This window comes from Drosophila mojavensis, unplaced genomic scaffold (assembly GCF_018153725.1).
Source record: "Drosophila mojavensis isolate 15081-1352.22 unplaced genomic scaffold, ASM1815372v1 contig_36, whole genome shotgun sequence".
Taxonomy (NCBI): Eukaryota; Metazoa; Arthropoda; class Insecta; order Diptera; family Drosophilidae; genus Drosophila; species Drosophila mojavensis.
The window spans coordinates 120,611-260,796 of record NW_025318858.1 but is presented as its reverse complement, the minus strand read 5'-3'; the positions used below and the strand labels follow the sequence as shown (position 1 = coordinate 260,796).

At 40.7% G+C, this 140,186-nt stretch overlaps 15 protein-coding genes and 3 long non-coding RNA genes across 55 annotated transcripts in view; 10 read left to right on the top strand and 8 right to left on the bottom strand.

The window, feature by feature from the left end:
• Positions 1-11,966: 11,966 nt before the first annotated feature.
• On the bottom strand, positions 11,967-12,926 carry LOC6575563 (ubiquitin-60S ribosomal protein L40). Its single transcript, XM_002001536.4, has 2 exons — positions 12,818-12,926; positions 11,967-12,524 (listed from the first exon to the last, which is right to left on the bottom strand). The coding sequence occupies exon 2, from the start codon at positions 12,509-12,511 to the stop codon at positions 12,125-12,127; it is 387 nt and encodes a 128-aa protein (XP_002001572.1). The 5' UTR covers positions 12,512-12,524; positions 12,818-12,926; the 3' UTR covers positions 11,967-12,124.
• A 310-nt stretch (positions 12,927-13,236) lies between these two features.
• On the top strand, positions 13,237-15,643 carry LOC6575562 (cleft lip and palate transmembrane protein 1). The gene is made up of 2 exons (XM_002001535.4): positions 13,237-13,406; positions 13,473-15,643. Exons 1-2 carry the CDS (start codon positions 13,362-13,364, stop codon positions 15,357-15,359), a joined length of 1,932 nt encoding a protein of 643 aa, XP_002001571.1. The 5' UTR covers positions 13,237-13,361; the 3' UTR covers positions 15,360-15,643.
• Positions 15,644-15,992: 349 nt separating this feature from the next.
• LOC6575561 (ral GTPase-activating protein subunit beta) lies at positions 15,993-23,448 on the top strand. Of its 12 annotated transcripts, XM_015164707.3 has the most exons (17): positions 15,993-16,436; positions 16,501-16,720; positions 16,824-16,853; positions 16,930-17,328; positions 17,402-17,662; positions 17,774-18,355; positions 18,795-18,893; positions 18,986-19,126; positions 19,188-19,731; positions 19,804-20,018; positions 20,142-20,312; positions 20,445-20,585; positions 20,755-20,772; positions 21,045-21,611; positions 21,673-22,256; positions 22,342-23,156; positions 23,227-23,448. In XM_015164707.3, the coding sequence occupies exons 1-17, from the start codon at positions 16,245-16,247 to the stop codon at positions 23,339-23,341; spliced, it is 5,094 nt and encodes a 1,697-aa protein (XP_015020193.1). In that variant the 5' UTR covers positions 15,993-16,244; the 3' UTR covers positions 23,342-23,448. The 12 variants fall into 12 exon arrangements, with proteins under 12 accessions (XP_015020193.1, XP_015020190.1, XP_015020186.1 ...); XM_015164704.3 differs by lacking the exon at positions 16,824-16,853; XM_015164700.3 differs by lacking the exon at positions 20,755-20,772.
• Positions 23,449-25,377: 1,929 nt separating this feature from the next.
• On the top strand, positions 25,378-46,349 carry LOC6575560 (cadherin-related tumor suppressor). The gene is made up of 8 exons (XM_002001533.4): positions 25,378-26,010; positions 28,212-33,864; positions 35,190-35,504; positions 35,585-35,818; positions 35,886-36,087; positions 36,149-36,441; positions 36,659-42,984; positions 43,052-46,349. The coding sequence occupies exons 2-8, from the start codon at positions 28,330-28,332 to the stop codon at positions 45,768-45,770; spliced, it is 15,624 nt and encodes a 5,207-aa protein (XP_002001569.3). The 5' UTR covers positions 25,378-26,010; positions 28,212-28,329; the 3' UTR covers positions 45,771-46,349.
• A 176-nt stretch (positions 46,350-46,525) lies between these two features.
• LOC6575558 (TOG array regulator of axonemal microtubules protein 1) lies at positions 46,526-55,391 on the top strand. 3 transcript variants are annotated; one of them, XM_044008800.1, is made up of 9 exons: positions 46,527-48,641; positions 50,038-50,385; positions 50,505-50,983; positions 51,043-51,121; positions 51,203-51,236; positions 51,297-51,471; positions 51,530-51,744; positions 51,802-51,880; positions 53,583-55,391. In XM_044008800.1, exons 1-9 carry the CDS (start codon positions 46,779-46,781, stop codon positions 55,114-55,116), a joined length of 4,806 nt encoding a protein of 1,601 aa, XP_043864735.1. In that variant the 5' UTR covers positions 46,527-46,778; the 3' UTR covers positions 55,117-55,391. The 3 variants fall into 3 exon arrangements, with proteins under 3 accessions (XP_043864734.1, XP_032584665.2, XP_043864735.1); XM_044008799.1 differs by having other exon boundaries at positions 46,526-48,641; positions 51,203-51,471; positions 51,808-51,880; XM_032728774.2 differs by having other exon boundaries at positions 46,526-48,641; positions 51,203-51,471.
• On the bottom strand, positions 55,291-56,258 carry LOC6575557 (RNA-binding protein 7). The gene has a single exon (XM_002001530.4). It carries the CDS (start codon positions 56,158-56,160, stop codon positions 55,402-55,404), a length of 759 nt encoding a protein of 252 aa, XP_002001566.1. The 5' UTR covers positions 56,161-56,258; the 3' UTR covers positions 55,291-55,401.
• Positions 56,259-56,405: 147 nt separating this feature from the next.
• On the top strand, positions 56,406-59,203 carry LOC6575556. The gene is made up of 6 exons (XM_002001529.4): positions 56,406-56,687; positions 57,102-57,969; positions 58,028-58,069; positions 58,127-58,228; positions 58,298-58,409; positions 58,946-59,203. The coding sequence occupies exons 2-6, from the start codon at positions 57,195-57,197 to the stop codon at positions 59,151-59,153; spliced, it is 1,239 nt and encodes a 412-aa protein (XP_002001565.1). The 5' UTR covers positions 56,406-56,687; positions 57,102-57,194; the 3' UTR covers positions 59,154-59,203.
• Positions 59,204-59,283: 80 nt separating this feature from the next.
• On the top strand, positions 59,284-60,918 carry LOC6575555. Its single transcript, XM_002001528.4, has 3 exons — positions 59,284-60,224; positions 60,289-60,502; positions 60,581-60,918. The coding sequence occupies exons 1-3, from the start codon at positions 59,414-59,416 to the stop codon at positions 60,786-60,788; spliced, it is 1,233 nt and encodes a 410-aa protein (XP_002001564.1). The 5' UTR covers positions 59,284-59,413; the 3' UTR covers positions 60,789-60,918.
• Positions 60,919-60,921: 3 nt separating this feature from the next.
• On the top strand, positions 60,922-61,646 carry LOC6575554. The gene is made up of 2 exons (XM_002001527.4): positions 60,922-61,009; positions 61,072-61,646. The coding sequence occupies exons 1-2, from the start codon at positions 60,929-60,931 to the stop codon at positions 61,570-61,572; spliced, it is 582 nt and encodes a 193-aa protein (XP_002001563.2). The 5' UTR covers positions 60,922-60,928; the 3' UTR covers positions 61,573-61,646.
• Positions 61,647-66,935: 5,289 nt separating this feature from the next.
• Positions 66,936-69,499, bottom strand: LOC6575553 (glutamine synthetase 1, mitochondrial). The gene is made up of 2 exons (XM_002001526.4): positions 69,273-69,499; positions 66,936-68,940 (listed from the first exon to the last, which is right to left on the bottom strand). Exon 2 carries the CDS (start codon positions 68,930-68,932, stop codon positions 67,730-67,732), a length of 1,203 nt encoding a protein of 400 aa, XP_002001562.1. The 5' UTR covers positions 68,933-68,940; positions 69,273-69,499; the 3' UTR covers positions 66,936-67,729.
• A 4,246-nt stretch (positions 69,500-73,745) lies between these two features.
• On the top strand, positions 73,746-80,633 carry LOC6575552 (ATP-binding cassette sub-family G member 1). The gene is made up of 7 exons (XM_002001525.4): positions 73,746-74,273; positions 77,145-77,262; positions 77,972-78,161; positions 78,515-79,354; positions 79,435-79,603; positions 79,668-79,768; positions 79,839-80,633. Exons 1-7 carry the CDS (start codon positions 74,081-74,083, stop codon positions 80,337-80,339), a joined length of 2,112 nt encoding a protein of 703 aa, XP_002001561.4. The 5' UTR covers positions 73,746-74,080; the 3' UTR covers positions 80,340-80,633.
• A 1,647-nt stretch (positions 80,634-82,280) lies between these two features.
• LOC6575551 (ATP-binding cassette sub-family G member 4) lies at positions 82,281-87,057 on the top strand. 4 transcript variants are annotated; one of them, XM_015164697.3, is made up of 10 exons: positions 82,281-82,434; positions 84,324-84,584; positions 84,778-84,901; positions 84,965-85,052; positions 85,113-85,214; positions 85,278-85,423; positions 85,479-85,992; positions 86,061-86,229; positions 86,292-86,548; positions 86,609-87,057. In XM_015164697.3, the coding sequence occupies exons 2-10, from the start codon at positions 84,377-84,379 to the stop codon at positions 87,032-87,034; spliced, it is 2,034 nt and encodes a 677-aa protein (XP_015020183.1). In that variant the 5' UTR covers positions 82,281-82,434; positions 84,324-84,376; the 3' UTR covers positions 87,035-87,057. The 4 variants fall into 4 exon arrangements, with proteins under 4 accessions (XP_015020183.1, XP_015020182.1, XP_043864669.1 ...); XM_015164696.3 differs by having other exon boundaries at positions 82,281-82,477; XM_044008734.1 differs by having other exon boundaries at positions 82,281-82,571.
• Positions 87,058-89,509: 2,452 nt separating this feature from the next.
• On the bottom strand, positions 89,510-96,877 carry LOC6575550 (S-adenosylmethionine synthase). 7 transcript variants are annotated; one of them, XM_044008950.1, is made up of 7 exons: positions 96,860-96,877; positions 95,848-96,032; positions 93,521-93,598; positions 92,903-93,025; positions 92,612-92,724; positions 90,438-91,117; positions 89,510-90,361 (listed from the first exon to the last, which is right to left on the bottom strand). In XM_044008950.1, the coding sequence occupies exons 2-7, from the start codon at positions 95,984-95,986 to the stop codon at positions 90,256-90,258; spliced, it is 1,239 nt and encodes a 412-aa protein (XP_043864885.1). In that variant the 5' UTR covers positions 95,987-96,032; positions 96,860-96,877; the 3' UTR covers positions 89,510-90,255. The 7 variants fall into 7 exon arrangements, with proteins under 7 accessions (XP_043864885.1, XP_043864884.1, XP_043864887.1 ...); XM_044008949.1 differs by lacking the exon at positions 96,860-96,877 and adding an exon at positions 96,708-96,740; XM_044008952.1 differs by lacking the exons at positions 92,612-92,724; positions 96,860-96,877 and adding exons at positions 91,700-91,812; positions 96,476-96,709.
• A 748-nt stretch (positions 96,878-97,625) lies between these two features.
• Positions 97,626-100,167, top strand: LOC6575549 (sodium/hydrogen exchanger 8). 2 transcript variants are annotated; one of them, XM_032728718.2, is made up of 3 exons: positions 97,626-97,970; positions 98,028-98,454; positions 98,512-100,167. In XM_032728718.2, the coding sequence occupies exons 1-3, from the start codon at positions 97,739-97,741 to the stop codon at positions 99,776-99,778; spliced, it is 1,926 nt and encodes a 641-aa protein (XP_032584609.1). In that variant the 5' UTR covers positions 97,626-97,738; the 3' UTR covers positions 99,779-100,167. The 2 variants fall into 2 exon arrangements, with proteins under 2 accessions (XP_032584609.1, XP_002001558.1); XM_002001522.4 differs by having other exon boundaries at positions 97,626-98,454.
• Positions 100,168-100,511: 344 nt separating this feature from the next.
• Positions 100,512-134,407, bottom strand: LOC6575548 (mucin-12). Of its 15 annotated transcripts, XM_032728569.2 has the most exons (16): positions 134,300-134,377; positions 133,430-133,496; positions 133,270-133,368; positions 114,270-114,820; positions 114,019-114,218; positions 111,188-113,752; positions 110,170-110,374; positions 110,032-110,078; positions 109,180-109,689; positions 105,536-108,475; positions 103,983-104,066; positions 103,728-103,921; positions 103,369-103,597; positions 102,232-102,669; positions 101,979-102,177; positions 100,512-101,911 (listed from the first exon to the last, which is right to left on the bottom strand). In XM_032728569.2, exons 3-16 carry the CDS (start codon positions 133,358-133,360, stop codon positions 101,744-101,746), a joined length of 8,421 nt encoding a protein of 2,806 aa, XP_032584460.1. In that variant the 5' UTR covers positions 133,361-133,368; positions 133,430-133,496; positions 134,300-134,377; the 3' UTR covers positions 100,512-101,743. The 15 variants fall into 15 exon arrangements, with proteins under 15 accessions (XP_032584460.1, XP_032584464.1, XP_032584459.1 ...); XM_032728573.1 differs by lacking the exon at positions 133,430-133,496 and having other exon boundaries at positions 114,019-114,209; positions 134,300-134,407; XM_032728568.2 differs by lacking the exon at positions 133,430-133,496 and having other exon boundaries at positions 134,300-134,406.
• LOC116803833 lies at positions 116,403-119,654 on the bottom strand. The gene is made up of 3 exons (XR_004363842.2): positions 119,506-119,654; positions 118,657-119,256; positions 116,403-118,543 (listed from the first exon to the last, which is right to left on the bottom strand). It is a non-coding gene; the product is annotated as an uncharacterized LOC116803833 (long non-coding RNA).
• On the bottom strand, positions 120,376-121,020 carry LOC116803834. The gene is made up of 2 exons (XR_006357244.1): positions 120,617-121,020; positions 120,376-120,496 (listed from the first exon to the last, which is right to left on the bottom strand). It is a non-coding gene; the product is annotated as an uncharacterized LOC116803834 (long non-coding RNA).
• A 5,104-nt stretch (positions 134,408-139,511) lies between the features above and the next one.
• Positions 139,512-140,186, bottom strand: part of LOC122757134 — an 8,567-nt gene continuing 7,892 nt past the window's right edge. The window contains exon 2 of the long non-coding RNA XR_006357053.1: positions 139,512-139,736. This is a non-coding gene — a long non-coding RNA (uncharacterized LOC122757134). The remainder of the gene's footprint in view (positions 139,737-140,186) is intronic.

Genomic DNA, 140,186 nt, shown 5'->3' with positions numbered 1-140,186 from the left:
TTTGCTTCAATTTTCTCAAAAATTCTCCGAGTGTCTGGCGTCTTGGCGTTCCTCAGCCAGGGACGAGGCCGAGATGCGCACACGCTCACCCAGGCCACTAGTTGCTCGATGAATGAAAGCAATCAAGCTAATTCATTTTAAACTTTTCACTTGACTTTCAGACTTGCTCAACTTTACAATATTCATTTTCCCCCACGCCCCCGCGTGGCCCAACATCGTGACAGTTTGAGGGGCAGCAGCGCGAATGCGCTATATGAGAATTCTGTTAAAAAGAAAGCAAGGCGAGAGCAGGGCTATGAGAAACTTCTTTCTTTCTACATTCCGTATCAGACTTTGCGAAATGAATGACACCTCAGATACGCACTCATATATGTATCTATTACACCTAAGCACACCTTAGCTCACCTTTGCTGCACACAGCCAAAGCAGCCGTGAGATGCGAGCAGTTCAAGTTGTTGGCTTTCACTCGGCGAAAATATATATAAAATAAATTTATAACAAAAACGTGATATGCTTATTGATGGATGCCTGATGACGACTGAGGTCAGGGGATTATGACTTATACAAATAATGAAATTTTTTCATCTCTCCATTATGACAGGAGCCCACGACGACGACGACGACGAGGAGCACACCAATGCTGTTTTGTAAGCTAACGCACGCACGCCATAACTGACACACGCGGACAGACATTCGCGTTATATGGATATAGATATAAATATACATATGGGGCTTGTGCGAAGCGAGTCTAATCAACACAATAGCTGACCAAGCTTACTCCACGGCGAAAGTTTGTAAAGTTTGAAAAATGATTTGGATATCAATATTATTATGCCCATCGAGAAATGCCATTTACCGTCCACAAATCTATTTTTGCATGCATATATATGCAGGTAATAGTGGTGGAGAGACGCATCCTTCACTCATTTATTATATGCAATGACCCCAGGACGCTAACGCTTTTCCCCTCATTATTTTATCGGCGCAGTCACGGTCTGTTGCACCTGTTTGCGCCCATTTGTATTGAGGTGCGCAGCTTAGTTTATGGTCTCCAGTTCGCACTTTGTTGCGCAGGTTCCTGATTATTGGCACATTTATTAAAGGCACGCTTTAGGAGCGAGGCTTGATAAAGTGCAGGGCTTCATTAAAAGATTGATCTGGGAAGTGCATAAGCTGGGTGCTCATGCAGGGAAATATATGCCAGTCGAGCAGGCGGCGGTCCCCTTCTGGTCTTTGTTTTCACTGAATTGCGACAATTGAAAGCCAAAATTTGTAAAACTAGGTCAAAATGTTCAGGGTAATCTGTACTATGTACTCTATACTACTCTACTCTACTCAAATTTACACATTGAAAAGTTGAGAGTGACAGAGAGAGAGAGAGAGACAGAGAGGAGCCCAGCCTCGAGCCACAGAATATGTATCAAGCCTGCTTTAGTTCCTTTTCCTTTCACATTTAATAAAATTTTGCTTTCGATGCTAGAAACGTTGCGCCGTGCTCTGTTCTGCTGTCCTGTGCTCCAACTTCTTTTTGTTTATTTTGTGCATTTAGGTTTGACTTATGTGTGCATTTGTCTGTGTATGCGTGGCTTCCGCCATCGAATGGTAAAATGGCAAAGGACATCGTAATCCATTCAAGTGCCTTTGCCAAGCTGGGTAATAAGTAAAATTTCAGTGTATGTGTGTGTGTATGGATGTGGGTGTGGCGTGTCATGGAGAGACAGAGAGAACGGCAAGATACGCGATCTACGCCCACTGCCGTGTCGTCGAACGTCTTTTACCTGTCGGCACCGCAAGTAGATAGCGAAAATAGATATGCTTTGCGTTTGCTTACACAATTGAAACCAACAAGCTGTAAAAATATTGCAAGCCGCAAACGGAAACGGAAAACGGAAAGCGGAAATAAAAAATATTGTTTCAACTGATTTGGCACTAAAATTGCATGATTGCAGCCAAACGAGTCGGAAAAACAAGAAACAGCCGAGCGACCTCATCTGCAAGCGCTCATTTTTGGCATCTATTAAACTTAACCTCTTCGCATGCCAGATCAAATAATTGTAGTTGGACTTTAAAATGAAGCAAAACCATATATTTTCATAAACTCAAGTAAGGCCTGTCGGAGTGTCCTTGGAGCTTGAGCATAAACAGATCACATTAAAATGGACACAGCAAAGCCATTGGCATTAGATGTCATTCCATGCATCATGCTCCAGGCTCCAAGTCCAGATGCGGTCAACGACTCCAGGTGGCCACGTGTCCGTCTTATAAACTCTTCATAACCAGCGCACCCGGACCGGCCCCAAGCCGGCTCCCAGCTGGACAACTCTGGATAGCTCTGGGACCGAGCCGAGCATAATAATGTTTGCATAGCTTTTGGGTTTTATTACCCGGCTGTGTAAATGCCAGCACGGCATGTTTGCAGCGTTGCCAGCGCTCTGGCTCGGCCGTCTCGCTTTCATCGTCGTAGTCGCAGCCGTCCGCCTCTGCCACAATGTCCTTCCAAATACCTTTTGTTCTAGAGCCGTCCGTTCGTGCGTCCCTTCTCTGCCTTTGCGGGAGGTGGTGGTGGGCGGGGATGGGCGCGGGGTCCATTGGCTGTGTGCAGTCATTTACATGTTTCAGTCTCTTCTATTTTATCTTGTTGCTTCTGGCGGGGCATCGGCTTCTTCTTCAGCTTCTTGCGAGGCTCCGCCTGCCTCGTCTGCTCAGCCGGCCAGCTACTTTATGTTTAGCTCTTGTGCATTTCTGAGTTAATATACTTAGCAGCACATTTTGTTGTCGCCGTTGACGACGACATCCACAGCGAAAGTTCTTTAGGCGCTTATCTACTTGTCAAAATTTTGGTCGCTTGACTATTGCTTGTTGTTGTTGTTGCTGCTGCTTTAAAGGCAGTCAAAACTTATAGCTCTTGCAATCGTCCTTGTTCCTTGGCTGCTTCTTTAAGGCATTTCTTGTGTGCTCTGCTCTGTTTTAGTTATTTCTTTTGTTAAGGTTTTTGCGTCTTCTTCTGCTCCGAGCTCTGGCTGTGGATCTGGCTCCGGCTCTGCATTTGCTCGTGTTTTTGCGGCTTTGAAGTTTGCTGACTTGTCTTTAATGACATTGGAAATTGCGGTCAAGACAATTAATTTCCGGATGACGAAACTTTGCCTTAGTTTTTTGACAATCCGCCCCCACAGCCGCCCAACTTCAGGTGGGCATTAGCAGTGAGCACAAAGACAAAGCTCAACTTTCCCCTAATCGAGCCCAGGCAGCGCCCATGTCCCGCACACTTGTGTAGCCAGCCCGCTGCTCTGATGCGAATCTGTGGTTATAGTTTACATCTTTAAAGCCTCGCAACATGTGCCGCCTAACTTAAGTGCGTGTCAGCGTAAAGTGTCAAAAAAGGAGCCATGCCTATTTAGCATTCTAACGAACTTTATCACCGACACCCACCTTGGCCCGCAGCGACCCGCAGCGACCCACAGTGGCTCACGGCGGCCCACAGCGTGCACACATATGGATACGTGCATGGGCCTAAGTGCTTGGGCAATGGCAGCGTAACGCCTCTTTGCAACGTAACGGATGAGCGAGCGAGGCGCTCATTAAAATTTCAGACCACGTAGCCAATCTGCACTTAAAAGACCTTTCGAGATTTGAATTTTTCACATTTTTGCAGCCAGTCAGTCGGCCTACGATTATATTTTCCGATTCAGAAAACCCTAACCAATGCCGCACCGGGACAACACAGAGACCGCACGGAAACTGCGCCATCCACTCCCTGCGAGCAGCAGCAGAAGACCATAAACTAGACTGGTAAGTGCTATGACATGTTATGCACGCACTTCCGCGTTGATGTGTCGGGGCTTGGGCCCATTGTTGGGCGCAAACAAACAAGCATTGTTAGCACTAAGGAAGCCATTGCCAGTTGCTCAGAACACAATGGGCGAAAAAGCTAGTACGGAGGATGCAGTCGACCGCAACCAACTGCATAATACGCGCCAGCCACATGAATCGTCAACTCTATCACCGGCCGAGCTATATAGTTTATAGATTCATATAAAGATTTTCAAGTCTCACCTGTGTAGACAACGAGTATAGTCAAACCCGATATACTCCTCTCACTGCGCGAGCGAGTGTGAATAAAAAGTATCAACTGTAAAAACAAGGCAGCCGTTGCTTAAATTTTGGTGCTATTGCTGCTTTTAAGCTGTCTAATGTCCGGCTGTTGGCCCATCAGCCAACCACTAGCAGCATGGGGCATCCCCTCGTTACTGCGGCGGATGCGAGCCATAGAGATGGAGATGGAGTAGGTAACGGTAGATACGGGTTGTGGACTCACTAGCTGGCCATCTTGACATGTCATCAAAAACACATTAAATGTGTTTTTACGAGCGCGCTCGTTGAAGCTGCTGTCCACCTTTTAGGTAGATGCGACGCAAAGCCAAAACGGGACCGGCAAAGGCTGTCACAAATCCACATGGAGACTTGGATCAGACCTTATCCGGAAATTTGCTGTAGCATGGCGTTGGCTAAAGTTGTGTCTGCTGGTGTTAGCAACAAAGTGACATTGCTCTAAATTAGTTTTATAATTTCTCTCTGTCTAATGCTTGCCACAATAACTAAAGCGAAAAGTTGGCGGAAATTTGACAGAGCTTTTATTTTATTTTTATTTTTATTTTTCGCAACAATTTAAACTCATACGAGACCGCAAAGAAAGATGAAATGCCTCGCAGGCTGGCACATATTTCATCATCGAGCTGAACTCGCTTTGGACCTCGACTTGGGGCGCGGCGCACGTAAAGCGGACACGTTCAATCCACACACAGCCCGTGGCAGCGACATTTTAATTTGAAAAATTGGCTCAAAAGCAGAGCCAGACTCGTCCTGGCTGGGTTTGATGTACACTCAAATACTCACAAGTCCCAGTGCGTCAATCAGGCATAATGGGCAAGCCGAAAAGCCACACACACACACATATGATAACAATACGATGCTATAATGAACGACTAGAAGATATCCTCTAGCATATACCTACAGACAGATCATCCCAGTAACTCAGCTTTATTGAAATTGTGAATTTCTTTTGTTCGTTGCAAGCTTTTCAAATACACGCAGATGACTATTTCATATATTTATTCTTAAATAACTTTTGTTCGCCATTGCCGCCGCTCGGAGGAGCCAAGTTATTTGTTTAGGCCTTGTTTTCGGCAAACTCTCGCGTTGACCTGCATAGAAAGTTTTAATAGCCGTTTCGTCAGTAAGCTCCCAAGCTGTTAAACTGAGACAAGTTTGGCTCACTGCATAGCACACGCTCACCAGAACTTTCAACCAATATTTATTGTGTAAAAATTCACGCCTAGTCCCAGCGCCCGCCTCATGCGCTCGGGCGCGTTAATCAAAAACAAAAAAAAACGCAGCTAGAAACTTTGTCCTTTACGCTCAACATAGCCGCACTCATTAAATTTGCTAATTGAAACTATTAGAGGATGCGAGAAGAAGAGATTGAGAGACTGAGAGACGAAGGCGGTCTTGTTTTATATAATCGTTGAGACGGCGTAAATGTTTGTTAAATTAAACATGAAATTAGACACAAATGCGATTAGCAAAAGTTCAACCTTCGACTCTAAGCGGTGCATGCTCGCTTAGCTTCATTTTCCAATCATAAATAAATAAAGAACTTATGCGTTCCAAAAAGTCTCCAATGATAGGTACGCTTAATGCAATTACTGCACTTCCACCCAAAGGGAAGCTTCTTCACTCGAATATTCTGGCGAGGCCCATATTACCCGTCAGTGGAGAGCTGGGCAATGGAGACTCAGCGTAAAGAATCTGTCCACACACTCGGCGATCTGCCGAAGGATGCAATTGCCATGGGAGACTGCCAAAAGTTGACATTTTTGCGCTGAGAGAAAAGAGAAACTTTGCGCAAATGTTTGCATTTCTGCTGTGGACATTAATCAGGAATGCATGGAATCTGCTCAACTTTGCCGCCGACTCACATTGTTCGAATAAAACTTCTAATCGAGCGTTTTTTGTGTGTGTCTTGGACATTGAAGCATAAGCCAGCCATAAGGGAATGACTCGTAATTTCGAATGCTTGGCATCTGGCTTATTGACGCGCCACAAGCTGCAAGAAAAGCTGCCTTGGCGCTGACTTGCTGCCTGCATCTTGCAGCGTTGCAAGGTGGCAACAGCCCCTGGCCAGAGCAATTCACCCATTGCCCTGCCATCTCGGGCTGCGACCTCGGTTATAATTGTATGAATAATACATTAGCTTCGGCAGGGTATTTTCGATTGAGTCGAAAGCTAGAGTTGAAAATGGCTGTTTCAGATCTTTTATTTGTTGGCTATAATGTCAACACATGTAGAAAATCGAGAGCAGATGGGAGAAGAAGACTTCCTCTCCAGATAACGCTTCGAAAATTTTGCAAAAATTTGTATGCAAGCTCTCGGCTTGTCGTAGTCCCCTAGTGGGATGGGGAATATGTATATTTATTTTTTGGAAGGAGGTAAGTACAAAATCTCGAAATAAACGATAAGACGTGCACACCATTAAGAATAGACTCGTTTATATGTGGAGGCGAGCAAATGTCACGCATACGTCGTGTTGTACGGGTCGAACACAAGTAATTTGCAAATAAATGCTGTCAACTACTGAAAATCGAATTTTGCATACTCACACAGAGAGAGAAGGGACGAGGGAGAGAGAGAGAGAGAGAGAGAGACCTGCGGATCTGTGTATCGCATGCTTATACCCTTCAGTCTGGCTGGCAACGCAATTGAACATGCAAGGCATGTTACAGGTAACGAAGTGTACTGTCAAAAGTGCCCGGCGGAGCCGAGCCGAGTCAGCGGGGTAACCCAAAACAAAACATGAAATGAACTTTTCATTCGCTGAAAGGCCAAGCTGAATTGGGGCCTGCTTCCGTTTCACTTTCGTGTTATTTTATTTAGAGCCCCAAATTTGTTTAGACTTCCAGCGTCGAGAACTGAGTAAACGACCCGAAATGGAAATTGGGTATGCACTTTTGATAGGTCTTCAACACAATGGAACTCTCACTGGGGACTTAAAGCTGAAGCAATGGGAAACCCCCCTTAAGCACGCCTCGTTGTGTAGGGGGTGGGGCCTGGCATATGGGATAGGGGGTCACCAGTCAGTCGGTAGATGCATCTGGACCACAGAGCGTAGCCTGACCAGTCAGGCAGAAGATCAGCTGCAGGGCAGTTGTAATCGAAAAATCAAGTGCTAGGCGGGTCATTCGTAATTTGTTGTCCTGCAAGCAAAACGCCTTTAGTCAAGTGCCATGGGCAGTGCGCCCGGCAGCCAATCTATCTAACTGTGGGCATTTTATTTATGCAAAAGTAGCATTTTTGCCTGCCAAGCACCAATTTAAAGTTCCAGCACCAGACCGAGAGTGGGGAGACATTTGTAAGACAGGCAAACGAGCAGCCAACCGTTCGACCGACAACTTCGTCGTTACAGATGCCCTCGTCGTCCACAGTCATTGTCGTCGTCGTCGTCGACGCATAGCTGGTTTACTGCTGGGACAACTGGGACAGCTGGTCAAAATTAACAAGTTCCAGCGCATGTCTGGACTCTAGACTCTGCGGACTCCGGTCTGAGGACTGAGGACTGTGGACTCGGAGAGTGCCTACGAATCTTGTTTCGCATTTTGTATGTGAGCATTCGGTTGGGGTGTCTTCTTCTCTATGGGTCTATGTCAGAACATAAGCAATTTGTTGCAAACTTTCCTACAGCTGGCTTTGTTGTGTTTTAGCCCAGTGCAAAGTGTGTGAGCGATGACCGAGAAGTTGGAAGCTGGAAGCGGGAAGCGGAAAGCGGAAAGCAGACGGAGGGAATGCGACGAGCCTGCCCGCAGAACTTTGGATCCTGGTGCGTGTGTCAAGCAACAATGGCCTAGCCGCCTTTTGGGCCAACATCTGGGCCTGTGTCCGGGGCGTGGGCAAAGAGCTCGCTTCGTTTAACTTTCACTCGTCGCCCCACGTCTCAGCCGCACTTGCGGCACGGTCTTCCCCACTCAACGCTTCGCTTTCTCTCGCCTCCCTTTTGCCCTGTACTCCACTCCGCTCCGTATTTTCGTGCCCGGTGCCTGGTTGGTAGAAAACTTTTTAAAAGATCTTACGTTTTTGTTGTTTTGTAAAATTGATGAAGTAATTTGTTTGGTGATTGCACAAACTTTGCGTGTCAATATTTTTCAAAAACACCCAAGTTTGCCTAAGTTTTCTGTGTGCGAGTGTGCAAGTGTGTGCCACACACACACATAGAGCCCCGTGTAGACGGCCACTGGATTTGCCTCGACAGCACAAAAACTCTTCCGAATGCCCAGGAGCAGTTGCCAGCAGTAGCTTCCGCTGCAGCCACGGCACCAGCGTCCGCCCAATAAGTCGTTTGCATTGTTAATGATTCAAATTTGTGGTAAGTGCCCTGAAATCGACTACAAAATGTGCATCTGGTCAAGCAAAGTGGCTCTCGGGTGTGGCTAGCTAACCTATTTTGACAACCAATTTGCTTCGGACGCTCTCGCTCAGTGCTTATCTATTCTATCCAAGTCAGAAGCTGCTGCACGAGAAGAACGGCGAAGAATGCTTCCTAATTGACTTCGTTATAAAAATTAATCAACTTTAGACACGGCAAGATTGTTCCCAGTTGTCAAGTAAAAATCCTTCGAATGGGGAGGTCACACGGCTCACTTCACTGCAGTTCACTTCATTCTCAATTTGTGAATCTCAGATGGGATACAATTGGGCCTACAATTGTAATGTAAGCCCGGCGCTTAAGTGGATGTTTATGAAGTATTTATCAGGGATATCAATATGTCTGCCAACTGTTAGCCTGACGGTCTAGTTTTAATGCTTCCGCTCAGCCTGAACTTATTGTAAAATGTTCTTATTTATTCGCTAGTTTAAGCCATCCACAAACAAACACACACCAAGGCACACGCACACAAACACACGCTTCCTCCATAGCCGCATCCACAGCCAGTCAATACGGCAAAGTACGATTGAAATTGAATAAAATGGCTTTTCAAATTATTTGCGATACAACAAAGCGCCATGTGGCAGAAAAGCTTATCTGCGGAAAATGTTAACTGTATGACAAAACATAACTTGTAGATATGCAAAACCCTAAAGGAGACACACACGCACACATTTACAATTGTATGTCATTTGTAGGCACATCTACGAGGGTAGCTAGAAACGTTCTCGATACCTTCAGAATTTAGTTTCCACCAGTCATCTCCCCTATAACATTCACATAAATATAGTTTAAATTATATATGGATTATTTATTATTCAGATCTGCTTTGATTTTAATCTTTATATAACTTTATAAGTTTTCCTTTAGAACACAGATTTGTCTAAGGGCCCTCGTATTTATAGGCTATATGTATATTTGTATGTTTGTATGCAAAGGCACAGCAGTCAAGACGCATATGTATTCATGTATATGTTTGTGTGTGTGTGACACGCACACATGCGTACTTCAATACGAAATATATAAAAAACAAACAACAACTTTAGCGCTGAAAATAGAATACAAACAACACAATACGACTGAAGCACGCCAATGCGCGGCTTTTATAGAGCGGGCTGTGGTGTGGGAGTGGCTGCGGCTATGTGTGGGTGTGCGTGTGTGTGTGAATGTGAATAGGTGGTGGGGTGGGGCATGAATGTACATTCATGCAAAGGGAGCCTCGGTATCGATTTATGCATATTAAATTACACGAGCTGCCTCACAACAATACGCAGTTGTATCCAAATGGGAAGCATTGCGTTGCCTCCTACTGCCTGCTGCCTCCTGCGTGATGCCTGCCGCGTGCTGCTCCTTTGAAAATATTTATACACTTTTCTCATACGCGCCGCCTAAATTCCCGACATCTAAATTGGCGGCTACGCTGATTGCCGCCAGAAAGTAAGCCGCCAACCGCCCAACCACCCAACCACCCCGTTATTATCCATACGATCCCACACTAGCGACCAATTTATAAACGTTTGGTTCTTCGTCTTATCTTTGGCAGGTTCTTCTTTTCGCTCTTTTTTTATTATGGCAACTGAGCTAACGCCCCCATTTGTGTGTCCATTTAGTCGGCGTCTGCGTGTGTGTGTATGTGTATGTGTTTCCGCATATCCGATAAACTTCGACGTTAGCAGCTGGTGCCTCACGTGGGGCTGGATTGACTTTTGGCACTCAAGGCTGGCCCCCAGCTTTATCGAACCGCCTCCTTCAGAGCCCAAGAAGCGTAACAATTGGTTTTCAATGCAAAAACTTACTATACCCTTACACCTTGCTCTGTCCTTTTAAGAGTACTTTCAACATCTGCATACTGTTTGGTCTTTTTTCAATATATTCTGCTCTGCTGTGTGTATTCCATAATCTATTTTGTCCTCCATAATCTATAATCCTGAGTAGTCTCCAGTTTGCACTCAGTACTCTCGGCTTACTCCACTCAACCCCCTAGCAATGAGCAATGGCTGCTCCGTCGGCAATCAGGATATTACAAAGAAATGACTGACATAACTAACGCACTTTTTATTTTTCTCCTTTTCCGACAATTGGATATGAATATGGAATAAGCAGCGAAGGTAGCTCTACATAAACATGCATACACATACATACATACATATTATACACACATACATATACGTATATGTATGTACATATGGCCAAGTCCTTCGAACGGACATTGTGGGTCAGGGAGGCTGTCACGCTCTGCAATATTAATGCGCTCGAGTTTGAGCCGTCCGCCCACAAAGTTAACGCCAAGAAAAGCATCCAAAGTGCCAGCCGCTCGTCCAGTCAGCAAAAACTGGAACTTTGTGGTAGTCGCGTCCTGCGTTCTGCGTCCTGGGAGTCATAATATTTGGGTCACTTGGCAGCCGAGCATTGTTAATTATTCTGGTCACATCTGTTATGTAAACTACGTTCAAAGCATAAAAAAAACGCGCAAAGACAAACCCCAAAGACAAACTGAGTTCGCCTACTCATGCGCTGTAGGAATTAAAAAGTTCCGAAATCGCGTTAAATGGACACCCGAAATTCGAATGCTACCAAATGCCTTTTTCAGCTCTCCTTTTATTTTAAAGGGTTCTCCGCAGCAGCAGCAAAAATCGTACTCAGAGCAAAAACAAATATGTACCACGTAAATTTTTAAAATATTTCAGTGCAATTTTTTTTGTGTCGAGCTCGAAGGAAAACACCTATTAATGTATTTTACATGAGATGCGAGCGCACCCAAAATACGAAATCACGGGGCAACCACAGTGGGCCAAACATACAAGTTCTTCAACAAAACTTGATTAAATATTTCAGTACTCCAAGTTTAACCACAGTCAACAAACCTTAGTTTTCAGTTCGTGAGATATTTTATGCCCTTTGATCTATTATTGCCTGAATCAACCGAATAGAAAATGTAAGCATTGTTCTGACCACATTCAGACGTGACTGGATTGATTTCTGGAAAGGTTTCCAAATTAAAAAAGACTAAAAATTGACTATCACTTTACCCTCGCATCGAATCCTTTCGCAACCCCATATAATAAATAATGTCAGACATCAAATGAATATGCACAGTACCATCCTTCTGTTCTCTTGTAACTTAACTGTTTCAGCCTAATGTCTACATGTATCACCCCACGTTTCTCTATTTCAGAATTTGCCAAATATATAGGAATCTGATAACGCTTACCAGCCTTTATTCCAGATGGGATGCAACTTTGGTTACCAATAATCTACGTTATTCGATCCTGTAATCCCAAGTATATTGTTGGATCCGAAAAAAGGAACACTCTATCATTTAGCGCAAAATTGTTTTCAATAACCAATCCAAACTTTTAACTATTCCCCACGCAAGGCACTGGCATGTAAAACACATTTGCGCATTGTCGATTCAATTGCTCAACAATTCCCAAAATGAGCTGCTCAACATTCGGTTGCTGACGACCACGACGAAAAACACACACAGGATATGTACGGTGCGCCTTATAGCAAGTAAATACATTTCGCACTTTATCATATTGATATTGTATTACAAATTTATATTTACTAAATAGTTGTTAATTTTGTTTTGTTTGTGGAAAGCGCACAGCAGCTCCAGCCAACGAAATGCCAACAGAGGAAGAAAAGCGTCTACTTCAACTTCTTCTTGGGACGCAAGTTGTTGGTGTGTCCACACTTCTTCTTGCGGCAGTTGGTTGCACGTGGGTGCAGACGAGCGTAGCACTTGCGGCAGATCATTTTGTCGCAGTTGTACTTCTGGGCGAGAATGCGAAGCGAGGGCTCAATAATGCCACCACGCAGACGGAGCACCAAGTGCAAAGTGGACTCCTTCTGAATGTTGTAGTCGGACAGAGTGCGTCCATCCTCCAGCTGCTTGCCGGCGAAGATCAAACGCTGCTGATCTGGTGGGATTCCCTCTTTGTCCTGGATCTTGGCCTTGACATTCTCGATGGTGTCAGAGGGCTCGACCTCCAAGGTAATGGTCTTGCCGGTGAGAGTTTTAACGAAGATTTGCATTTTGTAACTGTTTCTGCAAACGCAAGATATTTTTACATTAGAATTAAATCAAATGCTTTCACGGTAACTCGAAAGCATCACATTTCTATTTTGCCGATTTGTGGGGCGACGTCGTCTCACGCTTGAAGACTTTAGGTTAGGTTCGTCGTGGTAACAAGTGGCGAACAGTTTGGCATTCATTTCAGCCATCCGGTGATGTGCAAATGGAATACCGTTACACATTTAGTTGTTTTAGACAATGCGCAAACAGACAATGCAACGCTTTCAAGTTTAAGTATTTCTTTTTACTTAATTACAGCAACTTACCAAGAGAAACGTGCAGCCAAATGCTTATTCACAAACGAAAAGAGTGTGTACACTCAAATTAGTAAACAGCACAACACTGACACGACTGTTGTATCAATCAGCTTTTGAGTGAGGGTGATAAAACTATCGATATTTCGTTTTTATATTTCAAAAAACCTTGAAAATGTTACTCTTTTAAGACATTCCTTGCTGATTAATAGTTTAATGTGTTTATTATGATTGTTTATTTATGTGAAAATTATTATTATTATATGTTGTTCTTAAGCGTTGGCATGACGTGGTACTCGATCAGCTGTTATATATCGGTTCTGAATCCCTTAGAAATCTAACATAACTTAAAAAATGTTAATGTCATCGTGATGTGAAATAACATTTATAGCTCAGACTTTAATTATTTTCTCAATGTTATTAGCAGCTGGGCATTTATTCTGGCCCTCGCTGCTATTCTGTTAAATAACATTTTCAGTTCAACAAAATCTAGGCAACCACAGGAAAGTTGTGTAAAAAAACGTGTATTTATTTCTATTAAGTACACGTACACAACATGTCAGACAACGATGGCCTTTTGCCGGCAGCTGCAGCAGCACCGGTAAGTTAATCAAACGCGATTTTAATGTTCTTTCGCGATTCGATCTGATTCTATTCCAAAATGCAGGCCGTTGGTGATGAGGGTCAGCAGCAGCAGCAGAACCAGCCGACGCGCATGGAGTCTTTTTTTGCAATGACAAAGTCGTTGATTCTGCGGGCTTTAATTATTTACTTCGTCAGTTCCTTCTTCCGGCGGCCCCAGCCGAATGCGACGCAAGACCAAGCCGTTGCCAATGCGGGTCCGAAAATAACAGCTTGGAACTATTTTGAGAATGGCACAGATTTCGATTTGCACATTTGGCTATCGGAGCAGCCGGATGTGGTGAACTTCCAGCAGAAGAACAATCTTCTGTGGCTGCAAGAAGACCTCACCTACGGGGATTGGGTCTCGGGTCCCACAGGCAACGGCATCTACACACACAATGTCAAAATCAAGGCCAGTCCGCATCTGCTAAACAATGGCAGCGTCTACTTACACGCCTTCGTCACACGTGCAGGTGAAAGTCCAGATCCTCAGTCCCCCAAATACTCAAAGCACGGCCACATGGGCCATCAACAGCATCAGCTGAACAAGTTCAAGAAGCTGCGGGTGAATCGAAACTACAATTTGCTTGCCAGCGAAAAGGAGAAGTTGGAGCACGAGCTGAAGCATGCCAACCTCAAAGATCAGATCGTGTCGCACTGGCACTCCAACCTGACCATCAACTTGGTCGTGGATCAGACGAACTGGGCACAAGGCAGCGTGCCCGCGCCGCTCGATGAGTATGTGAAATTTGTGGATGGGGGAAAGACGTATCTGCCGATTGTCTTTGTCAACGACTACTGGAACCTGCAGCGCGATTACTTTCCGATTAACGAGTCCACGCCAGAGCTGGATCTGCACTTGACCTTCCAGCCGCTGGGAATGTTCAAGTGGCAGCTGTATGCCGCTAAGCAGATGAAGAGCAAGTGGGCCGGCAACGTGCTGGGCGAGATAATGGCAGCCAGTGCTCCGGAGGAGACAGACGAGGACCAGGACTCGCTGAAGGAAACTCTGCTGGACACCAACATCTACCTGTTAGGCATCACCGTGGCAGTCTCCATCCTGCACTCGGTGTTCGAGCTGCTCGCCTTCAAGAACGACATCCAGTTCTGGAACAATCGGCAGTCGCTGGAGGGTCTCTCTGTGCGGTCGGTGTTTTTCGGTGTATTCCAGTCCCTGATCATTCTGCTGTATGTGCTGGACAACGAGACCAACTTCATGATACGGATCTCCTGCTTCATAGGTCTCGGCATTGAGGTGTGGAAAATACACAAGGTCGTCGACGTCAACTACAACAACCAGCAGAAGGTACTGGGCATATTCCCACGCATCAGCTTCAAGGACAAGGGCTCGTACTCGGAGAGCTCGACCAAGGAGTACGACAAACTGGCGTTCAAGTACCTGGGCTGGGCCTGCTTTCCCCTGCTGGTGGGGTACTTTATCTACTCCCTGCTGTACAACGAGCACAAAGGCTGGTATTCGTTCGTGCTCAACATGCTGTACAGCTATCTGCTGACCTTTGGATTCATCCTAATGACGCCCCAGCTGTTCATCAACTACAAGCTGAAGTCGGTCGCCCACTTGCCGTGGCGCATGATGACATACAAATTCCTCAACACTTTCATCGATGACATTTTCGCCTTCGTCATCAAGATGCCCACCATGTACCGCATCGGCTGCTTCCGGGACGACATCATCTTCTTCGTTTTCCTCTACCAGCGCTGGCAGTATCGTGTGGACCTAAAGCGCGTAAACGAGTTCGGATTCTCCGGCGAGATGGAGGAGCAGGCTGCCAACAAGCGGCTTGAAGGAGAGGCAAACGCCAATCGGCCAGCTGGTGCCATAGAGGCATCCCAGGGCGCGGAAGCCACCAAAGCAGCGGCGAATGCGACGCCCACCAAAAAGACAGCCGCACAAAAGAAACAGGACTAGATAGCCACTGGCAGTGCGTCCAACCCGAGAGATATGCATTAGAACAATTTTCACGGCAGTTATATACACACATATTACTTGTCTGTGTGCGTGAGCTACGCACCATTATAAGCAAAAAATTCAGTTTCAGTATACATATAGTCAAGCGGTCGGTCGACCGTCGTAGTTACGAACATATTCTAGCGGTAATTTAATATATGTATGTGTCTTTTATTTGTTTCCTGGACCAGCAGCCGTGGTCCTTAGCATCGGCTACTGAAATAAATTCAGTGTGAGTGAACTAACGCATCTTATCGCTTCTTATCTGGGCTGCTTATCACCCTCCATCTGGAGATGCAACACGTGATTGAGCCACTCACGTAACAGTTAACTAGGTCATTTATGGCTAAGAAGAGAAACAGTTGCTCAGGGTCGGGGTCAATGAGGGCAAAATACTTGGAAATTAAGTATTTCCCCTTATTATTTGTATATGTAAATTAATTTAATTTAATTTACAAAATGATACATAATTGCATTTGGCGTCTGGGCTATCCATATAAATTTCGAAATATTCAAATTTTGCCGCACTCTAGTGCTGTTAAATATCGGATATCGCTTGCGCATTTCACAGCACTGTCGACCTGTCGCTATCTAGCACTGTTTTCTGTTGAAGAGAAGAAAATAAACCTAAACAGAGAAGCGTAAAACAAAAATAAATTAAATTCTGTGCAGTTGAACTGATTCACCAGTGATAAATCAACTGCAATCAAATTATAGCACAACTAATCAGCGCAGAGCAAGAGATTCCTCAGACTGGAATGAGTCAAGCTTCCACTCTGCTCGACTAGCCGCAGCTGCAGCAAAGGTGAAAATTCTGTGTGCGTGAGCAAAGCAAACTCTGAAAAAATGTACTCTGAGTGGGCTTCGCTGTCGGCGCAGATCAATGCCAACAGTTGTGGTGCGCAATGCTTCAGTGTTTTGAACAAGTTTCCAGCATCCGCTGGTCGAGAAGTGGTGATGTCGGTGGTGAAGCAACTGGGCACCAATTTGGGCATCACGCAGAATGCGGAGCCCAGTCACCTGGTCAAGGATGAGGAGGTTTGTTTGTTGCTGATGATTTCTCTACTATTCGTGAAACCAATGTTAAGCTACTTACAAATAGGTCAGATGGTGCATGGACGTCATTTGCTTTGGGCTCTCGTTGCCCTTGCAGGAGCACGAGACCATCAAGGATTGCGTCAACGTCTACTGCGAGTGGCTGACCGCGCTACACCCGCAGCCACGCATCAGCGTGCCCAAACCCATTTGCGAGGATGCGAATCTTTACGCAAGGCAGATCATAAATCACTTCCACAATCTGTTCGTTCCGCGGCAGGGAGAAAGTAAGTACCATTAGCCCCATAAATGATGTCACCCCTTTTAGCTGCTTTTGAGCCACATTCACACACGACGACGATTTGTAATTATTACATTCTAAATTTCAAGTCTTGCCATTTTTATACCAAACGAAGCTTGGTAGGTGCTCTCTCTCTCTTTGTTTACTCTCCAAAAATCTGACTGCTGCGCTAATGCTCACTATCGTTTCTTATAGGCTCCGACACGATCAAGCGCCAGGCCGTGCTCTGTCACCGAGTTCTGCGCACTCTCCAGCAGACGGCGCAGATTTCGCAGCAGATGGACCGAGAGACCTGGGAGACGCTGCTGCTCTTTCTGCTGGCAATTAATGAGATTCTGCTGGCCCCGCCCACCGTCAAGGACGATGTGGGCGACCAGCTGTGTGAACGTGTGCTCTCTGTGCTCTTCGAGGTTTGGCTCTTGGCCTGCGTGCGCTGCTTTCCATCTCCGTCGCTCTGGAAGACCCTGCAGGAGTCGTGCGCCATGTGGCGCCATCGCATTGCCCTTGTGGATCAGTGGAATCGAGTAAATCTGGCACTAACCGCGCGGTTATTAGAGTTCAGCTATGGTCCAGATTTTACACAGCTTAAGAATGGTGAGCGACAGCACCGGTAATTAATTTTAGAAAATTAAAAAAATGTCTCCTTTTCCTTTTCTACTTGGTGTAGCTGAAGAGGATAGTCAGCTCATTCCTGCGGGCATGTCCAACGACTGCGTGGCGCAGACCTGGTATCGCTTCTTGCGCATGATTGGCAACCCCACAGCTCTGTGCTCGCCGCACATCATTAGCAAGTCGTCGCACTTTGTTCAATGGGCTCTCACACACGAGAAGGGGGCCGAGACTCATCAGCATCCGTGCCTGCAGGTTCTGCCGCAAATTTTTCTGAATGCGATCCGCGGGATTTCCAGTCAGGTCGATGCCTTTCTTGGTAAGATATGCTGTGAAAGACATTGTTCGGGTCTCTTGTAAATGTGGGATACTGCTCTAGCTCGAATAGTTATTATATCGCTTTTATAACCATCCTCGAACCGAAACGCAGGCATTTATCAGGCACCGCCTAGCCAACAGGAGAACGTCGTTACGAATCTGCTTGAGATCCGCCACTCTTTAAACGAGGCTACTTCATCCACGCTCCAACAGTTCATCCACTCGAGTAGCGCCTCGAACATTAGCATGCAGCAATCGGGGTCAGCTCAGTTGTCCCATCCGCCGCATCATCATCACCACTATCCGCATTTGCATTTACACGGCGCGGGGAGTTTCCTCCGCGATAACTTTGTAAGCAGCTCGGCCAGTTCTGCTCTAAATGCCATCATGGGCCATCATCATCATCAGCATCAGCCGCAGCAGCAACAGCCACAGCCCCAGCAACAGGCTCCAGGGCAACACGTAGCAAATTTTAGTGCTTCGCCAATCACTCCCGGGGGGCCCGTTGGCAGCGTCAGCGCTGGCGGCAGTCACTCGGCGGGCGTTGTGGGCTGCATCTCGTTCAGCACGTCTGAGGCGGGGCCGTTAACCAGCTCCAATGGTAGTAGCGGCAGCAGTGTTACACCTACGCCTCCCTTGCAGCGTCGCTTGGCCAAAAGTTTCAGCGTGGCCCCATCCATTACGCAACAGAAGGGTGCGATCTTTGTTCATAGAGCCCACGTTGTACTGTTTCGCTTGTGTTACTGTTACAGCATGCTAGAGACTAACTAAGCTTCTGGTTGATTGATTGAACTGACGAAGATCGTCGGCGCTTTATTTCGTATGCCCGCACTTATTTACATTTTACGTTCATTATTTCACGCGCTGTGGCCTTTGTTAGATCAACCATTCAGTTTTCCAAGTCCATTTGACTGCCTGATTTTGTTTTTCATCACGCTTCCACGTATGGATGCACACATGTGTTTGTAGCTGTAATTATTCGTTCCCATTTAATAGAACGTAGCTCTATATATCCATTGTACGCCCACAATTATAACTGAGCACAGTGTTGCATGCGTGTATGGCATGCACTCGCGCCGTCTAACTCTGTTTAGTAATATTTCACACGCTTTCCCTTCCCACACGCTTTGCAGGCTTAAGCAAAACAGCGCTTATCAGCCTAACACGCAGCTCAGCGAACGCCGCCCCCACTACTCCGACTTCTGGCCCGCCCTCGTCGAGCAGCATCAATTGTGAGTGTTGTGATGTAGCTAAGCAAAACACTTGTCCGCTTCGCTCTCAGCATCTGTTTTACCCACGTTCTCTCCCTCTCTTTCAACTACAGCGCTGCCATCCATCGGAGCCGAGCTGCGTCCGCCTCTCTCTGTAGCTCGTCCGAAGTGCAACAGCATTCTCCACTTATTCGGCGAGTGGTTGTTCGAGGCAGCGCACATAGGCGGCGATACCTGGCTGCAGAACCGTAAGAGTGAGTACCCGATGGAGTGGTGATCAGTTGCTATTTGAGACTATATTCATTGGGTTTTCAGAGCAAGCATGTGAGGCTAGCAAGCGACCGTCGTCTATGATAATGGAGAACCGCAAGGGATCGATATCGTTGTCCCAGCCGAATTCGCTGAACGACCCCTCATCCCTGCCGCCCTCACTAACCATTGACAAATATGAATCCGGCCGTGCCGAGGCAATCGGCACACTATGCAAGATATTCTGCGCAAAGAAAACGGGAGAGGAAATCCTGCCCGTCTATTTGGCTCGCTTTTATATGGCGCTGCAACAGTGCCTCAAAATAACTGAGTCGAAGGAGTGCGACGAGACACTAGCCAGCATTCTGCTCCACTCGTCGGACTTATTCCGTTTGGACCTTGATGGCATAAATGTACTACTTCCCGGATTCATAGCAGCTCTCGAAATAGTGCTGCCAGACAAAGACCTAAAACTCAAGACTCAAGCAGTTGCTTTCAGCCGCACCGAGCTGCGGCGCTCGGCCATAAATATTTTGCTGTCTATTATGGTGCTTCCCCTCCATTACCACGCGTTGCCCATTCGCAGCTTGACAGCCGACTCGGGCGACAAGTAAGCACAGCTGGCGTTCCAACTAGCTCTATTGTTGTTGGAATCAATATTTACTATATGAATGCTTCCCAGGGTGATGACATTCTTGCAACTCAAGTCCCGGCTGATGAACATACTGATGAACGCTCTGCAGGTGGAAACCGATGCACAAAACACGCATATGCTATTGGGCGGATTGCTGCTCTGTGTCCAAGACGCAGTCACCTTTGAGGAGAGTGAGCTGGGAGCCTCAGATCATCTGGGTGGAGCCGGTGTGCAGCACCATGAAGAAAATATTCTGAGCTCTGGTAAGGGCACCCTCCAGGGAGTTGCTTTTAAATGCATTTGGTTGATTATTTTACATAATTATTTTAATTTATTTTGTTTGCATTTTGATTTTATTTCTGATATCGCTGTGGGTGTGTCGTCAGTGTGCTCGGACCGTTCCGCTTCGTTAGCCAGCGGCACGGTGAGCTTTGGCGCTCCAACCGCTGCAACGAGCTCGCGTGACACGGCTTCGGCCCACGATTATCCCAGTCTGACCATTTCCGATGATATATCGGTGGAGTTCGCAAGCGAATTAGAGGGCGTTGCATCATATGGTAAAGTTTACGTTTTATCTCTTTTTATTTACTTCATTTTCGTTGCCTCGCTTTTTCATAGAGTACAAAACGCATTTATCAAGCTTAACTGATAAATTAATCAATTTTTAATTCTAATTCTTCATCTTTCAGACAACGCACATGCCCTCTTTGTGCGAGCGACGTATTTGGTGTGTCATCGCCTGATATCCTCGTGGAAGACCGACTTGAACGTTTCACTGGCGGCGCTGGAGCTACTGTCCGGTCTGGCTCGACTTCACATACGCGAAACAGGTATTGTATAAAGGACTCGCATGTGCCTCGCTATTCTTAATGTCCTTCTCTCTGTGTAAATTTCTCTATTTTCCCACTGTGGTTTCTTTCCTGTATAAATCTGACCTCACATTCGCATCCATTCTGAATTTTGTATGTTTATATTTTTGTGTGAAAATCAAAATCGCAGCCAGGAAATTAACGAATGGTAATCTTATCAAATGCTACTAACCACAGACTCATCTTTCTTTTTTTTCTTTTCTTTTTATGTGTTTCTTTGACACCACTAACACCTATTGCACCTCTTTAACCTTCACTTGCAAATATGCGGTGGTAATTGTTGCTCCTTTTTTGTTTGTGCTTTAATTTCTTTCGGGCCACAATGTAAATAACAAAATCAAACTCACCCGAACTTACACATCCTAGACTCCTTAGTGAAAATAGTCGATCCTAGTCAAAATCTAACGATAATCTCCACAGACGCCCTAGAATGCAAGCGCGCAGTGAAGTGGATATGCGACTATATTTGTTATCAGTGCTCACGACCTCCGCCAGCGCACAGCAAGGATCTGCACAGCACAATAGTAGCGGCGTTCCAGTGCACAGCAGCCTGGCTTATGCAGCATCCCTACCTGTTGCAGGACAAGGACTGCCTGCAGACTGTGCTCGAGGTCGTCGAACTTGGCATATCGGGCACCAAGAGCCAGAGTAAAACTGGAGATCTGCCCAAGTTTAAGGATGAAAAAGAATTAAAGCCAGCCTCAATGCGCGTTCGCGATGCAGCTGAAAATTTACTGACGATCATCCTGGAGCAAGTCGGCTATTTCCCTAGCGAGTGTGGACCCGAGTCTATATCGTCGCTCTTGGACGAACTGGCTCTCATGAAGCACTGCAATTCGCTTCCGACCGTAGACGGTTCGGTGGGCGTTTGCACTGCGGAGCAAGCAATCTCAAAGTTTAAGTATTTTGTTACTGAAAATTCGACAATATTGGCTCTGTTGGAAGAGCCTCTAGGCAATGATCAGGATCCGCAGCCAACTGTCACCCGTAAGTAAAGAACGTGTGGAAATTTTCATTCTTCAAATTCTCATATCGACGCTTCCCACAGTTCTAATACGCGGTCCATTCGGTCGTCATGCGTGGACTATGCAGCTGCGCCATCTGCCACGAAGCAAATCCGGCATTAAGTACCACGCCGTCAATCCGGGTAGGCCCATTGCAATGAATGATATCACCCAGCGTCCTGAATGCGAACAAAAGAACTTTCCCGAGGGCGTGGACAAAGTTCAGCCTTGTGTGGCTGATTACTCAATACCAACAATCGATCAGATACGGGAACAGTACGGCGCCAGCATCATTAATGATCTGGAGGTCATGCTTGAGAACCAGAGCATACACGAAAAGCTGGCTTGGGCTGAGTCGGACAATAATGTGGACAGTCTGTCACACGCCCAGGAGTGTGTGCCGCCGACGGTCTGCCACGAGTTCCATGCAGCTCGTCTGTTTCTCTCCCACTTCGGATTTCTTAGCTTTGAAGTCCGAAACCCGAACAACCCCGTGGAGGCCTTGGCTCCTCCCCAAAGGCCTCTCATTGTGCTGGACACAAAATCATCAGCGTTCGCAGCGGATTTGGACAAGTTGGATAAGCTTAGCGCTCGCACGCACGACACTGTTTATTGTTTCTATGTAAAGGTGAGGTCGATTGCGCCAAAAGCGTACCGTCCATAACACTGTCATGACCATTTTGCTGTTGTTCCATTTTGTCGTTCATGTGCAGGCGGGTCAAACGAGTGCACAACAAATCATTGGCAACATGGCCGACGACCAAGTGTATGATCCGCACTTTGCCAACATGCTGCAAACTCTTGGCTGGCCTGTGCAGGTGGCTGAGCACTCGGGCTGGACGGGCTTTGCACATAACTCTTGGTCACTAAAGGGCACATCAGAGCGCTCCAACGTGTCCAGCGAATCTAATTACAACGGTGCGCAACGCGTACTTTACTGGGCAGACGTTTCCTCTGAGATAGCATTCGTTGTGCCCAATGCTTGGAATCTGCGCTACAATAACGAAATGGATGGCTGCAGTCTGTCCAGTAATTGCAGTGATCAGAGCACAGTGAACAATGTCTGGATACGTGGCGACGACGCTGGCTCTATGAAGTCGAAGACAAGAAATCTCAGCCTGGAGTTGGACACAGGCAACAGAGGCAAGGAGCCTGTGCCACCCACGCGTCGAAAGGGTAATGTGTCGAAGCCTGCACTTCTTCTCCAGGCACCAGCTAAGATATTCCTCGTGTGGCTAGAGAGCTTCGAGGATTACTTAAACTTCCCTGTCGAGGATCTATTGGCCTATGCGCGCACTGGTGAAGAGCTGCACTCGATGCAATTGCCGAGAGCAGCCGACTGTCACGTAATCTTCGTGCACTCTCTTCAATCTGGTTTGCTGAGAGTCAAATTACTGGGACCACCTGGCCGCATGAGTTTCGCCACGCCTTTAGTCGACGGAATGGTGCTCAGTCGGCGGGTTGTGGGTAATTTGGTACGTCAAACGGCACTAAACATATCTCGGCGTAGGCGGTTAGATAATGATAAGTAAGTGATCTAGACAGCTCTCTCCTCCAAGAGCTATTTATATTATATGTATGTATTATTTTCTCTGCAGCTACCAACCGCCTCATGTGCGACGTCGCCTAAAGGTGCAGGACATAGTCCAAAAATATAAGATGGATCTAAGCGAGGCCGAACTATTAGCTCATTTGTTCCAGCGTTCGATCTAGCCTTAAAGTATTTATTATTTCCCCTGAAATATTCCATCAGTTTCTTTTGTATTCAAACTTATAAGTCTAAATAAACTAACAAAGTTAGGACCTAAGAGCAACAAAAACACTCGCCTGCTACTTGCATTCGAAATGTAAATAGCAAGATCACACCTAGACTGGAGCAACTATCGGCATTGCTGTAACCGCAGCGCCCACATACTTAGCAGCCGCGATTAAAGCATTAACAGAAAGCGCGAATTCCACACTGAAATAGCCCAACAACTACAACTCGCGCAGGCTAACTGGCCGAGGCCAGCAGGCAACAGCTATTTTTATTGGTATATATATATATTTTTTTTCGTTTTTTTCTTCTGTTCTGGCCACGCTTTTGGGCCCCAATCGCAGCAACAGAAACAGAAAAAGCATCACATTACTTCGCTGGCTGGCCTGGACTTTGCGTGTTATTGTAATATTTCTCAAAGATAAGAATGCGACCAGACCGGACTGCATGCTGGCCGCCTGCTCGGCCGCTGCATTTGAGCAGCTCAGTTTATAAACAAATAAACTCGGCCGAAACTTTTGTAATGTGCTCCTTACCAAGTGACAGTTTTACAATGTATGCCTAGTTGGCATACATTTCCGTACATAAAACAAAAGATCTAGAAAATAAACTTAAGTTACGACAAAAGACTTAGGCGACAAACTTCAAGTTTTCTGTATAATATAACACACAATCAATTTGAAATTCCTACTAAGAAATAAAAAAGCAAAGATCTCGATGGCTTTATACCCTAAAGCAAGCTGATTTTATCTATGTAGTGTATAAAAGCGCTTCGGCTTCAAACGTCTCAATGCTCAAGCAGCGTCCCACTCATACACATTTAGTGCCTGGTATCCCGTGTCCATCACATGAATGCATGCAGGTATACGCATACATTAGTTCACGCCAATACAAAAGGGAAGTATACGCAGGTCAAAATTCCAAAAAAAGAGAGAAAAAGAGGCAACAGCGGTAAAGTAAACGACAACTAACCATAAGAAAAATGACCAGCGATAATTTTAATTTGAAACCAGTTTCTATGCCAAACAAAAATTCTGCAGCGCAGCCGAACAGAGTCTTGAGACTGCTCAGAACCAAGTAAGCAGAAGAAGTGGTAAACTAAACAAAAATTACCAATAAAAGAGAGAGAGAGAGAGACTTCTCGCAGAGAGAGAACTAGAGCTTTGTCGAAGCAAAACAATATCTTGTTTCTTAAGGTGCGAGAGTCGGGAGACACTGAGTCACATCACGGCCTCAGCAACATTCAGCGGCAAGTGGAGTGGGCAGCCAAGTAATTTTTAATCTTATTGTGTATGAGTCGCCGGTGGCTATTGAATCTTGTTGGGCTGGCTAGCTGGCCAGCTCGCTAGCTAGCTTGGTGCACACCAATGCGGGCCAGAGTCTCACAGATTGGCTGAGTGGACAGCACAGGCAGAGCAGTGCGGGCAAGTAAGAAAAATTCTGCTTCGTGGAGAAAAGGCAAAGGCGCACGCTCACCCATATAAGAGCATTTCAGCAGGAAGGCGAAGAAAAGCCGAGCAGCACGCCGAGGTGAGCTGTAGCTGGCAACGATTCTGTACAAGAAAATGAAAAACGAAACTGCAACAAGTGAAAAATATGTTGCGGGCGACGGCGGCTGCTGCCGCTGCTAGCATTGCTCTGTCTTTGCTGCTGCTGCTGCTGCGGCTGCGCATGCGGAGCAACAGGTAAAAGATTCAGCTAAGCAACATGCAGGCGGTACAACAGCAACAATGACAACAACAATCAAACAAGCTACCACATTTGGTACGTTTATGACGGCAGCGGGAGAGCCGTCTTCGTTCTCTCTCTCTCTCTCTCTCTCCATTTTTTGTCTCTCGCCGTCTCTGCCTTTGGGTTTCTCCTGCTCAGTCTCCATCTCTCGGGCTAAACCTGCCAAGCGGCTTTTCGAAGCCTGGCTGCCGCTATGTTCATAATTTTTGTGCTGCCTGCGCGCTGCAAGTTCTTCTCGAGCAGCTCTCGACAGTCTACAGTCAGTTAGTTACGTTGCGACCACAGAGCGAGTGGCTGTTCGGTTTAGGAACGGGAACGTGTGCGCGTGAAACGATTGAAACGCTTGACAAAAGTGAAGGTGCGACGGATGCTCAGGTTTCGTTGGCCCATACCTTAATACGGTTACCCATACTCAAGCCAAGTGTATTTGTGTTCGTGAGTGCGCGCGTGTGTCTGTGTGTGCAACATATTTCAATCGATGCGTTACAATTAGTTATTCTCGATTCATAGATCCATATGTCCCCAATAATAATATAAATCTGATTTACAGCAGTTGGTGAATTAAGTGTGGACACCACTGCGTATGGGCAGCTCGCTCTTTGCGCTGCTCCGTGTGTGTGCGTGCGTGTGTGTGTCTGTTATCGTTGTATTTCTTATAAGTGAAAAATTCCAACAACGTTGCAGGCCGCACTGCAGCAAGAAATACAAGAGCAGAAATGAGGCAAAACACGTTTTGCTGAAAGAAGAAATGCTTCTGCGTCTGTGGCCCCTGACGATGTTGCATTTGTGTTTTTTTCTGTGCGCGTGTCGTATTTACACTATATGTATACCAGATCAACCAACACCAACAGCAAGGCTATCACAAAACTCTAACTAAAAATGTGAACAAAAAATGGTAGGTATTTCGAATCTAACGAGACTCAACATGTACACACATGAGCGGGGTACATAATACATATGAGGGGCACATAAACAGATATATAAATAAACTTTATGCACTGGATTTCCATTTTGAATGGCAATAATCGTATACGAGGAGGGAATAGCCGTCTACAAAATATATACCGCAGGTAAATGCGGTAAATACGACGATATAGAAAGCAAACTCCGGGAAAAAAGCTATCGTGAATAGACAGCAAAGCGAACTTGAAATTGACGCAACGAAACTCAAACAAGATTAATTGTTGAATTTTTATAAATCAACGGTAACGTAGGTAGTAGTTATTGTTGTTGTTATTGTTAAGGTTGACGTCTTTTGTTGTCGGAGGCTGGAACAGTGATTTGTGTGGAGCTTGAAACGCCAGCGCTCGTAGCTGTCACGTAATAGTCTGAAAAATGTTGAAGAAAACAGAAAACACAAAAATGCCGTTCCTATAACAAAAATAAGTAATCTTTTTTCCTTTGTTGTATTTGGTTTTTCATTTCTGTTTTGTTCAAAAACGAAATTATTTATGGCAGGTATCGGCGGCTCTCGAGCATTGCTCGAAGACCGAAGTGTAAATGAATATGGAAATATGAAAAACAAGTTTTCTTTCAGAAGAGGCTAGGCCAGGCTAAGCATGGCAATAAAGTGAAAAGCAGAAATAAAGAAAAGTCATAAAAATAAAGATCATACTTCAATGTGTGTATGTGTGTGTGTGTGTGAGCCTATCTGTGTGCCTGTGTGGATATCTTGTATCTTGTAGGCGCCTCAGAGCAACGCTCATTGATTCTAGTTGGCTATCGATTATTATTCTTTACGAATTTCAAAGCTTGGCCATATGGCTCGCGGGCAGGCAGAGGCTGGCTGTTAGCCACGTTCTGGGTTTATGCTTGGCTCTTTTGTTATAATTTGCATTGCAAATGTTTGCCTGAATCTTGTACAGATATGGTATTTATGAGCTCTTAAAAATAGCCCGCATAACTATATATGTTAAGATATAGTTAGCTATCAAAAGGATGAAAAATATATTTGGGTACTTTTCCCCATTCTTACATAATCTAGAAAGTGCATTGAACTGGTTTCTTAACAAATTCACAATATTTAAATACATACTCATTTTTGTTCTACTTTTTAATATCTGTCAATTATTTTGATATTTAGTGAATCCAAATTTAAATTTAATTATCTGCCTCTTAAGTGACGAAATTGACATAAAACTTGATAATATTTAAATAACATACAACAACAGTAACGTAACTAATGTCAGCTGTATTCATAGACAAAAGGCATACTTGTATATTTGTATATATATATATATATATGTATGTATATATATACAATTATATCGCTGCTCGTATATTATTCAAATCACCAAGAATAGAGGAGAAGGAAAAAAAAAATAAAAATCAAAGACAGTAAGAGCGACAAAAACAGGCACACAATACTATTATAATGGGAAGATTTTAAAGATTAATGATCGGGTTCGACTTGAAAGCTTCAGACAACTGCCACAAATCAGGGGAAAGGAATTTACGAATTCCAGGGCATATATGCATATATATTAGTATGAACACAACTTGAAACAAATATGACAATTTCGTGCTGGTCGCATATTTAATCCCGCATAAAAGAGCAAGAACACTAAGAACTGAGTTTGATGCTTGTTTAGATCAATCCGCTCTTCAATTTCTATTTCTCTCTGCTTAAATTGTTTCATATGAAACTAGCTTGGTAATCTGTCATATATACGGATATTCATTATTCACATATAAGCCCACATAAATATATATATAATAAATGCACACAGAATGCTTTGTAATACACCATCTTCTCATATAGTACTCTGTCTTGCTATGAATTTTCCCCTATCTCCGTCAAATTGTAAAACCAAAGAAGCTTTACATGCTTGACGAAGTATGAAAGTGTTGATATGCACTGCCTGTGGAGGCACGAAATCTTGGAATGAACTGCAAGTAGTAAGGCATGTTAAATAATTATGAATGATTTAATCGACGTAACACCATCCAATATCGTTTAAAGTTACGAACGATTAAATTAAGAGGAGTTCTAGATTGAAATGCTCTTTTAATTATAGCGATGTGAATATCTAAGCTAGTCTTTAGGTTGCCCAACAGATTTCTGATTGTAATATGGTATTCTTCTCTCTCTTCCAGGTTATTATTAGAATCTAAAACTAATTGGAAAATGACGTGCTTTGAAATTTGCGTGAACAGCCAACCAGTAAAAACACAAAATCAACTCGCTAATGAAAACAGTAAAAAGTGAATATATATGTTAATGAATGAAAATCTGCGAATACCACACAGCCTTCTAAGGCTTATCGAGAAGATGCGTTCGCTTCTCACAATCCACGGAAAACGAAGAGGGAAACTACTTCAGCTAATCGTCCTAGCCACGTTTCTAATAGTCCAAGTGTTAGAGGTTAGGTCCAGTGCACAGCAATCCGCGTCGCCACGTGGACGCAGCTATGCCACAACATATGAACAGTATGCCGCATTTCCCAGGCGGCGCAGCTCCTCGCCAGCTGGTGAAATGCAATCCCGTGCCGTCGATACTAGCGCTGATTTTGAAGTGCTGGAGGGTCAGCCACGCGGCACACTGGTTGGTTTTATTCCAACCAAGCCGAAGTTCACGTATCGTTTCAATGAGCCGCCGAGAGAGTTTACACTGGACCAGATAACGGGAGAGGTGAAGACAAATGTTGTGCTAGATCGCGAGGGAATGCGCAGCCATTACGACCTTGTGGTGCTTTCCTCGCAGCCCACCTACCCAATAGAAGTGCGCATTAAAGTTCTGGATATCAACGATAATTCGCCAGAGTTTCCAGAGCCAAGTATCGCGGTTTCCTTCTCGGAGAGTGCAGTGAGCGGAACCCGCCTGCTGCTCGATGCGGCTACAGACGCTGATATCGGTGATAACGGCGTGACGGACCATTACGAGATCATAGCTGGCAACGTGGATAATAAATTTCGCTTGGTGACCACAACGAATCCCAGCGGAGATACATCCTATTTGCATTTGGAAACGACGGGCAACCTGGATCGAGAGTCTCGCGGCAGCTACCAACTAAATATATCAGCCAGCGACGGTGGCACACCTCCCCGACTGGGATTCCTTCAGGTCAATGTCACGATATTGGATGTGAACGACAATCCGCCGATTTTCGACCACAGTGACTATAGTGTGACACTGAACGAAACAGTTTTGCCCGGATCCCCGGTTCTCCAAGTTATGGCTTCTGACAACGATTTGGGCGACAACAGCAAGCTCACCTATTACCTGTCCGAGACGGAAACTCAATTCACTGTTGATCCCGAGACGGGAGTAATTTCTACCACCGAGCGCCTGAACTGTCCACAACAAACGAGTGAACAGACTCGAGAGCCCGCTGGTAAGGGTCACGCACAAAAGAGCTGTGTGTTTACCGTCTTTGCCCGTGACCATGGCTCCCCGCGACAGGATGGGCGCACCTACGTTACAGTCAATCTGTTGGACACGAACGATCATGATCCCATTATACGGTTCCAATACTTTCCACCCACAGGGAGCGCAGCCACCGTTGATGAAAATGCGGTCAACGGCACGGTTGTCGCTGCCGTATCGGTGATTGACTCGGACGACGGTCCAAATGGGGAGACATCTACTCGCATCGTATCTGGCAATGAGCTAAATCATTTTCGACTAGAAAAGACTCCACTCTTTCATATAGTACGAGTAAATGGAGTACTCGACCGCGAGGAGATCAGCAAATACAATTTGACTGTTGTGGCCACAGACAAAGGAACGCCAGAGCGAAAATCAATAGCCCACCTTATTATCAATGTAAACGACGTTAACGATCATGAGCCTGTATTTGAGAAGTCCGAATACTCCGCTGTGCTGAGTGAACTTGCGCCAACGGGTACCTTTGTTGCCTCGATCGCTGCCACAGATGAAGATACGGGCGTCAATGCGCAAGTATACTATGAAATTCTTACGGGCAATGAACTTAAGTGGTTCAACATCGACACGACAACCGGCCTTGTGGTGACGGCCGGTCCATTAGATAGGGAAATGCAAGCGAGTGTGGAACTGAGTATATCCGCACGTGATGGTGGACCCAATCCCAAATTCGCGTACACTCAGCTTAAGGTCACCATCCTGGATGAAAACGATGAGGCACCCAACTTCGGACAACAGCAGATCAATGTTAGTCTCAGTGAGGACGTTGCTCCGCCAACGCTGGTTACTTTGCTATCTGCTACAGACAATGATCAAGGCACGAACGGATCGGTTACATTTTCTCTAGCGCCCAGTGTTGAGCGGCTGTACCCGCAACAATTTGCTATTGACTCCATAACAGGCCAATTAATGACGCGCAAAGCCCTCGATCGTGAGACAATGGCGAATTATGAAATTTTTGTGATCGCGCGCGATCAAGGCGCACCGGCACCTCAGTCGGCCACAGCTACTGTTTACCTCAACGTTTTAGATATCAACGATAATAATCCAGAGTTCTATCCGAAGCACTACATCTTCACAGTAAAGGACCAGGACACTGATGTCGCACACAAGAACAGCATGCAAGTTCTGCTCAATGTCACGGCGACTGATCGCGATGACGGAGATAATGCCTTAATTACATACAACTTGGAATCTGGCGGCGAGAATGTTTTCCAACTTGACTCTCGCACCGGCGCTATCACGTTTACGGCGAGTGGCGAAATGAAAAAGGCTTACTACAGGTTGCGCATCTCTGCTCGGGACTCTGGTGAGCGGCACACCAAACATGATGCTATTGTGGAGATCATATTAGAATCGAAGTCGGAGGCACTCGACTTTGGTGCCCCTAATGGCTATGAATTCCAAGTCACTGAGGATCCTGATCAGAAGATGCCGAAATTAAATCGTGAGGTGGGACGAGTGCAAGTGAAGAGGCAGCCTGTGTTTGCGGATGCAGCTATTGAGTATTTCATTATCTACGGCGATAGAGCTGAACACTTTGCAATCGATCACCGTACTGGTCGAATTACAACAGCCCGCCGTATTGATCGAGAGGCGCAATCACAATATCAGCTAACCGTGCTAGCACGCAGTATAAATGACTCTAGTTCCATGTCTCGATTAGCTTACGGCAAGTGCAAAGTCCACATTACGATTCTCGATCTAAACGATAATGCGCCCAGTTTCGCCCAGGACACGGAGGTTTCTATTTGGCTGGCAGAGGACACCGCTGTGGGACAAGAGATTTATTTGTCACGTGCCCGTGACCGTGATGCCGGAGTTAATAGTCGTCTAAGCTACAACTTCACATACAACACGGACCAGCAGTTCCGAATAAACTCTGCTACGGGTGTAGTCTACCTACAGAAGCCCATACGCGCCGAGCCCGAGACAGTGTTCTATGTGGAAATAATGGCCACTGATGGGGGCAACCCGCCATTGAGCAGCCGCCTAAGTTTGCCCGTACACATTGCCGACGTAAACGATCACACTCCCGTGTTTGACCATACTTCGTACGAAACCTCACTCTTAGAGACGACCAAGGTGAATACGCGCTTCTTTGCGCTAGCTGCCTCGGACAGTGATCTGGGAGCCAATGGGCGTATTTCATATGAGATTATAGATGGAAATGCTGATCGTAAATTTGGAGTATTTCCCGATGGCTTCCTATTTGTTCGTGCTCCCCTCGATCGCGAGGAACGAGATTATTATGCACTTACAGTTTCCTGTAGCGATGCAGGCGTGCCATCGCGTTCGTCGGTAGTACCGATCGTCATTCATGTCATAGATGAAAACGACAATCCACCGCACTTTACGAATAGTACATTTACTTTTAATATACCAGAGAACGCACCACCAGATACGTTTGTCGGCAAGCTGACTGCGGTGGATCGGGACATTGGGCGCAATGCAGAACTGAGTTATAGTGTGCTCTCACAGTCGCAGGACTTTAAGATCGATATGCACAATGGCTTTATCAAGACACTGCGGCCGTTCGATAGGGAGGCCCTAGTGCGTAGCACTCGAGGAACTGATAATAGCGAGAGCTTAAGCGACGATGATCGGAATATCAGTAGCGGCGGAGACAACTATATATTGATTGAGGCAGTTGTGACAGACAATGGCAATCCGCCACTAAGCGACAAGGTTAAGGTCAAGGTAATTGTCACGGATGTCAACGACAATGCTCCAGAGTTTTTACGTGCACCCTATCAAGTGACCATCTCTGAAGGAGCTCCGGAGGGTACGCATATAATGCACGTTTTCACACAGGATGCCGATGAGGGCCTTAATGGGGATGTGTATTATTCATTAGCTGCAGGAAATGAGGCTAACTTATTTAGCTTAGATAGCGCCACAGGTCTCTTGACCCTTGCACATAGATTGGATCGGGAATCGCAGGAGATTCATCGTCTAGTCGTTGTTGCGAAGGATGCAGCATTAAAAAATCCATTAAAATCCACAGCAAATATTACTATCACAGTCTTGGACGACAACGACAATGCGCCCGAGTTCACACAGTCGAGCAGTGAAATTTCCGTATTGGAGACAAGTCCCAGTGGAACTGAGCTAATGCGATTTCGTGCCAGCGATGCGGATCAGGGTGTGAATAGCCAGGTTGTGTTCAGTATTACGGCAGGCAACCGAAGAGATACGTTCCACATAGACAGTATTAGCGGCAGTCTTTACTTACACAAATCGTTGGACTATGAGGATATTACCAGTTACACCCTCAACATAACAGCTTCCGACTGCGGCACTCCACCTCTTTCTACCACAGTTTTATACAACGTTTTAGTTGTGGATGACAATGATAATCCTCCGATATTTCCGAGCACTGCGATTGTGAGACAGATTAAAGAGGGCATAGCACTGAAAACACCGATTGTAACTGTGACTGCAGATGACCCTGACTCGGGCTTAAATGGGAAGGTAACGTACGTTATCACTAAACAGGAGCCGGAAATGTCTGGAGGTCGTCATTTTGGTATCAATACCCAAACAGGTGTTATATACACCCTGCGTGAGATAGATCGAGAGTCAATTGATAATTTCCGGTTGACAGTCGTGGCTACGGATCAGGCACAACCGTCGGAGCGCCAGTTGTCCACAGAGAAGCTGGTCACGGTCATCGTGGAAGACATCAACGACAATGCCCCCATCTTCGTCTCAATGAATGCTGCGATTTTGCCAGTTCTGGGGAATGGATTAATTCCGCCAGGAAGCATTGGTGGTCATGTGATGCAGGTACTGGCTCGTGATGCTGATTCATCAAGCAACGGCTTGGTGACATATGAGTTTGTTGGCGGACAGCAAGAACTGTTCCATTTGCAACGCAATACGGGCATAATCACACTTGGCCAGACTAGCCACCTACAAACGAAGCCCAATGTGCGCTACCAATTGACCCTGAGGGCAACTGACGAGGCAAGTGGAGAGCGGAAGAGTACTGAGACTTATATTACAATTATTACGCTCGGCACAAGCGAGGACGAGGGCGATCGACCTGTTTTCGAGAATTCCGACTCGCTTTTTGGGTCGGTTTACGAGAACGAGCCAATTGGAACGAGTATACTAACGGTAAGAGCTCACCTTGAGGGTGCTGAGATTGAGTACTTTGTGACAAATGTGACGGCGTCCAAAACAAATGCATTCGGCCACGCGAGCAGCAGTGTGCAAGTCGACCGTCTGTTTGACATCGATGCAAAACTGGGAATATTATCGACAGCGGTGGAACTGGACCGGGAAGCTGGCCCCCCCACATACGATATAGAGGTCTACGCCATCGCTCTGGGCGGAAAGCCACGGACTGCACACACAAAGGTAAGACATACCATTCGCATGATTCTGCAACCAAACACTGAGCCCGATTATGTGAAAGATAGCGGGAAGCTGCATTTATAATATCGAAAAAAAACCCTAGTTTGGTCGTCTGTTAGGTCCGGCATTACTGGGCCTGTTTTAGGGGCTTATCAGCAAGAGTTAAGGCCGCACTAATGCGCTTTTAATGTCTACTGCAGATATGAAAAGTAGATTATACGAAGAGCAGGGAGTTGTAAGGCAGCGTAAGCGGATGACTGGAAATGCAAATCGACAGAAGATGCAACAGAGCGACTTTAAATTTAATTTATAAGATCTTGCGATGGTCCGACGAGAAACTTTACAGCCCGTCATACTTGTTTCTAGAACAGAAAGGCTTTGAAAAAGTGTATAAATAGGCCGCAGGCTTAAAATTATAATGCATAACTTGTGACATTGGCAGTTGCCTTTAATTGTAGTCCACGCCATCCACCATCCACCATCCACCATCCAATGAAGGTGTTTCGAATCAGTCTAGTCCCTACTTTTCATTCGCTCTGTCGGCTGTGCATACCGCAGTCTGGCTTTCAGCAAGACGCAAAGTTTTCGACCTGTTTTTGAACGGCAAACAAAAAATAAACGAATTCACAACAGTAAACGTCTTTGCGGCTGCTGAGCAGGGCACACCGGCGCGCCGCGGCGCGTCGGCCCTTCAGCCAAACTTTTTGGCACTTAACCAGGCGGTAGCCAGCCATTAGTGTTGTCCAGCGTTGCCTCTGCATGCCTTTGCAGATATGTATGTGTATGCTTTATGCTATATGCGTAGGTATGCCAGCAATGTACGCATGCAAATGTGCTTGCGAATACGAATACGAGTAGTTCCAGTTCTGCCCAGCTTCTTCTGCGCAGGCACACATACATATGTATATATGAGTACATATATGTACATATACACTTGGGTATGTTAAGCATACGAAGCGGAGAGCAGAGCATATATGAATCTGCTCCAGCGACTGAGGCTTGCGTGCTAAAAGTGTTTCAATCAATTTTATTGATTCTTTGATTTAAAACGATTGCCATGTTTTTTTTCGGGATGTGCGTTTATTTTTAAAAAGCATTTACTGCATCTGGGGTACTGAAGCTCAATGGAGATTCAACGAGAAGAAACGTGGGGACTGTTAAGGTAAAAAATTTTACTTAAAAATGTACTTTTAAAATGTAAGGAAGCCCCTATGCAACAAATGATTCTCTTCTGCGTAGCTGAATCTGAATATATGTTTATATTGTTGATAGAAATCTCATTGTCTTATCTTTTAATCAAACTCATTGCTAAATGCTACTCTTTGCAGGTGCAAGTAACTGTGCTTGATAAAAATGATAGTCCGCCAAAAGTGCTTGATACGCCATTGATTTACACCGTAAGCGAAGATCTGGAGATCGGGCATACTATAGCTACGATTCGTGCGACTGATCCCGACCCCGATATCGTGAGCACTGTAATTTTTACCCTGCTTAACGGACATGATTCAATGTTTATTCTGGAGCCAACATCCGGCAAGCTACAATTGAAGGATACTCTAGATCGTGAAACGAAGGACGTTTACAATATGAGGATTCGAGTGAATGATGGAGTGCAGTATACAGAAACTGATGTAATCGTACAGGTAAGCAGTTCAGTTCAGTTAGGCATTATTGATTACCTATGTGTATTGATTATACGTAATTCATTATTTTGTGTTTTTAGGTGGATGATACAAATGATAATCCACCGATTTTCGAAGAAACTGTTTACTCATTTGACATACCAGAAAATGCACCACGTGGCTATCAAGTTGGCGAAATATTGGCCAAGGATGCAGACTTGGCTCAGAATGCGCAAGTTTCATATGCTGTTGTTTCTGATTGGGCCAACGACGTATTCAGCTTAAATCCTCAAACCGGAGCGCTAACTCTCACAGCCAAATTGGATTACGAGGAGGTAAGACCATATCCCTGTTATGTAATCTCTCCTATCTAACACTCTAATAATATTTTGTGCAAATCAGGTGCAGCATTATATATTAATTGTGCAAGCTCAGGACAATGGGCAACCCTCTCTATCAACTACTATAACTGTATATTGCAATGTCCTCGACCTTAACGATAATACACCCCTCTTTGATCCCATGAGCTATTCAAGTGAAATATTTGAAAATGTGCCCATAGGAATGGAGGTGGTAACCGTGTCAGCCAAAGATATTGATTCGGGTAAGTGATTTGGGTTCATTTATTAGAATTCGAGAAATGATTTTCGTGTGTTTTATTGCAGGTAAAAACGGCCTTATCGAATTCAGCATTACAGCTGGGGACGATAACAATGACTTTGAGATCCATAGCAACGGAACGATATCCACTCGTCGACAGCTTGATCGCGAGCAGCGTAGTGGATACACTTTAACAGTTACCGCTCGCGACTGCGCGGATGAGATGGCGATATTTAGTGATCTGAAGGAGTCACAGTTAAAACTCAAGTATCGCTCGCCGCGCCGTTTTTATAAGACACATCAGCAAAATCAATTCTTATCTCATCAAAAGCAAGAGCGGCTATCATCGACTGTGCAGGTAAGATACTAAAGCTGCTTAGGTTGTAGGGTTTGACTAACGGCGTGTGATCTATGACAAGTCCGATTACAATTTGTACCTGAACAAGCCCTAATTAAACGGAAACCCGTTTTAGTCAAACCTGTTTTAAATAGATCATCGACCATTTCACTGCCAAAAACAAGTGACACAAATACTTGAGCGTCGGTAAGAACTTTTCTTTTCTTTTATTTTACAGGTAACGATAGTTGTCAAAGACGTCAACGATGAATCGCCCGTGTTCGTTTCCGCAAACGAAACGTCGGTAATGGAGAATGTAGCTATCAATACGGTTGTCTTTACGGTGAAGGCCATTGACAATGATGAGGGCCGCAATGGCTACATAGATTACTATATAGATGACCCGCGTACACTTGGTCAAACCAATGAGGTCGTTGAACCTCTGCCATTTACATTAAACCCGACCGATGGAATTTTACGCGTTGCCGATACGCTCGATCGAGAGATTCGGGTTAACTATGTATTGAATATAACAGCGCGGGATCGAGGAGACCCACCACTTGCCACGCAATCTCAGCTCACGATTAAAATACTCGATGAGAATGATAATATTCCAGTATTTGATCCCAAGCAATACTCAGCATCCGTGGCAGAAAATGCTAGTATTGGCGCGATGGTTCTTCAAGTGTCTGCCACAGATATGGACGAGGGTGACAACGGGCGTGTACGATATTCGATTGTATCCGGAGACCAGAATCGGGATTTCAGCATTAGCGAAGACACGGGCATGGTGCGTGTTGCCAAAAATTTGAATTACGAACGCAAAGCCCGATATACGCTGATAGTACGAGCCGAAGACTGTGCTCCAGGAGAAAGTGCAAGCGATACCGCCGAGCTGATAATTAACATTATTGACATTAACGACAACCGCCCCACGTTTCTAGACTCCCCTTACATAACGCGCGTTATGGAAAATACGCTGCCCCCAAATGATGGCTACTTGCTTACTGTAAAAGCTTACGATGCTGATACACCGCCTTTGAACTCCCAAGTAAGATACTTCCTCAAGGAGGGTAATGCGACAAAGGACCTGTTTCGAATCAATGCTTCAACGGGCGAGATTGTCTTACTAACACCTCTTGATCGTGAGCAGCAGAGCGAATACATTTTAACACTTGTCGCGATGGACACTGGTTCGCCTCCACTGTCTAATACTGGAATTGTGAAAGTTGAAGTACAGGACATCAACGATAATGGACCTGTCTTTGAACTTCAGTACTACCACGCCACAGTTCAAGAAAATCTTCCGATTGGATCTTTGGTGCTTAAGCCCGTGGCCACCGATAAGGATGTCGGTCTAAATGCTAAGATACGATTTAATTTGCTGGGCGAGCACATGAATCATTTCCACATTGACACGGATACGGGTGAAATTTCCACGGCCGCTGTATTGGATCGAGAGAGTATCGGCGTCTATCAGCTAACACTTATGGCTCAGGACAGTTCTATAACCGAGCCCCGAGCGACTTCGGTGAATTTAACGGTAACAGTAGGGGATACAAACGATAATGTGCCCAAGTTCGAGGCAAACACATTTAATATTGTTGTGCCAAACAACATTCGAGCTGGAGAATTTGTATTTGGAGCACGAGCTTCAGACTTGGATGAGGGAATTAATGCTATGATATTTTACAACATAAGTGGAAAAGATCAACACTATTTTGAAATTCATCCAACCACGGGAGTAATACGTGCGAAGTCGGAACTGATGCAGAAAAACAAACCAAATGCTGATGTTATTTTCAATATAAACATCCAAGCAACGGATCTCGGACTTATGCCTCAAGTGTCAACAGCAGAACTCACGGTGCAACTTCGACCGGTAGAGCTGTTTCCCGTGTTCTCATACATGCCCATCACCCAATTTACCTTGCAAGAAGATGTGCAGCCTGGCAAAATGATTGCCAAAATGTCGGCCTCATCGCCGAAAAAGGGATCTATTGCCAATATAAAGTACAAAATAGCCGGTGGTAATATGGGAAATGCGGCTGTTGTTGACCCAAACAGTGGCGTTTTGAGCGTCGGACCAGATGGATTGGACTATGAGCTGACTCATCAGTATGAGATCTGGGTTGCAGCCGCTGACTCTGATAGACCAAGTCTTCGCACCGTAACGCTGCTGAACATTAACGTTACTGATGCTAATGATAATCCTCCGGTCATGGAGAAGCTGATATACAACGCAGAGGTCTTAGAAGAAGAATCTCCACCGCAATTCATTGTTGCTATCAAAGCAATAGATAAGGATTCTGGAGACAACGGCGAAGTCAGCTATTTGTTGAAAAATGACTACAATGGCATTTTCGAAATCAACAGCTCTGGCGAAATATATACGACCATGCAACTAGACCGCGAAGAGATGAGCGACTATGCGCTTGTTGTGGAAGCCGTCGATCAGGGGGTACCGCAACTAACCGGAACTGCAAGTGTACTGCTCCATCTACTGGATAAGAACGACAATCCACCAAAGTTCACCCGTTTATATTCGTTGAACGTAACAGAAAATGCGGATATCGGCACATTTGTTATATGTGTGACATCTTCCGATTTGGATTTGGGCGAAAACGCGAACGCTACGTATACATTCAGCGCGAACCCTGGTAATAAGTTTAAGCTCGACTCCCAAAGCGGTAATATTACAGTCGCAGGTGAAATCGATCGAGAGCAACAGGATGAATACATTTTAAAGGTGATAGCCTCAGATGGAGCATGGAGAGCAGAGACACCTGTAACAATAACCATACAGGACCAAAACGACAATGCACCGGAGTTCGAACACAGTTTCTACAGCTTCAATTTCCCAGAGCTTCAGCATGCCGTTGCCTTTGTTGGCCAGGTCATAGCAACTGATCGTGATAAGCGAGGCCCCAACTCTGTCATCTCGTACTCGTTACAGTCACCTTCTCCTATATTTAGCGTCGATCCAGCCACGGGCGAAATCTTCACCAAAACGCAAATCCAATACAAGCACTCACAGTACATCAGCTCCCCGGAGAACATGTTCTCTCTTACCATCCTGGCCACAGACAACGGAAAGCCGCCTCTCTATACTGAATGTCTAGTCAATATCAACATAGTGGATGCGAACAACAACCCGCCAAAATTTGCACAGGCAGAGTACCTCTTCCCGTTACCGGAAAATGCGGGAGCAGGTCAACGCGTTGTCAAAGTACATGCTAATGATGACTATGATGTAGGAGTCAACGCAGAAATCGACTACACACTCGTTAGCTCCAATTTAAGTGCGTACTTTTCTCTCAACAAGCACGATGGTTGGCTAACATTGATAAAACCTATCGAAATGCCGGCTAATTCTCGCTTTGAGCTCATTGTCAAGGCTACAGATCGAGGAGTTCCGCCACAGTCAGACCAAACCCGAGTCATAGTTGTCGTCACAGATGAAAACCGACACGCTCCCGAATTCAAACCACTGAGTTATCAAGTGATTGTGCCAGAGAATGAACCTATCGGCTCCACTATACTAACAGTCTCTGCGACGGACAAAGACAACGGACCGAACGGAATGCTGCACTATAATATTGTGGATGGCAATGATAGCGAAAATTTTAATGTCAATAAGCATACAGGTGCCATCACAATAATGCAACCGTTAGACTACGACCAAATGCAAGAATACCATTTGAACATATCGGTCACAGATTTGGGCTATAAGCCCCTCTCTGCCGTAGCTATGGTCACAATTATACTCACTGATGTCAACGATAATCCCCCGCTGTTTAATCAATCGGAATATCATGGATATATAGAGGAAAATAAGCCATCAGGAACTATTGTATTTCAAGCCCATGCAACCGATAAGGACTCGGCGAAAAATGCCATCATCCACTATTTATTCCTGTCTATCGGTACTGACCATCACTTCTTTACGATCAACGCCAGCAATGGTACAGTATTATCTGCTGCTAGCTTTGACTATGAGGAGCGCCGAAGTTACACGTTGCATATTAAAGCCAAGAATCCAGACTCGATAATGGAAAGTTACGCAATTCTGCACGTTCACATTTTGGGAGTTAATGAGTTTTACCCGCAATTCGTACAACCGGTGTTCCACTTCGATGTCTCGGAAACCTCAGCTGTCGGCACTGCCGTGGGTTCTGTGCAGGCGACCGACAAAGACATTGGCGAAGATGGTCGAATCTATTATTTGTTGGTTGGCTCGAGTAATGACAGGGGCTTTGGTATCAACACAAATACCGGTTTGCTGCATGTAACTCGAAGCTTGGATCGCGAAACCCAGAATCGAGTTGTACTTATGGTAATGGCCAAAAACTATGGAAGCATACGAGGAAACGATACGGATGAGGCACAAGTCATAATATCTATTCAAGATGGAAATGATCCGCCAGAGTTTGTTGACCGCTTCTACACTTCAACGATATTGGAGTCCGCTCCAGTTGGTTCTGTAGTGACAACCGTGAAGGCAATAGATAAAGATGTTCGCCCACAGAACAATCACTTTACGTACTCCATAATCAATGGGAACCTAAAGCAAAGCTTCAAGATTGACGCTGAAAGCGGTGAAATTACTACTGCTGCACTGCTAGATCGAGAGGATATTGCGCACTATAATCTAGTTATAGGTGCGATAGACACGGGGCTGCCACCGCAGACGGGCACAGCTACAGTCCGCATTAACCTGGATGACATCAATGACAATGGACCGACCTTTACCTCGGAGGGTCTTATTGGCTACATACCAGAGAATGAGCCAGCGGGGACATCAATAATGACTTTAACAGCAACTGATCCGGATTTGCCAGAAAACGGTCCACCTTTTAGTTATAAGATCGTGGGAGGCAGGCACAAATCTTGGTTGACCGTTGACAAGTACACTGGTTTAGTAAAGTCTACCTCCAGCTTCGATCGTGAGACAACACCCCTACTGGAAGCCATTATTGAGGTGGAGGACAGTGGAGTCCCTAAGCAACAGGCCCAGCATAAAGTGTCTATCAAAGTATTGGACAAAAACGATAATCCATCAACAGCGCGCTCTGTGCATGTGGCTGTCAGCATATTTAACGGAGAGCTGCCCCCAAATACGAAACTAGCTGATGTGCATCCCAACGATGTTGATATTGTGGGCGACTATCGCTGCCGTCTGAAAGGCAGTGGGCAACTGACTATCAAAAGCGGCTGCGACTTGTACACCACCCCATTGACTACCCCGATTTCATACTCATACGATGTCACTGGCAATGACGGCAAGCACGAAGATGTCACTTCTAAGGTGACCGTGGATTTCCAAAGTTTCAATAATGCCACGCTAGCCAACACCCTACCCCTCTTGATACGGAATATGTCTGCCACCCAGTTCCTTACAAATCACTACCTGCAAACCCTTGAGGTGCTAAAATCACGTTTCTCGGCTAACGACGAGATTCTCATTTATTGCGTCATTGAAGTGGAGGCCAATAATGCAAGCAATACAGACCTAGAAGCTCTCATGGTCGTGCGCGCATTCAATTCTACATATCAACAGCCATCACATATTATCGAACGCGTGCGTGAGAAACGCTCTGCGCTGTCCGAATTGCTGCACACAGAAATTATCATCGGCTACGAGCCGTGCAGCATCCCCAATGTGTGCGCTAACGGAGGCGTGTGCAGTGCTTCTATTCGACTGTTAGACGCAAGCCACTTCAGGAGCATCGATAGCCCTGCGCTCGTACTTAGTGGACCACAAATCATTCACGACTACACTTGCCAGTGCGCCAAAGGCTATGCAGGCGAGCAGTGCGCCAGGCGCCAAGATCCCTGTCTACCCAATCCGTGCCAGGGGCAGGCCCAGTGTCGCCGCATGGGCAATGACTATCAGTGCGAGTGCCCAGCTAATCGGGATGGTAAGCAGTGTCAAAAGGAGCGCAGTGATGTCTGCTGGGGTAAGCCTTGTCGTAATGGCGGCAGCTGCCAGCGCAGCCCAGATGGCGCCTCATACTTCTGTCTCTGTCGACCCGGCTATCGGGGTAGCCAGTGTGAGAGTATCGCCGATTCGTGTCGACCAAATCCCTGCTTACATGGTGGCTTGTGCGTCAGTCTAAAGCCCAGCTACAAATGTAGTTGTCCATCTGGCCGCTTTGGACGCCATTGCGAGCGTTTCAGCTTTGGATTTGAGCCGCTTTCCTTCATGACTTTTCCCTCTTTGGACCCAACTACCAACGACATTTCTATTGTATTTGCCACAACTAAGCCGACAGCACTCTTGGTGTATAACTATGGCTTGCAAAATGGCGGACGCTCTGATTTTCTGGCCATTGAGTTGGTCAAGGGTCAGGCAGTTTTCTCATCAGGTGGCTCACGTACTGCTATTAGTACTGTTACAGCCGGCTTCAATCTCGCGGATGGAAACTGGCATAAAGTCACCGCCACTCGCAATGGACGTGTCATGTCGTTGAGCATAGCAAAATGTACGGAGTCCGGCGAAGTATGCGCTGAGTGTATTCCCGGCGATTCCAGCTGCTATGCGGATGACGTTGTGCCCGTCGGGTAAGAACTATAGACTAAGCCCATAATTAAACTATTTATGATAATTATCGCATTGCTATTATTACAGAACTCTTAACTTCAATAAACAGCCATTGTTGATTGGAGGCTTGCAGTCAGCAGATCCTGTCCTCGAGCGCCCTGGGCAGATACACAGCGACGATCTCGTTGGCTGCGTTCACAGCGTTTCTATAAATGGACGCGCATTGAATTTGAGCTCACCCATACAACAGAATAGAGTTCTACCCGGCTGCATTAGAAATGCCTGTCAGCCAGCTATAGCAGCAGAGCGCTGCAGTAGCTATGCGGGTCAGTGCATTGATCGCTGGTCAACGTCGCTTTGCCAATGCGGCGATCAGCTGCTCTCCCCCGACTGCGGAAACTCTCTAGATCCTGTCAGAATAAGCAATGGAGGTTTCATCGAATTCAAAATTTCTGAGCAATACCGACGCATGCAGCTGCTGGATAACCTTTATAATGGAAACAATGCATGGTCCACGCTAGGCACGCGCACCAAGCGCCTTTCAACATACAATGCAAGTGCTCTGACAACGTCTTTCTATGAGCCTCCGAAGCTACTGAGTTTTCTCTTCCGCACATACAAGAGTCATGGACTAATCCTATATGCAGCCACCAATCAGATGTACACCTCATTGTCTCTCCTGGATGGCAGACTCGTTTACTACTCCAAGCAGCATCTATCGATCAACATGACTGTGCCGGAGCCAGCAGCATTAAATGATGGCAAATGGCATAACGTTAGCCTGCACAGCCAAAGTCGAACTCTCTACTTGCTCGTTGACGGACATCAAGTGGGTGATGAGCTGGACCTTGCGGGCGTGCATGACTTCCTTGACCCGTATCTTTCTACTCTCAGCATAGGCGGCGCCTTGAGTGGTTTAATAAAGGAAGAGCCGTTTAGTGGCTGCATTGCCAACTTTACCATCAATAATGAATTGCAGCCGCTGAACGGCTCGGGCAGCATTTTCCGTAAAGTGGTTCATCATGGAAATGTTGAGATGGGCTGCAGTGGATCAGATATTGGTACGGATGCAGCCCAAGTAGCTGATCCGCTCAGCATTGGCATCACACTGGTTATTGTGTTCTTCGTTATACTTGTTGTGGCTATTTTCGGATCATACATTATCTATCGGTTTCGAGGCAAACAGGAGAAAATTGGTAGTTTGAGTTGTGGTGTACCGGGATTCAAAATTAAACACCCACCCGCACCAGCCACGCAAAGCCAAGCCGCTGATCATGTGCTGCCGCGTAGTATTCATGCTGGTGCAAACGATTCGCCTGCACCACTTGTGACTAACAGCGATCACATGAGGCCGCCTGGCCATCATTTAACTGGTCCCGAGCTGATTACGAAAAAATTCAAGGAACGAAGCGAGCTACCGCCAACTGCAGACCATCCACAGCCACAGCAGCGTCCTCAACGTCCAGATATAATTGAACGTGAAGTAGTGGGCAAGAGCCCACCAATCAGAGAGGAACATCACCTGTCTATACCGCCACCGAATCCACTGCACCCACTCGATCACGGAAGCTCCGTAGATCTGGGCTCAGAATATCCAGAGCACTACGATTTGGAGAACGCTAGCTCAATTGCGCCGTCCGACATTGACATCGTATACCATTACAAGGGATATCGCGAAGCGGGCGGCATGCGCAAGTATAAGGCCACCACGCCACCTGTAGCATCTTATACACACCACAAGCATCAGAGCGCAGCAGCCCAACAGCAGCATCGCCATTCGCCACGACATGCTGTTAGCGCCCCATTCGTGTCGCGCGTGCCCAATCAAAGCAATCAACCACCGTCAGCCACATCGACGTCTCGCACCCACCAAACAACTCCACTAGCGCGACTGTCGCCCAGCTCTGAGTTGAGCTCACAACAGCCGCGAATTCTAACCTTGCACGACATTTCGGGCAAACCGTTGCAGAGCGCTCTTCTAGCTACCACTTCTAGCTCTGGAGGCGTTGGCAAAGATGCGCTGCACAGTAACAGCGAGCGCAGCTTGAACAGTCCAGTGATGTCCCAACTGTCCGGCCAGAGTTCCAGTGCTAGTCGCCAGAAGTCTGTTGTACCACCTCAAGCACCACCGCAAAACTCAATGGGTCTCACTGCCGAAGAAATTGAGAGGCTCAACGCTCGACCGCGTACTTGCAGCTTAGTTTCTACTTTGGATTTGTCCTCCAGCAGTGAGGCACCCACGCCTCGAGTTCCTGGGGGTGCACTCCATCTATCGCTGGGCGGTGATGTGGACGCGCACAGTTCCACATCTACCGATGAGAGTGGGAACGACAGCTTCACCTGCTCTGAGATTGAGTACGATAATAATAGCCTAAGCGGCGATGGCAAGTACTCGACCAGCAAGAGCATACTCGATAGTCGCAGTCCTGTGGCTCGAGCAATCAGTGGAGAGCCCAGCAGGAGTCAAAATGTGGCAAAGACTCCGCCTATTCCGCCGCATGCCTACGATGGATTTGAATCATCCTTCAGAGGTTCGCTCAGTACGCTTGTAGCCAGCGACGATGATCTAGCAAATCATTTAAGTGGAATCTATCGCAAAGCAAATGGAGCCGCCTCACCATCGGCAACCACCTTAGGCTGGGAATATTTGCTCAACTGGGGACCAAGCTATGAAAATCTGATGGGCGTGTTCAAGGATATCGCCGAGCTTCCTGATACGACTAATCCACAGCAACAACAACCCTCCCAGCAAGTCTCAACTTTACGTATACCCAATGTACAAAAAGCACCTGAGGAGTACGTGTGAAATACTCACTTAGGAGTATCTGTATTAAGTGTAAAATTTTATGCGCCTTTTAGAGTTAAGCGTCGCCATTTCATTCTGTAATGTACAACGAAACTGTACAGTTATAGTTATAGTAAAGTTTCAAATAACTACTGCATTGATACATATTTATAAAAATATACTTTACAAAATATTGAACACCTTGTATCAAGGTTATTGATCCTAAGTGCATTTTCATATAGGTCTTCATCGAAATTGTACTGACTGATATGCCTTTGCCAACAGTAAAGCCAAGTCCAACTCAATCTTGTTGGGCAGTTTAGTTATATTAATTAAGCAATACTTCTTGAGATATACTTTTAGTGTTTAATAATCCAATTACTTGTGTAAATGTATGTATGTGTGCTATATTAAAATAGTTCCCGCTACTCTATTTATTGCCATTTAAGAACATTATAAACCAATTTTATTTCCGCTGCTGCTAGCACATTTACTTGTTTCGCACTACTAAAATATACTGAAAATACTTGCTAAAATATAGTTAATACATTTGTATACTACAATAAATAAATCAAAAAGTTGCATTTGTAAAAATAACAAAAAAATAATATAAGTAGTATTCATAGCGTGAAGTGCAACCGAAATAATTGTTGCTTTCGCCATTTCGGAGAGGGATTGTGACCTGCGCAGTGACTAACGAAATAATACTGGGGTTATTTCACAATTTTCGGCACTTCGTGCAGTTAGCTAGTTTACTACAAAAAGGCATATCCATCGGCTTCGAGTTGCAGTCGTTGCTAGTAACTAAAAAGGACCAGACATCTAATGGTGGACGTTCCAAAGCAAATGTGACATTGGACTTAATGTAAATGCGAGTCATAGAAAGCTTTGCACCGGATGCAAGCGTGCGTGACAGTTATAAATTAAAAACTAAGTGAAGAAAAGTATTCTATGCAAGCTTAAACAAGTTGTTAGATAATTGAAGCAGACGACAACATATATGAAATAGACGAGGAACCGTGGCTCGTCATGTTTTTTGAGCGCATTTTGGAGCGAAAAGACATTTCGTATAATACAACTCATCCAGGTAATGGGAATAGCGACGCCAACGAGACTGACACTTATCACTTAAGTGAAACGAACAATGTCATTGGCGAGGACAAAGACAACAATAACAACAACAGCACTAACATTAACGACAACAACAGCAATCAGTCAAATAACAGTGCAGATCCAAACAAAATGCAACGACGCTATGAGCAAACTGCGGGAGCTGCTGTGCAGCTAACCTCGTTGTGGGAGCATGTTTTACGTACGCGTCGATTGCCGGAAACAATTTGCCCAGCCGCAATGTTTACCGAATTCCATGAAAGGTTGCAGGATCCCGAGTGGCAGGTGCGCCAACATGCATTACGCGTCCTTGTCGACGTGTTGATGGTGATGCGATCTAAGGCTGACAAGCATAATATGCATTTTTTAATTGATTTGATCAAAAATCTCGGACATCAGGCACCGACTGTGCGAAAGGGTGCACTTGACTGCCTGCGAGTCTACCTGTCAGAGACTAGTGCTCCGGAGATGGTCATGCTCCAGATATTGGACACTGGGTTAAGCCAGCATTCCATCTACGATGAACGGCTTGGCTGTGGAGTGCTGCTCTCCTTGCCGCCATTATTACAATCGATTTTGCTCACGCCACAACGTCATTTTATAGTAAAGCACGTTATGGAGCGCCTGGTAGACCGTTTGCAACGTCAACAGACACAACAGGAGATTATTTTGAAGGTGCTGGCCAAAATAAGGGAGCTGTTGGGTGTGCAAGAGTTTGAACATTACTTAGACGAAGTGCAAAGTGTAGATGGTCTGTCCCTCTTTAATCAACTGTGCAACGTGTATGGAATATTGAATAAGTCCCATCGAGCTGAAGGTGCAAATACAGGCGCTTGGAGAGCTCTACCTCGGGAGCACACATGGCGAGCGCCGAGTACTTCGCAGGAACAGCAAGAGGTCCCACATCCAGAGAAAGGAAAAGTGATTATGGAAACGGAAATTAAAATCAACGATGACACACTTACCATGCGAATTCTAGAGGCAGAAACTGAGACCGAAGAGATAGATAGCCCCATTTTAGAATCAGCGGAACTTGTGTGCCGTCCACTCCCCGCACAGCCGCCACGAGAAATGGATGCAGGGATACTACAGATAATTAGCGACTCAGAACTGGAGGAAGTGAACGAAACTAATATTGGTACTCCCTTTCGTGGCTTGAAACGTGTAACATTTGGTGGAGAGGTTGTTAAAATGCGCACACCCGATAGTGATGCAGCTTCCTCTACGCACAATATCGATAACCCTGTTCGAGACGTGGACGGACACCAGACCAATACGCCACAGACTTCTTCTGTGTTAGAGGAACAACAGCAACCAGACAAAGACAAGAATGAAGCTTTCAAAATGACAGCTTTGACATTGGAGATTCCCAGCGATAATACCAAGCCCCTGCCCCGACCCAGAAGTGCACAATCGCCACAGCGAAACAACACTTTTCTAAAGGACCAAGAACAGGCCACGCAAAAAACAAATGCAACTACGACACATGCCTCCCCTAATCGAGACGTCTCTCCTACTTATCGTAGTCGTAGCATCAGTCCCGCAGGTAGCATAACAACCAGTCCCAAAGTACCACACAAAGAGATCGAAGTACTACACAATCTTCAGCGGGATACTGATCCCTCGCCTCGGTCCTTGAGACGAAGCGAAAGCGTCACCACCGAATTAATTACTCCACCTGGAATCACGACCGTTGTGCAAGCAGACCCACCAGCTACGCCAACTAGCTGGGAGGATCTGGACATTGTCAACTATAAAACTATCATGGACTTGCGTTCAGGAGTAAGTAAATACGTCCAACTTGAGTGTTCTGTATGAATATTTCACTATATATTCTGGTAAATCTACTGCAGTCATATTTGTGTTGGCCTATAAAAATTAAAAAAATAATTATATTAAACGCACGCTATTCCTATGGCCGGCGGTCGTTTCGTACGCTAACTGGGTTACTAGGATATATACAGTTTCATATGCGCTCGCAATTTGCGCCTTCATAATGGCAGCCACCAAAATTTTGTACACACACGACACGCATTACCTCAACTACAACATCTATATTGCTATTAAAATACCGGCGAACCTTTACCAAAACTCAATGGCCACACACACATATTAATGGCAGAACAATTCTGTTTATCGATAGACGAGGGTGTGCCCCCATGTACCAATGACCTATTAATTTTTTGACGTGAACAATTCAAAAGGCCCTACATTTTTACGTCGAATTTATGAGTGCGTTTCCCGTCAAACTTTTTTAAGTGACTTTTGGTAATTTGAATCCGACAGCCGTTTCTATACCCTATGTCCGTTGATTTTGGTAAGATTAATGGGAAGCACAAAAGGCTACAGCGACCCAATAAAGTACAAATATTCCAGATCATAATCTGTAGCTGTGCTTATCTAGACCTGAACGCACATTTATATCAAGCATTTTTCATACGTAATAAAACTTTTTCTACTCGCATCAAGTCGATTTATACTATATTTTAAGTATATTGTTAGAGTTGAGATTAACAAATTATGCTGAAGGGGACACAACTTTCTCGAATATATTCTCGAAACAGATTTCAGAATGTCTTCTAGTCACTCACGCCCTCATATATATATATGTCATAACTTGAGAACGTGGTGCATGAACTTACGACGTCTTAGTCATGGTGCATTCTATGTTTTTGCAGTATTGGTAGCTGCTGCAGAGTACTACGGAGTCCTGCCGGCCAATCATTTAAATGCACGCGATATTTTAGTAGCGAGAAAAACAGCAACAATAACTCAGTAGCAGCATGTATAGAGGACGATAAAATGGCAAGAAGCATTGCTGATGGAGACGCAGTCCATGCTGGAATGGGTCTGAGTGGGGACCGATGGAGCGTGCCGAAAACTGGGTCAACACTGGCACAAAAATAATAAAACATTAACAAAAATTATAGCGCGTACAGAATACAAAAAGGGCGCGAATAAAAAACAGCTACGGAGCATGGGGCAGTCAGGAAATTATTTAAAGCGACGTTATCGTTGCCAACACAGCTTGCTCCAATTGTATTTAGTAGAAACAATAGTCCCTCCTTTGCTGCAATTATTGAAATGACTCAGAAATTCGAGCCCAGTAGCTCACTTGACCATAAAATATATTTGCGGCTACATTAATCCATTCCTTTAATCTCCTTTTGCCAAGCAGGATTGGCGCAACCGTTTACAGGGTGTAGCCCAGCTTGAAATAGCTCTCAGCACATCCAGCAACTTAGTGAAAGTGCAGCCCCATCTAGATAGCCTGCTGCGCACCTTACTGTCCTCGGAGCGCCACTTTGAGGTAGCTGCGCTGAAGCGCGAGGTTCTAGTTAATCTCATTTCACGCCTACCACTGGACAACTTAGAGGAACGGACGCCACAAATATTGTCCGGTCTCTGTCGCCAAGGCAACGCTGGAGCAAATCGTGTGTGCAAAGCCCTCATGCAGCGCCTGCCAGCAGGCACTATAGTCGCTAAATTGACTGCGCCCGAGTATCTTCATGCTAAGAGTTCAAAGGTAAGTTTTCATTATTAGTCAATTAATTTAGATTATAATAGAGCTTTGAACAAATTTAGCAGATTTTTTTTGCAATATTTAACTAAGAACTATATTTTCTTAACTTAATCGATCATCAGTTTCGGGATCACGCGCTACAAATGTCCATCTACTCGCTGATGTCCTTTCCCGGCACATGTTTCGACATAAACATCCTCGCAGCTCAAGTGACCTATGCTGCACTTAATCGCAAGCGTCGCGTACGGCAAGCAGCCTTAGAGGTATTTTCAGTACTTGCTGATATATCTTCGGTGGATGAGGTGATGCAAATTGTTGCCGAGACAGTGGATAGCATAGAGTCAGGACCTGCGCTGCTGGCAGCTGTGAAAATGCGTTTGTCCCGCCTCCAGCTGCCCATAATTACAACTGATGGATCCGTCCTATACACATTCCATAAGGCAGATCAAGCTGGGCGAATGCGCTTTGGTGCAGATGTGGACTGGATCACGCAAGGCGAAGGCTCTGCGTCACCAAATGCCGTTAAAAGACGTCGCCAGCAATTGGCCAATAAAAAGCGTTTGCAGGAAAGCAAAGATGCAGAGGACATGACGAATCAAAGGTTAATTCATATTATTTGAGTTTAACGTGAATTATTCAAATCTATTTTGAATTTTATAGCTCTCCAATAGACGAGAACTTGCACCGACATTCATTCCACTCCCCGCCCGAAGCGCTAGACATGTCTCGCGCCTCTAATGTAAGTTCAACTCGTATAAACAAATAGCCCAGACCATGTAACAGAACTGTTTACACTTTCAATTTCAATTTTTTCTTCCAGGACTTTTTCAAAAAAAAAATGTATTGTACTAATTGTAAGTATGTTTGGGTCTTTAGGCCAATATATATGCCTAATAAATTGTTTGGCATTTCAGCTAACTATATGGAGCGTCGCCTGGGAGCCAAGGCATACTCTGAATCATCAATGGATGGCAGGAGCACTGACAGTACGACAACGTCCTGCAGTAGTGGCAGTGGCAGTGGAAGTTTCATACAGTTGACTCCTTGTAATTTGGCCATTAATAGGCGTTTGGCTCGACAAAATTCGAGGTAATGGCAAAGTATTTCCAATTGTCATGCTAACTCATCCACACTTATCTTTGTATAGATTTCCAATTATGAAGCGACAAACGGATTTTATTACCAATTTTATGCGCAATATAGAACGAAAGCCATGTACGTACAGTTTTGAAGATACAAAAGATCATCCGATTGTGAATCACGGTGTGCACAAAAGTCTCAAGCAGCAAGTCCAAAAGGAGCCAGCCGGACAAAAAATATACGTGGAACAGAATTGGCTAGAGAGAAGCAGTCAATCTCAAGGTTAATATAAATAATTCAAGCTTCTGCCCAAGCTATAATAATTTTTTTTCTTCTAAGCAAAAGCAATAGCAAAATTAAAGGATCAGCAACTGGAAACAGCGCTGAACAGAGATGTTCCAAATGGTTCTAAATTCAAGTAAGTTTATCAACTCGTAAATTATTCTAATTCAAAACAAACCCTTAATCCGCTTTATTAATCCAAGTTAAGTTAATTTAACATTATCAAGTGCTTGGTATAATTCGTATATAGATTGTATGTTAATATTGGAGCAGTGTCGCCATGCGTTCATCGAAAATCACAGCAAAAATAATGTAGTTGTTGACCCCAAAAATTGGGCACGTCATACAACATCGCCACCTTAAAGGTGCCATATCAAAGCGCAAACAAATTCGTTATTTAACCTAAATATTTAAATGCGCGCTGAAACATTCATCAGGGACAGGATGTCCAATATAAGCCCTAACGAACCTTCAAATGACCACTACAAATACCTGTTACCTACAGCCTGATTGTGTAACGCATGTTATTCTATTTAGTCATCGTTTCTAGGTGCTTTTGAACCATCCTTTGCAAAATTAATCAATATTATATCTGCGCTTGCAACGCAAATTATTTTATTTTATGCAACGGGCGAAATATTGAATAGTTTGTTAACCATATATATTGATATATTAATAACAAAAACGAAACACCCATTTATTTTATTTATTTAACCGCATATACCCATTGAATACAGTTTCCCCCTATTATTTGATTCAGTTAACAATTTTATTTACTTTCGTCCTATTTTCAATTTATTAAGAAATGTCAATCCAAGAATAGAGCTTTACTTATTTACACTATAGTTGCATGTAGGGTACCTAGTGTCAAACAGTCTGAAGCTAAACTGTTTTCTATTTACGGCCTTCGTGACAGACGCACGAAGAAACCCGAACATGACTAAGAAGGCGCTCGATTGAAAGCAGAAAGTCCAACTGTAAATACCAACAGTGAAGGCACCGAGGCAGGCCAATGGCTAGCTTCTCGTAGTCGTCGTCAAGCTATATACATATACATATATACACATATAATATACATAGGAATATGTATAGCTAGCTATATTCAGGGGTGCCCGCTGTATTGGAAGTGTCTGACTTTCTGTGAATGTGTGTGGGCTTTGGCTACTGTGGAAAACGCAATGTCCTGTTTTACATTTGCAACTTTAGTTGTGTTTAGTTGTATTTCCCTGAAATGGAAATAAAAGGCGCTGTGGATTGGGCGTTTCTGCCCTTTTGGTGGGAGAATTGAAGAGGTGGTCAGCCCGACGTCCTACGAACCATTGCAAACAGTTTGTAAAGTGGCGTTGTTGCTTAAAGTGGTCAAGTAGTGCAGGCCATATGCTAGTGCTACAATTAATACATTTTAATCAGGCTCCTCGTCGGAATGTACTTCTATAACTAGGTTGTTTATTCAAGACTAACTTCAAGAATTTAGCATAGCTAGCAAAATGCCAAATTTCTTTAACTGTGGCGGTCGACCCGCAAATCTTTTGGTCGTGCTTCGCAACGCGTTCCATACAGTTAGGGAATATGTATTGGAAAAGGCAATGATATCTTATGATCGGTGTCTCTGTCAGTGTTGTCTTTGTCACACCAAGCGAAGAAAATCAATGCGAATTGATAAAACGGCTACAAATGTGGCTGATAAAGTGACGTGGCAAGTGCTCGACCCACCTCAAGTAGTTGACAAAACTTTCGTGAATGAGGGTTTCCCCCAAGTAGAGCTGTGAGTTTTTTCTTTTAGTGTGAATGTGAACTAAAAATGCTTCGATTAAACTAATTTTGTTTTTTATCTTTAGAGTAAAGGCCGAAATACCTAGTCAAGTTACAACAGCCATCGAGCCACAGGCAAGCAATCATAACGGAGAAGGCTCTCCCCTATCGATCAAATCAACAAGCTATTCTCAAAAGTCAACCGCCTCGGCTAAATCATACGATGTGGGCAAGCAGACCACGTCTCTCTCTGTTGAAATGGACGCAACAAATTTAGAAACACCATTCGGGGAGCTAGTAGTCGACGACATTGAGGAAGAAACAGAGTCTCCCTGCCAGGAGCCCGCTTTGAAACGGAATGAAAGCGTTAGCAGCCTGCAAAGCAAAACGGAAAGCATTAAGACTCAACTCGAGGATGCAACGCCACAAATGTCGCGTGCTCAATCCATGAAATCGCTGGCTATTGAAGAGGAGATTGAGAGCGCCAATAGCTTTGTCGTTGTTGAGGATATGCAGAATGAGCTTGAATCAACAGAAGTAGAGGCGGTGGCCCTTCACAAATTACCAGAGCTACCACCGAGCAATGAAGCACAGCTCCCATCGGCCTCTCGAATCTCATCTAGCAAAAAGTCTGAAATCCTAGAAGACGATAGGGCCATACACTCACGCAGTATCTCACTCGACTCGCTTTATGGGCGGCGGCCCAACTCAAAGCAAGATTCTCTGGACACCAGTACCAGCACAACTGATAATAGCTCTCAAATCGGGTCTCACTTTGATCAGACCAATCGGTTGCCTGCGAAGACACAACACACACCGTTGAAACAAAAGTCGAAAACATCATATCTATTGCGTGGTCAGCGACGCGTCTCCCCCGTTAAACAGGCCATTAAGATGTCGCAGACGGAGCTGTTTCCGCCCACTATGTCAAGCTTTGAGAAACCACGGGAGGCTTTACTCAAGACATTTGATCAACTGGACTCGAATAACTGGGAGGTAAATATAACCGGCCTGAAAAGCATGGTGCGCCTGATCCGCTACCATGCGGATTTTCTGGATAGTCATATGCATATGACATGCATTCAACTCACTCGTTCCGTTCGTAATCTGCGCTCACAAGTGGCTCGAGCAGCTTGTCAGGTCGCCACGGAACTATATACGTTGAAATTCAAATCATTGGAGTTAGAATGTGATGATCTAGTCTGCGCCCTGTTGCACCGCACGGCGGACACAAACCGATTCCTGCGTGCAGATGCCACCCGCGCCCTAGAGTCGATGGTGGATCACGTCCAGCCTGCGAAAGTTCTCAACATACTGGCAGCCAAAGGAGCTCAGCATCAGAATGCCGTAGTACGCACTACGACGGCGAAGCTGATGTTTAGACTGGTCGAACGTTTGGGCTGCGATCGCATCTACTCAATGGGCCGTGAAAATCGTGATAAGTTCTTCACTGTCGGTGCGAACCTCCTACTTGAGGGCAGTCTCGAAACTCGTAGCTATGCGAAGTCGCTGTTCCGAGCTCTATCAGAGCACGCCAGCTATCAGCGCTTGCTATTGGAGGTCATACCACCGCGAATATATCGAAATGTGGAGAAAACTTTAAGAAGCATTACACGCTAGTCACTTAATTTAGACAGTTTTTTATGTAAATAGCAATCATCTTATTTTGAACTTTTTCGATGTTTATACTCTTGATTCATTGATGTACATGGTCATTGCTTTCAATTGCCGTTAAACCACTGTTCGACTAAATATTCCTTTCGTGGAAGCGGAGTTTCAAGTGATATGATCCCATAAAAATCAAGTCACTTTATTCTATGGTAAAATTGTTTTTGTACAGTGCAATATATCTAAGCTTATTAGACTTATACAAATAAATGTTACAATGAACTTAACCTAAGGAGCTTACAGCAACCTTCTACCATGATTATATCTCTGATCAGATCTGCGGTTACCCCCACTATTGTTGTGCTGCTGGTGCTGTTGGTGCTGATGTCTGGGTCTGTTACGGTCAATGACAGCACTGTCGCTGCGGCGTCGGGCATCACTATTATATTTCTTTTGGGGGCCAGCGTACTGCATTCCATCCTGGATACTATGTCGGACATGCCGTTGTCCTCCTGATTGCTCATTCACGGGCGGGGCAGGCGATGAGAAATCTTGAGAAAATGGGTTGCGAGTTCTACCTTGCCCCATCGCTGATAGCTTCGGTTTCTCTGGGCATTGCTGACGAATAATCAACTTCTTTTGAAATAGTTCCAAGCCCTGATATAGCTCTACTGCATAAGGCACCGCGATTTTGTGCTGGTAAGTAACAAACCCGAAATTACGTTGCCGCCCTGTATTGTCCAGTGGTATTCGCGCGCTTTCTATGGGCCCCGCTTGCAGAAACACTTCATACAATATTTCCTCCGTGACGCGCTCGTCTAGGTTGCTGCAAAACAGAGTGCGAACCTGCTCCTCATCATCCTCATCCTCTTCGTCGACCTCCTCTGTGTCAAACAGCGGATAGGAAGGCATTCCTTCTGGGCACCCATAACCGTAGCCACCGCCTACGAAATTCATTGGTACACCTTGAGGGAATGGGAGCTGCATACCCATTGCATTGCAAATTTGTTGCTGCAGAGCTGCCTGTTGAATGGCAGCCACAAGTTGATGATCCATTGAAAGTATATTTAAAAAAGAATACAATTTGCTTATATTTGTTACAAAAAAATTAAGACTTAGTTTTTCGATTGCGCTCGATATATCGATAACAATGGCAGCAGAACTGTGTACATAGCAAGTGTGACCGTATTCAGCTGGTACAAAGGCTGCCGTACTTTTAAAAAATGGAATGGCCGGTAAAAGACACAAATACAGTTGATAATCAAATTGATATTCACCCAAGTATGTAGCCAATTATGAGGAAAAAGTAGTCATGCCGTGATTTGCTGTTATATGATGTGCCTACATGTCTGTCATGCTTAGAATAGCACGGAAGGAGTCTCTTAACATTCGCTTGTTGATTGTACTAATTGTTGTCGTTGCCGTAACTGTCGTAGCTGATTGGGTTATTCAACTGATATGTCTTATCACCATTATACGACTTGAATCAAAAGTAGTGCTTAATCAACAATCGCATGTAGTAGCAAACATAGAAGAGCGCACGACGCGGCAGTACCTGACTGGATGTTACCCTATAAGCCACGGTAAAATATTTCTTATATTATTATTATTCTGTGTTCTCTATAATTTGTCCTATTGAAAGTTTATGTCGCCTCATAATATAACTCTTATTTACATATCGAAATTTGCACTGCCTATATGGAATTTTCATGATGTAGCTCAAATGAAATTGAGAGAGACTTTCTCTCTGTCAATGTTTGAATTTATTAGCTGGCAAATAGGCTAGCGAAGATAGATAGATTCGGCAGCTGATGATAGTAAACATCGGCTTATGTCAGTTTTAACAAAACAATTATACTTGCTATTATTTCTAGTTACAGGGTATAAAATGGCATATTTACAATTGCAACTATTCGTTTACAATTAATTTTTATCTGTATCACTAGAACGAATCTTTTTTTAAATTTTTTTATTATCTACGTTTCCTTCATTACTAGCTGTGCTATGAAAAGCGGGACGTTGTTGCTTTCCGATTTCATTCAGTCAGTGCAAGTCGGCATAGCCATACACAGATACAGCGCCAATTTAGAATGGGAGAAGTGCCACAAATAAAAGATTTGCACAAAGTGATTGAAGTCTTTTTGCAAGGCGACAAACTCGAATCCTATGAGAGCCGATATCTAACCAAGCCCGGAGACAATTATGGAAGCCTTATGTTAGCTATAAGTGCAAAACTTAGGCAATCGAATGATGTGCTCAAAGATATGCAATTAATAGCAAAATTACCGCCACTCACCAACGATTTATATTGGCAAATATTTCAACCGGAACGGACCTGCATCACGGAAAATGCTGTCTATAAGTATTTAGCACCCGAAATAGAGAAACTTCAACTTGAATCTGGTGTTCTGCCTGTCAATCTGTTCGATGGCTTTCCACGTTACTTCGGCTCGCGCATTTCACTTTGCCCGGAAGCCAATAAAGTTGATCGAGACGCGGTTCTCGTGCAGGAAAACCTAACCATTCGAGGCTTTCAGCCTGGGAATAGACATAAACCGTACGATTTGCAGCATACTGTGCTTATTCTTCATTACATGGCACAGTTTCATGCTTTGCCCATTGCCCTGCGTCTTAAGAAACCAACAGTTTTTGAATCTAAAATACGACCCTATTTCAAGAAATTCGATATGAATAAAAATATGGAAGCTGATACTAAGGATATGTTAAAAGACGAATCCATAAGGGATATTGAGGATATCGCCGACGGAGACATGACCATTATTAACGGTGTAAAGAAATTGCAGGATTTATTTAATGAATTTGAAACAGGGGACGATGTGAATGATGGTCCTTGGACTTCTATAGGTAAAAATTTGTACTTTGAATCTTTGAAGGTGCATTTCATAAAAATTTATTTTGTTAGTTCATATGGACTTATGGATAAATAACTTGATGGTCAAATATGGTAAGAATGAATAATGATTATTGATTAGCAGATATTTTGTATTTAGCTATTACTTAGATGAGACTGGACTTCCCGTTAAGCTAAAAATTGTGGACTTTCAGATCGCTCAATATGAGTCCGTGATTCACGACTTGATCTTCTTACTCCTCTCAAGTGTGGGTGAGTTTTGAAAACACCAATAATGTGCAATAATAATTTATCAAATAATGAAACTATTCTTTATCATAGATACACCCGTATTAGAGGAAAACTATTATAATTTTCTACGCATATATTATGAAGCGTTCATCCAAGCATTGCAAAAGGCAAATGTAAATACAAGGGAATACAACTATGAGGCGTGAGTATATTAAATATCATAAAAATATAAGTTTTATAAGAGTTAATCTAGCAAGTAGAACAATATTTAGTTTTCAACAGCTTCCCAAGCCAAAAGCAGATTAAAACGTATTCATTTTTGTATATATTTCGGTTAATATTTGTTTTAACAGCGAAAAATTGCGAATAATCTAACATTTTAAGGGGCATATCAATCAGTCCGATAAGAACGTTTCGCCCAAACAGAAGCAATTGCGTAATATGCGTTTTTGCTTTATCATTAGATACGCCTCTACGGTCAAACTAACCTGTTTAAAACAAAATTTACGTGACAGAGCTAAACTCTATGTACAAAGCTTTATAATGCTAACATGTGGCGTTGTCATAAACAAACGCCTAGCTTTATTAATGCCAAAAATAAAATTATGAATGTCAAAGAAATATAATATGAGAATAATAATTTATTAAAACGTAGGGGCACACAAATAACAGCAACTAACAAATAAAGATTTTTAGATGGATTCTAACGGATATGTAAAATAAAACTGGTCTTTACAGTTACCTTCAGGAAGTGCAACGTGTGGCACCTCTACAGGTTCCACATGCTCTGATTATGACTAAGGTAATCTTGGCCGACAACAATACACTACCAAGCGACTACAAAGACGTTGATTTGACGATGATAACTAAAAAAGGAAGTGAGAAAGTTATGAATAAACTCAGAGACATCATACGATTGGCAAGAAAGTTTAACATATTTGAATAAGTTATAAACTTCTATTGTAAACATAAATTTATTAAAAGTTAACTGCCTTAGTTTTTCGGCTTTTACTTTATAATTTGGGAGTGCAAAAATAGCAAAAGAGAGCTGAAACTAAAAGTTATCAGCACTCAGCCACTTCCACGCGTTATCGCAGTGATAAGCAGCAAATCAACAATAATTTTTCTGTATACAGAAGCTTTTGTCGATTTAAATTGTTCACTAAGTTAGCAACACGCAGCACTGCAGTGCGGTTGCTTCCCAATATGAGCCAGTTGCCAATAATTAAACAGTTAGGTCAGGTCATCGAGCCTGCACTTAATGGTGCCTGCCTCCATTCCTATGAAGTGGATAGTCTAACTCAACCGGGTGAGAATTATGGCAGTGTTTTAATATCTATACGTGCTCTAGTACGCAGCGCTAATGGAACATTGTTTGATAAGCGGCTGGTGGCTAAAGTGCCGCCAACAGACCTAAAATATTGGAAGTTTATACAACCAGAGCGCACCTGCCTAGCTGAGAATGCAATTTACGAGATATTGGCACCGGCTTTGATCGCTTTGCAAGAGGAAGCGGGCATTCACAAGGAAATGCAATTCGATGGCTTCGCCAAGTATTTTGGCTCACGCATATCCCTAAGCCAAAATGCCAAAACTGTTGACAGAGACGCAATTTTAGTTTTGGAAGATCTGCGGGACGATAACTATGTGCCGGGTCAGAGGCTACGACCTTTCGACTTGCTCCACACTCAAATTGCCTTAAATTACATGGCGCAGTTCCATGCGCTAACAATTGCACTACGATTGAAGAAACCGAAGGTCTTTGAAACAAAAGTGCGTCCATTCTTTGACAAGTTCGACTGGCATGCAGCAGCACCCGAGGCGAAGGCCACAATGATAGCGGAAACTTTAGCAGATATCAAAGAAGCCACAAACAATGATGAGACCACGATAAAGTCGATAAAGAAATTGTCGACTGAATTTTTTGCATTTCTTGCAACACCGCCAATCGAAAATAACCCATTTAACACTGTCATTCACTCAGATCTATGGACAATGAACTTAATGTTCAAGTATGGTATGTGATTATTCAAATATATCTGAGCTTATATGAAAGATAATCTTTTGTTGCAATTCTACAGACCATTCCGGACAGCCCACGCAATTGAAGATAATCGACTTTCAAACAGCACAGTACGATTCTGTTGTGCATGACTTAATAGCATTTCTGTTTACAAGCGTATCAACGCGTATTCTAGAGGATAATTACTATAATTTACTGAAATTTTACTTCAATGCATTCATTTATACTCTGACTAAAATTGGCGTAAATACCAATGCATATAGCTACGAGACGTAAGACAAATTCGCAATATAGAATATAGAATATAGTGAATAAAAACATTATTAAATATTCATTTTTTATTTTTCTAGGTTTGCTGCTGAGTTAAAACGCATCGCATTCATTCAAGTGCCTCATGCTATATTCATGACCCGATTTATTTTGGCGGATCAGATCAATTCCTCTGCGATTGATCTCGAACTGTCTGAGGTGCTTAAGGGTACAAGTTCAAATCGAGTGCACAGCAAGTTAATTGAAATTTTACGACTAGCACAGAAATTCCAAATAATTTTAGAATAATTATTTTGTTTACAACGGAAATAATAATAGTCACTGATTAGTGCTAATTATGATTGACAATTGTAATGAACCTTTTGAATTTATGGCTAAATAAATGCAGACTTTACTCATTGAGTTTTCTGTAAGCAGACGAGAAGGCTATGAATGTGATATCCGACTTTTTGGTCTTTGCAACAGTGTGGGTAGTTATAGCATTGCATTCGGAAGTCGATTGCAAAGAGGTATATATACAAACATCCAATTCCATCTTTAATTGATATTTATTATGACTTCCGCACTTCAGAAATGCTACTACATCAATTTGCTTTCCTCAAACTGGACAGATGACCGCCCACGATTTGTTGTTAATATGACGTTTTCAAGCCAAAATGGCATCGCATCTATAACTACCATTAACGATCCTGTTGCATCCCCTGTCGCGAGACTATTAATAGTACAACAAAGTCCCAACGAAAGTAAGCGCATTGTTTACAACATGACGACCAAATTATGCGCCATAAAGGGTATGATTGACGCTGTTCCACTCTTCAAGCCTGTCAAGGATAACATGCTGAAGCAGAGCAACTATACATTCAGCTGTCCTCTGAAAAAAGGAGTCTATGTAATGAACAACATGCGCATCAATCCGAAAAACCCTCTTCTCAGCGTGCTATACCAGGCCAAAGGCACATTCACGGTTATGGGTGCTTTGCTTGAGGAATTGCCCAATACTCAAATGCATCCATTGTCCACGTACAACATTGAAGGAAAAATCTTAAAAAAGCCTTGTGGTCGACTTGAGTAAACATATGAAAAAACTTTACCAATTTGTTAAAACATTTTTATTTATATCTTTGGCATGGAGAGAATAAAAACAAAGCAAGGGTGAAATAAACTCATTTGTTGATATTTGTATTTAATATGTAACTAATTAATTGAAACGAACACATATTTTTATCTAAGTTTTAATGCTCAAACAAATATACCCTGTCACTGCAACTCACCTACTTAAGCGGACAAAATATGTAGCATACTTGACGGCTGTAGCTTAAAATAAAATTGACAAAAAAATTAGTAAGCAAAAAAAAATGTGCTTATATGATTAAAAATCTTAAGAAAATATATTTTTTTTTCTTGAAACCTTATTAATTTTAATAGTCCATAAATACATGAGTAAACCCCTATAAAACTTAAAATTTCAAATTGAAAAGGCTTATACCAAGGTAACTCTCGGGCAGACATTGTATAAAACTAATTTACTCTTTTATTTTATGGAAGGGTACAAAATTTAGCAGGGGAATAAATATCATTATCAGTAAATTTGAACTTTTGTCTATATGGGTTGCACAGCTGCGGCCGTACTTCTAAGTCTTCCTATTTTCCTATTTTGGATACACACGCACATAGCTAAATGGGAATTATATGTAAATATATATACACGATATAGAAATCGATAAATCGCCATTCACAGTGTCAATGCTCAAGCACAACTTTCTAACCATGAGACACAGCACTTAAAATGATTGACTTAGCAGTGAATGAACTTTCCTTAATTGAACTTGGATATTCATATATATTTTCATACGTATATATATTATCATCACAAAAGAACATTTCGAATGTTGTACTTAACCATGTACATAGATATTCGGTTTATCTTATATATTTTCGAAAATATAAAGACGGAAAAGTCTGCAAGCTGAGTCAATTTTAAGAAGCAAAGATATACCACATATGTATTCATGCATTTAGTATATACCATGCATATAACAAAGGGTATATTATCACCGTTTTTTAACGTCGTAACCCAACAAATGACTTATCAGGGACTCATAATCAGTTTATAAGTGCAAAAGAAAAACAACTGAGGATCTAGTTGAGCATAACGTACATATATATACTACATATATGTATGTATGTACTATGCTTTGTTTATGTTAATCAACTATACTAATTATGCTCCACTTATATATTCAATAATGAATATTTATAATTAAACATAATACAAATAATTAGTCCATTTAAATTGTCAATTAAAAGTTGAGTAGATACTGAACTGCGACAAGCTCGGAGCTTTTTTTGGATTTTAGCATTCTATGAGTTTTGGTTCAATGTGCTAATCAGCCAAAGAACAAAAAGATCACTTGGGAGACGCGTGCGAATATGACGTAAAGAATCGGGCTCGCGTGTACGGTTTGGACTACGGAATACGCCAACGTCAACGCCAGCATTCAAAGAAGAAAGCAGCATACTCTGTGATGCTGATACAGATAGGAGACGGAATTGCACTTTCTTTTATAATTGCGAAGGAAATCATTTCATTTGCCTACCACGATTCTAAAAAAAAAAAGCTAATACACTATAGTATTATTGCCGTCACACATTACTTTTTTTTTAAAGCTTAAAAGGCTGCAAAAATGTTTTGAGTGCAATTTTGCCTTTTGTAATTATTTTGTTATTCCTCATTATTAGTATTAATATTGTTATGAATTTGACTTTTGTATGTGTATTGTATTGTATTGTAAATTGCCTTTCGTGTGACTTAAGATTGACACATGCATTCGATAAGGACCATTGCATTTCAATTAAAACACCCTATATTTACAAATACAGTAAATTTAGACACAAACTGAAAATAATTATTTCTAGTATATTTAAATATTATTAATTTCCATTTAATATTCCCGTTTAATGTATTACTTATTCAATTAAAACGATAAGGGGTATTTCTTAGTCGATATTGACGTTAATATTATATTGCCCACATTTGTGCTAGTATATATAATTATTTTTAAACCATTTTTCTAGTAAACTTAACAGCAGAAATTAAAATTAAAAATATATAGCTTAACAGCTTTATCTAGGGTATTTCCTAGTGAGATCCGTTCTTAGCTCAGCTAGTATATTCGTTTAAAGCGGTTGTTTAATTAAATAGAGTAATGTAATGTTCGATATAACATGATTTACAATACAGCTGTAAAATTGATAATTCAATATCTCGCTTCGTTTTAGATTATATTTCATGTGCCACTTGACAATGAACACTACTAATAATCATATTTTTGGTATAGTGAAGCAGTCGTAATTATCAGCTGATTTGGCTGGCGATAAAACTAATTGACACAATAAAAAATGAGCCACCCGCAAAGAGAACAACATAAACATGAGTAGCCTTGGCTTCCAACTCGTCTATAACATTTTAATTTCACACTCTTGAATACCATTCGTTTAATAAGTGAATTTTTAATTGTGACTCATATTATCCGATTTCCATTTGGTCAAGCACAAATACGCATCATATCTATCACGCAGTCTGGCCGTGCGCCATGTCGTAACACAAGTGCATATATAAATATATATAATTTAATTTTATTTCAGTTTTTTTTTCTTTGTGGACTAGATAAAAAATTTATGAAATGTATTCGTTTTTTCAAATGGCACACGAAATTATAAAATGATTTATGGCGACCTGATAACGTCCGTTATCTATTGACCAAAGCTTAGCCAAACGTTTTTATAGATCACGCTATCCACACAGAACAAATCATTCGATTTGATGGCATATCAATCAGCTTCGCACTTTATTCGCACACTTACTAAGAATTGTGTCGTAGAGGAATTGACGTTGTTGAAGTTAGAGAGAAGCCATACTGTCGACAGCAAAGCTGTTTTATTCATTTTTAAATCTCTTAATTCAATAGAATTTATACTATCAAAACAAGCGAGAGTTTAATGAAATTTATAGCCCTGTTGCTAGCTGACCAATGGAAATACGTAAAAACTTGACTTACTGATCAATTAATTCCTTTTATTATACCCTGAACCCATTGAAAATGGGAAATCAGAGTATAATGGTTTTGTGAAAAGTATGTAACAGGCAGAAGGAATCATCGCAGACCCCATAAAGTATATATAACTTTTTATCGAGAATAATCGAAAAATCGACTTGGTTTTTTCAGCCTAGTTTGAACACTTTTATACCTGGAGACTTCAAATTTGCGTTGTATATAGAGTTAATGGACACAAAGATTTTGTATTTTACAGATTTTGGATACCACGCCCCCTTCGCCATCAATTTGTAAAAAACGCATTTCAAGTACTAGAGACTTGAGCTTTGAAATGTACACACATTTTAACCATATGCTTACGCTCTAAAAGTTTCATTAAGATTGTATGTCTACAAAAGAAAATATTCAACAAATAAATTGTCATAATATTGCCCACATTGCAGCGCAGCCCAAGAGCAGCCGCTCCTTACTGCGCAGTTAGCAGATCGCGTGCTTATAAGTGCATGTGTATGTATGTGTACATAGAAGAAGTGCAGAATGATTAGAATATCAGCTTGGAGGGTTCAAGGTATCTCCTAGTCGAGCAGTCTCGACTGGAGCCTTCTTACTTGTTTGTTTCTGTTTTGTTGGTATTTCAATCGAAAGCCTTTACTAAATACAGACAAGACTTTCATATTAAATTATTTGTTTTTGTTATCAGTTAAAATCGATGGGACACGTTGCAGTATGAGCTGAATTGTATAAGCTGTGGATTGTATTAGTTGTGAGCATACATTCTTTAACTTGCTTGATTTGTATGCAAATCTTCTAGAGAAAACTTAATGGAACCAGCTTGAGATCAGTTCAAATCTCGAAAGACCTGCATTGTAAGATGTCAACAAACATGTATACATATGCTGAAACTAGTTTTCCGTATAAAAATACACTTCATTCATTTAAATAGCAATCGGTGCGGAACTCAAGCGAATTGCGTTCATAATTAGGAATTGACAAACGGTTGTTTATGGACTTTTTAAGTCCGACAGGTTTTTATTGCCTTAGTAACGTAATTATTTCATATACCACAAATGAACTGCTAAGCAAGCAACAAATATCGGAAATAAAAAATTATAATAATAACATAAGCAAGCAATAAATATCGGAAATAAAAAATTATAATAATAACATATACATATACCTATTTTGTTGAAATATAACAAGAACAATTAAAGCAGTGACGACTCAATCATAAATCAGTACAGCTCAATTCCCGTATAGCAATATTATCGCTCGGGCATTCCTTTATTACAATAATAAATTACTTTATCGGCTGCTGGCTAGTGACCCCATTCCACTTACACAAGCTCACAGATCGCTGCCTATACAATACATATACTTATATAAAGGCAAGTTTGCAATAAAAACAAATGGCCCTTTAGTAGGCAAGAATGACCGAACAGGATATACCCTAATCCTACTTAAAATATTGTAGTTATATTGGTAAATAATTTTTATTCTGGATTCATGAAATATTGATGAAATTTTATATGTTTTAATATTGAAAGTTTTAATATTGAAGTTTTTTGTGTAACATATTTTAAACCAGATCGACCTGCTTCTCTACTGCCTGCTGCATTCGTATTGGTAAAAGCATTATACCCTGAATTCCTGTTTTTTAAATGGGTTCAGGGTATAGAACTGTCCACTCACACATGTGTATAAATATTTGTGCAGTAAAGCTTTGAGAACGGCAGGCCAACCCATTTGTGGAATAATGCAACCACAGCAAAAACAACAACAACCACAAAAACAACAGCAATAGTGAGTGCTAACGCATAAAACGCCGATGCAAGTGTCACAAATGTCGTCAGCTCAAGGTGAAGTGCATCGTTCAGCCGTATGGCTGTTTGCACACTTGTTTGCCAGTGGTTATCTATATGAGCGAATACCCTTTTATTCGCAATTAATGTCGCTCTGCTGCCACTACTTGTATTGTACGACCATTAATCAATAAATCAATATTTTACTGAAAAGCATTAAGCACATGTAATCAAAAAGTAAAATGTTATACTTTTCATTAAGGCGTTACATATATATATCTTGACATATATTTTATATGAAATTTACGTGCGTATTTATTTATACATATGTATACGAAAAAGGAAAGTGCCAAGTAAATCTCTTTGTACACAAATACATATACGGAGAACTTTTGCTATTGGGAAATTTCCACTGAAACAAAATTTCCGTTCGCTTATGGGACAGCATTTAAATTTGAATATGTATGCGGCTCTTTGGGCAAAGTCTCATACATATGTTCTCTATTATTATTTCCTCAATTCTCTTTTCTAATAGTCGCCGCCAAAATATGAAACATAGTCACACAGTAAAACACTGTAGATTCTTTGAAACAATCTAGTTTTTAATCGTGGTAATTAATATGTTTGTATTACAATTGATATTTTAGATGAATATGTTTTGGTTTCATAGAGAAATTCAACAATTGTCAACGATTAATATTATAATAAATTTGATTACTTAACAAATTGTAGACTACAACATTTGAGAGAGTGTTTACTAGTACGCCTGTGTAAATACATAAATCTAATTTCAATGACGCCTCAACAGTGATTAGTAAGAATTTTATAAACACATATATAATTTATTCCAATTACCCATTCCACACAATCAATTATAAACGTTACGAATATTTTTTCATTTTTAAATGCGATAACAAGCACAGTTTCCAAACTCTTTAGTAAATATTACTTGAATGAATCAAATACAATTTGTATATTATGTATCAAGATAATTGCAGCAGTCAAATTAAAATACAAAATTTCATAAATTATAATTAGACAAAGCAATTTTTATTTATATATAATTTCTAAAAATAATTATGGCAGAATAATATTTCATTTGTATTTCAGTTTCAGTTTTTAGGTTCCGTTGTATTCAATTTCCATCATCACTTACTTCGTTTACTTAAATGCTAACCTACTATTTCTGTTCTTCAACCTGTTGTCTTTTTACACACGCAAGCAAAAATTAGTTCTTCATCTTAATCAAAGTCAAAATATAGGCAAACTGTACAGATAGAACGTCCACCTGCTGCTGTTTCAACTATGTTCTAATATACATCATTGAATCTTGAACGCCCACAAATAGCAGAGCAGACGAATTTCGTCTGCTGCTCTATTCATTCAGTAGACACGTACGCACTATCGCGCCGCATACGGCATACGGGTCACAGTTGGAGCTGGGACGACGATCCTCAAGGTAACCTTTTCCGGCTGTAGCCACGCCTCTTGGGACTCGAACACTGACGGCACGATTAGCCACGCCCCATGAGAATTTGTCGATGCTTGAGGTCTCCAGACGTCCGACCAGCCGACGTTCGTTGTCCTTGCCCTCTTTGGGGTCGTAGGCCTTGATGTGGCGCTCATGATGCTTGCTTAGCTTTTCGATGGCCTCCTCAATGGCTTTCATGCCTCCATCGGCACGCATCGCTTTTGTCGAGAAATTTGTGTGGGCACCCGCTCCGTTCCACTGGCCCTCCATGGGCTTGGGATCGAATGTAACGACTACACCGTACTCCTCAGCTATACGCTGCAGAATGTAGCGCGACACCCAGAGATCATCACTGGCCTTCAACCCATTGCTGGGACCTACCTGGTATTCCCACTGTGCGGGCATCACCTCTGCATTGGTGCCGGCAAAGTCAATACCAGCGTATAGGCAGGCAATAGCGTGCGCTTCGACGAGATCACGGGCATATACTCTATCGGCACCCACACCACAGTAGTAGGGTCCTTGTGGAGCTGGAAAGCCGTTGTCGGGCCAACCAAAAGGACGACCATCGACATCGAGCAATGTATATTCCTGCTCTATGCCAAACCATGGCTCCTGCTCTGTAATTTTGTTAACGGCATCCTGGAATGCGGCGCGCTTATTGGAGGGAGTTGGCTTGCCATCGGCATTGTATGTGTCGCACATGACAATAATATCATTCTTTCCTGGCTTGAAGGGGTCACGGTAGACGGCTCTGGGCTTCAGAGTTGTGTCTGAATTCTCGCCATGCGCTTGATACGTGGAGCTGCCGTCGTACTGCCAATCGGGCAGATCATCTACTGAGGTGGGCACTTTGTCCAGGACACGATCCTTAAGACGGATGTGCTCTCCAGTACCATCGATCCAGAGGTATGTGGCCTGAACACGATTAGCAGGAGTCTCAAGATTACGGTAGCGCAACAGGATGCTCTTATCTAGAACTGTATTGGGCGAGTTGACCAGGAACTGAGCGTTGGCTACCCTGGAAGTGCGCATCAGGCGCAGCTGCTGTGCCGCAGGAGCTGCCAGCTCCCTTTTCAGAAAGAGTCCAGCCACACGGAATGCCATAGTGATGCCTGTATATAAGTGAAGAAAAGGATACGTTTAGGCTTGATTGAAGTAGTCTAGAAGGATAATGTACACGGCACTCTGTGCATGTATACATAATGTATGTATACGTAAAGTTCAAGGATAATGGATTTGAAGTACTTGCGCAAGAGATGTCATTTCAATGTTACAATTTAATTTTGATTTCTGCACTCTTGAAAATAGTTTTAATATTCACATTTTTTGCTCATACAATACACTTACACAATACTTATGCACATATGCGTATGTATGTGTATACGTGCATTTAAATGCATACGTATTACGCTGCATTTACTGCATTTGTTTTCGCTAAACTTACTTTTCCACTGATTGCGCTGTACAGTTTTATTTGTGTATGTGTTTATATACGATTTTATCTTTTTTTTTTCTAATTTTTTATTTTTTTATTTTTTTCTTCAATTTTGTTCTCTTGGTGGTATAGCTCGTGTATTTAGTGCGCTTTTTTATCAGTTACGGAGCGACTGTTTGGGACGCCCAACCTATGCGAAGTTGGGAAGGTTTGTGAACGCAATTCGCGACACAACATTCACTTTTCTCGTTTGGCTCGCCAGTCTCGATTTTTCTTTATCGCACTTTCAGCCGATGGAGAGACGAAGGCAGCAGCAGCAGCAGAGGCATCGGCTGTAGCGACGCGTCCTATAGTGATACCAACGAGAGCGTGCTCAAAACATATTCAATCCATTTACACACACGGCAGAGCAGAGAGAATCAAAGAGAAGAAGAGAGAGAGAGCCACACAAGTGGGCGCCCACATATACAGTTGCAGTCGTTGCCTCTGAGAGCAAGTGAGTGACAAACAAACAAACCATGAAGGCTACCCAGATTACTGTTTCTTGGACACATACGATAATATCGTACACTTTGTTGTTGTTGCCATTGTTGAACAATGTGATATGAATATTGGCATTAGTATAGTTCTTATATATACATACATATGTATAAATATAGGTTTAGATAAATTTAGATAAATATCGCACATTTTCAATTTCTATTTCTAGTTCCTTCTTTATATTATTATTGTTTCTTATTATTTATTGTGCGGGCCCACTGTAAAAACAAGTCTGGAATACCAAAAATGTAAACAAGAGAGCGCAAGTATGCAAATATGCATACATACCTACATTCATACATATGTACTTAGCATTCCCATTGCGCAGGCTCTCGCTCTTCGTCAACCATGCAGTAAACGCATTTCGCATTTTTATCAGTGCAATTTCGCGCTATCTGTGGTTTGACCTCTACCAAGCTGTAAACATTGCCGCGGGCCATACAACTGCAACAGGGCAGCATTTGCCTGCTGATATGTGCTTTGGCACATGCGCTGTTCTCGATAGGGACAGTGAAGAGACAGAAAAGGAGAGAGAGGGGCTGACAATTGGAGAGAGTGCGACTAGTACAAAGTCCACTTTCTGTTTTTTTCCTCTGACACACAAAATTAATGGTATGCTAACATAAAACATTTAAGTTCATACATACATCTGCACGTATACGAATCAACACATATATACACTATATATGTATGTATGTATACACATTCAAAAGCCGGCATCTGTTCTGTTTCTATTCTGTTTTTGGAAGCTTTTTGTGATGTACAATTTTGAGCCATGCACGATAATAGCTATTTTTTACAGTGGGAGCCACAGTCAAGACTCGTTAAGTTGACGACCTGACTTTCGGAATTTGATTAAAGCATTTTCGTAAAAAAAAAACTAAAAAAATATATATATATTTCACTTTTTAATATTAACAATGTACTAACATTTTCTGTGCGGTCTGCTGTCAGTATTTTCTTTAAAAGATTTTATAAAAGCCCAAAGATAGGCTACACTTGGGCCAACATTTTATTTATTATTAATTTTGAACTCGTGCATTATAATACAATATATTTAAGTTAATGCTTATTCCGTACCATAATTTTAATCAGTTTTATTCATTTTGTGCTAGTTTTCAATAAAAAATCCTTGAAATTTGCTCGCTGAGGTGAATTGAACTATAACAAAAGCCGAAACTGAAAAAAATATATGAGGCTATTTCATACACATGAATATGTTTCTACGTATATACATACATGCATAGATATGTATGTATGCGAGAGCATATTTTAGTTTTGGTATATTCGTTACATCGTCTAACTGACGTAATTTTGGCCAAGCTTTCAATTTCTATTACACACACACATACATCTGGCGCTTTTCTGCGTGTACGTTTAGTTAGGTTTTCCACCATACTGTGCAAGAGAGTGTGAGTGTTTGCAATTGCTGCACAGTTTGTAGTTGGCTCGCACAATGCGTTTCCAGTTGTGTGGCATCGTTTCCAGTGGCTGCCGGTTTGAGATTTTCTTTCGCAAGCAGCCAACTAAATATGTTAGGGCTGTTTAGCAGTGCATGTATTTGTATAACAATTGCGTCTTTTGTACTTGGCAGCATTAAAAAAGATACACACATGCATATACTCTGAATTTCGGATTGGCATTTTAGTGGATATTGCCACTTGTTGCTTCAAGGCTACCGCGAGAGGGTCTTCGCTTAATTTCTTTTGGTCATGCACCTTGAACCGTTTCACAACGTCGCATAGAAAAGGAAATAAAATCGCCATCGAAATAGCTATGGATAACTATAGTTGGGAGCAGTTTTTGGAAAATAATAACCTGTAAGTAATAATACACTTATCTTGGAAATCGCTTGAGTAAATGCAAGAAAAGTCCCAATTAAATCAAAAATTGCAAAAATACTGGTTAAGTAAACCAGCCTTTTTGTAGCTCAAATATAATACAAAGTCGTTTTGAGAAATGACCGCAATGTCAGTGGGAAACAACGCAAGTTGGGTCATGAAACACTAGCTGCTTTGCATAACTAAAAAAAAAAAAAACATATATACACTTAATTCTTTTTAATCAACTCTGTGCGAACAACGTACATATATAAATTAAAATAGTAAGCTGCGTATAAAACTTTAAGCTTGGAAAATTGTAAACATGGAAATTCGAAAACCAACAACCGGTTTGACTTGTTGCAATAACACATGAATCGAAAAGAAGTTTATTGGATTTGTGCGGTCTGTCTGTCATTTTTAATAAGAACAAATATAAATTATATATTTTTTTTATTTATTTTAGTAGACTATTAAATTAACGAGGTCAAGCAAGGTCTTTATATCTATGTTATAGACATAATGCATAAAACAATATATGTATAAAATGTATATATTGTTATATATATATAACATATATAATGGGTCTGAAATATAATTAAATAAACACCTGACTTGGTAGCAACTGGCGGCTATTTTATAGTTAACACAGCTAACAGCTGTTATCAAATAACCGTCATATAATGATCCCATGAATAGCGAGTATTTTCCTTATCTACAGTATCCAATTATCAAAGCTGGACACATAAGTATATACAATTCGTTAGTAACCGTCGCACAGATGATAAAGAAAATGCAAAGTCCACAAAAAAGGCGTTAGCGATAAGAACAGGAGTGACCGACTGTCTTTAGTGTATCCAAGATTAGATAACAATCAGATCGAAGTCAAAAAAGTCAATATCCTAATACACTTCTATATCTCATGTCAAGTCTAGTAATGTATTTATATTATAATCCTGGAAAATGTACTTTTTTTAAGTAACTTAAATCTAATAGCTGCCTTTATTTGCCTAAAAAGAAATTTTTCGTTATATATACTCCCATTTTCATGCCACATACATAGCACGAGCAAACATTTTATCAGCGTAATAATTAATGACTAACAAGTAAGACAAATTTCGTTAACGGACTTTGTTCATTGAAGATAAGCAACAAATACAGGAAACATGAGCGAATCGTGAATGTATGAGCGAAAAATACAGGGTTTAAAAACAATGTGTTTCTACTCAATTCAATGTTATCGGTGCTCATATATATATATATTTATATATATTATCATGCTATGTGCATAAGTATAGACATTTTGTATTCATACATTCGAAACGTGTATTAAATTTTGATAGGTTTCATTGATAAGCGACATGAATAATCTACAATTAACTAACCGCCACAGCAAATTCATACAGAGAGAGCGAGCGTGAGAGAGAAGGAAAATGGGAGAGAGATAGCTAATAAACTGGCGAATCCTACGATTTGACTTATTATATAAAAGTTAAGCTTTTTATCAATTGAACATAAGTATCTCAGAATTACATTTGAACTTTAGTCAGTGCACTACTGCATGAAATGTCAAAATAATTATAGTGAGCACATCTATAATAGATACAATCATACGTTCGTATAAGCTCCATTCTGACATTTCCGTATATATCTGTGTGAAGCAAATACGCGATTTTTTAAGATGATGATTGTTAACAGATGTGTACCTGCCATTCAGGTAAAGTTCTCCAAGCTGTCCATCAACCTGTATTTGTAAACACATACATACATATGTATGTATATATAAGTATGTACCACTACATGTATGCTTACACGAAAATGTTTTATTTTATGGCGAGAAAATAATAAAACCATGTATACAAAAATACACTGAGAACCGATCAATTCAGCGCTGAGAATTTTCCACAAGCTCTATGCCTCGGCTCTCATCGAACTGAGAGTAGAACACTGGCTGACTATTGCCGTCGCGTTCCCGCCCCCATCTGAAGCATTGGCGTAAGCAGTGGAGCTGCCCGACCGTACGAGTCGCGGCTGCGAGTGGCGGTGGTGGTTGCTCAGTGTTCGGTCTCTCGTGTTTTGGCTTTGTTCCGTCCATCACCTTGCGACTGCCACTGCGACTGCTAGGCAGTCAGTTGCGATCGCGGCGCGAGCGCGTTAAGTACTAGAAGTCCGAGAAGAGGAATAGTCGGTTTTCGACAAACGGGTGGAAAATTTTTCCATGTTGACGGTGGTTGAAACGCAAAAGAGCTGAAGGGGCCGCTAATAACGCCCTTTGCAATAGTGGTTCAAGAATATAAACAAAAAGCACTTTTTAAACACATTGAAATATTGTAATATACTATAATATAATTGCGGTTTGACGGATTGAAGTGCAGCGTACGACTGCAAACTGCAGTTTGAATACAAATTCGAATAAACATATAATACACTGTTCTTGGTTAACAACCCATTGTCAAAATGGTTTCGAACGAAAATAAAAATCTATTGAATGATAACAGATTGGGCGTCAGCGGAAATGGAGGCACTGGACAGCCGAAAGCCCAAATTGTGCCCGCTCAGCCAAAGACTCTGCAACATTTACCCAAGCGACCAGCTGTGGATTTGGCATTCCATAATTTGACTTATCGTGTCAAGGAGGGCAGCCGAAGCAGTAAGTACCCCAATCCCAATCCCGTCAAAAGACTGTCCATTGAAGTTCAAGCAGTGAACATTGAGTAGTGAGATTCACATTCACTAGACAAAAGAGTATAATAAGCAAGGCGGCAGCACTCGTGCTGCACTATTTCCGCTTATTCGCCTCTGTTGCTCTCTAGAATTGCAATGCATGTTAATTCGATGTCTACAGCTCGCTTTTGACTTTATTATGCGTTGTGTGCGCTCTCTGTCTCTCTCTCTATCAGCACTTCAATCCAGTTTTGCTTTTGCTTTGCTTTGTGCTTCTTTCTGGTTTCTTTGTTCTCGTCTACATATATCAGCAGTTGTCCGGCAGCGTTGCCACATCGCTTTCTGCTGGTCAAAGTTTAGTGGAACTTTGGACTTAGTTAATTGTATAGATGGATGTAATTATAGCTGCTTAAGATAAAGTACCCGTTGGCCCATTGTAAGCCACAAATACAAGCCCACAAAACTGCTCAACAAGTAGCTACCAGTGCTAAGCATGCCTGCCTGTATGCCTTTACTGATACATACATACATATGTAAATGTTTTGATAGAAGTGTATGTCTGATTTTGTATACACATATGTATATATATATATACATGAATACATATGGCCAGAGCAGCATGTATACCCAAGCTCTAGCGAAGGGTGGAAGAAAAGCATGGGGCATACGCCTGTTTTTAATGACTAGTGTTTCTGAAATAAATACACATGCATGACGGGCTGACTACGTCAAACCCATTATTTAGACCCTAGTGATATAGTGATATCTCTTACAACGTAAATATGTATTATCAATCAGCGCAATGGGTTACGAACTTATATACTTATATATATTATATTTTTATCAACACTCCCATGTTCGTATACGAAGCATACGCTACGTATTACAGGGTATTGGGTGCAGCTGCTTTTGTTCTCAGGTAATCGTAAATCAACTGTGCCATATGCAATGGAATAACTCATTATTATTTTACTCGTATGGAATTTGCCAATGGAAAAGCCATTTCTCCTATGATTCATTGCCCAACGTGTTCTACTTTAAGGATGATAATTCAATTGATTGAATGAGGCAATGTCGACTGTGTAGCCATGCCCATGGCCTGTGGCCTTCTCAAGTTTCAGCTCGACACCCAGTTAGTCAATCAGCATTTCACTCGCGAGCATTCAACTGTCCCACTTAATTACAGCTCAACAAATGCTTTAAAAAAATACTTGTTTTAGCAGTTCGTACTTTTGCACTTAACAGCTTTTAATATAAAGGTCGGAAAATCAACTCTCTGAAGGTTGCACTCGGACATAGAGCAGCGATTACTGCTATTTTTTTATTCTTAACGCACGAACAGGCCTCAGAAATATACATGTATGTGCATACATATATACATGCTTTACAAATATTCATTCATCTTGGCGATATGTTAAATATATTTACCAAATTCTTGCCAAATTCAAAAAAATACAATAAAATTCCGAACAAAACACAGATAAAGAGCCGCATACAAATTATAAGCTTTTGATATAAACATACACAAATTATTTTCTGAAAATTCTTTAAGAGCAATTGAATTCTAATATTTGTATACAATATTGCATGAAACGGTAAAATTTCTTATGTAGTGCGTAAATAAAGGCGATTACTTATATGCTATACGCTGCCGACCTGCTATCCGAAACATTTCAGTCCGAATTATTTATTAATTAAATAACCGTAATGCTTGGCATTAATTTGTCAAGCGTATCTTTGTCAGTATGTACATATATATGTAGTACCGGGGTTTTTTTTTTTTTTTTGAGATGATATGGCTGGCATTTTCACCTGTAATTTTGGGTAGTCAAATGCAAAAACATTGCGTAATCGTTGTCGCTATGTGGTCTTCTAAACACTTACTGTCAAGGTTCACTGGCGACTGCCGTGTTGAATCACATTGCCAAACATTGAACAACATGAAGTAACCTGCAAAAGTAATGTGCATTATGACAGAAAGGTACAGGTCATGGTAGTTAAGTGCAGTTATAAAAACTATTTTGTTACTTTAGTTTTGTAATGCTTGTGAAATGAAATAATAAAATTTTTAAGCTATTACTAGGGAACTAAATATAATAATAGAAACCCCAACCACAATATTTAACTATGAATTAAACTACAACCCTAACCAAACTTATAAATTAAAAAAACTTTAAGATTTCAGTGTTAGATATATCTAGCAATCTGCAAATTATTGAACTCTAATCAAATAAATGCTGTTAGTGCGGTTTATCAAGTACCTAAAACAAGTTTGGTAACATTTTTAAGAGAACGACGCTTTTCCGTTTTGTTGTATAGTGAGTCAGTTCGTCGTTCTTAAAAGTAATATGCTTTGTAAGGTCGCACACGTCTGCTTCTATCTTTTAGCCTTTCGCCAGTTATGGTCATTGAAAGTTATCCATTGCAAAAATCAATCCTTAGACTTGTAGCTTGATTTTCAATTCGTGTGACTAGTCGCCTTAAGTTCAATGTAATGTCTATCTTTCAATATATGTATGTAAATCAATCACCTTCATTTAAAACTACATATAGACAAGCACGTTGTCATCGGCATTTATATATACGTCTCACTTATGGAGGGCATCAAAATAGACAAAGGCCAATGACCGTACAATTGTTGTTTATTGAAGTTCCAAAAATTTATTTATTTCAATAATTTCAGACTTCTCTAGCTGCTGAGTGTGCTGAGCAATATTTTATATTTAATATATGCACATCCATATATAGTAAGGGACAACTGAATTAAACTGTTATTCTATCGGCTACTGCAAACAATTAATAATTAATATTAACTCAGTCATATACATTTAATCCTTGAAAACAACTATCTTTCTAGCTGCCAAAACCATTTTGAAGGGTGTCAGCGGGCGCTTGCGGTCAGGAGAGCTCACAGCCATCATGGGTCCATCAGGTGCTGGCAAGAGCACATTACTGAACATTTTGTCGGGCTACAAGTGAGTGTGCTACTTTATAGTCTTCTTATCGGCATATTATGCATCACATTTTTGTAAAACAACTGTTGGAGTATTCGACTAGGCAATACACTGAATCCTATTGTGGTAATGCACTGTTCTTACGCCTACTTTAATAACAAAATACAAGAGTTAAGTTTCTACCTCATATTAATTTATAGCTCGACATTTTTCACTAATTGTTTTGCTATAGATAAAATTCTGTAATGTTCATATGGAGTTGAAGCTTATTTTATGAGTACTATAAATTTCTTGAATAATATTCGTAGCTATGACACGATAAAGCCGGCGTGCTCGTTTGTGATAAACTAAGCTTCCGGCATGTAATCGACAAATTGTTATATTATCATTTATACACCCATACCAAAATGTGGTTGTTGATCCAAGTGCTTATATAAATTCGACAACTTAACTGAACTTTGGAGCAACCTTGTACATATAATTACATATGTATATGGGTGTGCACATACATATGTACATGAGTGTATGTATGCCTCACACTCACTTTCTCGGAATGTGCGATTATAATCTAGTAGAATAAACATGTGCATAATAGCTTGAAAACAAATTCTATATATTATGAATATAATAAATGTATATATTTAAATATATACCCACTATATTATATATATGTATGTGTATACTCAATTTAATATAATGATGATACAATGTGTACTCTTTTTTTTTCTAGAACAACAAATATCGAGGGCAGCGTTACCATGAATGGCTCAGAGCGCAATCTGAGCACATTCCGTAAACTGTCTGCCTACATAATGCAGGATAATCAACTTCACGGCAACTTAACTGTTCAGGAAGCGATGACAGTGGCAACAAATTTGAAGCTGAGCAAAAAGTTCACAAAACTGGAAAAGAATTCAATGGTAATAACTTAGCTTAAGTCGCTTGACTAGACGGATGTCAATCTGTAAATTTGTTACTTTAAATTCAACAAGAAATTGGACATGGTCCATTGGGTAGAGCTAACCAATCGTTGTATTGTCTAACAACAATACAACAAGTTGTTATACCTTACATCGCAGATAATGTATATAGGATCATGATCATGACATAAGATCTACCTGTCTGAGCATAAAAGTCGATAAGTTGACTCATCACTTTTAAATAATTTGTGCAGCATAAGTCATAGCTATATGTCATTACCTCAAACCATTCTTTTTTAATACTGCAATCGAAAATTACTATAAATAAACATCTTTGTTTTGTTTTTTAACAGATTGATGACATTCTTTTGACTCTTAGCTTGAGTGAACATCGCAATACGATGACGCGCAACTTGTCGGGAGGACAAAAAAAACGTTTATCGATCGCACTTGAGCTGGTGAGCAATCCGCCAATCATGTTTTTTGATGAGCCCACTTCGGGACTGGATAGCTCGACATGCTTCCAATGCATACATCTGTTGAAAATGTTGGCTGCCGGTGGACGTACTGTCATCTGTACTATCCATCAGCCATCCGCCCGACTCTTCGAGATGTTTGATCAGCTTTACACCCTGGCCGATGGACAGTGCGTGTATCAAGGCAGCACTAAGCAGCTAGTACCTTTTCTATCGACTCTGAATTTGGAGTGCCCGAGCTATCACAACCCAGCTAGCTATGTGATCGAGGTCTCGTGCGGAGAGCATGGCGATCACACACGCAAGCTAGTCGATGCTATCGACAATGGCAAGCGGGACATTCGCTCTGCGGCTGACTATGCCACACTCAAGGCACGCAACGATCTGGTGAAAGTCCAAAATTTGAAAGCGATTTTGGACAAAAACGATGTGTCTACCGTCAATGGTAGCAAATACGAGGAGAACCTGACTTTGAACAACGGCTTGCTAAATGGCATGGTTAACGATATTGTAAAGGAGACGAACAATTTGGGATCACAAGCCGTGGTGTCCACCAACGAGAAGGGCGACGCCATGATTGATGTAGAGAAGACAGACAATTGTACCACCGCTCTGCTCTCTGAAGAAATTATGTCGCCGGAACGTTACCCAACCTCACAGTTTCATCAGTTTTGGGTCGTACTTAAGAGAACTCTTCTCTTTAGTTACCGCGATTGGGTAAGCTTGAAAACTTAAATCAGCCAGTAACAAATACTATAATCATAATCAAAACATATATCAATGTTTTGTTCTCGTAGACTTTGATGTACTTGCGTTTGTTCGCCCATCTCCTTGTTGGCTTCCTCATCGGAGCTCTTTACTACGACATAGGTAACGATGGCGCTAAGGTGCTCAGCAATTTGGGCTTTCTGTTCTTCAACATGCTGTTCTTGATGTACACATCTATGACCATAACCATCTTGTCATGTAAGTCTATAATCTCTATGTATTGTCAACACAAAATACAAATCACAATGTTTCATATCAACAGTCCCTCTTGAAATGCCGGTGCTGCTAAAGGAGAACTTTAATCGCTGGTATTCCCTAAAGTCTTACTATTTGGCTATATCAGTTGCGGATCTACCATTCCAGGTGCGAGCATTTAAAATTAATTTTATACTATATGTTGCTATTAGCTTTATCTTATCCATATTTATTTCAGGCCATTTTCTGTGTCATCTACGTATCTATAGTATACTTCTATACGTCACAGCCATGGGAGCTTTTCCGTTTCACTATGTTCTTATCGGCTTGCCTTTTGATTTCTTTCGTGGCTCAATCTGTTGGCCTGGTCGTTGGCGCTGCTATGAATGTTCAAAACGGTGTTTTCCTCGCACCTGTTATGTCGGTACCATTCCTGCTCTTCTCTGGATTCTTCGTATCCTTCGACGCGATTCCAGTTTACTTACGCTGGATCACGTATCTATCATACATCCGCTACGGTTTCGAGGGTACCGCACTGGCCACCTATGGCTACGGCCGTGAGAAACTGAAATGCTTCCAAACATACTGTCATTTCAAGTCGCCCACAACTACATTGGAGGAACTGGACATGGTCAACGCGAATTTCACACTTGATATCGCAGCGCTTGTTGCAATTTTTGTAGTGCTGCGGGTTTCAGCATATCTCTTCCTGCGCTGGAAGCTTAAAACTACACGCTAACTTAAATTTATAATATATTATTGTTTTTATTTTGGGTTACAAAGCTTTCTGTATGTACATGCATCCCTATGTATCTTATAATATTTCAACCTTTGTTTTAGATCCCAAAACGATTTATAATTGTGTATAGTAATTTCATTTATAGTTATATTCCTAACGTTTCTTAGAATAAGTGTGATAGGACCAATAATAAAGGTTTCACTGTGATCTGTATTTCAGCTCCAGATATTACATAAAACTTGTAAAACTTTAGAAAAACAAAATGATCAAATGTATAACAAATAAGCAACCCAACGGCGGAATTTTACTGGGTTTTGGTAGGGTTTAGAAACTTTAATAATAATACATTAAAATGTATTATTTATAATATCAAATGCAAATACGAAATAATTCATATTTAAATGCAAAATGAAGGAACAAACATTGTAAAGCCATTTTAATATTTTTTTGTAATTTAAATAATAAATGTCTTTTACTGATTTTATATTGAATATATTTTTGGAATAAAGTTAAAGTGGTACTTAAAGAAATGTTTATTATGATTTCTACCCCATGTGCTAAAAGTTAAATACAATTTTTAGGAAATTTGAATTTGATTACCATGAGCCCGTCATATACGAGAATTCCTATAATTTTTAGATCAAACAAAAAGATGATTCAGCTCCACAGCTGAGTGACTAACTATACTCCCCTATTTTCTATAAGAGTACTCAGTCTTCGCGTAACGTAAAAAGCCGGTTTCTTTTTATGTAAAGTTAGACCCGAAATCAAGAAAAGCAACACTGCCGACACAGCCACTAATGCTGCACTGTTTAGTTCTTTAAAGGAAGGTATGTCGGATTTTGTATGGTTAAGTCGGCAATCTATACCGCGAGATACTTTTCATTGGCTGTAGTTCGCATTTAGAAACGTATAGAAACGACAGCATGCTGCATTGTTGTGACTGGTTCTGTTGTTGTTGTTGTTGGCGGTGGCTCGGTCTATCGGTCAGTCGGCACTTTTCAGCAACTGCATCTGTTGCATATTGGTTTTGCAATATTTTTGCAATGTGTATAAAATTGGTTACACATTCTGTTTGAATTTTTATAAACTGAAGTTTTTTACGAGCTTGTAAAGGAACCACTATTAAAAAGGTTTTAAACCAGAGAGTTTAAAGACAGTTTATATGAGTTGCTTGGCAACCATTTTATGAATATTGCCAAACAAAGCAGATATCAAGATGAGTCGACAGTAATGGGGGGCACAGGACGCCATTGTAGTCCGAACTAGCCTACATAAAGATACTCAGTGCAGTTTGGAATCGCATTAACAAGTTGAGGAATATTTTACTCGTTTATTAATTCGTACAAACTTTATTTTTAAATTATTTTGGAAATAGATTTACAAACTATTCTTTCATGTATAAATTATACTAAAATTATATTGCGAAATTCTGTTTTATTACTTTACAGGGTATACGAATTATCACTATCAATAGGAATTAGTTGACTGCCGTAAACTGCGAAATCTATTGCGGTAGGTCGCAGAATGCGAAGATATTCTCGGTTGAGAGAAACAACAAAGAAGATTCTTATTGAGAATGACGATTCTTATTCTAGTTTTGGGCTTTTAGGACTGTTATTTAGCCCTACATTTTTACTATGCATAAAGACCCTGAACCCGGACTTTGCAAGTGGAATAGTATTAAGAAGGTTCTTGCCTCCTCCTAGAAGAATTCTTTTCCGTTTCTCTTTGTTCGCTGCGCATTTTGTAGCGTTTCGTGCTTTTCACTCGGATTGAGTGCGCAACACGCTTTTGTATGCATACAAACCCACACACTCGTACTCACACTGACACATATTGAATTAGTGATTATATGTGTGTGCAAAAGCGTGTGTGTGTGCTTGCCTGGCAGCCGCCACTCTATCATTCTTCCTTCATTCGTTTTCAGTACATTTTCGTTTCTCGGTGCAACAAGTCGTTATTGTCGTCGTTGTTGCTGTGGCTGTGGCTGTTGCACGTACATATCACGCCCGCCTCACTGCTGTTGCACAGAGGGTGAAGAGAGTGGAAAGACACGGCACAATCACTAACACACTCCCAAAAAGAAAGTGAAGTGAGTGAGGAGTGTAGTGCAGCTCTAACTTTGAATTATCTATGTAAATACGTAAAGAGTGCCAACGAGTTCATAGTAATTTAGATTCAGTCAATGAACTTGCAAGTCGACATCGATGTAAATCATATGCTTCATTTGTATGTACTCGCAGTACATTTATTAATAAATATATAAACATACATATATATTTATATATATTAATAAGCATGAAAGCATTCATAAACAATGCACTTAACCCATTCCCTGCCGGTAGGGCAGACAAACGGTTGCAGCCACAATGAAAAATATTATGTTAGAAACTCAAAAGAAATAACGTACAGCCCTCTACTGTGAATATAAATGTGAATGTGTGAATATGAATGTGATATATGTGCCGCTCAGACTTATATCGTTTAATGGCACAATCTATATGTATGTAGGTGCATATGTACTTGTCCAAGTGATACGTACTGACGCATGGCGTTTATCATACAAAGTTCAACATTCGCCGGTTCAATGCATTCGCATGCACCATTAGTTCCATTGTGATTAAAAAAGAAACACAAATAATAACAATAACAATAACAAGGAACAATACCCTATATACATATGTGCTGCCAAATGATATGAATATGCATGCAAGAGTCAAGTATACAGTGGCATGAGCACGTAGTCAATTTGAATCGATTAATATATGCACCCAGATATATATACATATATATATGGGCAATCGCCAAAAATGCCTTAATTTAAATTAAGTAGAAGCAGCCAGTCATTGATTCATTTAGGTTAAGTATATATGAAATCAATCGTTATCAATATTTACAGCTTTGACGCAGCGATAAAGCTGTAAATAGCCAAAGACCTACATATTCTGGGTTACAGACTTCTCGAATTGTGCACCCGAGTCTTCAGTACCAGCCAGTGTCACGGAGTTGAGCACTATTTCCGCTTCAGATATATATAGTCTGATAACACTGATGCGACTCCTATTCATTATCTAAAGCTCGTACAGCGCAACGTGCTGATTGCAAAGCTAGTACGATTCGGTTACGCAGTCGAAAGCTTCGAGCCGGGTTCTTGCTTTCCGTAATTGTGCGAGATAGTTGTTGTCCGCTCGTAGGCTGGTCGCATACTACTCAGAAATCAGTTACAATTCTCAATTTATTACTCACAACGAGCTAAGATGCGAAATTTTTATAACGAACTCACTTCAGTGAGAAATTTGTATATAGATCGCGTTACTGTGCCCGATCGAGAGAAATAATACGAGCTCGTATGTTTAATTAAAGCTGAACATAGAAGCCATTTTATTTTCACACAAATTCTGGGGTCGTCAGTGCGTGCTGAGCATCAGAAGAGAACAACTGAATCACTCTTGAATTATGTATAAAATGTGTACAAGCTCTGACATATAAGAAATAATTATAAACTAGAAAAAAAAAAAAAATAAATAAATAAAAAAGAAAAAATCGAAAAACCAGATAGTTGTAATCAGTATTCTTGCTCAAATAAAAATGTCAAAATTAATAAAAAAAAATTTTTAATTAAGTATTTAAATTATCTATAATATGTATGTATGCATGTGTATAAGAACAGGATTTGTTCATAATTTGCTGATACTTCACGGTATAGATTAACTATAATTATAAAATCTCGACAGTTCGAATGACTGTGAGCACGAGCAAAAAGATGAGACACAATTCCAAGTAAAATCTAATGAACTGTTATTTCCGACAATAGGATAATTATAAACTAATACGAGTATACCGCACGTTTTTTCTAAATTCCCATACTTATATAAGTGATTGTTAAAATAATGCGCGTCACGCTAAGGTTATCATATTGACAGCCCGTCAATAATGTAAATCAAGATCTGTAACTATTTCAAACTTCTATAATCAATACAGCTGGACGTAACAAGCAAAAAATGCTTTTTTCCGATTTCCTATAAACACTTAGGATGCAGTGCAATCATCATCTACGGGGAGCCACATGCTCTCAAAGCGGCAGTTCGTTAGACTACAGCAGCGATATAAACGCTATTAGCGTGGAACTGCCGGATGCTGAAGATAGTCAATCAGTTAATGGATTGAAGTATTTACCCCTCTGGCCAGCGGTAAACATTGAATTTTCTGGCCTGACCTACGAAGTGCCTGATCAGCGAAATGGTAAACTTTACTTCATCATTATTATTATTAACTTAGTACTTTAGATAGTCATGTATTCGATCCCAAGCTGATGATGGGTAAAAGGAATTCTCCTCCTGCTTTTAGTAAGGCCATTGGGGCATGGACCTTGATTTTACCTATGGTTTATATTCGTTTATAATATTTTGAAACTTATTCATTTATTTGCATCAAGCCCAAAAGACAAAACAAATTTTACGTGCCGTGAATGGCGAGTTCCGATCTCACGAGCTAACCGCGATCATGGGACCATCCGGAGCAGGAAAAACAACGCTATTGAATTTACTTGCTGGATTTGGGTGAGTAAAGTTATAGAACTCAATCAGAGAAAAATAAGTAAGCGATTGGGATTTTCCCTGTAGGTCGATTGACCCATCTGGCAAAATTCTGGTCAACAGCAGCCCACGCAACATGCGAATCTTTCGCAAAATGTCACGATACATTATGCAGGTATTTATATCCAATTTATTCATTCAACGGAGTGTGACAAGTTTATTCAATGTTACACAGACAGATATACTCGACCTGCAGTTCACCGTGCGAGAGCTGATGCTCTTAGCGGCTAACTTGAAGCTAGGTAATGAATTAAAATTAGCTCAAAAGCTGGAAGTGGTAAGCGGAATAACAATATTTCAACTCACTTAGCCCAACTACACGTATGCCATTTGCATATAGATCGAAGAAATCTTGGGCATGTTGCGCTTAACAAGTGCACAGAACACAAAGGCAGAAAAGATTTCAGGTGGAGAGCGAAAACGGCTTTCGATAGCGCTGGAGCTGGTTAACAATCCACCTATTATTTTTTTGGATGAGCCAACAACGTAGGTTTCAGAAAAGATTTTTGGAGATATTATTATTATATTCTCGTTCTTACAGTGGCCTGGACGACCTTTCGAGCTCACAATGCATTTCACTTCTGAAAATGTTGGCAAATGGCGGCCGCACCGTCATTTGCTCCATACATACACCTTCCGCAAAGATTTTCGAAATGATTGACAAAGTGTACGTGCTCGCTGAGGGTCAGTGTATTTATCAGGGGAGCGGTGCGAACATTGTGCCTTATATGAATCACATCGGACTATCCTGTCCGCTCACGTACAATCCAGCCGACTTTATAATCGAAGTAGCGTGCAATGAGTACGGCAACAACTACCACGAACGCATGGTGGCGGCAGTGAACAATGGAAGAGTGGGACGATGGGTTCCACCAGTTGTGAATGGCAAGGATACACCAACAAAGTCGGATACAACATCTGGCGCATCCTCATACTATGATATGGAACAGTTCGAGGAGGAAATCAACCCGAAATTGCTAATATCCAAATCCACCTGGTGGATGCAGTATAAACTGCTCCTCTCACGAATGATGCTTCAAATGTGGAGGGACAAAGTGAGTGCGAACGATTTAAAATTGTATGTACATGATGTATGATGTAACAAAAATATTTTAAACTTCAGTCCTACATCAAGCTGAAATTTTACATGAATATAATTCTTGCGTTGCTCGTTGGCGGCCTCTATGAAGGAGTGGGACGACAAGCATCTAAGGCTCTATTTAATTTTGGATTTATGTTCACCATTGTCATAGCTTATTTGTATCTACCCATGATGCCGGTGCTATTACAATGTAAATCCACATGTTTTTCAACGGTAGCATTCCTTTAATCTTTTGAATTTTTGCAATTACAGTTCCCACTGAAATCAAACTCTTGAAACGCGAATATTTCAATCAGTGGTATCGATTGAGCTCTTACTACGCCGCAATGATCTCTGCGAAGTTACCCTTAATGTTTGTACTTGCTGCCATCTATTTATCAATTGTGTACTTAATGTCTAGCCAGCCTTTAGAATGGTTCCGATTCGCCATGCTGTTCAGTATAGCATTCCTAACGGCCCTTACCTCAGACAGCTTTGGCCTTATGATATCTAGTAGGCTCAGCTTAGTGGTGAGTACTAATGCTTCATATGTATATTCTACTTATCATAGCATCAACTATAAATTGCAGAATGGCATGTTTATGGGGCCAGTTATTGCCGTTCCCCTCATTCTACTTTCTATTTATGGCATGGGGTACGGTAAGGATACGTACATCTCACCTATTATGCGCTTCCTGATGTCCCTCAGCTTCCTACGTCACGGCCTGGAGGGTCTAGTAGCCGCTTTATACGACTACGGGAGAGGCGATACAATTTGCGATACCGAAATTTTCTGCATGTTTAAGAAATCGCAATTTTTACTGGTGTTTCTAGGATTTGAGAACATAAGCTATTTGTGGTCTTTGAGCTGCTTATTTGGATTCTACATTGCTTTCACAGTTGCTGCATATCTGTTGTTACGTCATCGGTTAAAACAATCGGTTGCAAATCCGATTATAACTTATGTCACGCAAATTCTGACGAAATATTTTAATTTCACCTCTTATAAATATTAAATACCTGACATCGGTAACCTATAGATATCTTTTTGTTCTTTCTGAATAGAAATTAAGAAGTCGCGTAAATAATGTAAGTAATATAAAAGATCTTGTGATAAGTTTTGCGCTTCCCAAATGCTGAAATGCTCAAGACGCACTGACGCTATCGGAATGTATGAAGCGCATAAGCATCACATTGTCCCGTGTATAGCTTGATTTATTTTGCCAACACTTTATATAACTGTGTTGGGAGAAGCTAATATTCAAATAAATAAACTAAGTGATATTATAGAAAATATTCTATTAAAATAAAGATAAGGAGCATTATATAAAATACAGATGAATGGACAGCTTATATAAAATTTTAGTGTTTTGCTATTCTACTTACCAATATCTATTCCACGACTGCAACTGCAATCCCACACACACGCACGCTTTAAGCCTTCAAAACAAAAGCAAACAAGTAAGAAGGCTCCAGTCGAGACTGCTCGACTAGGAGATACCCTGAACCCTCTAAGCTGATATTCTAATCATTCTGCACTTCTTTTATGCACATGCATCCACACGCACGCATAAGCCCGTGCTCTGCTAACTGCGCAGTAAGCAGCGACTGCGCTTGGGCTGCGCTGCAGTGTGGGCAATATTATGAGAATTTCTTTGTTGAATAATTTCTTTTGTAGACATAAAATCTTAATGAAACTTTTAGAACGTAATCATATGGTGAATATGTGTGTACATTCCAAAGTCTCTAGTACTTGAAATGCGTTTTTTATAAATTGGGGGGAAAGGGGGCGTGGTATCCAAAATCTGTAAATGACAAAATCTTTGTATCGATTAACTTTATATACAACGCAAATTTGAAGACTCCAGGTCTAAAAGTGTTCAAATTAGGCTAAAAAAACAAAATCAATTTTTCGATTATTCTCGATAAAAAAAGTTATCGGACGATTTATCGAAAAAATAAAGCAAACTCGTACTGCGTATGGTACACACGAGTATGTATGCCAAATTTCAGCTCTCTAGCTCTTATAACTTCTGAGATCGACGACTCATACGGACGGACGGACGGACAGACGGACAGGGCTATATCGACTCAGCTCATCGCGCTGATCAAGAATATATATACTTTGTGGGGTCTGCCACGCCTCTTTCTGCTCGTTACATACTTTTTCACAAAACCATTATACCCTGATTTCCCATTTTCAATGGGTTCAGGGTATAAAAAGTGCACTATATATCAGCACTATATTTGGCTGCGTAGACACCGATAAACAATAGTATTGAAACTATAATTACTTATTCCACGAAAGAAACATACATAGATACACAAAAAGGTACAAATAACAAAATACGCTTTATACACATTATTCACAATATTTGTTGCAGACTAAAAGCACAATATTAACACTATATGAAATGAAACCAGCATGATACAACACAACTAAAATTTGTTATTCATACCATTATGCTGTTCAACCGTTAGCGATCTAATTTGATCCTCTTTTTTCATATTTTTGGCTTTACAACACTATGCGCAGCGATTCACGATAATTATTTAAGCTTGTCAAATGGCTTTTTGCTGTGACACTCAACTGTCGTCAGCTGCTTTGGCGTTGTCACTTATTAAATTCTGAAAATCGACTAAATAATGAATTTATGTATTTTGAAATGGAAACTTAAAAACGAAGGCTTTGCTTAAAAATTTAATTTAATTTATGATTGCTTATTATTTTCCTTCTTTGTTTATTTATGCAATGCATATTAAAATAAATAAAAATATTTATTAAATTGTGTCGATATACGGACATTCAAACAAATGCACCAAACCAATTGTCAATTTGTAATAAAAAATAATATACAGTTACATAAATATATAAATATATATTTATACAAGCAATGAAATATTTAATAAATTGTGTCGATAAATCCGCCAAATAAAACATTTCTCAATTTGTAATAAAAATAAAGATAACGGTCTATATATTACCGTTACTCAATATATACATACATATGTAGCAATGAAATTTCACTAATACAGCGCATAAAACGCAATTCACGCACACACTCTTACTCATATTAAAGCGTACGAGTCTTGTAACTAAAAGAAAAATATAAAAAAAGGTTTCATATTCACAATATTTTTCACGATACCGGGCATACACAGCTTAAGTATAATATTTACACTTTTATAAATATTAGCACTCACATAATTATGCAAATTTCTTTAATTTACCACGACGAACCTTTTCGATTTATTCCGCGCTTTTCTGATATTGTTCGCGCTCATTTGCTATTAAGAAATTGCTGTCTATCAAAGGCTGCTTGCTGTGATAGTCCAGAGATATGTTTGTGTCAGGCAGACTTTAGTGTGCCATAGTGTAAGCTTCTGCAAATAAGTTTTCTATTTATGTGAAACTGTAAAAATTAAATGCATAACATGGCAATACAAAACAAAAAAAAAAAAAAAAAAAAACATTTGAAACAATTTCATGGTTTATAGTTGTATTTTAAAAATATATTTTTGTAAAGGAAAATACGGCAAATACAAAACTTGGTAAGTCTAGTAATGTACAATTAGGTTGTTTAAAAGTTTGATTAAATACCAACATCGACAATCGACAACATAGTAATTTATAAACAATCATGAATATTACAGTCGCGAGTACTCGACTTATAAAATACCCTATACCCGGGTCTGAACCATCGTGGCAAGATCGAATTCAATATTATTGTAGAACCGATAACTCTTACTGCCTGTTTACAATAGCACCATATGTGTGAACTGAATAACCCATTTAATGGGGGCAGAGGGTAATTAAATATTCAAAACATGAAAAAATTACTATTAATATTAATTACATTTTATACAATTTAAAAAAAACGGGAAATGAACAGTCGTGATGTGGCAGGTTACAAATCGATCAAATTATAACTGCAGCTCATGAAGTGGTTGTTGAGCTCGCTCTACTGACAGTTAGTACATATACATATGCAAATATAATCCATACAACTAAACTGTAGTATTAATGGCTGCATACACACATTGCGTATGAACAATAAAGGGGTATATTATAGATTATAAATGAAAGCCTAAAAAGCTGCCAAGCCTATTGCCGGCATCTCTTACGATTTTAACTAAAAACTAAAAATTACGTTTCTGCTGTTGTTGTTGTTGTCTCTTTGCACGTCCTTAGCTTTTTAGCACACGGCGACTGCGGTAATGGGGTGTCGGCATCTAGTCAATTGATCTCCAAATGCTTTGCCTGCTCCCACGAGAAGCCATCGCGTCCAAAGTGGCCATAAGTGCTGGTGCGCTGGTAAATTGGCTGGCGCAGGTTCAGGTCCCTGTATATTAGAAAAAAAGAAAATACAGAGTCAATAAATGTTAATATCAGTTTATATAATTCCATATATCACTTACTTGACAATCATGCCTGGTCGTAGGTCGAAGTTACGCTTTATTATTTCTAGAAGCTCCTTTTGTGACTTGTGTGAAGTGCCGTAGTCAAAGACGGTTATGGAAAGCGGCTCAGCCAGGCCAATGGCATACGACACCTGCACCAAGCAACGCTTGCAGAGACCCGCCTTGACCAGTGATTTGGCTACCCAGCGTGCAGCATAAGCCGCCGATCTGTCGACTTTGGTGAAGTCCTTTCCAGAAAATGCACCACCCCCATGTGCACCCCAACCGCCATATGTATCGACAATAATCTTCCGGCCAGTCAAACCAGCATCGCCCATTGGACCGCCAATGACGAACAATCCACAGGGATTTATGTGGACAATGGTGTTGGCATCAAAATATTTGGCGGGTATGACAACTTTAACAACTTTCTCCATGACTTCCGAGCGAAGAGTGTCCAGCGATATTTTGTCCGAGTGCTGCATAGACACAACAACAGTATGCACACGCTTGGGCACCGCCGAGCCCTGATTAAAGAGATACTCGCAGGTGACTTGTGTCTTAGAATCTGGACGAGCCCACCAAAAAACTTCCGACCGACGCAACTCGGCAATTTTTTCGTTCAGTTTGTGCGCCAGCACGACCGTTAGGGGCATACATTCCTCTGTTTCATCAGTAGCATAGCCAAACATAATACCCTGTAATTGGTCGAAATGGCAGTTGAGTGAGAAGTGCAAACACCTTACTTCGCAAGCAAAGGGAAGACATTCATATTAGTACATTGAAAGCAAATAGGCAATTTAATTTTATATTTCAAATTCAAAGTTAATAAGCAACATACATAAAATAGGATAATGGGGCATGAAAAAGTAGATATTGACGTGACTATGACTTCAGATCTATCATGAGAAACATGCATGATTTACCAGACCAAATCAAATATATATTAATGTTAATGTTAATAGTGTCAAATGAAAACTTAGTGTGAGAAATTTAATTTGTTGTGAACTCTAGATGCTACAGATATTTTATGGAAGAATGTTAGCAATGCAGCTTTATAAAAACATTCAAATCTCTTGAATATTAGTTACGCATATTAAATAAGAATATAATGTAGCATATACTACATAGGTTGATATACGATTAAAATACACTCTTTCCAAACAAATTTCGGCTGGGGACGAATCGAATCGAGCCAAACCTAAGGCTAGGCAATTGGAAAGGGTATATTGGCTCGGCCTGCCGAGGCATTCAAATTTGGTACTTGATATAATTCACACCTGGTCTCCAGCACCGATTTCTTCCTCGGGGCGATTTACATGCACACCAGCAGCGATTTCGGGAGATTGTTGGTCCAATGCCAAGAGAACGTTGCATGTTTTAAAATCGAAACCTTTTTGGTACATTTTACGAATTGAATTTTAAGGTTTCATATGGTAAATGTTTCGTTTTTTTTTTTTTTTTTTTTTATTATTATATGAAACGAAAAAGATAAAAAGTAGAGAGCGCAGCGCAGTTTAAATAAAATAAGTAATGGTAAGTAATGTTAGTTATGATTTATCCCCTTAAAATTATGTTGTTTTTAGTACAGAATGCATATGCACGAATGTATGTAAACAAACACAACATTGTTCCGCTTTATAATTCATGTGGATATGCTGAAATTCGAGTCGAGATTATCACTCTTAGTCTAATCTAAGGACTTATACATTAAAACAAATCATGCAAATTGGGTTGAGGAGCGATCTTGCCTCAGTTGCTTATCGGATACCTATTTATTGGAACACCATGAATAGAGTCTTATTAAAAGGAATCTGCTTTGAAAATATGTATATGCATACTAGTGTTTTAGTTCAATCAAAGTCTACCAGTAGATTTTCTTTTGAAAAGTAAGGCAAGTCAATTCCGAGTTATGTATATATTTGATTCTAAAAAATGTTTGGCATTTTTCATCAATGAATTCGAAATCAATTTCTCGAATTAATATTTGTACAAAACATTTTTTGTATGTCAAACTGTAAGCGAAGTTAACGAGATAATGAGTTTGGGGTGGCGATCAGAGCAGAGCAGATATGAGAAGAAACATACAATTTAGAGTAACACTTAACGAAATTTGAACATAACAATGAAACGCACACACTCTTCGGCTTCACTTAGTTTTTAATTAGGGTACAGGTTGTATGTTGGTATACCTGATCACCAGCGCCGACATCCTCTTCTTCACGATTAATGTGCACACCGTTGGCAATGTCGGGAGACTGTTGTTCAATAGCAACGAGCAAGTTTAGCGTCTTCCAATCGAAACCTTTTTATTTTGGGTTGATTTGTATGGGGTTTGAGTGTTTGTTGGATTATATTATATTTAAAATGTGCACTTCAATTGGGAAACAATACGCTGTTATACGCTGTTTCTGCTGCCCACCCACAACAGAACGGTAACGAGAACGAGAAAAAGTCCTCATCTTTCTACGGTAAACACTTACCCTTCGAGGAATCGTCATAACCAATGTGCTGGACCGTTTCGCGCACAACCTTTTGGTAGTCGACTACGGCCTTTGATGTAATTTCGCCGCAGAGCAGAATCATGCCAGTTTTTGCCACAGTTTCTATTAAAAATAAAAAGGAATTTTCAAAATATTGCAAACTCTTGTTATTTTTTATAGTTTACTTAATTATTATTAGTGTTTTTGTTTATATTCCAAATTGGCCCTATCGACGATTAAGAACAGCACACACGCGTCGATTGGCCGAAGAGCCAGAGTTTTTTATACTCGTTCATGAACTGAAGTACAGTATATTAGTTTCGCAATATATCTATCCTGCCATCTGTCAGTCTGTCTGTATGAAAGCCGAACATTTAGAAATAGCCCAGCTTTAAGATAGATCTACTTGATCCCAAACAAGCATTAGGCAGTCGGTTGCGCCCAAGTTAGTTGTTTCTTTTTGTTTACAAATGTGTTTGTTTATCAACCGTCTGTCGAATGTATAGATGCTGCGGCATACTGTCGAGTTTGAGTAACATTTCGAAAATTTCTATAACTACCCATCAGACCTAACGGGTTCTTATCATTACTTATTTCGCATTTAATTTATATACTTACCGCAAGCGACTTTAGCATTGGGATCCTGTCGAAGATGGGCATCCAAGATAGCATCGCTAATTTGATCGCACATTTTGTCTATAAAAGAAATATAAATTAAAATGTTGTGAGAATCATAATGTTGTTTATATTATGAGTTCTATTAGCACATTATCTACATTTAACATGGCGATGTGAAAAAAGTGTATAGGAGCAGCCAGACAAACCTTCGGACTCCAACGCCAACGCCGACGCCGACACCAGCTAAAATTGACAGACAATGCAGTTTATTTTGATTTTTATTTCGCGATTGACAGCGAAATTGAATACCATCTAGAATCCTAAACATGAGAATTGAATTTTTGGCGTCACGTTTATGCTCAGAGTCGGTTTAACAAGAAATAAGAGCTGCACGAGCTTGCGAAACAAGCCATGTAGGTTTCAGTTTACATTTTGCCCTATAGAATCTTACTCAGCTCATTGCAAAAATACCCAAATACGAAAAAGTGTTCAATCATTCCAATGGCGCATCACTTAGAATTCGTTCAACTTATAATGATATTACTAATCTCCATCTATATATAATCTTTTTTTTTTTAGTATAGAGCAATAGGCATCCCCTTTGGCATTAAAGGTGCCGAGAATAGTGATAACCCCACACTAGATGAGACTGTTTAATTCAATGACGATTGAAAAAGGCCCAAACGAAAGTGCCTAATCACGTCCTGTACATGTTGACAGATCCCTATTTGGATGATCGACATTTTACTAGACTTCACTTGATGTCGGACTATATACGACTCAAAATATTGCCAGTAAAGGTAAAATTTTGGCACAATACCTCATCCATCAAAGTCCATCCCTGACATACTATTTGTTTGATACCAACGTATTTCAGTTTATTTTACCATGTAACCAAACTTAATTAGCTTCGGTTACTCACTCTTATCGCTAGACTTTATTAATACAGTGTTTATAATTACATTTAAATAGACAGTATTAATATATATGTACATATGTATATACAAACTTCTTTCATTCAAATAAAAGAACAGGTAAAATATTTAGTATGTATTATTCGAATGTAGGTACATATGTATAATTATCATAAAATTGAACCACGTGGTCACCGAAATTCGCAAATTTAATACTTTGCAAACACAATATGAAGAAAACAGATTGCTATTTGTCGAACTTGAAATTGTAACTACATATGTATGTACATACATACATGTGGATACTTCTACATATGTACATACATACATATGTATGTATCTATGTAGATAAATACATTTGCCTAAACATTTTTAACTCTTTATTGTCGAATTTAAATTCGTAAATATGCATATATATGTATATTTGTATGCGATTGTTTTGATCGGCAATCTGCAAAGAGGAACACATGCCGACAAAGAAGAGAACCGGTAACTCGGAAGAGCAGCAATCATTATAAAAGCACATGGTGCGCATGACGCAGTCTACAATACACACACGTTTAGACATATGTACATATATATACATTCGAATATACGTTCTACAATACATACAAAACGCATACTTAGGTATGTATGTACGTTTGTAGGAAGAACACGTTGCCGGGGCAGCCTCTCTAGCAACAGCACATTAGACCACGAAAGAGCGAGCGGCCAGCTGGTAGCTGGTGGGTAGGTAATAGATGAAGGCTGATATGCGTAAAACAGATGCATTAGCATATGAATGTACACACAAATATATACAGCAAGACAGATAATAATGAATATATTTATGCATATATGTCTGAATATACATACATACAGATAGATGTGTGAGCATCCCAACGCTGTAGATTTGAAGCATTAGTAAAATTTGCTTGTTTGGTGTAACTCTATAACAAAGAGCTGGTCACACTTATCAATTGCTATTGCTTGTCTGCTGAATAAACAGCACGTTTTTTTCGATGGAATTTTCTACATACTACAACTGATTACATCGAAAAACCACTCAACTCTAGTTGAACATTTTAGCAACAAAACAGAGCCGTGGACTGAAACATTTGTATCAACAAAATTAAAATTTACTAAAAGCTAAAAGAAACTATGAACATTCACTCATCTGCATATTTCTACCTTAAATTCTACTCTAAATATTAAAATATATTCTGCAGGGGGAACATACATATGTCTATGTACGCATGTATGCATGTATATTTGTGTTCATGCCCGCCGCACATTGTGATGCAATAAGGAGGTCGGTCTGCGTCGGCTCTCTTGCGAATTGATTCAGAATGGAGATGCAGCTAATTTAAGCATATACATATATATGTATATGTATATATGAATTTATATATATTTGAATGCGTTTGCACTTACCTGGGTGCCCCTCTCCCACGGATTCGGAAGTAAATAGGAATGTTTGCCCGTCTTCCATATCATAGGAATTGCCATTGCCATTGCTGCCATTGAGCCCGTTGACGCTGGCTGTGGAGTGTCCATTCGTCTTTTGTGGCATTTTGATTGCTGCTTCTTATTCGGTTGTTAAGTAGTTAAAGTTGATACTGTACAAAACAAAAATTCATTATAAGTTTGTTTTACAAAGAAATTGATTTTCCTAAAATCGAATGCAAATAAAATATCGCTGTCGCTTGTGTGCCACTTTTCACTTCTAGTACATTTACTTGTAGTGTGTAATTAATATGATTGTTATTTTTATATAATCAGCAAGAGCATTATACGTTTTGTCTTATGTTGTGTTTGATGGGAAGTCGCACAGACACCCACACACACAGCAGCAACAAACATGCTTATGTATGTACATGCATGTACGTCGATGAACAAACATACACACCGATAAACACGCGCGTTAAAGGACGCTACTCACTGATCAATGAAACTGTTATAATGTTCTTAGTAAAGCAAGCGGCACAGGTTTTGTCTCAAGTCTGATACCACTGAATATGTTATAATTTAGCCGACAGGCAGTCAAATTAGCGCAACTAACACGCACGTCCAATCTCGGCGACGGTATGGTAGAAAAAGAGCGCACAATTTTTGCCAGCTATAGAATTTATAGTCGTCAAGCGGGAGCGGAGACCGATGGCGGCGCCGTATGAGAGCAAACTTCTCTCTTCTGCTCTTTGTGGTAACACGAATGTATGTACGTATGTATATGTATGTTTGTTGCTTGTTTTGGCGCTCCTATTTGGAGCTGCAGCTACACTCAACTTTCCTACCGTTCTTAAGCAAACTGAAAGAGCATCTCCACGTTTTTTTACGGCTGTTCGCAAACAGCTGTGTTTGCAATGTGGTGGGTGGATTAGCGTTGCCACATTGTTTCAGTTTACATACACTACAAATATACTAACGCTTGCTATCCGCAACTTACATAAAAATATTAAAGTCGGGAATTTGAATTCGCCAAGCTTTGGTGTCGACACTTACTCAAACAGCGTCCAATTGGAACTGTTTTCTAACGAAATTGTATTTATTTATAAATATTTGCGTTTGAGTCCGGAAAGATGATTTGGCAAAATTAAGGGCTTATCATCATATTATTATAGATGTACTGATGAAACATGAGAACACCCTGATAATTTACATCTTTTACTTAACAGTGTAATTCAACTTTGAATCTCGTTAGTAGCAAAATAAGCAAACCAAAAACATTGACTAATTTTCAACAATATATGAACTGATTTTATTTATGTATTCAAATAAGTGGAATGTTAAAAAATACTTTTCAAACTGCTATACCGAATAAATTTAAGTCTTTTACAGATGCGTCACTAATAGGCACTCGACAACAATATATATTATTTTAAAATAACAAAGAACCATAGAAAGATCGTGTCATGCTAATCACAAACAAGGTCGGCCAAGATCAAGGCGTTCGGTAATCTGCTTCTGCATAATAAATACAAAAATCTATTGAAATAGCTGAAATAACAAGCTACATTATCTTCAAAAAGATGTTGACCCCCCAGATAGATTCGTAATCGAGCGAAATACCAAATATGTAAAAATAAAAAATAAAGACTAGTAATACTAAATATATACTAATGTTATCATCGCATGAGTAAATCGCCACCTTATATATGTAGCTTTTTAGCTGGGATACCCTTATCTTGTTGTTTAAAACCAGTGTGGTAAAGTGTCGGCAGTAACAGACCAAAGATAAAACAGCTGTTCATGACGTGTTTTTAGTTCGCTAACTTTAGAAAAATAAATCGCAACGATTTGCGTACCTGTGTAATTTTCTACAAAAATGAAAGGGAAACTACTGGCCTTGACGGCCGTTACTATATTAGTTTTCCTGGTGCAGAAAACTGCAACGTTGGACGCACTAAACGAGAGCACAGATGCCAAGGAACCTACCGACAAAATCGGAGACCCTTTGGAAACCAAAGCCCCGATACTTAATGCAACTTCGGTAAATAGCAACGTTAGCAACGTATCGGCTACTGCTAGCAGTGGCAACGTTTCGTCCATGGAATTAGGTTCAGCTGCAACCGTGCCGCACAATGTAAATGCTTCTAATAACGCTACCACCATAGTCACGGAACCATCCCTGATCGACCCACATGCCGTGGAGCAGGAGCACAATTCCTCGCTCTCCCTATTCTTTGTTATTTGTGTTATAATGCTGGGAATACTTTTGATACACTCGATGCTGCAAACGGGTTTCCAATATCTGCCAGAATCGATCGTGGTGGTGTTTCTGGGTGCATTCATTGGGCTCTCGCTGAATGTGATGTCGGCCGAAAATGGCAGCTGGAAGCGAGAGGAGGTCTTCTCGCCCATGGGCTTCTTCCTTGTCCTCTTGCCCCCCATCATCTTTGAGTCTGGCTACAATCTGCACAAGGGAAACTTCTTCCAAAACATTGGCTCCATACTGGTCTTTGCTATTTTCGGCACAACAATATCTGCTCTGGTGATAGGAGCTGGCATCTACCTTCTGGGCATGGCTGAGGTGGCGTACAGGTGCGTATATTTGATCAAGTGGATAAGAAATTGTTCTAATCGTCTCTCTCCGTGTAGACTAAACTTTTCCGAATCATTCGCATTTGGTTCTCTCATTTCGGCGGTTGATCCCGTGGCTACTGTTGCCATATTCCATGCCTTGGACGTGGACCCGATCTTGAACATGTTGGTTTTTGGAGAGAGCATTCTAAACGATGCCGTTTCAATTGTGTTAACTGCTTCAATAACGATTAATGCCAATGCAGACGCAGGCACAGGCGAAGCAATGATGAGCGCCTTGAAGACATTTTGCGAGATGTTTTTCGCTTCGGCTGGCATCGGTGTTATATTTGCCCTTATATCCGCATTGCTGCTCAAGCACATCGACCTGCGAAAACATCCTTCGCTGGAATTCGCAATCATGCTGATGTTCACCTACGCGCCTTACGTTCTGGCTGAAGGGATACACTTGAGTGGCATTATGGCCATACTATTCTGTGGAATCGTCATGTCACACTATACGCATTTCAATTTATCGACTGTCACGCAAATTACGATGCAGCAGACGATGCGAACATTGGCCTTTATAGCGGAGACGTGCGTGTTTGCCTACCTGGGCTTGGCCATCTTTTCATTCAAGCATCAAGTGGAGCTGTCATTCGTCATCTGGTCAATTGTGCTCTGTCTGATTGGTCGGGCCTGCAACATATTTCCTCTAGCTTATTTAGTAAATAAGTTTCGTGAGCACAAGATCAACAACAAGATGCAGTTCATCATGTGGTTCTCTGGCCTGCGAGGTGCCATCTCCTATGCACTCTCGCTTCACTTGCATCTTGATAGCCAGGATAAACGACATGTAATTATTACCACCACTCTGATCATTGTTCTGTTCACTACACTCGTGCTGGGAGGCTCAACGATGCCATTATTGAAATACTTGAAGCCCGGTAAGAAGCGCCGTGCACGTGGATCTGGATCTCTGCGCTCCTCAAGTGGTAGCTCACAGAGCACACATCGAAAGCGCAGCAAATCAGTATCCCTGTCAAAGACTCGAGAGTGGGGACAAGCCATCGATTCGGAGCACCTGTCTGAGTTAACAGAAGAAGAGGACGTCACCTTTACACAGGCCCGTGATCGTTTCGGCCGTTTGGATCGAAAGTACTTTATACCTTTCTTCACGCGCCGTTTCAACAGCCAGGAGCTGCACGAATGCAAATCCCAAATGGCCGATTTGACCAACAAATGGTATCAAGCCATACGAGTTAGTCCCTTGGACTCCGATGAGTCGGACGATGAGATTGGCCTATCGGCCAATACAAGCCAGAGTAATTTGACTCGATCCTAAACCTAAGATGATTCGGCTAAGAAGCTGGCTGTGTAAAACATTTGAGTGTCCAAAGTATTTGTGTATATTAAGAGCTATTCATATTTAAATACCATATAATTTTATTTACAAAAATTTCTACAATTTTATCTGTATGAAGGTGGCAGTCAGTATACGTCTATTCTCCTAGCAATTTATGATTTCTAGCTGTTGGGCTTTTTACAGTATTTTTACTTATGAATCGTTTTTAAGTCTGCCATTCTGCAAGGAATGTCAGTTAAAGCTTTATCTTTTATGAATATATATACTTGTTTTATTTTATGTTACATGTTGTGTGTAAAAATGTAGTCAAATCCAAATCAAAATATTTGTATTTTATACGAAATAAATTGTGATATAATAAATTGAAATTTATTTATTTAATTATTAATTCATATTAAACTTTAATATGAAATATGTATGGTTAGTGGTAATAGATAATACTTTGACCATGTTAGAGTTGCAAATTTGTAAATAATTTTATAGATAAACTCCAAGCTATTTTGTGTTTTTCCAAAAATGTTGCTTTTGAAGACCAATGTGTAGGGAAATTGGGGCGGCGTTATAAAATTAATAACTTTAATGATAGATCGACTTTTGGCCAAAGTAGGGTTATGAGTATGACGTTGATAAATATTTACTTACTTTTGGATATGTTTTGTATATAGTCCACTCCACATACCTGGGATTAGACTTAATTAAAACTGCATTTAAATATGACTTAAAATGTTTGCTTTATTTTACACGTTGTACAATTATTAGCACAAAATACATAATTCACTCGGTAAAATACAAATTTTTGAGCTGTATTCAGCTGATTGCGAATTGAATATACATATGCATGGGAATGGAAACACATACATACAATAAACTTAACTCAGTAATTTAACTTAATTATTCTCCTCATGAGTTTGTAGCATTACAAATCCATCATAATACTTTCACATGAGTAATAAAGAGTTCACTTTATATTATTTAGTTCATTCCTTTGCCTGGACGAACGAGCTCTAGTCTACTTGCTATCATTGTCTGATTTCTGTTCTGCCGTTTCGCTTCAAAACTGATTTATGTAACTCCATGGTAATCTTAATTATTTGAACTAGTGCTAAAATGATGTAAATCATGCAATGAATCCTGATACATATTCATATATATACGTATATCGGGTTATGCATACCATGTTCCTGGACAGACACATGACAGCATCAGTTTCATTGTATTACGAATAAGAATGGTGTTGAACAATAATAGTAAGGATATATATATAAAATGATAAATACACCCAAGAGTATTAGGCTAAAATCCCCTTCACCGGAATCCAGATATAATGTAGTTATATACAAGGTCGGAGTAAATATAATGCTAAGATATAAATGTTGACAATATTTGATACGAATTTTGTGCCAAGGTTCAGATTAACAGAGGGACACATCATAATAGTCGATAATAAATTTATCACAAATTAGAAGAAGCCACAAAGAAGAGTATTGTTCATCAGCTTAGAAATGGGCTACGCCACGCGCGTTCCACTGCCGCAATTTGGGGGACAATCTATTTATAATTACGTTAGTAACTTTTTCTTACTCTAATATTGCATTTTGAAAGTACTTATACGAATTTCCACGCAAGTAGCAAACTATAGGAATATACAGTACACATACATAAGTCTATCGTTAGGGAATAAATAATTTTAAGTAACATGTCCAAAAATATTAAATACATTTATCGACGCCCTTCAACAAATTAGCTATAGTATAAATATAATAAGATGAAGAACATTTTAAAGAGTGAATACCGTATTTTGGGCTATTACCTATGTCGTCCGACAATGAGCTCTAGTGCATATCCATAATTTTTTTGTGCATTGGCATCTTCTACTTATATCATAAGCGTGGCATTTACTATGATATTATTTCGATACATTGAACTCATAAGAATACCTCGGCCTTACGCCGAAGGCTCCTCGACTTCATTGTCGATGCGCGATGAGCGTATACCAGACTTTCCAGTCCATGGATATATGTCGGGGCAAGGCTGACAAGTCTTCATGTAGCGAACGCCTGATTTGTGCCATAGATTGCAAACCTTCGGATTGTTGCAACGCTTGGGTCGGTCCTGTATTGGCAGTAGGTAGATATTAGTTCAATTAACTGCAGCTCTCTATATAAGAGCTTGAACGTACCGAGTAGTCGCATTGGAATGGCTGGAAGGAATTGATTCGAGATGTTGGCGTCGGATCGCGCACCCATTGCAGCGCTTGCCAATTGGTAACGATCCAAACATCCGGCATGGCATTTATGGCATCAAGGAACTTAATGAAGCCTTCCTTGTGGTGCGGCTGTGTGAACCAAGCGGCATGATAGAACAGTCCAAACGGTGCTCTGTGACGAAAAAGTGACTTAAGCTTCGGGACCATGCAATAAAGTTTTGTCTACCTATTGGTGGTGTAATGACGCTCAAAGTTCTTCATTATCATTTTGGTGACTCCCTCCGCATCACTTGGATTCGAGCAGGCATCGCCCATAGAGCAACGTCCGCCATTCAAGTCCTGCCACATGACCATGGGCACTTGCCAAACGCCTGGATAGCTGCGCGTCGGACACGGCGGAATCATACAATCGTGGAAGATCTTGTAGTCCAGGGTATACGGCCACGAGGGCGGTCGGTTCTCATAGACCGGCATCGACGAGTCGTAGGTGAAGTTCGAATCGTACAGCATCTTATACATCTTATTGCCGCCAACTGAGAGGAAAGGGGCTCGCATGCCGCGCACATCCGACAGCTTCACCCCGCCATAAGCGGCGAGTATCTCCCGCTGGCCAGCTATCTCCCGGGTCCATTTCTTTTGTGAGAACTGCTCGCCAAAGCTGTGACTGTGGAGCGACAAACAAATGAGAATTTTAACCTCTGGCACCTTTCTGTTTGCCCGCACATATGTTTCGTTTTGACTTATTAAAGCACCGCACCCACTTGTATAGCATGTGTTCGTGAGTATGGTATAGAGGATTTTGGTGTGTACATATATTCTTATCTTGGTGTCGTTGTGGTTTTTGTTGTTGTTGCTGTTGTTGCTTATGTAGCCGTGTGTGTATCTCTCAAACATACAGAGAGAGATAGAGGGGGAGAGGGATGGTCGGCTACTTACGAAACTGTGTGCGATGCCATTTCGTGTCCATCGGCGTAAAGATTCTGCACTTGACTGTAATCAGTCCATTCGTGAGAGACGTAGAAAGTGGCTGTTATTGGGCAGCCATTGGGGTTGACGCGTCCCTTCTCAAAAAGATCCATATACAATTGCTTATTCAAATCATTTACCGAATCATCAAAGGTCAAGAGTACGATTTGGGGAATGCTTTCAGCGGGCAGTTCGCCTGGCAGTCAGACCGACGACAGTATTGATGAAATGGTGGATGATGAAATGTAGAGAAAACATAATACGATCATGAGGTGAATATAAACCAAGCATACACTTAGAGGCACATAAAAGGGACAGAAGTCAATGAATGCCGCATGTAACTGATGTTGCCATAATCAAGATGACCCGACAGAGGCGAAAATCGATCGCAACTTACGACACCGTGTGCGAAGCCATTTCATGTCCATCCGAGTACATGTCCTGGACCATGCCATAGTCCGTCCACTCATGCGAGATGTAGAAAGTCGCGCGCCAAGGACATCCATTGGGATTCTTTCGCGTCTCGTTATTCAGTAACTCATTATACAGATCGATATTAATCGTGTTAATCGCATCATCGAAGGTAAGCAACACAATTTGCGGGGTCACCGATACATTTAAGCCTCCTATGTGTTGTGAGGCATTGAGTTTAGTCTTAAATTGTCTTACAGCAGCATTAGTCGAAAGTCCGAAACTAATTTGCTCAGCACTGCCGGAAGGGTCAAGAATGTCGATAATTAGCACGCGAATACTCACCGGGTATATCCTTGCCACCGCAGTAGCAATCGGGCAGTAGACAGACATCCTTGCGGCACTTGGCTGCCGTCTTATCGGGCGTCGGCTGTGGGTAAATGGGATCCGGTCGGCTTGGCGGATATTTATAAATGTCCACAAATTCTTGAGCCTTCGATACAATTGTTCCTGCTGGCTTAAGGGTGGGACGTGTGCGCCTGGCGATTGCATAACATTCATATTATACTATTGTCTTTCCATAGCATGGGAGTAACTTACGGTGGATGTGTTCCCCTGTTTGGAGTGGCAACATCGCGATCCTGATTTGTGTATATAGCACTGCCGCGGTTTCTATTGTTGTTTCTACATGCGATTGTTTTGAAATAAATAACATTCATATATCTCATTTTATTGAAATTAGTCAACAATTAAAAAGTGCGAAATGCCAACCAATTATTTTATGGTCTATAGCTACACAAATAACAATACAAGGTAAATAATATTCAGTTAATTTATGTTAATTGATCACCTTGCCACAACCATATATAAATTATAATTAATATTAATATGTATATATATATATATATATATATATATAAGTGTAAGTGTGTATGTATGTATGTACACGTAAATTCATATCAGCAGCCAATTGGATCATATAGTATAATAATAAGAAGAACCAAAAATTGAATAGTATACTTATGTGTCTGTGTAGCGGGATTGGGCTGTAAACCTAGGCTGAGAACAATAGATGGATAGAATAAATAAATACAGTTGATATTTATTTGATTTGTAGATTGCTGTAAAATATATAGTTCATTCACACTGACATCATTCGAACAGAACGAGTGTGGGTCGGAACAGCTCAACTTCATTGGCGCGAAACACATTCGAGATTTAGTGCAGATTTACATAAGACCTGTTCACATTTCCCAGCTTTTATCAATGCTGAGTGTAAACACTGATACTAAATGGAAGCTCAGTAAAATGTGCAAGTGCAGTTCTATAGCAGATTTTTACAATATTTCCAATCGGAAGAGACTAGATATTCATGTAATTTCGATCCACATACTTACATAGAGTGGAGGGGCTAGATAAATGGGAATTTCAAACTTTGACATTTGAGCTTTGACATCATAATTTGTACATACATACATAGTTGTGGTATGCATTGATTATATTCAACTACATAAAATTAAAAGTAAAAGTGTTTGCCACTAAAATCATAGTAAAATCAATATTATAATAATAAAGAAAACAAAAGAAAACAAATGTTCAAATAATTATAGAGAAAAATATATGAAAATTATACGGGCCACCACCCAACGATTACGATTTGATTTGATTACGTACTTATGCTCACCGTTCTGTATTCTGTACATTGTTGCAACATTTTACAGAGCAGCTAATATTTAGTATCTAATTATGTATCTTTGCACTAAATGTCTACGAATAATGTAAAGAGGCGAAGAGCTATGCAGTTGTAAAAGTGATCTAGGCATTATAGTAGTGGTCAAGAAAAGTTTTAACAGTTTTCCTATTGGTTGTTTTTCTATTGACTAAGATTTAAAGCCGTAGTAGAAAGCCAACAAACAACCAGAGTTCTACGAAAGTGGGTGAATGTGGGTAATGAGGAAAGAGGACTACGTAAAAGTAAAGTTCTGTTGGGTTGGTTTTAGAGGAGACTAGATCTGTGTTGAAAACAAAATTACGGTGAATTTGTATTTAAAGAGAGGAGAGTGATAATGCACAGGTACAGGTACAGGTACAGGTACAGGTACAGGTACTGGTACAGCTACTAAGGAGCGTTAATTAGAAATCACTATTTATACCTTGAGGGGATTTCGTTGCACTTGAGGTTCAGTGTGCTATCGGAGCACTTTACCGAAGCAGCAGCGACCGCGGCATTGGCATTGGCATTGTTGTTGTTGAATTGGTGTTGTTGTTGGTTGTTGTTGTTGTTGTTGTTACTGTTGGGTGCAAGGCCATTATGGAATTTATTAGCTCTACCCCCTGGCATTTGATAGGTGGACGGGGTAGAGACCGGGCTAGACGATTGGGCGGCAGCAGCGGCAATAGATGACTTTAAAGCGTTATTAACCCTCGAGATTCGTGTTGTTGGCGGAGAACTTAATAATAGAGAAGGGGTGGCAGTCGTGGTTGAAATGTCAGGTGTGGTGCTAACAGCGGGAGTGCTACTAGTTACTGCTGTGATTGCTTCAGCATCTAATTTTCTAAGAGTAGGGGGTGAGGGGAACAGTCTGGGCTGGTTGCCTATGGGCTTAGGCCCAATATATGGGGCTCGTGTGCTTGGCAGTGGTGCAGAAATAGTAGTAGTAGTAGTAGTAGATCTCATTGTAGCTGTAGCATTCCGGCCGGCTAATTGAACTGGTTTTATTTCGTTAACAGAAGCTTTGATATCTGTTCCGGAATTTTCATCTACGAATTGTGGCGACCCGCTCTCATCACTATCGCTGATAGAAAGGAAATGCTGTAGTTGCTCCAAAACATTTGTACTTCGGAACTTGGGTCGACCACTGCTATTCTTAATATAGCCAGCGTTCTGCAGACTCTCGGCTAGTGTGCGCTCTGCCGTTTGCTGCCGATATTTGTTCGAGTACAAGTACTTGACTGGTGGCTGGTCAGATATAACAACAACATCTTCAATGGAGCTAGGAGATATCTCTGTGCTGACGGTCTGCTCTATGCTGTTGTCTTGCTTAACATCGAGTGGTTGGCGGGCAATCAAAGCTTCGGCACGTGGGTTATCCGCCGTTGCGGCTTCATTTTCACTTGGGTTATGTTTGGGTGTAGTTGTTGCTTCGCTAGTTGGCAATATATGGGATGATTGGGTATTCTGATACCTGTCGACATTTTCCTTGGCCTGTTGAGCAGCCTTGTATGTTTCGTATTTTTCCCTTGACTTGGCTGTTGGCTCAAAGATCGTTTGTCGATTGTTGGCGACTCGTCCGCGAAGCATCTTTCTTCTTGCATGTGTTATAGATGAGGAGCTTCTTGACTCATAAGTGTGGGGTATTTTGAATTTAGGCGCATACGTGGTTGGCTCGTCAACACTATCCACATTATAGTTAACAGTAGCCGCAGTGTATCGAGACCGGCCACGTGGACGCACAGGAACTTCCGACACTTGAATTGGGGGCGAAGTAACTACAGAGGATATTGTTGGCTCTACAATAGTAGTACTCAATGCTGCCTCTGTAGGTGATTTATTTAGGGTTGTCGTTGTCGTCGCTTTTGTAGTGGGGACTCTATTGAAAACAGGTCGTTGCGGACTGAAGGTACTTAAAATAGCATCACTTATGCTAAAGTTGCGGATATTTCCGTTTGCCATTGTATCCAGAACGAATTGGGTTGCGTTCTTTTGGAGGGGGCTGGCAGTAACATAGCTCCTTACAGGTTTTGGTGTTGTTTGGAGAAACGGTACGGAGGCCGCGTTTGCATTTGCGTAGCGCGCTCTAGTAGTTGTTCTGAGACTGTTGTGGGGCAGCCGTTCGTCCTGGAGCAAGCTTTCAAGGCTTTTGTACGGGGAAACAAATCGCATGGCAGGGTTACTTGTCACGCGAATAAGATTGTCTTTAAACAGATTCGCACGAGCTGTAAAACTCTGCCCATCGCTCGATCGTCCGGTACTAGTATTTGAACTACTGACGGCCTTTGTTGGAGCTGGCGAAGTTAATTTAAATGTGCTGCTCGGCAAATCCGTGCCACTTGCTGTAGGGATTGTGGTAAGTCTGCTAGGTGCTTGCTTAATAGTTGGACGACCGTTGCGCCAGATACGCAACGGAGCATATGTTGTCGGAATAATATCGTAATACTCCACACTCATGTGATTAGCTGATGTCAGTGGCAAACGGGTTGTAGTAGTTGTAGTAGTAGTAGTAGTAGTAGTACTAGTAGTTGTTGTTGTATTGTTTTTGAAACGTTGAGCACTATCGGGGCGCTCGAACAGTGGCTCGGACACGTTATCCTCATTCAATGATTCTTTAGCCGTCAAAGTAAACCCATGTGATCCGCTTTCAAGGCTGTACTCGTACGCCTTGTTGGGTCGCGTTGCATTTGTGGTCTCCGACAGTTCAGATGACGCTTCCTTTGGTGCGTTCTGGTTAGTGGTTCTAAAGCTCTGAGGCTTCACATCAGATAACACATAGCTCTGAATGCGTTTGCTTTGAGTTTGCTCTGTGGATAATGCCTTGTCTCTTTTAAAGTCGTTGTAGATGTTATCCCTTACGTAGGCGGCCTTTGATGCCTTTCCTGTGGGCGTACGGACCAAGTTGCTGGCTCCATAGGCTGCGGAATTTATGAAATCCAGAAACTTGGGCGAAGTGCTTGTCTCATAAGCATGACCGCTAGGTATCTCTGCTGTGTGGACTTGCACATTTTTGCTCTCGTCGTAAATTGTCTCAACATACTTTTCAGTACTACTATTTGCACTGTCATTTGCCAACGCCCACGAATCACTGATTGAAGGTGTGACTGTAGACTGGACTTGGGACGGAATTTTGTTCTCATTGACACTTTGGCTTTGAGTACCAGACACAGCACTGATCAAGGACTTGGCCAGAAACTGTAGCTTTGACTTAAGAAAGGGATTGGAAGTGTATGTGGGGAGGGCTGAAGGGGTTTGCTTTGCTGTGGTGGTCGAGAGAGCTATTGTTGTTGTACTGGATGGTTGTGTTGTACGTGGTGTTGTGGTTGTCTTTAATTTGATTATAACATTTTGCTTAAAGTTTTTATTTGCATGCGCTTTTGAGCTGTTGAAGAGATGTGTATTTATAATAAACAATCACATTAGTGTTAGTATAACATCCAGTTCGTTTTGTTGTGTATATGTAAGGGTGTGTGTGTATATATAATATAATAAACAGCATATCTTAATCCTTTGGCTCTGATTGATTATTCGACACTAGTCGAATTGTGATTCACCGAAGCTAAGGTGCCTATTACTAAATAGGCACCTTAGCTTCGGTGAATCACAATTGAAGATCTTATTATTAAACACATGCCATGCGAATTTCATAACATCTCTCATAGTTAAAATACATGAATACATATACATATGTATATTTATGTTTTTGTGTAGATATCATGCAATGATTTCGAGCTTTCATATCCTAAATAGTTTTCTCTACAGTAACAGAGAACACAAAAGAAATTAGTGGAAAAATAAGTGTGGTTACAACCAGTCTGAATAGTGAAAAGGAGGAAATTGCGCACATACACGTTGAATGTGTGTGGCAGCTCAGGTAAGATAAATCAATTCGATTTGATAGTAAATGTGAACTAATTTATGTTTTTGTAGCTTAACAAACTGATGATTTGCTTATATTCGATTATTTCGAAGCCGATTAGCCGATGGCAAGCCAATTAATGGCTATCATAAAGAACTAGAAGGCTCAGGCAGGTCTACGTATGTGAATATGAGTACAGCACTGACTTATCGGGGGATTGAAAGTACCTTGAAGGTTGCAATGTAGTTGTAGTTGTAGTTGTTGCTGGTGTTGTTGTTGTTGTTCTTGTTGTAGTTGCAGGGGGCTTTGTGACTGGTTGTGTGGTAGTTGTGGTAATCTTGTTTGTATTCCTGCTTATGACTGTGGATGACTTTAATATCGGAAAGCGTGTGGGTGTCACTGTCGTGTACTTCTGTATACGATCTGTTTTAAAAGCCGAAGTGGACTGGCCGACGTCGTTGGCAATCAGATAATAATCGTCTGATTTAATTGATTTGGGAGCTTGAGTGCTCGGTTTAGTCTTCGATGGTGAAACTCGCTCGCTCTGATAATAGTCCGCGGGTAAATTTTGGACGTACTCTGAAGAGCTGGAATAGCTGTAATCAGGCTCTTCATAGCTCATGTGGGGCGTGGTAAACGTGTCATAGTAGTTGCGCACATCAGGTCTTTGGGCCGGATTTTTGGTTGTCGAGACAGTGGCCCTTGCCTCCAGAGTTTGTATGGTCACCTCTTCGGCCCTGGTAGAGAGATTTGTTGTAGGTGGGATGTCGTCGTTTTCGAGATGAAATTGTATGTAAATTTTGATGAATTTCGTGTAACGTATAGCTGGTGTGAGTTGTATGGTGTGTATGGAGTGTACTTTTGTCTTTTGTACTTTACTTGGACATGCTAGCTGCCTTTAATCAACAGTATTTTTATGTCTGTGAAGCTTCATTCTTTCAATATACTAACTAGTTGGGACACATACTTATATACTTGTGTGTTAGAATTTTCCGCGAGCTCGTTAGCGTGTGAGACATGAATTGCTACAAAATTTCAGTTCGAATGCAAACGAGTGCAAACGGCCAGAGACTACTTACCGTTGTGGAGGAGGCGTAGGCTGGTCATATACATTATCCTGCTCGATCTGTAAAACGATTCGTTACGACAATATGATTGAATGATCTACTCTTGTATACACATGTATATTCGAATGTGAGTGCGACCCCTTTGCCTACCTGTGCATTAAGGTCCTCTTCATAGTCCGTGTTATAGCTCAATGTTGGCTGACTGTTGTAGCTCTGCCTTTGTGGCGGTGTCGGCGTAGTCAATATCTCCAAGGGCCTATAAGTTGATTGCTGCTGCTGGCGCACTGGAGGCTGATACTGCTGGGGCTTTTGCTGATGTTGGTGCTGCTCCTGCTGCTGTTGATACTCAATATCCCTATATAAATCAATATCGTCGTCGTAAACAGAATAGTATGATGAATCATAGGGGTTTGGTAAGGCAGGTGCCTGCTCTTGTTGTTGTTGTTGTTGTTGCGGTTGTTGGAATGGTGACGGTTGTTGTTGTTGCGCCTGCTGTGGTGTTTGGTAGCCACCCCCATGATTGAATATGGATGTATTGTAGTAGTTACGATTGGATGCAAACTGTGCCGGTGAAGCTTGTGAGCTTGGTTGGACAAAAATGTTATCGGAAGTTTGCGCCGACAGCGACGATGACGGCGAAGATGACTCAACTCTTTATGCACAAATGTGGCGCAAGTTATTTACATTAACGAGTATAATTTAATTAATTTAAATTTTATATGTCATTATAAAATACAAATGTGTATGTGTGTGTCAGGCAATGTAAGTTTTCATATTTTACAGGGGGAGAGAAATGTAAAACAAAAACAAAAAGTAATTAAAACGTATAATTAGAATACTTCTGTACCTATATTATGAGATCATTTAGTAGTAGTAGTAGTCGAAGAAATGAGTTATAGCAGATGAGTTAGCGGTTGAAATTTTGGTTAGAGTAGCCCAGTCCCTACACAATAAGTTTAGTCAACTGTACAGATTTGGTAAGTTCCATCCGTTTAGATTTCTTAGTAATAGGTAAAAGGTCTGAACGTAAACGTATAAACAGTAGCGCCTGTGGGCAGTGGCATTAATGTTTTTGTTTTTATGTACATTTCACTGCCGTATTTATGTGTATTTGTGTAGCGGCACCAAATAATTGAACAGCACATTGGTCGTCGACTTTTATAACTACCTTTGTCTTTCCGTGTTTGAAGTGGCATGTACCGAATTCAAGTTCTGGCCACTTAAGCCATTATTGCTAGTGCTGGTTGGCTTGGTGTAGGCGGCCCCTCGGCTGGGTTCATTTTGCGTGCGCTCTAATCCGTCCGGATTACTCTGAACTTGGGACTGCCATTTCTGTTGTCCACGCGTGCGTTGTGGTCGTACAGTGTACCGGATTTTCGCCTGAGGTATAGGCGTCGTAGTGCTGGTAGTTGTAGTTGTGCGAACTCGGGCAGTGGTATGAGTGCTGGGCGCGGCTGTTGCCTGCAACTGTGGCAGCCGCTGCTTCAATTCCTGAAATATGTCACTTGGGAAACTGATGAACGCTGGAACTCCGTTGCCTGCATTGGGTTGATTAAGTTGCGTGAAATTAGGAAAGGGTCGACGCGTTGTTGTAGCTTCCATAAATCCGGTTTGTGGATTGTTTCGTATTTTACTGGCTGTCGTCGAAAGTGAACCCTCCGTTGTGACTTGTGGACGTGGTGGTGCCATTGTCTCCGACATGGGCATGTAGGGGGGCATGCGAGATGGTGGGAGTATGTCTTCATCAACTCCGTCATCGTAGTCCTCGTCATAGTATTCGACTGTTTTTTCAGTGGTAGTGGAAACTCTGCCCGAAGTTATCCTAGGACGCGTTGGACTGGTGGTCGTTGACTGATTTGAATTAGACGCTTGTTTGCTTATCTGGGTTTGAATACTCTTCACGAAAGATTCGTAGCCTCTTAGAATAGGCGTGGTCGATCCTTGGGTGGTTGTGCTAATTGGCAGCCTCGTAGGTACCGGGCTTGATTTCAAGGGAGGTCTGGACGTTACTGGACTGGATGGCGTTGAGCTAATGACAGGTCGGCGAAGAACCAAGGCATTCCGAACATTTCCACTTCCATCATTGCTTACCTGCTTAAAATATTTGATTAGTGGGTTGACAGCCGGATTAAAACTTGCTAGATCACTGGCTTTTAGGTTTGCCATAAATTCATTTATATTGAATTGAAAATTGGTCTTCTGTGGCTTGGTAGTTGTTGAAGGCTTAGGTGGCTCCGGTTTGGGGGGCACCGTAGAGCTGACCGATTTGGTAAAAGTCTGATACGATTCCGGCAGGGTAGAATTCGAAGCGTAGCTGATGCCCACTGGCAAATGCGATAAATCTCGGAATGGTACTTCCTGCAGACCGTTCGAGTTTTTGTTAGCCAAATTGGGAGCCGAAACAATATTGAAGTTTGGCGTCACGTGCACTGGTGTGACTGGTGGACGAACTTTGAAGGCGGCGTGCTCTATTTGATTAAGCTTGGCATTATTGTAAACGCCCTTCATTTTCTGATTTGCGACAATATTATATTGGAAGTAATTGCTCTCTGTCGTGCTTTGGGTGTCTGGACTTTGAGCAATGCTGAACTGAGATACCAGTTTGCCAGAATAGTTTGATATGCTCGGCGTAAATTCCGGTTTATTATTATAAAAGCCACCCATGGTGCTGTATTGAGCGTAATGGTTGCTGGGCGTAACTTGTTGACTCGGCCTTGTTGTAGAATAGTACTCGAATGATGGCCGTTGGGTTGTCGAATGCGCGGTGGGACTTATCGGTTGATTGTCCAAATGAAAGTAGGCAAAGTTTTCAGCTTGGATCTGTTTCCTGCGCTCCTTAAGCTGTTTCAGTTGCTCTATAAGATAAGGAAGTAGGTCGCCTTGGCTCGTTTGTTCCGGATGACCTCCTGGTGGCCTTGAGCTTGTTAATCCGGCCGCACCATAGTAACTACCTGCAATCGGTCGAAAGTCGTCTTCCAATGGAGGCGGCGGTAGAGACAAATTATAGCCGGTGTAAACCACTGTGGGTTTTTTCCCATATGTCGAAACACGTTCTGGTTGTTGCGGGTGTTGAGGCTGCAGATGTTGTTGTTGTTGGAGGTAAGCCTTATATCCAGTGTTAAGTTGATTGTAGTTCTGGCTGGCGGGAGTGTGCTGGCTGGGAGGAGTTAGATAGGGATTGTAGCTGCCGAAACTGTACCCGTTTTTCCCAGCCCCATTGTAAGGCTGGTGAACTGGACTGTCTATAGAACGATAGTTATGCGTTGGCCATTTAGCAGGCGTATGTGGAAAAGGGCGCAGCTGACGGGCACGTCGCTTGGACTCGGCCGTTGCAGTATCATCGCTATCTTCGATTGGTTCGCTGTTGTCTGAGTCCGCCAGCAAAAAGTCTAATTCGGTTTGACTAATTTTTGATGAGTACTTTTGCAGCTGGACGACAGCAGGCGCTGCATCGTCGAACTGTTCTTGAGAGTTATTTGAGTTATTGGAACTATTGGAGCTATTAGAGCTGTTTGTCTGTTCGCCACTGCCCAGTTGCTCACTGCTGGCGCTGTCTGGCTCCATGACTTCGCTAGAGGTGTTCGAATCGTTAGGCATTTCAGTAGGGCCAGCCACTTCCGCTGGCGTAGTTGACATTAACCCACTAACATCGCGTCGTCTGCGTCCTCTGTCTACATCGAGTCGGTTATGTGACAGTTCGTGTTCAATTGTCACGTCGTCGTTTAAGCTTTCGCTGTTTGCGTACAGAGTTTAGCCGAAAAGCATTTGAGTCGATTGGTGTGTCAATTGAAGTAAAATATAGAGATAGTGCAGTATGCATTGTATGAGAAAAGAGAGTAGTAAAATGGGCGGAGAATAAATTTCAGATCAGTTATGAATTTGTTGAGACTAAAGCAAAAAGTAAATTACCATCAATTAAAAAAAATAAATACAATTTTGAAAGCGACTGCAGATGAAACAATACTATGGATGGGGAGGCAAATCGGGCGCAGAACTTACCTGTAAGCCGTCCCGAACGTGTAGGATCCGATCTTTCCGTGATTTGGTATTGCATTTATGCTGGCTTGGTGTAGAATGCCATCGCGGTCCCGCTGCACTTGGCTAACAGTACTCGGTTGGCCACGATAAACACGTTGCTGACGCTCGCTGTCCTCCTCTTCGGGCAGAGTTTCATGCGCCTCGGCATAGAGCTTCGTATACTAAATATGAATTTAAAATACACCAACGACAATCGATTGGCCTTGGCTCACCTTGGCAATTTCCTCCTGCGATTCCAGAAGCGACTTAGGCTGTCCTCGGGACGTGACCACTGGGTTGGGAGCAACAGTGAGCTCTGGAGGTGGTGGCAGATGCTGAACCTGAGCCTGGATAGTCTGGGGAGGTGAACGATGGTATTGCGGTGGAACTGTGACTGTTTTTTGTGTGGCCGTGGGACTGGTGAAGGCGGACCCAAAGCGAATGCGACTGGGAACATGTTGCTGTGCCTTGTTACGTGAGGCACCACCTACTTCGGTAGAGGTTGCCGACGTGCCACTGTCCACCACTTCGCAGCCTACATTTCTGGGCCAATCACAAGTCTGCAGTTCGTGCGAGTACATCAGTCCCCCAGTGCAGCTCTCAAGTAACGCACCACCAAATACGCACACATAATACTGTGTGCAGTCCGAGGGATGGGGATAGTATCCGAACTCTTCGGGACAGTCAAAGTTGACGCCATTGGAGCTAGCTGACTTCACATTGGTGCCAAAACTGCGAGAGTTGGTGACGCGTGGAGCTCGTTTGCTTTGCGCATCTGTTGATCCTGCAAAAACGAATTCGTCATTCAAATATCAGAAATCATTCTACACAATCTACTTTACTCATTGCACACATTCAGCGCAGCAAATATTGTTTGAATTACCTAACCTGAACACACTTCTCCATTTGCGAACAGAGTACAAAAGTTGATCCACAAGTTGATCTACAACCTTTTATGCAGAAATCTAGTCGCCAGCCCACACAATGCCATTTATCGTTAGGAGAATATTAACAAAGTATTGAAACTGATTAGGTATTCAGACAATTGAAGCTGAATTTGAATTGGGCCCGATTCGCTGCAATCAGAGCTATACCAATTTTGAAATAAAAGTAACTTGGCCGAGACAGCCTCAAGCCAGCAAATGGCACGACCAACTTGAGCGGCTCACCCAAGGCATGGGCGCAATGCAATAATTGGGGCGGAAGTTGTGTTTACTTTATTGCTTAGCATTTGAGGCACATATCTGGGTTGCAATATTTCTGTACTGACAGCTGAAACCACAGCTAATAAATTAAATGAATTGCAGTATTAAAATTATGCAAGGAGCTCCGCTGCCGCACGATATCAGTCAACCTTCGATTTTCAAATGGGGCTTTTTGGCTTAAAAACCTTAAGCTTAGAATGTAAGCCAGAGTAGTATAATCGACATAGCTTTTTTAGTTGTTTTTTTTATACCCTGAACCCATTTTCAATGGGAAATCAGGGTATAATGGTTTTGTTGAAATGTATGTAACAGGGAGAAGGAGGCGTGGCAGACCCCACAAAGTATATATATTCTTGATCAGGGTGACGAGCTGAGTTGATTTGGCCCTGTCCGTCTGTCTGTCCGTCTGTCCGTCTGTCCGTCTGTCCGTATGTATGAACGCGTCGATTTCAGAAGATATAAGAGCTAGAGACTTCAAATTTTTTTAAAATGTCCGTAATTACAGCGCGCATATCAAGTTTATCATTAAAAATCGATAACTCATCTCGATCTTTTTTTATCGATAAAAAACCTTATCGAAACCCAGTTATAAAATTATATCTTCTACACCTTTATTGCTAGGGTCTCCAAATTTTTAATGTATGCTTATATGCAATTTATACAATTTCGGTTTTTGTTAAAATTTACCCCCACCTCTAAATTCGCCCCCTCACCCTCACTTTTGTAAAAAGCGTATTTCAAATACTAGAGACTTGTGCTTTGGCAATTACATGCATATTCATGTTATAATCATATTCTGAAAGTTTCATAAAGATCGTACGTCCATAAAAAAAGTTATTAAACAATTAACTTCTCATAGTAAGCGCACACTGCAGCCCATGCGTGTTTATGCGTGGTTGCTTGTGTGTGTATGTGTTTGTGTATGCGTGTGTTTATGTGTGTGTGTGTATGCGTTTGTGTATATATGCGTGTGTGTGTGTAAGTGTGTCTGTATGCGTGTGTGTGTATATATGCCTGTGTGTGTACGTGCGTGCGTGTGTGTGTGTGTGTGCGTATTACTTGTGTAAGCTGAAAGTTGCGAAAAATGATTGAAATATCTATTGCTCCAAGGGTTCAGGGGATCTCGTAGTCGAGCAGTCTCGACTAGAGCTTTCTTACTTGTTTTTTTTTTTTCCAATTTAATAGCTTTTATTTGGGACACTGTGGCTTGAGTCTGTACCCATTCGTTTTTTTGACCCACCTCAATTGCCTCACACACAGACATACACAGAGGCAGGCGTCGGACTGCAACTAAACATTATTATGCTATACTTTAATTGTAACGTGAGCATTTTCAAACAAAAACAAGTTATAATAACGTGAAGTCGGGCTGCACTTTTGACCAGCCACAAGGCGGCGTAAGGCACCTTAAATATATTTTTTTTGAGTAACATAATATATTTTGCTTGATAGAGACACCTTTTCCCAAAACAAATTTACATTCACTTTTTACTTTTCCATTGTTCCCAATAACAGTTTCTACGCCAGATAAGGCCTTTGGCGGTTGGCTTTTCGTCATTACTTCAATTGACTGTAGATGAATTGTTAATTACTGTTGACCAATAATAATATGCTTCTATATGCAACTAGTTCAATATACCTACTCTTCTGATGCCCAATTGAAAATAAAGAAAATTGGCTTATCGAAGTATTGCAAGGGGATGGGACCGATGACCGATGAGGCCGACCCTATAAATGCAAAGTATTGTTGATCCCATTTCGGTCAGCTGATGCGAGGCATTGTTTCGAATAACAAATGAGGATGTGCGAAAGCTCTGCAGGGTTTGTTTACGTTGTGCGCTCTCAAGTGCGCATTCTATTTTGCTTGCACATACATGTTTTTCTAATGGACGTCACATGAGCAATCATGTCAAGGCTGCTGGATAAGATCTGCTTAGCATGCAGCACGCACCATAGCTTGTATAATTATCACACAAAAGCGTCGTTGCTTTCAGTCCCGTCTGACCCACTCTTTGACTGAGTGATATATGCGCTATGGCCACCAGTGCCAGCTGCAAAAGTAAGCTAATCACGTGCCAATGCAAAAGTCTAGTGTCGTCGTAGCCTAGGATGACATTTGTCTTGGCCAGCCAGCCGCCAGCCAGCCAATCAGGCAGCCAGCTCCAGCTACAACACACTTGGTAACACATTTGCCGATTCATTGTTGCCGTTTGTACTTTCTGCTCCACTAAACAAAATGTGTACGTGGATTTGCTTAGCTAGTTGCTAAGAGCATGGCTGGGTTGTGTTATGCAATGCACAGTAATTCGGCCATAAGCCTGATTGGCTTTATTTTTTTTTTTTTTTTTTTTTTTTTTTTTTTTTTTTTTTGTGGGTTTGTTCAACGCTTGTCGATTTCTTCGCTTTTGCTGCTCTACTTGTTCAAAAATAAGAGCAACACATTACGCGACTTTTATTGAAAGTTGAAGTACTATACAGCACATAAAAAGGCAACCTGACAAATACTTAGACAATTTGTATAGCGGCTACATAATATCTATTGATACGCTTTTCTGTCGATTGACAGGAATTTATGTGGCTTTACTACTTCCGGGCATTAAGTCTGCTATTGAGGTCATTAGCTTATTAACTTATTTCTACTCGGTCTGCATTTCCGAGTGCTAACTTTATAAATACACTTATTAATTGTTAAATTAAAAACGTTTTCAGTTCTGCAATTGATACAATTTGTTGCTGAATTTCAAGTATTTTGCCAATGGCTTTATATTTTTAATTAATTTTTTTTCCTAATTGCGTTTGCACACCTCGCATTACAAATTAATAATGATATCTCCTGCCATCGAGTTTGTGTTTGTTTTCTTGTGTCTATGAGCTCGGTAGGTGCGGCCCACAATTAAACGCACGCTTCGTAGATGGAAAACAAGCACTGGTCAGCTTTCAGTTTTTAATCGATTGCACAATTCAACGAGAAGGCGTATCGGAGACCTCAAGGCAAAATTTCGGCGAACAGACAAGCTTTACTTCATTTTGCCGTATTGCTATTTCTTTTGTTGCCAGCATTGGATAGCGGAGCGGCGATTACCTTGCGATCGCTTTGCATGTGCGCAGGAAGTTTGGGATCGTTAGTTGAGATTTTCCTTTCTAAAACCGCCGTTACAGTCAACAGTCACTTCCTGGGTGCGCAGCCACGACAAATGGCTCAAATACTATTGCCATCAGAAGCTGCCAATTGTTGGGCTTTTGACGATTATATTCCAAATCGAGTTGGGCGACATAAATTTACACTAAATTTGTTCACACTTCTATGAATGTAAAGAAAAAAGAATTCGCACTCGAAATATGAGCGCCATAAAGATTCAGATTAAACGTGTTCGCAATAAATTTCTCAGCCATTTTGTGATAGCCAATAAATTACCTTATTGATTTGCATCTCGCGGCGCATTTTGCTATAATTAAAGATTTATGCGCTCGAGAATCGCCAACATCATGCATAGATGGGTTGCGCAATGCGTTGCGAGCTCCTTAGCCTTTTGAATGTCGATAAATAACCATAAGCCGACAAGTGCACTGCGCCGAGTATCCTATCTTTGGCATTACTTCTACTCAAACAATTGTCGCAGGCAACGAAATTAAGTGACTGAAGTGCTGAAGTGCTCGAGTGTACCGGCCATGCCTTCTAGCCACTGTGGTGCTGTACAGTTGCCATTCGTTTCAATACACAAAATTACTCTGATATGCAGTGGTATGTGCCGAGCTCAAAAGTGAGAGCTATATTGGAACCCACTATTTTATGCACCACAAACAGGAAATATACAACTATGCAACATTCGCCAGCTTTTCGACTTTTCCACTTTTTGCTACAGTTGCTATTTTTGCTACGGTCAGCTGTGGGCCCCACTCAAAACATTGGCTACACTAGAGCCGTATACATTTTTGGCAATTATGTAACATGGCTCCTGGGCAGCATTGACACATATAGAAACTATCAGTTTGTCCAAAATTTGTTTTATATGAACTGCAAAGAACGCATATACATTTAAACTAACAAATTAAATTTTTTAAGAATGGCAATATTAATGGCCTCAGTAACGTACGTTACGTTCAATTTGACAATAAATTTACTTAAACAATTTGTCGTCTTTTGGTTTAATGCCAATGCTACTTTAATGAAGATTTATTTTGGCAGTGTGTGACGATTTGTTAATGAGTAAGCTTAACGTATTTACTGAAATATTTCGAAAAATTCTTTTACATGGAGACTCACCGTTTTAAAATGTGAATACACATTGTTCAAGAACTATCCCTGAATTTGATATAGGGAAAATCATAGAGACTGAGAATCTTATGTTCAAGATTTCGAAGTATTTTTTCTAACTATGTACTTGTATAGATAGATATATTCACACTAGTATGCTTCGATTAAATTATTTTTGGTCACAGTGAATGTTGCCGAGCAACGCCAACTTCGACCACAACAAAAAGTAAAACACAACTAGCACGAAAAGTGGGTCAAACTGAGAATATTGCATAAGATGTAGACACAACACTCACCAACATACATACATACACACAGATACAGAGACAAGCTATTTGAAATCTTGCTGCTAGTTGCAGCAACTAGACCACGCGACGTCGACAGCCAAAGCGACAACGGCAACAGCAACAGAAACAGCAACAACAAAAGCAGCACAAGCAACACCACCAGCAGCAGCAACAGAAACAGAAACAACAACAGTGGCTCAGTGTGGCGCAAGTCTTGCAGAGCACATTTAAAATGCGGCAAGCCACGCCTGTTTCAAAATCGATCACTTTCGCATACCAGTAAATCGAAGCCAGGCAGCCAGCTGGTTGGTGTGCCACAGCAAGAGCTGCAGCAGCAGCAATAGTTTTCGATGTGGCTTGCTACTTTATACGGTGCAGTGTGCTGGATGGTTTTTCAGTTCGAGTGTCGCATTTGCAATGTCGGATCGGTGGACGGCTGCCTCAAATTGGTCTTTAGTCTCCACTTGGGCCATCGCATTGCAGCGTTGCTAATGTCACTATTTCGAGAGTCTACTATGAAATCTAGATAGACTGCGATTATGAGAGTTACGCTCGATCAGTCACATGTAAATTTCTTCAATATGTGTAGAGCTTTCAGTATGACATGATATGATTTATTAAATATTTGTGTCTATTTAAATTTTGATATCTCTTTGAGATTCCTGCAATGCTCTATTCCCGACTGATCTGAGGATTAACCTCAACCGCAAATTCTACAGAGGTCAATGCATCGCCAGCAGACCATAAGTTAACCGTTCAGATGGAGCCGATGAAAGGAAAGATGAATAATACAATTACAAACTCGCAGACTGTGACAACCAAAATTTACATACAGAAAACAATTTTTGCATTTTCCAAACAGCCAACAAGTTTAGCATCATCAACGGACAGCAGATACTACAACAGCCGTTCCACGTTCCATGTTCCACGGCCGTGACGCTCATTTTTCAGTTCAATTAAATTTGAAAGAAAAACGCCCCATTGACTCCAGCGGCAGAGAGGTCAAGGTGCTCATATCTGTCTGTGGTTGTTGCTGTCGCTATCGTTATGGCTCTGGCTGCTGCTATGGCCTCTTCGCTGCCGCTGACATGGTTGATGTTACCAATGCTGCTGTACTTATTTTGGTGAAGCATTTATTATTGGCATTTTGCTGAAACGCCGGATGCTGCTGAATTTCAAATGTAGATACATACATACGTGGGTGTATTGAGATAAATCATTCATTTAATATTGCAATGACAATGATATCTGTGAAGACTAAACTCCAATTGTCGTTTATTTTGGAATTAAAAAATTGTGGCGCACAATTGGAACACTAATACAAATCAACTGATCTCAGAGAGGTTGATGATTGTCTTCTCCAACTGTCACTGCAATTCGTAGCGAGTGGGTGTCAAACTGGACAGCGTTGCTTCAAATACATATATGAAAACCGGGTACATCTATGCGTTTGCTTTTTTGAAGCAATTGCTTTCGCAGGTGCGCGGAAGTTAGAGTCGAAGTCAGAGTCTGAGTTGAAAGTAAATGCAAAAGTGGTAACACATAGTCAAACAATGGCACTTGTATTTATAGCATCTATGTCTGCGAATTAATGCCATGAAATACATTCTCAGCGAATAAAGTTATTGTTAGAGAAAGGGAGAGAAGGAAAGAGACCAAAAGAGAAGGAAAGAGACAGAGCGGGAGAGGGAGAGACAGAAAGAGAGAAAAGTAAAAATGAGAGAGCGAGAGAGAGAGAGCACTCTCTGATGTTCGTTAACAATTTCCCTCAATCTTAACGGTCACAATCCCAGCTTTATTTCTAGTGATTATTTATGCCCTTAACCTGTTAATGCGAGGCGTTATTAATACTGAAATTGTTCAAATAGTTTTTTTCATGTTAGCAAAGCTCAGACGTATCATTTTTACCCGATTGCTCTGTGCCCTCTGCTCGTTCCCCACTAAGCACAAGAGTGGGGATTTTATGGTTTGCAGCCGTTTGAAAATTAGCTGCGGCCACTGTCGCCGTTAATTTTGTTTACAAGCAGCGTGTCAATATTCGTTGTTGTTGATCTGCTTGAACTTGATTTTTATGAAGACTTGTGTGAAATAAACTTAAGATGTTGGCTGCCGAAAAAGTGGAGGCAGCACTTAACGCTAAAAGATACATATCTTTTAAATGGTAGCATAACATCTATTTAATGTTTACATTTTTGCTAAAGACAATGGCTGGAAGAAAGGGTAATTATACAATTTATTGTTGAATCATACCCATATAATCTTAATTGTTTTTCTACACTATAGTGGTTATGTACTACTGAACATGGAAGAGGTTAACTTATATGTGCATATGTTTACACTTTCACTATGTACCTATGCACAATTCAATGCTTTGCGCGAAGGCAAGGCCTGATTGACACCGATTTTGAACTTATCATCGGACCTCACTTGTACTCGTCCATACCACGCACAATTACGTATTCGTATTCGTATTCGTATTGGTATTCGTATTGGTATGCGTATTCGAATTGGAGCAAACAAAGTACGAACGTATTTGAAAGCAATAAAAAAAAAAACATGCGCGTTGAATTGAAAGCATAAAATCCTCTGCTTTGAAAAGAAATGGCGATCGATTGTCGCTGCTCGAATTAGTGCGCATCTGCCAGCGAGATGAAAGACCAACAACAATTTGGAATGACTGCAAGATAAATGTGTGTGCTCAAAACTGGATCGTGACTGATGTAACATATTAGGCACTTGATAGTGCGTGGCTAGGTTTCCACTGCAACTGTTCTCGAGGGCTGAGATTAAATGATTGCCGGGTGCAGCAAATATGGAATATATTGGCGCAAAAATGTATTGTTATGTAAACATAGGCTTTAGCATAAGAAATTGCATTTACTCCCGTTGCACGATAGTACAACTTCGATTTTAATTAACATTCCCCAATGGCTTTAAATATAGCTTGGTTCACGTTTAGACAGGCATTTGAATTGCAAATATTTTCGTATTTCACGCAGAGTGCACAAAGAGTCGCATTGTCAGTATGCATTTCTCATGTTGTATATGCAAAAATTCAAATAATTTGCCTTCACTTTCCGTTGTCCTCTTCAAAAGTGCGCCACACGAACGCCACACGCCACACAACTTATAGTTATTCATTCGTAGTTTCCGTTTTCGATGCGGAACTGCATGAAATGCAATTAAATATATTGCCCTCTGTATAGCTCATACCGCACTGTAGTTACTTTAGTTACAAATCCATTGGCAACAGGTTAATCCACTCCTTACTCTAAATACCAAAAGTCAAACAAAGGCGGCACCCAGCCATATAGCACCCCCAAATTGAGAGAACGAATAAACCCTCCAACCCACGCCCAACGGATTTTGCCAAGATGCAAGCGCTAATGCTTGGTAAAACTGTTGTTTGTCTATACTCCCATATACCCTGTTCGCATGCACAACATCGACATCTGAAGATTTGGAATATGATCAAGATAAGTAACTCCAAATAGGTCGATTGTTGTCCCTAACTACCCCAAATGTATGTAATCTAATATTTATATGCTTCAGCCAATACCCATAATATCGGAACAGAGTAGTGTATAGTCAGTCAGCCACATGTTAAAGTATGTGTTCGTTTATGTACTTCAACAAGAAACTTGCTGACTTGCTGACTTGGCATTAGAACTGAAAAGTGAGCGGCGTACTTGTCGCTTGCACGACTTTGTCCGGCTTAGCGTTAGCGGATTTGGCAGCGCCAACATTTTGGGTGTGACGTTGGGAAACAATTTCAATTCAAATATATATTATGTGCAATTGGAAGTGGATCAAATACCTTAGATATTGTTACCATTTCTCATTGTAATGATATGCTGCTTTAAATCTTAATAATTCGAGAATATTAAACGGAGAAAATTAACAAGTCTTACAAATTTATAATTAGACCAAAGAGTATCGACCGATTCACTGCTTAATTTACAAGTCAAAATGGAGTGTGAATAACACACACAAAAAAACAATACAGCCGGAATATCATTTGCTAGTACCCGGCCCAGTGAATTAAATGGCATTTTAATTATGTACGTTTTATTCGGTTTGCGTTCTCAAAGCTGGAGCTTTAAACCCATTCAGGGCCATTAAACGCCTCAATAAGACAGCTGCCGCCTATTAAAGGCGTACAGGCGCGACAGTTGCTGCTATTGCGCATGAGTCTGACGCCAACAATCAGATAAAATGCAAACCAATTATTATTTTCAAGTCGGTTGGCAGCAGACCTAGTTCAGATTTGTACTTGAAATGCAGTTAAAAACGAAAAACTGAAAGGACTGAGTACAACTTTTGAGGTAAACAAAATGCCCCTAGAATAGTCTATATTACTAGAATATTAAACTTTAGGTTCTGCTCAACATAGACCACCCAAGTAATTAAAATAAAATCAGAGACAGAAAAGCGGATATACATAGCTCAAAAGCAAGCCCCATAAGAGCCAAGCCCAATAATTGGTCATTGTATTTAAATTAAACTGAGCAATATAAGTAATTGCAAAATTAATTAAGCAAATTATTTTCAAAAGGCCTCTTTCTAAAAATATATTGCAATCTAAATCCATCCATAAATGGTCATTTCGAAGTGCACTTAACTCCGAAAAACGGATGACTCAAGCGACAAACTTAGTATTCAACATTAAGAAATTCCATATGTCCGGGTGCAGTCAGCGTTCAGCAATGAGATTTTGAGCGTTGTACCGCATGTCTTTAGCTGAAATTGGCAAATAGCCTTCACCTTTTCGTCACTTACTTAGACAAGATAGCCGAACAATGAGTTACCATATTTGACATGGAATCAAGTATGTTATCAAAGCAATCGGCAGCTGAACTCATCTGGGTCACACTAAGCAAACGCAAATAGCTGATCCTCAGACATTGCACCTAAAGATTTGAATGCTCCCACAAAATTTTCAGCTAATAGGTATATCTTATGGCAAGGAAAGTGGCTACTTACTGGTTGAGTTGAAATGCACGCTTGGTATGACCGTTGCCTAGCACCAGTCTGCAGTGAAACAAGCCCCGCCTGTTTGTCGGCTTTGTCGTTGAACTTGAACAGGTGCCACGGATATGGCAAGTAAAAGCAAAACAGCAAAACAGCAAAACAGCACAACAGCAAAATAACAAAATTAACAAAAACAACAAAAAATCCTCAACACTTATTCAAAAGCGAAAACAACGTTAAGTAATTTTATTTCAGAGATATGTGGACTGAAGTCTTTTAGTTTACTTCACATACACACCGATTTCAGGCCTAAGCTTGAATTCCATTAGTTCATAGACTCGGACATCCCAAAGCATTACACGTTACAATTATACCCAGAACAAGTGGAAAATAGGGACTCAGGGCTCAATGGCTTTGTTGTAAATATCAGACAACTGATTCGGGACAGTTAGTTTTTCATGAGCAGGGACATAGCTTTGAGACTAAATTACAAAGCAGCATAACTTATCCGAAAAGCCTTTGAGACCCAATACTTAAGACGCTAATTGAGTTTCCTTGTAATACTAATGAAAGGGCAATTCCCAATAATTAATGCTTATTGCAAGGGCCTTGGAAACATGTAACGTTGCATATTCCGAGATTAAGGTAGCTACAGTGCCAAGCGACGAGAAAAAGTCACAAGACAAGGTATTGCAACTATATCGGTATTTCTGCAACGCGTTTTACGTGTGGGGACAATCAAAATATTTCGCGCAACTTAATTAAAAAATTACCAAATTTTCATATTTATAACATACTTGATAACTGCTTTTACGATGTGTGCTAAACGTTTGTGAAATATTTAAACAAATTACTCATTAACTCGGTGAAATTCAGTTGTCACACATGTTTTTATTTTCACGCGTTTCATGTTTGTTTTGATTCGCTTATGAAACTTTTTGTCGTAGTCCATTTTTATACAAATCTGTCTAATAGCCAACGTAAGCATATGAATAGCAAAAACTATTTAGTAAGCGCTAAGTCAAGCAACTAATTAAAAACGGGGAAAAGGCACCGAAGTCCAAACACCCTGACAGAGATAGCTTTTTATATCAAATGCCAACTACGATACAAGCAGAGAGATAAATGTTTACATCATTACAGAATTTTTACATATAAACTAGAAAATTAGGCATTCATTAATTATAATTATAATGCCTTTGGCAATGGTAAAAATGCGGCTAACGCTGCTTGCTAATTAAATTCAAAATGGCAACATAAAACACGCAACTTAATAATTTATATAATACCTACATACATATGTATATTTCCATATATACATGTCTTCATAAAAAACCCCTTGTTCGTTTGATTGAAAGATTTAGCTGGCAGGCGTGTGAAAAACCAAAGTCAAGGTTTCGACCAGTTACCTTATAAAGAAGTGGGGTAAACTGAAGATAGCAAACTCTATTCGCTATCTAACGTATTTGTGACTTTGACGGGTGTTCTGTAGACTTCCAAGCTACATTTGAGAATTCATACTTGAAAGTGTTGAATAGACCACATACTTCCGAGAGTTAATTTCGATTATATCAGTTGCATAACCGAGACAATCTTTGTCTCGCTGAGAACATGTTTTTTTGTTAGCGTTTTATTGCTGTTATTTCAGTTAATATTTCGATGACTAACATATTTCGCAGCGCGATCTCTTAGGCGGATATCTTTTATTCAAAATTTTCAGCTCTGGCTTTTTATCCGGGTTTTATACTCATTTTGATTGTGTGTGTAAGTCTAACAATTAATAACATTTTACGCTAGAAAATTTTTTAAGAAAGAGTAGTGTTAACAGCTATTTTTATTATAAGCAGCAACTGACAAAAAATGAAGGTCAATGTCTGACCAATGGTCAATCAAAGACAAACTTGAAATATCCATATTATACATTTATACCTTAGGCTACATTAGACCTCTGTTTTTCTTTAGTGCTTCCACACTAGCTCAAAATATAAATTCACGTACTGCTCAAACCATATGTCTGTCAATACCAATCCATTCCGTAAGATTCACTGGGCTCATAAACAAGCAACACACATTATTTTGCTAGTCAGTGTCCACGCAACATGCACATGAGTGACTTATCCGTGTCGCATCTACCAATTTAAGGCATGCCTTACACAGCCTTTGCTGCAAGGCCAGAACATAGGGAGGGATACAGAACAATGAATATGTTAAAAATTATTGTTGGCGTGTAATCAGCGCGAAGACATCTCGTAAGCTTGCCACAAAGAGTCTCACTGAAGACATCAGCAGCACCAGTACCAGCAGCAGCACCAGAATCAGAACCAGCTGCTGCTGCCCAATCCACAAAGTCATTGCCACTAAGTGGTAAGTCTTGTTGGAGTCTGCCAGCGCCAGCACAAAAGTGATGTAGTACATTAACAGCGTATCCTACGCACAGCTGATGACGTGTCGGATACCTCTGGAATTCGCAATGCACTCAGCCAAGACAATACAAATTTATAGCACTCTAGTAAAGTAGATTCTCGCTCATACACACGATAATTTATGTAGATTAATTGATTTGTAACTGCCAAGTCCAATAGGTGTGCCAGCATACCTATTATAGTACACACTGGCAAAAAAGAATAAAACTTCACATCTGAAATTGAAAGCAAGAATGTTATGGAAAGTTAATTTCTCAGTGTTGTGCGTGTGCACACGAGTCGAACGTCTCATTTTCAAATTGAATGAGTGCAAAAGTCGAGTATTAAATACCGTTAGGATAACCTGATTCTCTCTTCGCCTTAAACGAATTAGCAAACAATATAATATAGACAGTTTTGGAACTACACGGAATAAGGCATAATTGCGATGCCAAGAGTAACGACTCTAACCGCATGTGTCCCTAATAAATAATCGAATACAATTATTGGGTAGGTCTTACTGCTTCCATCTGAGAGTAAGCGCAGATCCACAATATTTATAAATTACGCATTTTGTTTATTTATATGCCAATAAATTTAATTGAAGGCACAAGCAAGGTTCAATGACTTGGTGCAAACTTGATAATGTATGTGCTGTATGTGCGTGTGTAATGCAACATTCACCTACGGCTTTTATAGCATTTGGTAGCTCTGCCGAAGCTCGTCTGGCCAGTAGTTCGAAGCCGTAAAGCTGCGTATATAAATTTATTTTATAACAAATAAAGAGGCTCGGGCGACTAAAATATAATGTCATCAAACTGCGCTTTGTAATTGAAACCAGTTCCTAAGTGTTTTTTCTCCCTCAATGCTTTGGTGGTATTGAAAATGTGGTAGGCCACATCAGGTTCCCGCTGTGATTAACCAAATTGACGGCTCTGCTGCAATAAGAAAAACCACTAACCAAAAAAAAAAAAAAAAAAAAAAAAAAAAACAGAAACATGAATGGCTGCATCAGGTAATTGACTTATATGGCAATTACTAGCAAATCACAAACTTCAACCAGCTGTGTGCTGATAAAGACCTAGACTTGATATATGCAATGTGAATACACTTTTGATGACCCACCATCTGACACAATTCCGATAGGTGCATTGCATAGGTGGGTTCGATTGGCTAACACGGCGGGCCAAGCTCTTGCCAATGATGATTAATCATCCGCTGCATGTTGAAAGGTAAAAGGCATTTGCGCGTAATCAGCTCGGTCTACAAATCATTACATTTTCTGCATTTAATGGAGCACCTTAGACGGAGCAGACGGGCAGCCCTGTGTACCTTATGTAACAGACGCTTTAGCATCATTAATCGATAAATACAGTGTCACTGTAGAGCCTGCATTGCATTAGCGTTGTCAGCCAAGCTGCGGCTAGTATGATTCGCTCTGCCTGGTGAAAGTGAAAGGTTAACACCATGCTCAAGCCGTATAGGAAATATTTGAAAAATTATGTACAAAATAATAATATATTACTGTGTAAGCTGGAAAGATGCGGTTTTCGCTTGCATCTGAACAGTTGCCCTTTGCGACCTTGAGCGATGAAGCGGAATTAACCTCATATAAATGAAAACAATAACAAAACATGTAAGCTCCAAGGTCGTTGCTCATCTGCAGCAATCCTGTTTATCACATTGTCAACTCTGCCACAGTGTTGAGACTGAGCGTCAGCTTCATGGCCGTTAAGGTCAACGAGCCCTGTCTCTGAAAAAGCGGTAACTGAGCAATCTGCTAAAAAACGCATAAATACATCAAAAATCAATTGATTTTCGCTATGCAGACTCGATCTTTACTCATCAATGAGTTACGGGGATTAATATTGTAAACATTACATGTAGGCCGGCTTTAGTTATGTGTGTGTCGACAAATGAGCGCAGATGGGCCAGGCTAAATTGGACTGTGTCCTTGCAGCGTTTGCACGCCCAAGACCCATGACGGTGTCAAAATCATTTAGCATGACTGCCTTTCTAAATTGTTGTATAGTTATGCGCAGTTACAGCCTTGAATTGTTTGCTGTCTACTTCTCTTTATGGCTGCAACTGCCACTGTACTCACGTAATTGCACTACACGAGTACTTAAACTGTGGGTAGTGGATAAACAACAAACGTGGATAATCCAAAAAACCAAACTTTACCTTACTGTTTATTTTGTGGTCAGCGTGAAACTCATCTCAAAGTTCTTTGAGCTTGTTCGAGGCTTTTATCTTGCAAGAGCCTAAGCGATCTAAAAGTTAACAGAAAACACATTCACCCATTCATTCAAGGGGCATTTGAAAAGAAAGTGAAACATTTCGGTCGTCCAATTACATATGAATGTATAGCAACCTACGACTTTGATGTATGCATATACAAAGCCGTGTCTATAAATTATGATTGCCACATGCTCTTGTGCTATAGTTTATATAATTTTGAGTACCGTACATATGGATTTGGTAATTATAAGTACGGGAGTAGAATGTCGAGTCCAAAGTCAATTTCCATTCAATCAATTACACAGTTACGGTGTAAAGTCGCCTTAAGTCATATGTTAGCGTTACGGGTGCCCGCTTGTGTCAGTGAGAGTAAGCTTTGAGCAGCGAGCCGTAGATGTGAAACGCGCATAAAATAATCATAAAAATTAAGAGTTTTACGCAATCCTAACTGGGCATTCAACCATTAGCTACGGAGGCCGTCAGTGAGAAAGAGCACTCTGGACGCCGAGTCTGGGCCAGAGGCAGGTGTGAGAGCGTTAAGTAGAGCAGACGTGCCAGTCAAGGCGACTTGTTGCTATTTTAAAATACAATTTATAGAGATGTCAAAACTTGTTATATATTTGGTGCTTGTTGTGAGAGTGCAGCCATGCTCATTGCACATTGAAAATAATTTTGTCTGCCGACAGGTAACGTCTATCTGTTTATCTTGTGGACACAATGAGAAGGAAGGAAAACTAATTCAAGGTGAGTAGCGCCATAAAGTATTAATTGTGTAGCCCCCATAATCTCATAATAAATAGGATTGGGAAATTTTTACTGAGGTCTCTGATGTCAATGAAATATTATTTTATTCCATACACATACATAGGAATAAAAAATCAAAATGAAGTTCAATTTTCCATCATTGTTTGTGGTGAAAAGTCATAGACCCTAACCCATTACAATATTTGCACTAGTAGTGCATTAATAGACTCTGTTCATATTTATAAATGCGCGCACCCAGCTTGTCTTGCCTAAGCCTTTGTTGTGCTCAGCTGCAAGTGCAAAAAAAAAAACGAAAGTGCACAGCGGCTTCATTCATGTTACACCATATATCGTATATGCACATGGGCACCACTCAGATTACATTTAGAGTACAAGTCAGACAGACGCATAGCAACTGGTGTATGAATTTAATGACGCCCTTCCGCATGTGCCGTCTATCGATTATGTTTGTAGTAAATAAGCTGTGAAGTATCTAGCACGTTTAATAATTTTTAGATTTATATTTTTTTATATTATCTAATAAATAAATAATAATAATAATAAGCTGTGAAGTTAATTTACTTTAAATTTGGCATTGACAATTCTTTTACAGATTGCTTAGCAAACTTATGAAATCCTCTACTTCCATTATTTATACACTTATTGCATGGACATCATAAGACTACCAAGTGTCGTAACGCATTTCAATAAATAAATATATAATTTCTGCATGCTAACTTTCTCGATTAAAGCCAACGTAAGGTTTCTATATAATACTTAAAGTGCTGTCAACCAATTCAAACTGCCGCCTTTTCATTTCAATATGTTGTAATCGTATGCCTTAACATCTGACCCGCGGACTGGGTCGATTTCTTTCTGCGGCCCGTGAATTTTAATTCCATTGCCAATACATAAGTTAAGCTAAGAAAGTTTTTCTAAATACACACACGACAAACGAGGTACTACCAAACTTTGTGCTTTGTATGTATGAGTGCATTATTACAAGCGATACACCTTAACAGCAGTATTGGACTACGCCAACTAATCCCAAAGAAATATTACGTGCACGTAATATTTGATTACTTTTACAATACAATGTATATTCATATATTTCATTTAAAATATCGCAAATTTTTGTATAGACATTCATTTCATTGCTTTATATAATAGAGTGCTTTCCAAAATGAATTCTAATCCACTCTTTGCAGTAATTTTTATATATACAGCCATTTTTCGATTGTTTTATATTTATGCATATTGGCTGATTTATTAGTTTAAAATACATTTAAGTGAGTTGTGTTTACAAATTATTTACAGTTATTATAACCGCAATTTGTTTGGTAACATAAACACTCACTCGTAAAATAAAAAAAATAAAAAAAATACTCTTCGAATTCGTTCATAGCACTCAAGTCACTGTGTTGTATGTAATTAATATCTGTGCCATAAGCTGACTAGCTGATTGGCATGGCTTACATAAGTCCAATATCTTGTGTTTTGTCCAGTGGACAGCGCGGGCTCGCCAATCGCTCCGGCTCGTTGTTATGCTTCAAAATGATTATGTTACATATTATTCATATGAAAATATGTGTGTTAGGTAAATAGATCACGTGAACCAACATTTTTATTATCTTCCACCCGCCCTATATGGCAAGTAGTAAGATCCCAAATGTTGTTGCGAATAATTTCATTTATAATCGAGCTCAATATTTAAAATATATTGCATTGTTTTCATTATCGATATAATAGATCTGATTAAAACACAGTGAATCGACTCAATATCATTTTATACCTGTAATATATTTGTGTGTATGCGTATAATACGCAAATAATCAAACAGGTTTTCTATAAACGTTAAAAATGAATACAATTCTTTCGTACATATATTTTAAAATTTACATATAAACGCTGATTCATTAATCTTTCTTTAGACACATGCCAAAGTATTTTAGTTTTATTTTTCTTCAAATCATATATTTTTAATTTTGATTATCACTGCATTACTATACCCTGTACTCATTGAATAAGTTGGAAAGGGCATATTAAATATATGTATAAATTCTCTTTCATTTGAGCACGACTTTTTCATTTTAATTTAGTCAAAATAATGTTAGATCAATATCAGTTTATTCATCGGAAAACATGTTATCTGTTTTCTCAGTTTTAATATGGTTATTCCACTCATAATAATATGCATGACTTTAAGCCAACGAGTTTTTGCGATTGCCGATCAGCATTACTCACGAATAACATAAGAAAATAAATTTTTGTTGTTTAAGAACTTTCGAGTATGTGATACCCTATACAAAAAGATTTATTCTGTATTTAAATGGATGAAGTAGCAATAAATAAAATTTGAATCAATGAGGTAAGAAAGCTTCAACATGAATTTAAGATTCGTATCACACGTTAATAGCATATAAAAGTACAACCAAACCATAGATGACTGAAAACTAATTTTCAATTAAATATAAATTTAAGTATGACAACCTTTACAATCGTTCTCATCAAAAATATTTATATATACCAGACGATTCCGAGAATATCAGTAGTTACGTCCAAAATATTGCATATAAATATTCAATATAATACGACTAAAGCTTGTTTTGTCAAAATGTTTGAATCGCCATCAGACTTTATTCAAATATTGTATTGTCGAAACGAGTTTCGGTCGGGCACCATTTTTCTACAGGTTGCAGTACATTTTTTTTTAACAATTTGTGATATATATTCAGGTGCTTGACAGCTTACACAGTATGATCTTATTTCCAAAAACTTAGAACTGGGCCCTTTTACTAGTATCTGTAAGCACCGTACAACCAAAAGCTGATGATTTTAAAAAGGAACTACCTTTCTAAACTACTTAAAGTTAATAGTATTTTTAATTGAGAGTCATAGTTCCATAGTGATTACCTACTTCGAGAACGAAATATTGCCCAGTGTTTCTTTGATTAACTGTAAGAGCATTTCTTAAGGTCGCACTTTGATCACATAAACTGATTCTGCTGTCTTTCTGACATAACTAGTCGAGGTGTTTTGGCTTAGACTAACTAGATACGGCTCCTTAGTAACGAGTTTGTGTCTTAAGTCATTTGATTTTGTTAGTATGATGTCAAATATGATCTTACCTGTTTCGAATAACAATAGACATAATCCCAGAAGCCAGTATAAACTACGTCGATGTGTTGAAAACTGCATGTTGCTGTTGTTATTGCGCATCACTGTAACTGTAAATTTTCTTGTAGTTGCAGTTGCGTTTTTTAGGTTAATTCACAGAATTTGAAATACCAAAATGCAAGCACAGTCCGACATTCAAACGGCACGGCAACAGCAGCTTAAAAAATGCCAGTCTTTACTGCAAACAAAGGGTATATATATTTGCGAATGTATGTAGGTATGTAGACGCGTAAGTATGTAGAGAAACAATGTCGTAATCTTTTAATTTAGATTTTTTCGTTTTCAGGCTTTTGTGATACAGTTTTCTTGAGCTCTTGGATTTTTCTCGACTGCGGCTGCAGTTTAATTCAGTTTTGTTTAAATAATATATGTAGGGTTATTAGCACAAAGCATTACTTTGTTCACATACACACGCATATACACACACATACTCACTTGAATTCTAATATTGCAAAAGTAGCCAACCACCAACAAAATATTTTTAAATTATTGGCTACATAACATGGTATTATAGATATTATTAACACGAAGAAATCTAAGATCAGATTTAAAGTTTTATCGCACTGCGTACCATACCGAAGAAATGTATGCAACTAAGATAATGTTTAGCGAGGAAAATGTAAAGCGAAATGAAATAAACAAACAACCAAACCTAACAGTTTTTGCTTTTGTTGATGTTTTTCTTGGCGAAACTTTCTTTTTGACGTAAAGCCAGTCTGAATACGTTTGCCGTAGCTTTTTCGCGCACACACGCGCGTCTCTTGAACTATAAAATGCAGCTGCGGCTGCTTTCTATACGTGAGTTAGTTGAGTGCAATAGTCACGAATTTAACAGGTCGACGCTTACGAGCCTATGATCGCATTAATATGTTGGTTTTTGAACGTGAATGCTCTATACCGTTTGATCTTTGCACATGGTGTTGTTCTTAAGCAACCAGCTTATTGCACTACTCCAATTCTATCAGCCAAATCACTTCTTACCGTGCGCTCGAGGGAACACGTCCTAATCGAAACAACTAACAAACGCGACTGTGCGCAGCAAGTGCTTCAACTCAGTCAGCTGGACCGTCGAGTCAAGCCAGGTTTGAGATTGGTCTCTATTGTGGTTGACTGTTAGTTAACAGAGCCACCACTGTTAATGGCGCTGTTATGTCGTCTGCTACGTGCATAGCTGCTCGCCTCGACGGACTCTCTTTAACTTTTGAAAGTAAGAGTAAAATTTGTCTTGCTGACAAAAGCTTTTATGATCTAATGGCGAGAGTTAGTTCATGTTGCCTATTAATTTTTAATGCTCGCTAGTAGACGTAGATTTGCTTTTGCTTAGCAAATGTGTTAACTCAATTTAATACTGAAAATACTTACCACATCAATTTATTATTTAAAACTGAATTCAAGTTGTTGTGCCAGTTCCTTGTGAACTGTATTTTTTTACATAACAAAGACTATAGCTCCATATAATACAAGCTATTTTGAAGTAAATAGTTAAAAGTGAAACTATCGGAAGACAACGGCAACAAGCAAGAACAATGCCGAACAACTAGACCAAAAGTAAAGCTAAAACTTATGAACAAAAAAACTTTCCATGAGGCTTGGCAACTTAAGTAAATTAACATTATTCAAATGTCAGATAACTGACTTTTAAATGTAGATTTTTCATATATTTAACTGGATACTCACAAGTTTTAGTGTAGCTAAAGTTACAGCGCAACTTACTAATTTAGTTTAAGGCTTATCAAAATTAGACTGGCAGCGCACTTTTAACACATTTGAAGACTTTATCAGGGTTAACGGCTATAAATATATGTAAAACAAAAATTAAGCTTGCCAGGTTGTCAGTTTGTCTCAATGGTGTAAATATACAAATGTGTCATAGTTATGCCGAAAAGTTATTAAGTTAATGTATATTTTCATAAACAAATTATTATATTGTCCCACAATGTCTTAATTACAAAATCCAAGCAACATTTGACGCTCCAAATTGCTGTGAATGTTAACAAAAGTATTTGTCATTTTCAGCTTCATATACCATTGCAGAAAGACAGCGCCCCTAAGATATTTGCCATTCACTTCACAAATGGGCGGCGATAATATATTTATTTATTACTACCATGTTGTACTGCCAAACTGGTAGTACACCCTGTACTTACCCCACAAGTCTATGAAAAGTATTTATAAATTTCAATAAAGTGTGTACTAGATAAATACTAAGTCATCTATCTGTCTGCAATATGTGTTTGACCTAGCGCCAATGATTACCAAGTCGTATACTAAATGACTGAGGTTAGTTAACATGAGTAAAGGGTGCTCAATAGTCCCAACACTGGAATAAAAACTAGTTCTTACTTTTTATTTTAGTGTTTTGATAAGTTAAGAGTAGTTGTGGCTAAAAGAAGCGCACAATAAGCCGATTTGCAAGAGGTACTGCAATGTGAGCAAACTAGTCCCTGGAAACTTACTTAAAATTATACACAATCAATTTAACCGCATATTGGGCATTGACAAAATTACCAAAAATTTGAGTGTGTACATTAAACCGTTAAGTATGCAACCTTGATAACTTCCCTATTAATACGTTAACTGAACAGTCTATTGTAAGCTCAAAAGCCTACTCTCATACGTACGTACGTAAGTGTGTACATGCATAAGTCTACATTTGTAACGGCCTTCATGGCAGATTGTACATTGTGTCTACTTGCTTTGGTCTTTCGACCGATCTATTGTACTCACAACTTGGCTAAAAATGGGAGTGCTGCGTTTAAGAAAAGCTCACGATCTAATGGCCCTGATAATTGAAAAAGCTTTTGTGAAAAACCTCAATTTATTCAGCAACAAATCTGTTTGCAAGACTCAGTAATACGATAATATATAATAATATTCAAATAAATCGATATTTAATGAAAAAAAAGGTTTTTGACCTGCGATATTCAGTCAAACTAAAAACTGTTAAAGTTATTTTTGAAATGAAGCTTTTATTTTTTAAATTCATTGAATTATTTTATGTATTAATTATAACAGGCTTTCATTAGGGTCTATGATTTGTTGATCTTAATGAGTCAATTTGCAATTGATCTTAATGAGTCCTAAATATATATATAAACAAAGGGGATTGAATCAGATTTATATATATTTCTTTTAAAAATATTTACTATTTGTTTTGGTTAATAATACCTCACCCACTCACAAAACCAACCATACATTGGACCATGTTCGCAGCGGCAGTTATAAAATCGAAATCAGAACAGTCTCAGAATCAACGGCAACAATGTGAATGCAACGACAACAAAGGTAGCAACAACCGACTTGCTGACCTTCTCCACGCCTTGGAGTGACTGTTTCGCAATCACCGACTGGGCGGCTTCTCAACGCTACAATTGCTGTATTGTGGCTAAAGCTAAGACGCCAGGTATTGGGCGAATGCTGCAATTTTATATGCATATGGAAGCAGGCGAACGAGCACGACCGCGTCATTTAAATTGTGGCACCTAGAAACTAGAATTTACGAGAACCGGCTAATACTTAATACCGATACTCCACAGCATAATATTACGCCAGCTGTGTTGTATAGCCAGCTGACCAGCCACGCCTTGTCGGATCAGTTTACCTAAGTGTATCCAGAGATTGTTTAATTTTGTTGTTGGCAATTAATTATTGTACAAACCCGAACATGTGAGTTCCCATCAAAAATTAAACTCTTTTTTACATATGTACGGAGTATATATAATCGGATGTATATTTAATGTTTTTTAATTATTAAGTTCCTGTTCTGATCTGTTCTAATATTTAAAAAACTGGTAATTAATATGTACGTAAGTAATTTACATTCTACCGCTGGATTTTTTTATATCTTGTATGTGAATGTACATTTATGCATAGATAAACTTTTTTTTCATTTTTTATGAAAAATTTCAAAAGGAACTTGAGAAAATGATATTAATTATAGTGCATTTGTATTGCCTCAACTTAACCAAAGTAGTGAAAGTATTTATTTTGAGCATTGTCAGTCAAAACAAATGACAATCAAACTATTTGCTTCATTAGCAACGCCATAATTTCATGAACTGATTGCTGAGGAACACAGGTATTTATCACTTAACTTAAATGTCAATAAATCGTTAATAGTGTTTGCAGCTGTGACCTTAATATTTACTGCTATTAATTGGCATTTAAAATTTCGGTGACACACCCAGGTTAGATGGACCAAATAGGCTTACATTTAGAGGAAATTACAATGAAACTGCATTATCATAGTCAAATTTATGAAACTATTAAAAATGAATGGCGAGAATGGTATTATTCGCGGATGCTAATCTAAAAATACCCCACTCCTCTAGCTAACCTTCCTTCATTTTATTAGCTAAATAGAAGAAATATTCTTTATTTGTAAATTGTCCACGTATATATAAATGACGATTTGTAAGCTTTCGCTTCGACCCATGTCGCTTGCTTAAATGAGTAACTGGATCAATTTAAAGACCGGTTTTTTGCATTGTGCACATTGAGTGTTGAATGCATTTTTCTTCAGAAGTTTGGTATGGCTTAGTGCCACTGGGAAATGAAAAGATCATTTTAATTTTTGTTATTAACATACTATATATATATATAGACAAATATATATACATATACAGTGAGTAACATTGATATTCGTTTTTTTTTTTTTTTTTTTTTCAAACGCCTATAAAACATATAAAATTAACTGAAATCAAACAAGTAAGAAGGCTCCAGTCGAGACTGCTCGACTAGGAGATACCCTGAACCCTCCAAGCTGATATTCTAATCATTCTGCACTTCTTCTATGTACACATACATACACATGCACTTATAAGCACGCGCTCTGCTAACTGCGCAGTAAGCAGCGGCTGCTCTTGGGCTGCGCTGCAATGTGGGCAATATTATGACAATTTATTTGTTGAATAATTTCTTTTGTAGACATACAATCTTAATGAAACTTTCAGAGCGCAATCATATGGTTAAATTGTGTGTACATTCCAAAGCACAAGTCTCTAGTACTTGAAATGCGTTCAGATACAAATTGGGAGCGAAGGGGGCGTGGTATCCAAAATCTGTAAATTACAAAATCTTTGTGTCCATTAACTCTATATACAACGCAAATTCGAAGTCTCCAGATTTAAAAGTGTTCAAACTAGGCTGAAAAAACCAAGTCGATTTTACGATTATTTTCGATAAAAAGTTATCGGATGAGTTATCAAAAAATAAAGCAAACTTGTACTGCCTATGGTATACACGAGTATGCATGCCAAATTTCAGCTCTCTAGCTCTTATATCTTCTGAGATCCATTTGCTCATACGGACGGACGGACGGACAGACGGACAGGGCTATATCGACTCAGCTCGTCGTCCTGATTAAGAATATATATACTTTATGGGGTCTGCGATGATTCCTTCTGCCTGTTACATACTTTTCACAAAACCATTATACCCTGATTTCCCATTTTCAATGGGTTCAGGGTATAATTATCTTTAGGGATGATGTAAAGTGCTCTTACACTGACATATTTTAGTCAAGCTAATTAAACATACTACAAAATTTCAAAACTAATCATTTTTATCACTAACGAAGATTTGGTATTACTTTTATTATAATTTTATTAATGATAGAAGTATGCAATGGAACTAGTACTTTCGAGGAAACGGAAATATTATTTCGCATGTTCTATTATTTGTTAGTAATCTATAGTAAACGATGTGATGAAAATAAAACAATATTGTTTTTCGTATGGATGAATAAATGTACACCAATAAAAATGTATTAAAAAACATAAAACCTGAGAAACATTTGTTATACACATATTCAATATGAATATAAAAACAAAAGTAAATATTATTTAAAGTTGATTAGGATCTCTAATTATTTACAGTTTTTTTTTTTTTTCTTTATTTTATTTGGTTTATTAAGTGTAGAAACGGTACAATCAGATATAGTACTTTAACAACACATTTATGTACATAAAATTAGGGCCAAACCTTACTCAATTTCTGTGGACTGAGAAGTATTTACAGTGTTTCATTTTTTAATATCAGTCACAAAGTATGCCACGGTTTTTGACAGAAAAGGTGTCCCTGGTATGCGAGCTACTTTTTCTTTCTTTTCATCACTAATGTTATTTAAAACAAAAATAAACTGATATATTTAAATAATTTCCGATTCGAAGTACCGATAACAGCAGTACCGAGATTCAGCAATAGTATTATATTTATTTATATAGTGTATGTTGTCTTATGCTATAATGTGTCTCTTTTGATGTTAGTATGTAGATTCACATTTATCATCAGTGAATCATAATATTATAATGCTTTTATTTATGATGTATGTATTTAGATAAAAATAAAATTAGGTAAAATTATTTTCCAGGAATTTATTCTCAAGAAGTGCCATCCACAGGACCTCCCTGCGAGGTTCCTATAAAAATGTATCAAGTAAAATTGAATGTGATTTACTTAAAAATTGTTATTGTTTGTTGATGTTTTTGTAAATTGTTATTGTTATGAAATTTCTGTACTGTAAATAATTGTGTCTTTATGTTCAACTTGTTAAGCTGTTAATTAGGTAGTAAAAAGCCTGTTTAAGTAAAATAAAAATAAAAATAATAATAGAAAGGAATTTATTGTATTAAGTTATTGCATACTTTCATGCGACATGTGTTAAACCTGAATGAAATTGTTTGTTAGCTTCTGAAGTGGTCGGATAAAGTCAAGCGTTTCGAGATTTCTGTCATGCTGATTTACCAGCAATTAAAAACAGAAAAATGTTGTTTGATTTATTGATAATCTAGTTATAAAACGCGATTTGCAAAATAAGAAAAACTAAAATTCCTATACACCTTCTATTGCATACTTTGGGATGTATATG

Excerpts from the sequence above, each read along its gene's own strand:
- LOC6575563 (XM_002001536.4), bottom strand. The coding sequence starts at position 12,511 with ATGCAAATCTTCGTTAAAACTCTCACCGGCAAGACCATTACCTTGGAG.
- LOC6575562 (XM_002001535.4), top strand. The coding sequence starts at position 13,362 with ATGTCAGACAACGATGGCCTTTTGCCGGCAGCTGCAGCAGCACCG. Across the intron at positions 13,407-13,472 it reads CGGCAGCTGCAGCAGCACCG|GCCGTTGGTGATGAGGGTCA; the intron begins GTAAGTTAATCA and ends TCCAAAATGCAG.
- LOC6575561 (XM_032729299.2), top strand. The coding sequence starts at position 16,245 with ATGTACTCTGAGTGGGCTTCGCTGTCGGCGCAGATCAATGCCAACAGT. Across the intron at positions 17,329-17,401 it reads TTTTACACAGCTTAAGAATG|CTGAAGAGGATAGTCAGCTC; the intron begins GTGAGCGACAGC and ends TACTTGGTGTAG. Across the intron at positions 20,586-20,990 it reads ACTTCACATACGCGAAACAG|ACTCCTTAGTGAAAATAGTC; the intron begins GTATTGTATAAA and ends TACACATCCTAG.
- LOC6575560 (XM_002001533.4), top strand. The coding sequence starts at position 28,330 with ATGTTAATGAATGAAAATCTGCGAATACCACACAGCCTTCTAAGGCTT. Across the intron at positions 36,442-36,658 it reads GGCTATCATCGACTGTGCAG|GTAACGATAGTTGTCAAAGA; the intron begins GTAAGATACTAA and ends TTTATTTTACAG. Across the intron at positions 42,985-43,051 it reads GATGACGTTGTGCCCGTCGG|AACTCTTAACTTCAATAAAC; the intron begins GTAAGAACTATA and ends CTATTATTACAG.
- LOC6575558 (XM_032728774.2), top strand. The coding sequence starts at position 46,779 with ATGTTTTTTGAGCGCATTTTGGAGCGAAAAGACATTTCGTATAATACA. Across the intron at positions 50,386-50,504 it reads TTCATGCTAAGAGTTCAAAG|TTTCGGGATCACGCGCTACA; the intron begins GTAAGTTTTCAT and ends ATCGATCATCAG. Across the intron at positions 50,984-51,042 it reads GAGGACATGACGAATCAAAG|CTCTCCAATAGACGAGAACT; the intron begins GTTAATTCATAT and ends TGAATTTTATAG.
- LOC6575557 (XM_002001530.4), bottom strand. The coding sequence starts at position 56,160 with ATGGATCATCAACTTGTGGCTGCCATTCAACAGGCAGCTCTGCAGCAA.
- LOC6575556 (XM_002001529.4), top strand. The coding sequence starts at position 57,195 with ATGGGAGAAGTGCCACAAATAAAAGATTTGCACAAAGTGATTGAAGTC. Across the intron at positions 58,070-58,126 it reads TAACTTGATGGTCAAATATG|ATGAGACTGGACTTCCCGTT; the intron begins GTAAGAATGAAT and ends GCTATTACTTAG. Across the intron at positions 58,410-58,945 it reads AGGGAATACAACTATGAGGC|TTACCTTCAGGAAGTGCAAC; the intron begins GTGAGTATATTA and ends TGGTCTTTACAG.
- LOC6575555 (XM_002001528.4), top strand. The coding sequence starts at position 59,414 with ATGAGCCAGTTGCCAATAATTAAACAGTTAGGTCAGGTCATCGAGCCT. Across the intron at positions 60,225-60,288 it reads GAACTTAATGTTCAAGTATG|ACCATTCCGGACAGCCCACG; the intron begins GTATGTGATTAT and ends GCAATTCTACAG. Across the intron at positions 60,503-60,580 it reads AATGCATATAGCTACGAGAC|GTTTGCTGCTGAGTTAAAAC; the intron begins GTAAGACAAATT and ends TTATTTTTCTAG.
- LOC6575554 (XM_002001527.4), top strand. The coding sequence starts at position 60,929 with ATGAATGTGATATCCGACTTTTTGGTCTTTGCAACAGTGTGGGTAGTT. Across the intron at positions 61,010-61,071 it reads CGGAAGTCGATTGCAAAGAG|AAATGCTACTACATCAATTT; the intron begins GTATATATACAA and ends TCCGCACTTCAG.
- LOC6575553 (XM_002001526.4), bottom strand. The coding sequence starts at position 68,932 with ATGGCATTCCGTGTGGCTGGACTCTTTCTGAAAAGGGAGCTGGCAGCT.
- LOC6575552 (XM_002001525.4), top strand. The coding sequence starts at position 74,081 with ATGGTTTCGAACGAAAATAAAAATCTATTGAATGATAACAGATTGGGC. Across the intron at positions 79,604-79,667 it reads GACCATAACCATCTTGTCAT|TCCCTCTTGAAATGCCGGTG; the intron begins GTAAGTCTATAA and ends TCATATCAACAG. Across the intron at positions 79,769-79,838 it reads TTGCGGATCTACCATTCCAG|GCCATTTTCTGTGTCATCTA; the intron begins GTGCGAGCATTT and ends TATTTATTTCAG.
- LOC6575551 (XM_015164697.3), top strand. The coding sequence starts at position 84,377 with ATGCAGTGCAATCATCATCTACGGGGAGCCACATGCTCTCAAAGCGGC. Across the intron at positions 85,424-85,478 it reads TTTTTGGATGAGCCAACAAC|TGGCCTGGACGACCTTTCGA; the intron begins GTAGGTTTCAGA and ends TCGTTCTTACAG. Across the intron at positions 85,993-86,060 it reads TTCAAATGTGGAGGGACAAA|TCCTACATCAAGCTGAAATT; the intron begins GTGAGTGCGAAC and ends TTTAAACTTCAG.
- LOC6575550 (XM_044008950.1), bottom strand. The coding sequence starts at position 95,986 with ATGCCACAAAAGACGAATGGACACTCCACAGCCAGCGTCAACGGGCTC. Across the intron at positions 93,599-95,847 it reads CGTGGGAGAGGGGCACCCAG|ACAAAATGTGCGATCAAATT; the intron begins GTAAGTGCAAAC and ends TTTCTTTTATAG. Across the intron at positions 91,118-92,611 it reads ATGTCGGCGCTGGTGATCAG|GGTATTATGTTTGGCTATGC; the intron begins GTATACCAACAT and ends GACCAATTACAG.
- LOC6575549 (XM_002001522.4), top strand. The coding sequence starts at position 97,739 with ATGAAAGGGAAACTACTGGCCTTGACGGCCGTTACTATATTAGTTTTC. Across the intron at positions 98,455-98,511 it reads ATGGCTGAGGTGGCGTACAG|ACTAAACTTTTCCGAATCAT; the intron begins GTGCGTATATTT and ends CTCTCCGTGTAG.
- LOC6575548 (XM_032728568.2), bottom strand. The coding sequence starts at position 133,360 with ATGCGCAATAACAACAGCAACATGCAGTTTTCAACACATCGACGTAGT. Across the intron at positions 103,598-103,727 it reads CGGTGGCAAGGATATACCCG|GAGGCTTAAATGTATCGGTG; the intron begins GTGAGTATTCGC and ends CACAACACATAG. Across the intron at positions 102,670-103,368 it reads ATGGCTTCGCACACGGTGTC|TCACAGCTTTGGCGAGCAGT; the intron begins GTAAGTTGCGAT and ends GTCGCTCCACAG.